Genomic DNA, 144,179 nt, shown 5'->3' with positions numbered 1-144,179 from the left:
TAATACCACACATCTACAGCCATCTGATCTTTGACAAACCTGAGAAAAACAAGAAATGGGGAAAGGATTCCCTATTTAATAAATGGTGCTGGGAAAATTGGCTAGCCATAGGCAGAAAGCTGAAACTGGATCCTTTCCTTACTCCTTATACAAAAGTTAATTCAAGATGGATTAGAGACTTAAATGTTAGACCTAATACCATAAATACCCTAGAAGAAAATCTAGGTAGTACCATTCAGGACATAGGCATGGGCAAGGACTTCATGTCTAAAACACCAAAAGCAACGGCAACAAAAGCCAAAATTGACAAATGGGATCTCATTAAACTAAAGAGCTTCTGCACAGCAAAAGAAACTACCATCAGAGTGAACAGGCAACCTACAGAATGGGAGAAAATTTTTGCAATCTACTCATCTGACAAAGGGCTGATATCCAGAACCTACAAAGAACTCAAACAAATTTACAAGAAAAAAACAAACAACCCCATCAAAAAGTGGGCAAAGGATATGAACAGACATTTCTCAAAAGAAGACATTCATACAGCCAACAGACACATGAAAAAATGCTCATCATCACTTGCCATCAGAGAAATGCAAATCAAAACCACAATGAGATACCATCTCACACCAGTTAGAATGGCAATCATTCAAAAGTCAGGAAACAACAGGTGCTGGAGAGGATGTGGAGAAATAGGAACACTTTTGCACTGTTGGTGGGATTGTAAACTAGTTCAACCATTACGGAAAAGAGTATGGCAATTCCTCAAGGATCTAGAACTAGAAATACCATTTGACCCAGCCATCCCACTACTGAGTATATACTCAAAGGATTATAAATCATGCTGCTATAAAGACACATGCACACGTATGTTTATTGCGGCACTATTCACGATAGCAAAGACTTGGAATCAACCCAAATGTCCATCAGTGACAGACTGGATTAAGAAAATGTGGCACATATACACCATGGAATACTATGCAGCCATAAAAAAGGATGAGTTTGCATCCTTTGTAGGGACATGGATGCAGCTGGAAACCATCATTCTTAGCAAAGTATCACAAGAACAGAAAACCAAACACTGCATGTTCTCACTCATAGGTAGGAACTGAACAATGAGATCACTTGGACTTGGGAAGGGGAACATCACAAACCGGGGCCTATCATGGGGAGGGGGGAGGGGGGAGGGATTGCATTGGGAGTTATACCTGATATAAATGACGAATTGATGGGTGCTGACGAGTTGATGGGTGCAGCACACCAACGTGGCACAAGTATACATATGTAACAAACCTGCACGTTATGCACATGTACCCTAGAACTTAAAGTATAATAATAAAAAATAAAAAATAAAAAAAGAAAGTTTTTATTGAACTATATTGAAAATATATAAAGTACACAATTTGTAAACAGATTACTGATGAATTATCATAAATTGAACACACCCAGGTAATTATCTCTCAGATTCAGAAATTAAATGTTATAAGCTTATAATAACACTGGGAAGGGCTTTTAATATAAGACCTTTTCCTGCCCTCTCCCAATCACTACTCTCTCCTTCCTCCCCAGAGATATAACTCTTATCCTGAATCCTAAAACCATAAATTAGTTTTCCTGGATAAGTAGGATTGTACAAACTGTGTTCTTCTGTGTCAAACTACTTACTCTCAACATTATGTTTGCAAAATTTATCCATGGTAGAAGGTGTTTGTTTTCTTACTTTATTACCATGACACTTCTAATATACAGGAATATAGAAGTGACATGCATTTAGAATATAATATTCAATATCAGTTGATTCATTCTACTGTTGAAAGATATTTGAGTTGTTTCCAGTTTGGGGCTATTGTGAATAATGCTGCAATACACATTTGGCTCAAATGTCTTCCCACACATATGTTTGAATTACTATTAGGTATTCATATAGGGATGTATATTTGTTATGCTCAACTTTAATAAACAGTGCCAGTTTTTCAAATCTTGTCTTCTCTCAGCTATGAATGTGAAAGTTCCAGTTGTTTCACTCCCTTACAGTATTGTCATGGTTGTTTTCTCAAAAAAATTGGCCCATTTTGGTGGGTTGATAGTGGTATTTCATTGTGATTATAATGTTTACTTCCCTAATGACTATTTTTTTTTTTTCTGAGACGGAGTCTCGCTCTGTCGCCCAGGCTGGAGTGCAGTGGCACGATCTCGGCTCACTGCAAGCTCCGCCTCCTGGGTTCATGCCATTCTCCTGCCTCAGTCTCCCGAGTAGCTGGGACTACAGGCACCCGCCACCTCGCCCGGCTAACTTTTTGTATTTTTAGTAGAGGCGGGGTTTCATCGTGTTAGCCAGGATGGTCTCGATCTCCTGACTTCGTGATCTGCCCGCCTCGGCCTCCCAAAGTGCTGGGATTACAGGCGTGAGCCACCGTGCCTGGCCCCTAATGACTAATTGTTTAATGTTTATTGACCCTTTGTATATCTTCTCGGGAAATATCAGTTCATGTATTTTGCCCATTAAAAAAAATGTGTTGTCTGTCATTTTGTTATTGTTTTGCAGGATTGTGTATACATTTTTATTGTTACATGTAAGAAATGATGTGGCTTTTCTTATTGTTCTTTTAATGGTGTCTTTTGATGATCAGAAATTTCTCCATAAATTAGTAAAGATTGATTTAATTGAACTACATTAAAACAATGTCATTTATAAATTGCATCAATGATATAAGCTAACCAGGAATAAGTCTAATGAAAACTACACAAGATCTATTCTCAGAAAACTCTAAAACAGTATTGAAAGAAAATTTTAAAGGCCTAAATAAATAGAAGGACATGCTGCGGTCATAGTACTTGAAGGTTCAATATTGTTAAAGTGTCACTTTCCCCCAGTTGTGACATAAATTAGTGTAATCAAAATTTTAAAATGAATTAATCTTGTGTATGAGGTTGAAATTGCCTGATTTAGAAATTGGTATGGAAATACAAAGGACCAAGAACATGCAGGGTAAACTTGAAGGAATAGAGAAAAGTTGAGACTGTGTATCAAGACTTATCCATAAAGCTAAAGTATTTAATATAATACAGCATTGGCACAAGGATAGACAAATAGTCCAATGGAACAAAACAGTGAGTCCACAAACAGATATAGATAGATAGACAGACAGATAGATAGATGGATAGATAGATAGATAGATAGATAGATATGTAGAGAGAGAGAGAGAGCCTTGATTTATGACAAAGGTAGCACTGTAGAGTATCTGAGACACGAATGTTCTTTCAATAAATAATGCCTGTTCAACTGGCTGTCCAAAATGGGTACTCGCTCTTCTGAATTTTCCTTTCTTTCTATTTAACAGTGTACTTTAGCAGACTTTCCATATCAACACATATAAATCAAATTTATTTTTGTTTTCACTGTCCCCTCTGTCTTCAATAAATAACTCATTTTTAACAGCCATATAATAGGTCACAGGATAAATATATCTCAACACATTCATTCACTCATTCCTGTCTTAGTTGATGCTTAGGTTTTTTACAGTTTTTTTTTTCCCCCTGTAGATACTTTTGGAAGTATATCTATCATATAATATTCTAGAAATAGAATGCTACATTAAAAGGTGTGTGAATTTAAAGTAACTGACATATTTCTCTTCAAGAAAGGCCACTGCTAAGTATGCTTTTACCAAGAGTTTATGAAAAGTGCCCAGAGTGCAACATAAATGACAGATGTTCCATACTTGTTCCGCTTTTTTTACTCCTCATTTTTTTGAGATGGAGTTTCATTCTTGTTTCCCAGGCTGGAGTGCAATGGTGCGATCTTGCAACCTCCTCCTCCTCCTCCCAGGTTCGAGCAATTCTCCTGCCTTAGCCTCCCAAGTAGCTGGGATTACAGGCGTGGACCACCATGCCCAGCTAATTTTTTTGTATTTTTAGTAGAAATGGGGTTTCACCACATTGGCTGGGCTGGTCTCGAACTCCTGACCTCAGGTGATCTGCCTGCCTTGGCCTCCCAAAGTACTGGGATTACAGGTGTGAGCCACGCGCTGGGTCTATTTGTTCCACTTTTACTGTTCATGATTTGCAAAGGCCTTTGAGAGCAAATTTAATCACACTAACCACCAATAAGTTAGCATGAAAGTAATGCCTCTTCTGCAGCGATTAAAGTAAGAGTTCATGGAGCAAACAGGGTAAGCCACTCTATGATCTGCATGCAAAAGTGTCTCAGAGTAGGAATAGTGAAAGCATGGAAACACTCTTCTGGTAAAGGAGGAGAAGGCCACCGGGCCAGAAGCCGGACTTGGTCTCAGCGGAAAATGCTAACTCAAGAGGTAATATGCTGACTAGGAGTAAAATGTTCTCAATTTCTATGCTGATTAAATTATACCCAATTGCCAGAGACTGACTAAATTGTCATGTCATCAAGGAATTCTATAGTATTGGATATTGTGTGGTATTTAAATAAGTGGGTCATTAAAGCTTTTCACTGGAATGGTATTTTTGTAACTGGATTGGACTTTTATTACACCCTAGCAGTTCAGCTAGCATTGTCTCCCTTGTATAAAATAATTCTCTTTCTCAAACTATACAAATTCTCTTCCTCATCTTTCAAGGTTCATCTCCAGTGCCATTTTCTCCTCAAATACTCCCCTTGAAACTGCATTCCATATTGTCAGAATCGTTCTTACAATTCATGGTTGCACTTTCAGTACAGTTTTCTTTCACTTTTTCACATCTAACTATGACATGTACATGCACATTTAGTTTCCAAAAATTTACTATGAGAGAGGGATGAGATGGGAACCTCCCTTGCACTTTTTATGTGCTATGCACTTTTGCATCATATTTAATCTTCAGAGGTATTCCCTATGGTATGTATTCATATTTCCATTTTTCAGATGAGAAAATAGAATTCCGGAGATATTATATGCCTTGCTTTATTACATAGCTACTTAAGTGGCATCCTGGGATTCAAGCTCAAGTTAATTTTATTTCAAAGTCACTCATCATAATATCTTTCCAAAGACTGCTCTGTATGCATTTTGTGTTACAGAAATTGCACTTAGGCATTTGAATCTGTGATATCAGCACCACTGTCACCACTAAAGTGGAAGGAAAGATCATAGGCTTCAGGAAAAGAAAATTAGAATCCTGGTTCCACAACGCTAAACTCCAATCTCTTCTCTTTTTTGAGGAACACATACAAAGCCTATCCAGCTACCAAAAGAGGCACCAGTCTGGAAGAAGCGCATTAATGCATGCATTTTCAGAAGTACTCTTTTTTCGTTTTTTCTTTTGTTTGCTTGTTTTGTTTTGTTTTTTGTTTTTTGAGACGGAGTCTCGCTCTGTCGCCCAGGCTGGAGTGCGGTGGCGCGATCTAGGCTCACTGCAAGCTGCGCCTCCCGGGTTCACGCCATTCTCCTGCCTCAGCCTCCCGAGTAGCTGGGACTACAGGCGCCCGCCACCTCGCCCGGCTAATTTTTTGTGTTTTGAGTAGAGACGGGGCTTCTCCGTGTTAGCCAGGATGGTCTCGATCTCCTGACCTCGTGATCCGCCCGCCTCAGCATCCCAAAGTGCTGAGATTACAGGTGTGAGCAGAAGTACTCTTAACATAGTACTCACGTTGGGCTTTAGAGTAAAATCTGGTTTTGAAGATAGGATCTGCAACTCCTGAGCCATGCTAACATCAGCCAGTTATTTCATTTCCCTAAAACACATATCCCCATCTGTTAAATGTGTTTGAAAATCACCACCTCAATGGATCATGAGAAGGATTAAGTGAGGTTAAATATGAAAAGCTTTTAGCATATCTCTGGTCCATAGTAAGTGCTTCCTCAAACTATCATTTGTACTCATTCCCACTGGATTAATAGAAATTAGGCATATATGCTAAGAGTACGCTAATAATTGCGAATAAACATAAAAACTGATTAAATCAAAACCAAAACTTTAGAAAATATAAAAATATTATTTTAATGTCCTTTAGTCTCGGTATCTGATATTCAGCAGGTCCAATGCCAGAGTACTATTAGGTGATACTATAATACACAGCTGTGCAGCCAAAAATATTTTTTGGAAGTTTAAAAGAAAAAAAATCACCTTTTCCTCAATTGACTAGAAAATACGTTTATCTTATAAAGTTATCTCAGTTACTCGTTTTGGTTTTGTCACAAAATTTGGTAAAATTATGTGTAAGGGGCACTTAAACTCAAGTAATAAACACACACATTTTAAGATTTCTGTATATTAGCCAAAATAATAAAAACACAATTACAATGGTTTATTTTCTGTTTTGTCTGCATTTAAGCAATAAAAATAAAGCTAGACAGATCTAATCTCAATAGACCTGACTCAGGTAAAAGTGATGAATATAGACTTTATCTGTCTTGATAAGAATATATTTTTTAAATTGTTTATATTTGTGCGTAATTGTTTATGTTGTGTTCATAATTGTTTATGCACAATTATTAGCGTACTTACAGCATAGATGCCTGTTTTCCACTAATCCAGTAGGAATGAGTACAAATGATAGTTTTATAAAGCACTTATTGTGGGCCAGCAGTATCCTAAAAGAAAACGCATTATTTTTAGAGATGTTCCCATGTCAACATGTGCTCTAACATTTCTACAGAGATTTACAGTTGAAGTTGTCAGAGTCTTTGCATATGACATTATATTGTGGACCCTTCTCCGGGAAGGAAATATATCAATGTTTTTAAAGATTGCTTAAACAAATCAGAAGTACCTAAAGGATGCAGATTCGACTGACTTAAATCTCATCCCAAAAGCTTGTATACTTTTTTGCAAGACCCTCATTTGAATGCTGGCCTATCAAGTCAAGCACAGCTATTTCGAGGGAAAATAAAAAGGACAGCAGGAGTTAAATCTACTGTTCATTAACATGAAAGGAAATTTCTTGCCCCATTTAACTAATATCTTAGTTGGTACAGTGTGACAAACAAATTTTAGTTGTTAAAATCTATTATACCTGCTTTAAATGGCATCTCCCTGTAGCCAGAGGCTCAATAGTTGGTTAAATTCAATTTGAGTTGCCACAGGCTGTTAATGGGTAGGTTTTCTATTTATTCTCTTAATTGTTCTTTATCTAAATTATCACTGATGATGAAATCTTATGTGCACTACATTCTCACATAATCAGAAGGGCTAAATAATTTTTCCCCTTCAGGATAATGATATGGAACTAAAGGCTCATAAAAATCTTTAGGGATAGTTTGTTTTGTGTTTTTATATGTGCAACATTTAACTGCAAATTAAACAATTCCACTTGAACCTTGGCAGCATTAACAAAATATAGAAATAATAAACAAACAGAAGGTTATAATTACTAAGCCTATAGGAGGTGCCTAATAAATATATAAATATGTGCTGATTGAGTATCATAGTTGATTCCTAGCATTAGAAAGCCCTGCAAAACTTTTAAAACTCACAAGTTTTCTGTCTCAAGTACATCTTTGTAGATAATGTGTTATGTATATGACATGATGTTGGAATTTCATTCTTAAATTAGTTACTGAGTTTGCGATATAATAGCCACAGTAAAATGCAAACAATGAATTGGGAGGGAAAATAGAATGTTCATCTATACCCATCACTTCCAGCAGAGGTCTCTAGAGAGCAAGTAAAGTTATGGAAATAAGGGATATATGTTCAGTAATTTAAACAGAAAATTTAACTCTTCAGCTTTATGTGAGCCCTTTCTTTTCACCCACGCCCCTTTCTCTTTTGATGTCTGTGCTCCTTTATCAGATAAAAGGCTGTCTAAAAAACTGATCAGAAGTAGACACAAGAGAACAGGTTAATCCCAAGTGCACCGGTGTAATGTGTCACAAAACAGACAATGTAATTATCTCAGCAGCCTGTTTAACCAGCTAATTCGGCAGCTTTGCATACCGGGGTGAGCTCATCTGTTCACTATATAACCAGCCAGGACATTTTTCACCAAGATCACTACAGTTTTACAAAAGCTTGTAAAAGCCTAAGGATTTAGTGTTTCACTGAATGTGATTTAAGAGCTTTTTGCAATCTTTTATTTATAGGGAAGCAACAGACTAACAAAAAGAGGAAAATGCAGATTAGTATTGTACAAGGCTCAAAAGATGAAGTCAATGATGTAAATATCCGTATGTGTTCACTGAAAATGAAATATCTCTCTCTTTACTGGGAATCTCGACTTAACAGAAATGTGATTTTGAAGGCAAAGACTTCTAAGCCCAGTTTTGCTTTTCTTAGAAGTGAATTTCTTTGCCATTGAACACATTCTTCATTTTGCTACAACAACACTCTTTTGGGGAATCAGTGTGAGCATTAGAGTCACATTGACTTGGACTTGAATTCTGGTTCTTCAACCTTTTTGTCTTCTTGATCTTGGGCAAGTTAGCTCCACAATTTCTTAATGTTTAAAATATTAATAATACTCATATATTGCATAGTTACTGAGGGGCTTAAGTCATATCAGGAAAATGCTTGGCACAAAGAGACAGCTAAATAAATAGTAAATATTATTACGTGAGACACACACATATGTATAGATAAAAATATTGTATATACACACATGCCAGCACATATATGTGTGTGTGTGTGTGTGTGTGTGTATGTGTGTATATAAAGATATACACACGTTCATATATACAAGTCAGTAAAAACAATTAACCAAAAACTCAGGAAACATGTATTGTTACAAACAATACAAAATGACTATCCACTGATCTCAGTGACAAAACCATGTCCAGCAACTAGCACAGGGCCCCACATGGTTAAAAATATTTGTTGAATGAAATAAACATAACAGACTAGGGGAAGAAAATCATTGAAGAATATATAAAATTAGCCAAAAATATTGACAATATTTTAAAGTGGTGTGTTTTCCTATTTAATATTTTCAGTAAATTAAACTTTGAAACCAAAGGACAGTAATTTCTATGTATAATCACTTAGATGGAGCTTACACCTGTGATGTCACATGTCTCATCATTTGACATAGTTAAATGGCAACAACGGCAGTAGAGTCCAAGCCTTAGACAATAATAAAAATAGCCTTGAAAGTGAGGGAAAGATAAAGGAAGCTTCTGATTGAAAGTCAAGTCTGCAGAAGGGCCAGTTATTATGCCAAAGTGACAAGAAAAGCACAAATGAATTACATCTGAGGTGCAGTATGACAAAGGAGATGGCATGGGAAAACTCCCATAGCCAGGGGGATGGCCAGGAAATAGATTTAAGAAAAGGCCAACCACCATCTCCTAGGTTTATGTGACATAGCTTCAACAGCAAGTTCAAAGCCAGGGAAAAACAAAGGCTCTCTGCCTTTGGCTTCCATTCTACCACCCATAGAGACTGTTCATACATCAGCCAAAATGCAACTTGGATTTTGCTGCTCCCCTTCTCTAAAACCTCCTGTAACCCTGCTGTGATTGACCTCTCTACTTCTCTTAATTTATTTCAAACACTCTTCCCTTGACATGCTCCACTGAGACCATATTGGCCTCACTGCCATCTTTTGACAATAGCCTGAGGCATTTCTACCTACTATTAGTTGTCAGGAAGTCTATTCCTCTTACATCTACAAGGCTTGCTTCCTCACCCCACTTCCTTCAGGTCCCTGTTCACATTTTGCCCCTCACAAAGGCCTTTGCTGACTGCCCTTTCTAAAACTCCAACTCCAGTCACTCTCTGATTTTTAATGCTGCTTAATTTTTTTCATAGCACTCACTGGACCTCAGTTTACATTATTTATTTGCTCATAAATATACTCTTCTGTTATCCCACTGGAATTTTAGCTCAGGGAGGCCAGAGTTTATTTTCTTCCCTGGTCTATCCCCAGTGCCCAGAAGTCTCTGGCACATAACAGTGACTTGGTACACATATTTGTTGAAGGAATGGTGGGAAAGGAGGACAGTAGCTGAATGTCCGTGTTGCCACCACATTTTATTCAATCTCACTTCATATTGTACAGTAATTATGAATTTCCATTACCTGGTACCACCCTTAGTTTGTCCATCCCTTTAAGCAGTATGGGGTCTTCATGTTTGACTAAAGCACCTGGCACCCCGTGGGTCTTAAGAAAATAGTTGTTTAGCAAACATAAATTTTAAAAATGAACAAAAATTACTAAATAGTGAACTTTGGAAGTTTTTTAAAAATTAAGACTCATAGTATATTTCCAAAAGTAAACACATTATAGTAATACTATGGTGTAAGAAGTGCAGTAACAGATATCTTTGTCTCAGCCATTAACGAAAAGTATCAGGCACTGACTTTATGTTGTGCAGTTTTCAATATACATCAAGAAGTAGCTCATTATTATTCTTCTTAACTTATAGGTGGGAAACCTGAGGAAAACACTTGTTGAGAATCTGGCCCAGAACTACAAAGCTAATAAGTGCCAGGACTTGAACCCTAGTCAGAGTAACCACTCTCTCTTGGAGTCCTACTCTTTAGACTGACCTTCTTGTATGTCAAATATAATTTCTCCCATTGCCTTTTATCATTAATACCATTGCCCATTTCTCTCTTTTAACAATCAAGTTAATATCACTAAGTTTAAAACTTAATATACTGCAAAATTTTGTTTGGATACCAAACTCTTAAAACATCTTCAATAATAAATGTGTATATCCCCAAAAGGGGGAATAGATTAACGAAGGTTAATGTTGTCCTTGGGGTCGTAGAATTTAAATTTCATGAGTCTCCTACACCTATTTAAAAGACAAAATAAATGTTACCATACTTTAGTAAAACCTGCACTTCAAGGCACTTCTATGATTTATGAATTTCTCTCCTGTGGAGAACAAGTGATATATAGCTAGAGGTTAATTCATTCCAACTCATCACATGTATTTTGTTACTCTATATCACCTTTCTAAATCAATAGGCAGCTGACATTGAGTAGATGTATTTGGATTTGAAAAGGGACAAAAATTAGACTGTGAACTATTCCTTGTACAGGATTCTGTTAACATATTTTTAAATAGTATCAGGTCAAACACCTTAACTCATTTTTTAAGACTCATTGCCCAATATTTTTCAGCTCCTGTATAATTTAGTCTCATACTGTGCTTGCAGGAAATATTAATTTGCATGGGTCAAACGGGGTCATTAGTTTATTATTTAGCATCTGTATGGTGTTTGGCAAAGATAAAGTATTATATAAATAGTGACTCTGTGTTAAATTAAAAGTTCCTTCCTCAGAACCTTTATTTTTAAAGTTTTCTTCACTTTTTGTTATCAGGTTGATATGGTTTGGCTGTGTCTTCACCCACATCTCATCTTGAATCCCCCAAGATGTGGGAGGGATCCAGTGGGAAGTAATTGAATCATGAGGGCAGGTCTTTCCCCTGATGTTCTGGTGATAGTGAATAAGTCTCACAAGATCCGACGGTTTTGAAAAATGAGAGTCTCCCTACACACAGTCTCTCTCTTTGCCTGCCGCCAACCACGTAAGATGTCTCCTTACCTTCCACCATGATTGTGAGGCCTTCCCTCACAAAAGCCATGTGGAAATGTAAGTCCAAGTAAACCTCCTTCCTTTGTAAAAGCCTAGTCTCTGGTATGTCTTTATCAGCAGCATGAAAATGGACTAATGCACAGGTCATTTATATAGTTTTATTCATAAAACTAGTCATTGTGAGGTACTTTTATTCACATATTTATTCATTTACTCAATAAATATTTATTGAGAGTCTATTATATTCAAGCTTTGTGCATGCACTGGGAATACAGTGGAAAAAACAGACACAGAAAAACAATGTGCAAAGCCATCTTTGAATGCTGTCACTATAAACTTGAATGAATAGTCAAGACTTCTTTGCATATACTACACACAAGGCCAGGTCCTACAGTTGAAGGAAATGATGTAGTGTTTTGAAGGTTAAATCAACTCTCTCTATTAACTAGAGTGCCATTTAAAAAATATATAAAATGCATATACATTAGCTATTCAAATACTTGTGCCCATGAATGATAAAAACAGTAACTATTGTTGAAAAAAAGCAATAACTATCCTAATATAGGATATATTATATAGGTATGTATATATATAGGTTGCTCAGTAGTTTGCTAAATTACTGAAGAAAATTGGAAATTTATTTCTATGGTGTTTTTTTAAAAAAGACATTCTTTTCATCTTTAGGTCATGATTTAGATGTGTTTGGGATGAAAGGCTGAGAGATAGGTTAATTTTTGAACCAAAAATCATAGTATTCCAGGCAGAAGGAACCATAAGAGCTGTGACCTCGATCTCCTGACCTCGTGATCTGCCCGTCTCGGCCTCCCAAAGTCCTGCGAGGTCAGGAGATCGAGACCATCCTGGCTAACACGGTGAAACCCCGTCTCTACTAAAAAATACAAAAAGCTAGCCGTGTGAGGTGGCGGGTGTCTGTAGTGCCAGCTACTCGGGAGGCTGAGGCAGGAGAATGGCGTAAACCCGGGAGGCGGAGCTTGCAGTGAGCTGAGATCTGGCCACTGCACTCCAGCCCGGGCGACAGAGCGAGACTCCGTCTAAAAAAAAAAAGAAGCTGTGGCAAGGAGTCCAGATGCCCAGCAGAGCAGTTAATTCCAGTTGGTTGGGGCATAATAGTAGTGAAGAAGAAAAGTGTGAGATAATACTGAAATCACATCATGGCAGGGGTGCTGACACCTGTGCCAGGAAGGTCAAATAGTTTACAGTTATTAAAACAAAAAAACAAAAAACTCATTTCAATCTTTTTCAGCTTCATTGAGATATAATTGATATACCAAAAATTGAACATATTTAACATACACAATTTGATGAGTTTGGACAGATGCATACACCCATGAAACCAACATCACAATCAAGATAATATAAACATCCATCAGTCCCAACAATTTCCTGTGTCCATTTGGTGTTTGGTTTGTTTGTCTTATTTTGGGATAAGAACACTTAACATGAGATCTGCTTTCTTAACAGATGTTTTAAGTGCACAATACTATATTGTTAACTCTAGGCATGATTTTGTACAGCAGATCTTTAGAATGTATTCATCTTGCATAACTGAAACTTTATAATCATTGAACATCTCCCCATTTCCCCCTCCTCTCAGTCCCTAGAAGCCACCGTTCTACTCTCTACTTTGATTAATTTGACTATTCTAGACTCCATATATAAGTGAAATCATGCACTATTTGTCTTTCTGTGCTTAATTTATTTCACTTAGCACAATGTATTCCAGTTTCATTCATGATATCACAAATGACAAGATTTTCTTCGTTTTTAAGACTAAATAGTGTTTCATTCTATGTATATAACACATTTTCTTTATTCTTTCATCTGTCAATAGACATTCAGGTTCCTTCTATACCTTGGCTATTGTGAATGATGCTGCAATAAATGTAGGAATTCAAATCTTTTTTGAGATCCTGATTTCAATTCTTTTGGATATAGATCCAAAAGTGAGATTGCTGAATCTTATGGTAGTTCTATTTTTAAGTTTTTGAGGAGTCCCCATACCATTATTCATAGGGGCTGCACCATTTTACATTCCCACCAATAGCTTACAAAGGTTCCAGTTTCTCCACATCCTTGCCAATATTTGTTATCTTTTGTATTTTTAATAATAAATTAAAATTTGGTACATATACAGGATGAAATACTACACAGTCATACAAAGAATGAAATCATGTCCTTTGTAGCAACATGGATGCCACTGGAGGCCATTATGCTAAGCAAATTAATGCAGAAACAGAAAATAAAATCCTGCATGTTCTCATTTGTAAGTGGGGGCTAAACCTGTACATGTAATCCCTGAATGTAAAATAAAGTTGAAAAAAGCAATAACTATCCTAACAGGTATGAGGTGATATCTCATTGTGGTATTGACTAGCATTTCTCTGATGGTAAGTAATGTTGAGCATCTTTTCATACACCTGTTGGCCATTTCTATGTCTTTTTTCCTTTGTCCCTTTTAAAATTGTTTTTGTTTCTTTTTTAAAACTATTGAGTTGTAGCAGTTCCTTTATATTTTGGATATGAACCCCTTATCAGACATATGATTTACAAATATTTTTTCCCAAAATATAATTTCCATTTTGTTGATTATTTCCTTTGCTGGACAGAAGTCTTTTGGTTTGATATAGTCTCATTTGTCTATTTTCGCTTTTGTTGTTTGTGCTTTTGGTGTCACATCCAAGAAATCATTGCTAAGACCAAAATCAGAAACTATGAGTTTTAGTTCCTGATCTTATGTATAATACACTATGACCAAGTGGGATTTATCCCTCAGATTCAAGGATGCTTAAACATGTACACCACATGAACAGAACAAAGGATAAAAATTGCATAGTCTTCTCAATAGATGCAGAAAAAAAGCATTTGACAAAACTCAATACCTTTTCATGATAAAACAATTAACAAATTATGTATAGAAGTAATTTACCTTAACATAATAAAGGCTATATATGATAAGCCCACAGCTAACATCATACTCAGTAATGAAAATCTGAAAGCTTTTTCTCTAAGATAAAAAAAGAGACAAGCATATCCACTCTCACCACTTTTAATCGAAATAGTACCGGAAACCCTAGACAAAGCAATTAGGCAAGAAAAATAAAGAGCAAACAAGAAAGGAAGAAGTAAAATTATTACTGTTTACAGATGACAGGATCTTATGTAGAAAACCTTACAGACTCCACCAAAACCTGACAGAACTAATAAGTGAATTCAGTAAAATTGCAGGATACAAATAAAACAAACACAAAACAGTTACACTTCTACACTCTAACACCAAACTATTAAAAAAGGAAATAAATGAAATCATTCTATTTACAATAGCATCAAAAAAAGATAATATGCTTAGGAATAAATTCAACTGAGAAGGTGAAAGACATATGCACTCAAAACTATAAAACATTCGTGAAAGAAACTAAAAAAGACACAAATAAGTGGAACGATATCAGTGTTTCTGGATTGGAAGGCTTACTACTGTAAAAATGTCCATACTACCCAATATGATCTACAGATTCAATGCTATCTCCATCAAAATCCCAATGGCAGTTTTTACAGAAATAGAAAAAAAATCCTAAAATTCATGTGAAATCAGAAAGATCACAAATAGACCAAACAATCTGGAGAAGGAAGAATAAAGCTGGAAGATTCACACTTTCTGAATTTAATACATACTAAAAAGCTATAGTAATCAAAATAGTATGGCACTAGCATAAATACACTATATAGACCAATGGAACCGAATACAGAGCTCAGAAAAAAACCCATGCATATACAGCCAACTGATCTTTGGCAAAGGTGCCAAGAAGACACAATGGAGAAATTATAGTCTCTTCAACAAATTATGTTAGGAAAACTAGATCTCCACATGCAAAAGAATGTAATTGGACCCTCATCTTGTACCATACACATAATTCCAGGAGTCTACATTTCATATGCTGGAGAAAAACACAATCAAAATTGGGTTGTTGAAAGATTAATCTGTCAATGAAATAGAGAATCAATTGAGGGAAGGGAAGGAGAGATAGAAAATGAGAGAGGCTAAAGAGGGGAATAAATGCTAAATCCAATGAAGCCTTGAACTAGAGGGATGGAAGTAATAATGCTCAAGTCAGAGAAGATGCAGCAAAAAGAGAATCAATAGCACTGGGAAACAGATTGAATTTGGGCTTAAAAGAACTGGCTAACATATTTTGTAGAAATGATCTCACTAAAGTTTCTGATATGATGAATCAATACAAGATTTTTAAAAAGTTCCTCACCTAGGAGAGTCTCTAGATAGAGTTGCATCTTTTGGAAATTTTAATATTTATTCTTACTAATAAAATATTATAAACTAATCATATACCAAATAATACATATATATTTCTTGCAGTTATTTGAATAATAAACTAACATTTATTGAGCACTTACCAGATAACACGTTAAAGAGTCTACATATTACATTTATTATCTAATTAAAACCTATAGAAAATCTATGGGTAGGTATAGTTATTATCCCCCTTTTACAAGTGAGAAAATTGAAAATTAGATCACTTAAGCAGTATTAAGCCAGAATTTGAACTCAATTCTGCAGCATGTCAGAGTTTACCGCGTGACTATGTAGTCAAAGTCACATGTGAAATAATCATAATTACTTCATCCTGAAGACCACAGAGCTTACAGAATTTGTCCTACCTACTTATCAAAATGAAATCGTCAAATCTTTTGTTCAAATATGATTAATATCTACTGAGCATCTACCATGTGCCAACCTCTGTGTTAGATGCTTAGACACTGGATTTTTAGGTATGAAATTCTACAGGACAGAGACAAAGAAAAACATATAAACATCCAGAGAAATTCTTCATTCCTACTGCTCAGCTACTTAGACTCTTTGTGCTGATTAGGGGAAGTGGGTGGAGAGAATTGGAGAGCAATGAGGCAAACTTATTCTACACAGCAAGTGTCATGGAGCTGCCCACTGAAGAAAAAACAGGTCTCTGAGGGCTGGAATGGAGAAGTGAGTAAGGACTGAGAACAGAGTTAGTACACGTTGGAGTCTTTCCAAGAAGAGAGAAGAGATTAAGCCATTTATGCTGCTAGAGAAGAGGCACTTTGGGGAAGGAGAGACGTTCAGGAGAAAAATTTAAAGAAATTTTGCTCTGTGATGTGCTGTGTAATCCAACCTTTAATGTTCTCAAGAAACATTTAGGGAAGGAACACATTACATTTAAAGAATTTGGGAGATTGAATTTTTCTTAACTACAGATGCATTGCCTTGCCAGTTAGGATATGCTTAGTCAAATCAGCCTCAATGTTTTTTGCACATGCTGAAGTATATGTCATGCCAATTCTGAGATATGGTCCATTCAGTCTGTTTCAATTAATAATTAAAAGACTAAAGTTTAAAAATAAATTTCCTTTTATTTGCAAATTATATCAGATTCACGGATATCCTTATAATAATACTCATTCAAGCTCTGCAATCCTAATTTTTAAGGGGGTGACAATGTGGTGGAGGTATAATTAGCAGGAACACAGTTGAATCTAACTTTCATGGAGCATGACACAGCATTTAGAATGATCTACCATGATGGTTTTTAAACAATAAAAATAATCCAAAGAGAGGGAAAACAGTAGAAATGGGGAACTGAGGATTGAGAGTGTTAGTCTCAGAAAAAGTTCTTACTCACAGGTGATGAACACCCAATTGTCTGCCTCAGGTTCCATAGTCCTACTTTCAATCTCCCTCCCCACCATCCCCCAAATTTTAGTTTTAAGTCTGCCCTTATTTAGAAGGCATGTAAGAAATACTAGATCTATGGCTCTAGGGTATAACCAAAGTCGTTTCTGATTCTCCTCTGCCTTCATATTTTAGGAACCAAATTTTGTTTCTTTACATCTCATTTCCTAAGGAGCTAGCTTTCTTCTCTTTGCATGGGTTTTTCCATAACTACCATCAACTATGGATTCAGATGCTTAGACTAGAACCTATACTCTAGCAAAGGTTTAAGAAAAGGCATGTAAGATAAAATCTCTAAAAAAATTACTAAACATAATAATATCCTGATTTCCCTTTTCCCATGGATTAATCTCTAAGCATAAACTCATTCTAGATGTGAGCTCCTGAGTAATTTATTAGATAACCTATCCATGACCTTACTCTCCTTTTTGGACACTGTCTTGACTATTGGCCTGAGATTTGCCTGGTTTTGTTCATTCATCTCTTGGCTAATTATGGCTCCCTTCCTTTAGACTTCAGAACAATCTTACTCAATTTCTAATGTTCCATTCCCCAAACCAATCCCGCCCTCAACTCTCCTGTCACTTCACTGCTGAATCACAAGAGAAGTGAGGAAGTCTAGGCCAGAACAGGAAGGCTAGTCTACAGGTTGTGAGGGCAAATGTGGGATAAGAGGTCATGTCTTGAGAGTTCCACATAGACAGGAGCCATGGGTACCATTAATTCATTCAGGAAGAATCTGAGGACCTTAGATCCAATCAGAAGAGACTCCTACATGAGAGAGTTTAAGTCAGTAGGCTGAGGTTAACAATGGACACACATGCAAGTAAGATACGTTGAAACAGGCTAGAGGTGATCAGAGATCCAGATTAAAATACATAGTATGGGCAGGATGGAGTGCTGGATAGGATGTAGAGCAAGAAAACAAAAATAAAAGAAAAGAAAATAAAAATTTAAAAAGTCATATTTGTACGGTATAAACAAAAAACCCAAACAGAAATAAACTGAATATGTGAATGATCCTCGGGCAAGAACAGGGTATCTCATATTCTGGTTTAAATGTCCTTCTTGGTGAAGGCAACCTTGACTGCTTTGCAAAATTAATCCACATTATAAAGACATTTTTGTCAATAGTTATAACAGGCAGAGAGCTACAAACTTTTACTTAACACTCACCAATAACTTTCATAACCATTATGTCCTTAAATATACAATGTATTTACCTTAGCCAGGCGTGGTGACTCATGCCTGTAATCCCAGCACTTTGGGAGGCCAAGGTGAGTGGATCGCCTGAGGTCAGGAGTTCAAGAACCCCCTGACCAACATGGTGAAACCCCGTCTCTACTAAAAATACAAAAAAATTAGCTGGGCATGGTAGCAGGTGCCTGTAATACCAGCTACTCAGGAAGCTGAGGCGTGAAAATTGCTTGAATACAGGAGGCAGAGGTTACAGTGAGCCGAGATTACGCCATTGCACTCCAGCCTCGGAAAAAGGGCAAAACTTCGACTCAAAAAATATATATACAAAAATATATAAACATAATATATTACATGTAATATTATATAATATAAATATGATATATAATCTATATTATATATTATATATAGACACAATATAGATTATATATACTCTATAATATAGATTATACATAATATAGATTGTATATATTATATACACATTATATACAATCTATAATATATATATATACAATCTATAATATATTATATACTATATATTATATACAATCTATATAATATATTATATACAATCTATATAATATATATTATATATAATGAATATTGCTCCCTCTCTCTATATATATAGTATTTGCCTTATTTCTCCGCTTAAAGTTTCTCCCCACAAAGCATGCGAGCATATTTGTATATAAATGTCTGCTCACTTAGAAATCATCCATAATCCAATATGAACTGAATAGTAATTATTTCCTCTATAATAAAGAACTTTGTCCAGTTAAATTTTTCTGAGTAATTTTTCACAAAGAAAAACATTAAATGCTATCATCTGCCACACGAAATGCCTATTTTATTTATGTTTTTTTTATTATTATACTTTAAGTTCTAGGTTACATGTGCACAAAGTGCAGGTTCATTACATATGTATACATGTGCCATGTTGGTGTGCTGCACCCATTAACTCGTCATTTACGTTAAGTATATCTCCTAATGCTATCCCTCCCGGCTTCCCCCACCACATGACAGGCCCCAGTGTGTGATGTTCCCCTTCCTCTGTCCAAGTGTTCTCATTGATCAATTCCCCCTATGAGTGAGAACATGCAACGTTTGTTTTTTGTCCTTGCGATATAGTTGGCTGAGAATGATGGTTTCCACCTTCATCCATGTCCCTACAAAGGACACAAACTCATCCATTTTTATGGCTGGATAGTATTCCATGGTGTATATGTGCCACATTTTCTTAATCCAGTCTACCATTGATGAACATTTGGGTTGGTTCCAAGTCTTTACTATTGTGAATAGTGCCACAAAAAACATACGTGAGCATGTGTCTTTATAGCAGCATGATTTATAATCCTTTGAGTATATACCCAGTAATAAGATGGCTGGGTCAAATGGTATTTCTAGTTCTAGATCCTTGAAGTATCGCCACACTGTCTTCCACAAGGGTTGAACTAGTTTACAGTCCCACCAACAGTGTAAAAGTGTTCCTATTTCCCCACATTCTCTCCAGTGTCTGTTGTTTCCTGACTTTTTAATGATCGCCATTCTAACTGGTGTGAGATGGCATCTCATTGTGGTTTTGATTTGCATTTCTCTGATGGCCAGTGATGATGAGAATTTTTTCATGTGTCCGTTGGCTGCATAAATGTCTTCTTTTGAGAAGTGTCTGTTCATATCCTTTGCCCACTTTTTCATGGGGTTCTTTGTTTTTTTAAGTTTGCTTGAGTTCTTTGTAGGTTCTGGATATTAGCCCTTTGTCAGATGAGTAGATTGCAAAAATTTTCTCCCATTCTGTAGGTTGCCTGTTCACTCTCATGGTAGCTTCTTTTGCTGTGCAGAAGCTCTTTAGTTTAATTAGATCCCATTTGTCAATTTTGGCTTTTGTTGCCATTGCTTTTGGTGTTTCAGACATGAAGTCCTTGCCCATATCTATGTCCTGAATGGTATTACCTAGGATTTCTTCTAGGGTTTTTATGGTATTAGGTCTAACATTTAAGTCTTTAATCCATCTTGAATTAATTTTTGTATAAGGTGTAAGGAAGTTTTGTATAAGATGTAAGAAAATTTCAGCTTTCTACATATGGCTAGACAGCTTTTCCAGCGCCATTTATTAAATAGGGAATCCTTTCCCCATTTCTTTTGTCAGGTTTGTCAAAGATCAGATGGTGGTAGATGTGTGGTATTATTTCTGAGGGCTCTGTTCTGTTTCATTGGTCTATATCACTGTTTTGGTGCCAGTACCATGCTGTTTTCATTACTGTAGCCTTGTAGTATAGTTTGAAGTCAGGTAGCGTGATGCCTCCAGCTTTGTTCTTTTGACTTAGGATTGTCTTGGCAATGCGGGCTCTTTTTTGGTTCCATATGAACTTTAAAGCAGTTTTTTCCAATTCTGTGAAGAAAGTCATTGGTAGCTTGATGGGGATGGCATTGAATCTATAAATTACCTTGGGCAGTATGGCCATTTTCACGATATTGTTTCTTCCTATCCATGAGCATGGAATGTTCTTCCATTTGTTTGTGTCCTCTTTTATTTCATTGAGCAGTGGTTTGTAGTTCTCCTTGAAGAGGTCCTTCATATCCCATTAAGTTGGATTCCTAGGTGTTTTATTCTCTTTGAAGCAATTGTGAATGGGAGTTCACTCATGATTTGCCTCTCTTTTTGTCTGTTATTGGTGTATAAGAATGCTTGTGAATTTTGCACATTGATTTTGTATCCTGAGACTTTGCTGAAGTTGCTTATCAGCTTAAGGAGATTTTGGGCTGAGACAATGGGGTTTTCTAAATATATAATCATGTCATCTGCAAACAGGGACAATTTGACTTCCTCTTTTCCTAATTGAATACCCTTTATTTCTTCCTCCTGCCCGATTGCCCTGGCCAGAACTTCCATCACTATGTTGAATAGGTGTGGTGAGAGAGGGCATCCCTGTCTTGTGCCAGTTTTCAAAGGGAATGCTTCCAATTTTTGCCCATTCAGTATGATATTGGCTGTGGGTTTGTCATAAACAGCTCTTATTATTTTGAGATACATCCCATCAATACCTAATTTATTGAGAGTTTTTAGCATGAAGGGCTGTTGAATTTTGTCAAAGGCCTTTTCTGCATCTATTGAGATAATCATGTGGTTTTTGTCTTTGGTTCTGTTTATACGCTGGATTACGTTTATTGATTTGCGAATGTTGAACCAGCCTTGCATCCCAGGGATGAAGCCACTTGATCATGGTGGATAAGCTTTTAGATGTGCTACTGGATTTGGTTTGCCAGTATTTTATTGAGGATTTCTGCATCGATGTTCATCAGGGATATTGGTCTAAAATTCCCTTTTTTTGTTGTGTCTCTTCCGGGCTTTCGTATAAGGATGATGCTGGCCTCATAAAATGAGTTAGGGAGGATTCCCTCTTTTTCTATTGGAATAGTTTCAGAAGGAATGGTACCAGCTCCTCCTTGTACCTCTGGTAGAATTCAGCTGTGAATCCATCTGGTTCTGGACTTTTTTGGTTGGCAGGCTATTAATTATTGCCTCAATTTCAGAGCCTGCTATTGGTCTATTCAGGGATTCAACTTCTTCCTGGTTTAGTCTTGGGAAGGTGTATGTGTCCAGGAATTTATCCATTTCTTCTAGATTTTCTAGTTTATTTGCATAGAGGTGTTTTTAGTATTCTCTGATGGTAGTTTGTATTTCTGTGGGGTCAGTGGTGATATTCTCTTTATTATTTTTTATTGCATCTATTTGATTCTTCTCTCTTTTCTTCTTTATTAGTCTTTCTAGCAGTCTATCAATTTTGTTGATCTTTTCAAAAAACAGCTCCTGGATTCATTGATTTTTTGAAGGGTTTTTTGTGTCTCTATCTCCTTCAGTTCTGCTGTGATCTTAGTTATTTCTTGCCTTCTGCTAGCTTTGGAATGTGTTTGCTCTTGCTTCCCTAGTTCATTTAATTGTAATGTTAGGGTGTCAATTTTAGATCTTTCCTGCTTTCTCTTGTGGGCATTTAGTGCTATAAATTTCCGTCTACACACTGCTTTAAATGTGTCCGAGAGATTCTGGTATGTTGTGCCTGTGTTCTCATCGGTTTCAAAGAACATCTTTATTTCTGCCTTCATTTGTTATGTATGCAGTAGTCATTCAGGAGCAGGTTGTTCAGTTTCCATGTAGTTGAGTGGTTTTGAGTGAGTTTCTTAATCCTGAGTTCTAGTTTGATTGCACTGTGGTCTGAGTGACCGTTTGTTGTAATTCCTGTTCTTTTACATTTGCTGAGGAGTGCTTTACTTTCAACTATGTGGTCAACTTTGGAATAAGTGCAATGTGGTGCTGAGATGAATGTATACTCTGTTGATTTGGGCTGGAGAGTTCTGTAGATGTCTATTAAGTCTGCTTGGTGCAGAGCTGAGTTCAATTCCTGGATATCCTTTTTCACTTTCTGTCTCGTTGATCTGTCTAATATTGACAGTGCACCATCATCAAGACCAAAGGTAGATAAAACCACAAAGATGGGAAAAAACAGAGCAGAAAAGCTGAAAATTCTAAAAATCAGAGTGCCTCTCCCCCTCCAAAGGAATGCAGTTCCTCGCCAGCCAGGGATCAAAGTTGGACAGAGAATGACTGACGAGTTGAGAGAAGGCTTCAGACAATCAAACTTCTCCGAGCTAAAGGAGGAAGTTCAAACTCATTGCAAAGAAGCTAAAAACATTGAAAAAAGATTAGACGAATGTCTAACTAGAATAAGCAGTGCAGAGAATTCTTAAATGACCTGATGGAGCTGAAAACAAGAACTATATGACGAATTCACAAGCTTCAGTAGCCGATTTGATCAACTGGAAGAAAGGGTATCAGTGATTGAAGATCAAATTAATGAAGTGAAGTCAGAAGAGAATTTTAGAGAAAAAAAACAGTAAAAAGAAGTGAACAAAGCCTCCAAGAAATATGGGACTATGTGAAAAGTCCCATATTTAGATGGAGATATAGTCCAAATCTACATCTGATTGGTGTACCTGAAATTGATGGGGAGAATGGAACCAAGTTGGAAAACACTCTGCAGGATATTATCCAAGAGAACTTCCTCAACCTAGCAAGGGAGGCCAACATTCAAATTCAGGAAATACAGAGAATACCACAAAGATGTTCCTCAAGAAGAGCAACTCCAAGACACATAATTGTCAGATTTACCAAAGTTGAAATGAAGGAAAAATGTTAAGAGCAGCCAGAGAGAAAGGTCAGGTTACCCACAAAGGGAAGCCCCTCAGATTGACAGCAGATCTCTCAGCAGAAACTCTACAAGCCAGAAGAGAGTGGGGGCCAATATTCAACATTCTTAAAGAAAAGAATTTTCAACCCAGAATTTCATATCCAGCCAAACTAAGCTTCATAAGTGAAGGAGAAATAAAATCCTTTACAGATAAGCAAATGCTGAGAGATTTTGTCATCACCAGGCCTGCCCTACAAGAGCTCCTGAAGGAAGCACTAAACATGGAAACATGGAAAGGAACAACTAGCACCAGCCACTGCAAAAACATGCCAAGTTGTAAAGACCATCGATGCTAGGAAGAAACTGCATCAACTAATGAGCAAAACAGCCAGCTAACATCATAAGAATGACAGGATCAAATTCACACATAACAATATTAACCTTAAATGTAAATGCGCTAAATGCTTCAATTAAAAGACACAGACTGGCACATTGGATAAAGAGTCAAGACCCATCAGTTTGCTGTATTCAGGAGACCAATCTCACATGCAGAGACACACATAGTCTCAAAATAAAGGTATGGAGGAAGATCTACCAAGCAAATGTAAAACAAAAAAAGACAGGGGTTGCAATCCTAGTCTCTGATAAAACAGACTTTAAACCAACAAAGATCAAAAGAGACAAAGAAGGCCATTACATAATGGTAACAGGATCAATTCAACAAGAAGAGCTAACTATCCTAAATATATATAGATGCACCCAATACAGGAGCACCCAGATTCATGAAATGCCTATTTTGTAACCTAGTGTTGGGGTCAGGGATGAGTAGGTAGGAGGTTAAGGGAAAGAAATAACTGACTCCACTATTGCACCACCGTTAGAGTGAAGAATGCAGATTTTTTCCCTTATTTTTGCTAGCATTGTTGCTTCTGAGTATGTTAGATTACCTTATTTTGTCACTCTGCCCTAATGCTGACTCTTTTATACTACAAAATCATGCAGGAGCTAATTATGAGATTGTGGATTAGGCTACATGAGATCCTCTTAAAAACATATCTATAGAAGCACAGCATATTATAATTAAGACAATTTTCACAGCCTTGAAATCCTCTAAAGGCCCCAGGGTTGGTTTGGTTTGGTGCCAGAATATGTCAGGTTGACAGCCAACAATCATGGCTTGTTTTGTTTTGTTTTTTTTTAACAAAGAGAAGCCTTCTGGCATACTGCTCCTGCATGTTACATCACCACACTACCACAGGAGTTTGATGAGTTTCAATTGATTTAAGTTGGCACTCAATATAAAATGATAGATGCTGGGCTGACACAAGATAAGACAGTCATTTCTATCTTGGCAAAATAAAAAAATATTGGGGGAAAGGATAGCTTTTCTTGCTTCAACAATTTAGTTCTATCCTCTTATCTTGCTCTATTAACTTTAACAGATGGTTTTCTCTATCGCATTAAGTAAAAAACAATTTTTAAGTGGATTTAGGATTAGAAACTTTAGAAACATCACAGGGTGAGCTAAGGAAGAGGGGCTCATGAAGGCATAGAGAAAGGTTGGTCTGAAAAGCTCAAAGATAGTCATAGAGAGCCTTATGGAAGCCAAAGGGTTGTGGATTTTTCCCTTATAAAGTATATTAAATAAGCTTGAGAGAACTTGCTCAATAAAGAAGTTGAATATGAAAAAGGCCTGAAAGTGACCATTGGCATTGACAATTAGGATGACATTAATTACTTCACAGAGCAACTATAACACAGTTGTGAAGGTAGATAAAGTACATTGTGAGGCAGTATGGATAATGAAAATCTGGATTCTAAGTAGAAATGGGGGTGTGAGCAGCCAGGAAATTGATAAGGGCAGTCAAGGAGAAGAATTCTACTGAAATAAGGTAAAGAAAGATTTGTTTTTAAGGGTTGGAGAAAGCATATTCATTGTCTGAAAGGAAGAAACCAGTAGAACAAAACAGATTGAAGGCAAGCTGAGAGAGCTGAGTTCTGGTTCCATTTTGGATCCTATCTATATGTTCAGTTATCTCCCTAGATTCTTCGACTAATTCTTTGTTCAAAGAAAATGCCACAAGCTCTAGGCTACTGTCGGAGTCTGAAGTCACCCTCATTGCTTTCTGCTACTTGCTGACTTTGTTACTGGTCCTAGTTCTTGGGCTCTGGCTCTATCCCTTGTGGCCAAGCCCTTGACTTAAACCTCAATTCATTCCAATTATTCTATTTTGAGTTCTCATTTTGACTTATTTCTAACAATTCTTGTTGATCGCTCTAGAAATGAGGTTTTTGCCTCACACTTCACTTTCTTCTTAGGTATGGTATTATACATTTATAACTGCCCACCTCACAGCCATTTCCTACCTTCTTCTTCCTGGTTAATATAACCTCAATTCTGTTCAGCTCTCCAGTGACAATATGCTTTAAGGGGTGGTCAGCCCCGTCCCACCCTAGGAGGGGAATTTACTTAGTCAAAGCTAGTTATGCAAATTCTATTTCCCTGGACAGTGATTTGTTCTGGAAAAGGACGTGTCAAAATTCTTATCTGATGGCAGTCTGAAGTCCTGGAAGAAAGATTTCCACTTTTTCTACTGGATATAGCAGTGTCTACATGGAATATCTGGCAAATTGACTCATTCAGTGACCATGAAAGAACAAGATAGAGCTGCTGAGCAAAAAAGAAAGAACCTGGGTTCATGGAATATTGTAGAATCTCTGTGTTATTTAATGGTACCCAGAATTGCCTACCTTTGGTTTTCTTGCTATGTAAGTTGTTTTCTCAGATATGTTGCATTGGATTTTCTGCTTCTTTAAATAAAAAAGATTCTAAGTGACATATTGTAGAAGAAAAGGCTGAGAAAAACTCACTTTATTGAGGTCATACTACATATCAAATATTTTGCATCCATTATTTGGCTTAATTTTTATAATGACCTCATGAAGATCATATTTGATCTCCATTTAAAGAGGAGTACAACTCAAAAAGCCTGAATTTTCCCCCACGAGGTCGAAAGTCTTGACCCCAAATTTTCATATGCATCATCAAGCATTGCATCTAGTTTTGCCTAATACCTGTTTCCCAAACTTCAAACTTTTATGAATTTCAAAGTTCTGCAGTAGAACATGGGGGTATGAGTAAAAATTGCAAAATAAGGCAGATTGTTCAAACCTTAGCACATTTATTAGTTTGGTGAACTAAGATTACTCAGATCCTAAATTCTGTATTAGTATTTGTAAAAGGCAATAATAGTACCTATTCACAAGTAGTACAGCATTTAACAAACACCAATACAGCTTAGTCATATAACCAATGGCTTTATTTATATTAATGCTGCTAGTGCAAAATATACAGTCGAATTTTAAAAATCATATCATAGAATTTTAGGACTATAAGAGATTGCAGAAATGAAATTTTGTAATACCCCTGCCACTGAGCATATAAACTTAACCTGCAATTCAAAAAATAGCTCAGAGCTAAATATATAAGTGACCTTCTTATGAGTTACTTTTACAAAGCTAAATATAATAACTTTATGTCATTAAATTTATGATAACCATCATTCGAAATTAATGACCAGCCAAGTAAATACAGCCACATGGAGAAAGAAAGGAAAACATATCTAGTTAGAATTTAAGAACATGATCATTTTACTGCATTTAACCATACCTGGTGGACAACTCTGTAGTATTGTACAATTGAGAAAACATTAAACTTGGAATCAAAAGATGTAGCTGAGATCAAACCCCTTCTCCATTATTCATTATGTCTGTAACTTTGTGCAAGTCATTTACTGCCCCTAAATCTAAATCTTTTTATCTTTAAAATGGGAGTGATAATTTAGCCCTTTGCTTATCTCACAGTTGGATTCTATAGTCAAAGTATATACAAAAGCCTTTTATGCATTGAAATATGCAGCATACATGAAAGGAAAATAATAGAAATTTCAGTGAACACAAATGGTGGAAACTTCAGACTGCATATTCTGTAACGTGTTCTTTAAGTTATTTTTCCTTAGGACATTTACTCATTACCTATTCTGAAGAATCAGCAGCCTTTCTGAAACTGCACACTACTAACACAGCATAGTGCCATGGATGGCTACAGATTCAACCCAAGCCTTTTGATGATGATGAGCTTTGAAGGATTCCCATCTCTAGAGCTGTGCTCACTTTGCTCACTGTACTTGATAGAATCAAGCTACAGGCTTAGGATATGATAGTTGGTTTGAGTCAAATTTGGAAATCACTCAATCAAGAAACCACTCAATCACCCTGTCTAGAAAAAAAAATGGATTAGAGAAGAAAAAACCAAGATGACCCAGACCCAATTCTGAAAGTGTTTTTAATGGGACATTGATTCAGCCTATACTGACTTTCATTTACTAAAAATAAAAAATAATGTTGGCAATACTGTTTGTGGAGTCTCTTCCAGACAGCTGTAACATCTGAGAAACACTTGAATGCTGCCTATAAAGTTTTATAAATAACAGCATCATCCTTATCTAGGATTATTTTTCTAATTCCATAAGGCCTTAAATAAACTGAATTATTTTCCAGGAATGTCAGAAAGCTCTAGAAATCATTGGACCTCACTATTCACTATTCTATTATTGCAATTGTAAGTTGCTATGAAAGTCCTGAATTCCTGTTATCCATAGAAACTACACTTTCTATGCTGGTCAGATTCTCGGGTTGGCCCAAAAACTGACTGCAAATTCAATATGAGACAAATAGGAAGGAGCAGTTCAGAAAGCTAAGGTAATTACTGACCGCATTGACAGTGAACACTGTACAAGAATGAAAACAAACCGGGAACAAGAGAGCCATGTACCAATTCTGGGGTCATGGTTGAAAAGGCGTATGTCCAAGAAAGACCAGAGAAACACAACTAGAAACCCACAAGTTATCTAGTTCTTTCTCTTCATACTTAAGCATTTAAAAGGTGTAGTCTACATTGGTCGACAATCCTCCTATTCACTGAAAAATATATTACAACATGAGGTACATAAAAAGGAAATTATCAGTTTGGAAATATCACAAACTAGAGTATACATCGAAAATCTCAGTTCTTTCGTTATAAGAAATGCAGGCCCGGCAAAGTGGCCCATGCCCGTAATCCCAGCACTTTGGGAGGCTGAGGTGGGTGGATCACCTGAGGTCAGGAGTTCGAAACCAGACTAACCAACATGGTGAAATCCCATCTCTACTAAAAACAAATAAATCAGGCATTCACAGTGGTGGTCACCTGTAATCCCAGCTACTCAGGAGGCTGAGGCAGGAGAATTGTTTGAACCCAGGAGATGGAGGTTGCAGTGAGCAGAGATCATACCATTGCACTCCAGCCTGGGTGACAGAGCAAGAGTCTGTCAGAAAGGGAAGGGAAGGGAAGGGAAGGGAAGGGAAGGGAAGGGAAGAAGGGAAGGGAAGGAACAAAAAAGAAAAGAAAGAAATGCAAATGGCCAACTTTTCAAGGAAATGTCAAATTGCCTTCTGAGGTTATTGCACAAATTTACCAACCCCCAGCAGTGTATAAACTTTAACATAGTTCCTCATCTTTCTCTACACTTGATATAGTCAGATTTCTTGATTTTTGTTGCTATAAAATTATATGCAATTATGCTTTTAATCTACATTTTTCTGATTAGTAAAGAGATTAAGCATCTTTTCTTCTCCACTTATTTCTCATTTGGTTTTATGTGTATTCATGTTATTTGTTTATTTTTCTATTTTGTTACTTGTTTTTCTTATTGATTTATAAGGGTTTTAAAAATGTGTGTGTGTGTGTGTATGTGTGTGTTTATGAAACTAACCTTTTATTAGTTAAATGTGTTGCAAATTTTGTCTTAGTTACTTGGCAACTTTTATTTATATTTATGTATCTTTTGATGAACAGAAGCTTTTCAATCCAATGTAGTTAAATTTAAGCTTTTTGTTCTATGTTAACACTATTCGTTTCTTTTTTAAAGGAGTCCTTCATTACCCAAAAGACCTGAGATAGTCTCCTATTTTTTTTTTTCTAAAACTTTTAAAGATTTCACATTTAATCCCTTAATCCATCTGGAATTGATTTCTGAGCATGATATGGTCCTCCTATCAGTTTTCCATCCACGCATTTTTAATCGTGTTGCAGTTCTCCTCAAAATTTGTTCTGCTCAGGTCATGACTGAGCTTCATGTTATCAAATCCAATGAGCGATTTCCTGATTTTTTTTTTTTTTTTTGCAGTATTTGAGAATCTACACAACTCTTCCCTTCTTGAAACTGTCTTGCATTTCATCTGTGACATTACTCTCTTGATTTTCCTTTTACCTTTTGCTCTGATCTCTCTAGCCTTCATTGCCTCCTCCATCTGTCCCCAGAATGCTGATGTGACCCAGTGTTTCATCTTCAACCACTCCTCTTCTCATATACTTAGTCTTTCCCAGTGTCCTTCCCATACCCATTGTTTAGTAGTCATCTATGTTCTAATGATTCATACATCCATTAACTCAAACCCACGTCTATAGCTATAATACTAGCTCTCTGGAGCCAAATGACTACTTGGCATTATTGGCAGGATTTCCGAAAGGCATCTCAAAATCAACAACTTTAAAAGAGAATCTTTATTCTTCTCCCCCTCCTTCCAAAATCTTCTCCTCTTGCTTCACGACTTACCCCAGATGTTGACACCACCCTCTACTTGGTCAGCAAGTCAAAAATAAAAAGCCATCCTACACTCGTCCCTTGCCACCACTGCCCTCCATCCTCTGCATCTCATCAGCCAGCTTGTCTTAGAGATTCCCTTATATGCGTATCTCTCATGTGTGCAGATTCCTCTTCACTCCCTCTGCCGCTGCCTTAATTCAAAGACCCATTATTTTTCTGTTGGACATTTGCAGTAGCCTTTTAAATTGTCCCCCTGGAGCCAGGCTGCACCACCAGAATCTATCATCTGCACCTTTCAGAGTAATCTTTATAAAATGCAAATCTCATCATAAGACAGGTAGGGTCCTATTCTCATGTATACAATATTCCTACACTTCTCAATCCTCCTACTGCCCCAGGCCACAGTGTCAGGCCCATTACTCTACTCAGAGATGGTCGCCAATCCTCCTGCAGTTACCAACAAAGAATTTCCACTGAGCTGCCACCTTCAGATTAAGGGGAATGCTTTGCCATCCACCAGTTGTTACTTTAGTTAGTTATTAGCCCACCCAGCTACCACCAGAGTATGGATTCTTACCTCAATCCCTTTTTCCTTCATCCAAATGACCACATTTGAAATCCCTTCTTGGCACCTTCAGCTGCGATCTCTGAATATCTCTTTCCACAACAAAATACTTTGGAAATTCTAAATTCTTTACCAAATATTTATTTGTTTTAGTGTTTCATAGACAAAACATGCAAATATTGGCTGCTCGTTGCTTGACCTAATCCCTAGTAACTTCCAAGTTAGGTCTCCTACTCCTCCCACTACATTTTACTTCCAAGCTATCTTGTGCTCTTACATGACTCCAAGTACTTTCTATCTTACAACTCCTACCAAAACTCTGTCTCCAGCCAAACTCATATCTTGAGCTCCGCATCTAACTCCTACTAGACATCTCCATTTGAATGTGTCCTAAACACTTCGAACTCAAAACTAAATTCATTATATGCATCTATCTCCAATTATCCTTCTCTTCCTCAAATTACATAATATCTCATGAAATAGCACTAGTATCTACCCCGTTGCCAAAGGAGTCATTATTTCCTCCTATTTGCTTCAAATTAAATCAATCATTGAGTCACCACCTCCTAAATATATCTCAAAACTCCATCCTTCCTTTTGTCCTCATGCCACCGTCCTAAATCAAACTATTATACTTCCTTGCCTGATCTATAGTGACAGCCTTCTGATGAATTTCCCTTTCTCCATTTTTTCTTTCTTTATTTAACATAGTTTCACAAGGTATGGTAGCAAGGAGTCATTTTCCAGACATGCAAATCTGTTCATGTCCCCTGTTAGAATACCTTGGTAACCTCAGTACTACTTCCCTAATATGAAATAAAATGGGGCTGGGAAGGAGGAGTAGACTTCATGATCCCCAAAGCTCTTATTTTTCTGGGTCAAGAACACAAAAGAATCTAGGAGCCTCTATAAAACAATATTTTACTTCAGGCTAAAGTTGTAGTTACTCAAAAGCATTAGAAAGTCCACAAGGGAGGTATGGAAATTCAAGAGCAGTCCCTTTATTCCATTCTACCAACTTCACCACCAAAATAGCCAGCCTCAGGAATGTTTAGCTCTTGAACATTGTGTCCCCTTTTCCCTTAACAAGTATTTTTTGCCCCTTTTTCCTCATTCTCAGGGTCATACCTCTTCTCATGTTAGTTGTCAGTTCTGTTAAGTTTTTTCTAGATGGAGATGGAGGAGAGACACAGGGAAAGGCAATCTCACACTGGCCAATTCTCCTTGAATGGTACCTGCACAATGATCAGAATTTTCACAGTACTGTGGAATTTCATTATCTTTTGTTATTTTAAGAATGTCTGTCTCTTTTCTTTGTCCTAGTTGCAATATACTTGATTCCAGAAGGAGAAGAAAACACTTACATTCTTAAAAAACATAAAAAAGTATCCACTTTTAAAATAGTTTATAACTGGCCTTGTGTAATTCCCCATACTGCTACGAACATTTGATGCATTACAGCAGATGCTCGTTCCTCTTCCATATCTGGTCAGTTTTCACCATTTCTGTACAGGCTGACATATTCATAGTGTAGACACCTGTGACTATGCCCAATCACCTTCTCCAGTTACAAGAGTATGCCTGGCTAGCATGTAGGGCAGGCCAGACATGATGGGGGGTTAGCATACCCAGGAGCAGCAATTGACAAACTATGAATGGGAATTTGTAAATAAACTTCCAGTTTCCTCACACTTTGAGGGGAACAATTTTGAAGAATGCTCTGCATAGTCTTTCAGAGGTCTCTGGTGGGATTAGGCACTAGTTTCCTAAGTTGTAATTTGCTCTGTTAATGCACCCTGTGTTGACTTTACTATCTTCTGTCTTTCTTCCTCCCTTACCTACAAAAGCTTTTTCAGACCCACCTCTCAAACTGCTTTCACTCAGATCTTTTATCTCAAGTTCTGATTTTGAAAGAACTAAACTTAAGACAATTAATGCTAAAATAGACCTAAAAAACAAAACTTTGGACTGTATTTTTGAATTGATTATTCACCAGTCAGATAGCAACAAGGTACCATTGCTGGTAACATGTGGGCTGGTGGTAAGTTGTAGCATGCTGTAGGTAATAGCATCACTATTACTAAGCAAATTCTTAGATTTCATCTTTGATGAACTGGAATCAGGTAGAAGTAAGAAGGCAACACATGATCTTAAAGTCTGTGAAATTGATTGGGTATGGTTAACAGCCATAAAACCTCTGAAGGAAGAAAATGACAATCTTAGGTCAACAATTGTCAACAGGGCTCAGGGTGACAGCCAGAATGTCTTCATGGCAACATTTAAACAAAACCTTTATCACTTGTTGCAGATAGCACACATTGCTTTAAATCAGCCCCAAAATTTGATTGGAGGGGTGAAAGACTTACAAAGGAGACTGAATTAAAAGTCTCTGTCAGGAAAGGAATTAGATTCTATGATGTAGGATGCAGACGTCTGAGTAAATATGTTTGAGAATTTTGAACCTCCAGAATGCTGTGGGATGGCAAAAGTGACTTCACATGTTATATGAGGGCAGGCTCCTATTGCCTGAAGTCTATGAAAAACTCTCCCCTGCCATAAGGCAAAGGATTTGCAAGAGAATGCTCATTTCTCAGGAGCTGTATTTGCCTCAACTCACTGTTTCTCGACAAGCAATTAGGGTCGCATCTCAGTATCATCAGAGCAGGGAAGTACTGTTCCTACCACAGGAGCAAAGCAAGTATTCACTGAAGGAATGGGAGGACCTGGCTAAAGCAAGAACTAGGAGAACATACCTGGGGATTGATATTTAGGGTAATGATGGGAACTGGGGGAAGGATAAGCTGAATGATAGAGATCTCTTCTGTGCCTCTAGTTTAATATCCTGATAAGAGTGCCTGGAGATGGTGTAGATATTACACCACAATGTCAGTTTGAATCAAAGAAATAACAATGGCCTATATTAAATGAAGTAGAGTTGCTACAACAGCCTTGATAAAGTACTGAAGAGGATGTAAAGGGTCTTAAAGATGTGGCTATGCTGGGATGAATTTACTACATAACCTGAGAAAGCCCAGCAGTTTTCTGTGTTCCCCAGTGAGGGTAGAAGTAGAGAAGAAGACACTCTTTTCATTGAAACAATAGTGAATCGGAAGTGCAGTAGTGAATGGAGCACCAGCATTATTGAAAAGCTCATGGATGGCTGTTCTCTATAGTGCAGTGTTTATGAAAGAAGGAGATATTGCAATGGAGCTGGACTGAGTGTCTATGGAGACGTTAGGATTCTGTAATAGCAAGTCAGATGTTGACAGTTACAGTGAATAACATCAAGGCTGTTTTCATGCTGCTGATAAAGACATACCCAGGACCAGGCAATTTACAAAGGAAAGATGTTTAATGGAAAACTCACAGTTCCACATGGCTGGGGAAGCCTCACAATCATGGGGTAAGGCAAGGAGGAGCAAGTTACATCTTACATGGATGGTGGCAGGCAAAGAGAGAGTTTGTGCAGGTAAACTCCCATTTTTAAAGCCATCAGATGTCATGAGATGTATTCACTATCACGAGAACAGCACAGAAAAGACCCACCCCCATGATTCAATTATCTCCCACTGGGCCCCTCTGACAACATGTGGGAATTATGGGTGCTACAAGATGAGATTTGGGTGGGGACACAGAGTTGAATCATATCACCAACCATGGGGCTTGACCTACAGATATTTGAGGTAATTGCAAATAGATTATTGATGTTTCTAGGGAGGATATTAATGGTTAGCCAAAGAGTATGTGACATGATAACAACAACAACAAAAAGATCTAGAACTGGTAAGGGAAAAGCTTATATCAATTACTGCAATGGAAGATTATAATCTCTCATGCAGTTCCTATGATTGAGTCAGTTTTCAGACACAGGACTCCTTAAATGAATGACATGATTGTTGCCTTGAAGAAGGACTCCATAAGGTCACAGCAAATATATACAATAGCCATCACCCTAATTCTTTCTCACAATGACCTAAGGCCATTTACCAAAGTCTCTATATGTTTGGGAAGGGAAAATACTTGAATTCTATGAGAGCCACTGAATACAAGGTCTAAACTGACACTGATATGAGGTAACCTGACATAATTTGTCTGTGTCCCCACCCAAATCTCATCTTGAATTGTAGTTCCCATAATCCCCAAGTTTCGTGGGAGGAACCCAGTGGGAAATAACTGAATCATGGGGGTGGTTACCCTCATGCTGCTCTGGTGATAGTGAGTTCCCATGAGATCTGATGGTTTTATAATGGGATTTTCCCCTTTTGCTTGGCACTTCTCCTTGATGCTGCCATGGGAAGAAGGACATGTTTGCTTCCCTTCCCACCATGATTGTAAGTTTCCTGAGGCCTTCCCAGTCATGCTGAATTAAACTCCTTTCCTTTACAAATTACTCATTCTTGAGTATGTCTTTATTAGCAGCATGAAAATAGACTAACACAGGACCCAACGTGTCTTAATGGTCCACTGTTAAAGTGAAAGCATACAGAGGTCAGGCAACAAGTAGAGTCCTGGTCAAAGTCCATCTCACTGAGAGTCCACTGACCCTGTGATCATTTACTAGAATCTTGTGTGTATAATCTTTTTGGATATATTTACTTGCTGGAAGAATCCTCACAATGGTTCCCTGACATATGGAGTTAGAGCTCTTTTGGATAATAAAAGCCTAGTGAAAACCCTTGAAACGATTCATCCCCCAGGTCAAGATAGTAAATTAAAAGCAATATTACATTTTGGACAGAATAGCAAAGAATTGTAGCACTCTCAAAGATTAAACAATGCAGACATAATGGTGCCCACCTTATCTCCATTTAATTCGCTGGCATTAACCAACACAACCAGATGGACATAAGAAGGTCTGAAGGTAAAAGACTGAATTGCAGACATTTAGTCAGATGAAGTATCTTAACTAGAACAGATGAGCATGTGCTCTACAACTTAATATGAGATTACTCATCTAGAGATGGCATTCTTTTCCATCTCTGTCAAAAAAAGAGGGATTAAGAGCAGTTTGCTTTTACCTGGGGGGAACATCAGTACATATTTGCAGTTTTGCTTCTAGCTAAGGTAATTCTTCTGCTCTCTGTCATAATATAGTTCTGGATAATCTTAAAATTTTCACAAACATCAAGCTTCTGCATCGTATTGATATTGCTGGAGAGCAAGAAATGCAAATACATGTGCCACTAGTAATATCCATATGTACATTGGTGACAAATAACCCCCCAAATAAATCAAAATCCTGCCATATTGGTAAAGTTTTAGAAGTTTATTGCCTGGAGGAATGCTTGAATATACCCTCAAAGTTACAGGACAAATTCACATACCTTGCCCCTTCTGCCACTAAGAAAAAAAAGAATAGTCCTTAATAGACCTCCTTATATTTTAGATATAGCATATACTACACTTGGAACTACTGCTTTTACACATTTATAGGGTAATACTGACACTCCCAAATTTTTTAGAGACTAGGTAAAGAGAGGACTCTGTAGCAGATTAAAGATCTGCCATTTGGCCATCTGACCCATCAGATTTCATTTTGGTAGAGATATATAAGGCAGATTAAAATGTTTGGCAGAGTCTAAGATTTCTGAGCAAGGCCATCTCATGTGCAGAAGAAAATAAATAAAAGAGAAGTCCTGGCAAACTACCAGTAGAAACTAGTTGTATGGGCCCTGGTAGATGCTAAATGCAAGGCCATGAGATACCAAGTGACAAGAAAACTGAAAATGCCCATCAGGAACTAGCTATCTTCAGATCCTTCCCTGTTTACCCTAAAACAGTAAAAATTCAGAGTACAGTGGAAATGGGGATTGTGTTCTAAAAAGTCCAGATCAGATAAGTTAATATGAAGAGGTGGCCCAGATCCCCAAGTCTCTTCAGGTCACACATATAGACCCATGGTACATTCCTTATATCCTGATAGGTTTGTTCTATATATTGGGGAAAGCCATTAATCAGGTGACTGCTCTTGCACTCAGCCCAACTCATGGGTAACCATGAAAGATGATGGCAAGGGCAAACTGAACAGCGCACCTGGTCATCAGCCTCCTGTGAAGGGAGAACTAAAAGTTCAGACCACTCAGGGATGAAAAGATGATGTTCTGAGCAATCTCACCAGACAAACAATTTAGATCAATGAAAGTGCTGACAAGGTGAGGGAAATCCAGAATGATTGGTAGAAAGCACAAATGATATATTTCAAATTTGGCCTTAGAACCAGATAGAGCAACAGAGATAATAGTTCATCTCATTATCAATCCCATTATATTTTTTTAGATTGTGACCAACAACCCATCCACTGATAAAACAAAAGACTCAATATGGGACACTATACCTGAATACATTTTACTGCAAGCACTATGACTCTGCATGAGAGCTTTCTCTGGCTATAGGAGTTTGCAAACCTACACTCAACTTACATACTGGCAAATCTGGAAATGTTGGGGAGTTGACATCTTTAAGAATGACCTTCAATCAATTATAGTTTGGATCTGATAGATAAATATCCTGGCTTCTTCACTCCTCAGATATAAAAGTTCTGAGGCATGCTCTACACAGTCTTCCAGAGTTCCATAGTAGGACTGATCCCACATTATTTCAATACGTGACCTGGTCATTAATGCATTCCATATTGGGTTTCCTACTTTCTTAATCTTTTTTTCCCACTCTTCCCCAATCACCTTCCAAATGAATTACTTTCACTCCCTTGGGGAGAGGGATCCTTATCCCAGAACAAATTAGATTCTGGAAATGTGTACTCTTACAGCTTTCTATATGTCCCTTGTCATAGCACCACATTTATTGTTATCGCTTGTCATTTTCCAATTGACTAAAAGTATTAAGAAGACAGGGATGATTTCTATCCTGCTCACAACAAATACCAAACGTCTAGCACAGCTTAAATATAGTATAAACCCAACAAATATTTGTTTAATGAAATCACTTGCAAACTAAACTTATCACAATGGCTTCCTTCCATCTCAATTTAAAATAGAAAACCCAGTTGGCCTCTCATCTCCAGCCATCTCCCTAGTTGTACATTTTATTTTATTTATTAAACTGCAGTTCTCTGCGCAAATCATATTGTCATATTGCCAAGGCTTTGCCCATTTGTTTCTTCTGCTGTTTAGTATTTCCCTCCTATCTTATTCCTGCCAATCCTTCAAGTCTCAGTTAAAGTATAACCATCTCTGGAAATCCTTCCTTAATGCCTCAGTAATATTTAGAGGTGTCTCTGTCCCCAAAGAACCTTGAGCCTAATTCTAATTCTTTTTAACATTTAAAAAAAATGGAAACATTTTTCTTTCCCCCTAAACCCATAAGCTGCTCAAGAAATGAATCCGTAGGTGTTTTATTTTCATACAGTGCCTAGCACAGTGTCTGGGGAAAAGTTATGTGCTCAAAAAGTATTTTCTGGCTGAAGATGAACATGACATATTAATATTATTAAGAATTAGTGATGTTGAGCCTGGAAAGAAATCTTAAGGAACGCAGGGCATCTGTCTCAAATATTCAAGGACTACCTACAGGAATAAGCATTAAACACTTGGGTGCTTTTCTCAGTAAATTATGACTAATTGCTTTCTGAGTTTGCAGAATTAGATGCTTGGGAATGTAAAAAAATGCTTATTGGTTGCAACAGCTGCTGATGTGTATACTTTCTTATATCAATTACTAAATATTGCTGTTGGCAGTTGTTAGCAGTTTGATAGATATCTGTACTTGTTAATAGCAAAGGCCTTGGGATCTAGCTTCCTGGGTTCAAATACCAATCCTGCTTTTTAATAGCTACACAACCTTGGGAAACTCAAAGTAGTATTTCAATGCCTCAGTTTTCACACCTGTAAAGTGGGTTTAATAAAAGTATCTAGTTTACAGGGTTGTGAGAGTTACATAAATTATCATATGTAAAACATTTAAAACAATATGTGCTACACAGATGATCATTATAATACAACTGTTTTATTCAACCCACTAGGCCAAAGCAGGCCCAAGGAATGAAAGTGTTAGCATATTTTGATTCAATATTAAAATTACTTTTGACAATTTATGCTATCCAACAGTGAAACTGGCTGTCTCACAATAGTGAACATTATACCACTAGAAGTTAAACCATCCACCCAAGCAGTGGTTATCTGTACTGGAATGTAGTTGAGATTTTTTAAAAATTCTAATATATTCTGATTCCATGACTCCTCCAGCACCATATTGTGATAGCATATGCCAATTTGTACATCATGTCTTTATTTAATGACATCAAATCCTTTAAAATTTAAACTTTCTTTTCCCTTCCAGAGGTGGGAAACTAAATGAAATGAAAGAGAATGAAAACTTTTATCTTTAACACTTTCTTTGGTATCTCCTCCAACTAGATAACAAACAATTATTCAGCTGAAGAAGACATTAGTAAAGGCTGGCTAGCACGATAACAGTTAGAACACACGCACAAACTTTCTTACTGCCAATATTATTCCTCAGCTGAGACCATTCCTGAGTTTTATGATCTAGATTGGGGTCCACAACCCATGGGTCATGGTGCCGGTACTGGTCAATGGCTTGTTAGGAACTGGGCCACATAGCAGGAGGTGAGTGGTAGACAAGCAAGCATTATCATGTGAGCTCTGCCTCCTGTCAGATCAGCAGTGGTATTAGATTCTCATAGGAGTGCAAACCCTATTGTGAACTGTGCACATGAGGGATCTAGGTTGTACGCTCCTTATACAAATCTAACTAGTGCCTGATGATCTGAAGTGGAATGATTTCATCCTGAAACCACTCTCCAACCCTGGCCATGGAAAAATTGAACGAAACCAGTCCCTGGTGTCAAAAAGGTTGGGGACTGCTGGTCTGGATAACACATACTGGAGGGTCATAATATTGCCACTTAGACTTCCATGGGCACAGGTGGAGAGATGCTGGAGAAAAGGAAGTTTTAAAGCCATAAGAAGGCATAACAAAGTTCTAAATTCTCATTCATTTCACAAGAGCCTGTCTGCCCCATGAAGAAAAACTAAACATTTCACTAAGACTAAATCCTGAAGTTTGATCTGGAAACAAGCACTATTTTTTCCAATTCTCCATGTTATCCGACAACCCCCATGCCCATCACTCTCCCAGATAATAATGTATCTAACCATGGACACATGGGAACTCTTACAGAAACAACCTCTATTTTTTTTTCCCTGACAAAACCATTATATTAGGTTGTATTCCTTGTTTCACCACCATTTTTATTCCTTCCAGCAGTGTGTTTAGGTTGCATAAATCCAAGATTTAGAAAAAGAAATTGATACAGATTTGAATTGAATCATTCAAACAGAAGGGTCACATTGAAAGTTCTCTAATGACATTAGTCCAATAACTGGAATTCAACAATGAAGTTTCTAAAACCAAAATTATAGATCTTCACACGTTTTTCTCGAGCATTCTTTAAATGGAAACTGCGTAGAAATGTAAAACTTCAATCACCACAGAATTAGTCTCTCCCAAGAGCACTGAGACAAGTTGTAGCCCTAAAAACAACAGCTTTATTAATTGTACTTTTTAAAAATTGTCATCATACTCTCCTCTCTTTTGCCATGTACTAATTAAAAGTGACTCCTTAAAAAACACTATTCAGAGTTTCTGTTTGGAACTTTTAAGCACTACTATTGCCGTGTTGAGAAACTGCCCTAAAACTTCCAGGTAAGGAAGCCAATCTACCCTACTGAAGAAGAAGAAGACTTGGAGACCCAATGTGACCCAGCTGACAGCCAACACCAACTGCCAGACATGAGAATGAGGCCACTTTGGACAGTCCAGCTGACCAGCTAGTAGAATGCAGCTGCCTGAATGAGCCAAGAAGGCAAAGCAGCAGATGAACCAACCTGCCAACCCACGGAACCATGATAAATAATAAATTTGTTTGTTTTCACAAAGCAAGTGTGGGGATGATTTGTTACACAGCTGTAGATAACTGGTATATCTTACACGAAAGTCCCATTTCCTCCAGGTGGTTCTGGTTTTCTGCTATATCTGGAATAACAGCTTATGCTTCTCACCTCTCTAGTTCTGGGGAAAATGAGAATACAAGAGTCTGAACCTGGATTGATCCATAGTTGTTAACTTTTAGGGGCCTACCCTATGCTACCAAGACATGTACCCTATATTTTGAGTTTTGAATCCTGAATATGAATCATTCTTGGTCATTAGAAAAGGCCTGTTTTGGTTGTTCAGGAATAAACTTCTGTCTTCTGATTTTTCTTTACCTGTAATTTTATTTAAAATGTAGGATGATGAATCTCCATGGGCAACTAGCAAATTATCTGATGTGGGAAGCAGGTTCAGGATTTCTGAACGGTGAGTCCCAGTCTATTGTTTTCATCTAATGATAGCCTTATGGTCTATTTTCATCGTTCTGGCCTTTGCCTAGGAAGAAGGAGCCATCCTGGCAAAATGCCTTTGCAGCTTTTTGGAAGTGATACAATCTGAACATGGCCATAAGTGTAACCAATGAATATTAGGGTCTCAGTGTTACTTTAAATATTTTCCCCAGTCTCTGATGGTCATGATGTATTCAAAAAGGAAGAGATGGGTCATCATGGCTGGTGGTAAGTGACAATTTTATGATTATTTTTTCTGTCTACCTAGAAACTGCTTCAGAAAAAACAACAGTAAAGGATTTTGTAAGCACAGAAGTGCTGTTTTGTTATAGTCAATTCAAAAAAGAAAGATAACGAAAGAAAATGATGTGGTCTAGTGGTTTCCACATGTATTTCAGTGTCAGCAACTATGAGTTGTAATCTCATCCAACTGTCTTTCTGGCTGACTCAGATTGCTTAAGAAAAATTACCTAACTTCTCTCTGTTTCATTTTTCCTACCTATACAATGAAATAAACCACCATTATAGCACAGAAAGAATGTTTTAAAAATTTAACTGATATTTATAAATACCCAGGAAATACATGCTATGGTGATGCAAAATATACACACACCCCACCTACATGCATGCACATATCTTTTTTTTTTTTTTTACTCTAAAATATCTTTTACTTCCTTTAAAATCTTAGAGAGAAAATAAGATGGGAACAGGGAGGTTTGTCATTTTGTTTTCTTTTCCCATTTTAAAGGCATCTCACTCCTAGTTCAGCAGCATGTAGAAAGATTTGTTGTCAGCTCCTAGGTAGGGCAGTGATTCAAATTCCCGAGGTGTGTGGCAGCATCTCAGAGAGATTCTGAGAGATTTTCAAAGCTCCGTTTTCTTTTAATTAGCTCTCTCTCCGCCTCAGGCAACAAGTTCAGGGAATCAATAGGCTAGACTGAGTAAAGACTTTGTAGGTATCAGGAGCTATGGTATGTTAGGACTTGTCAGACCCTAGATTCAAGTTGCAGAAGGTAAGCATCACAGGCCCAAGAACATTCAGAAACGAGATTTCAAACAGAAGCAGCTCACCAGCATCAGGGGACTGTCTGACCCTGATGCCCAGACAGAGATTACCATGGCTTTCAACCACATGTTGTCCCTGCACAAGTCACTGAAGCTCCAAGGCTTGCCCTAGAGGCCTACAGACCCAGCCAGACTCTGGTTAAGACTTAATATCACACTTGAGAGAAGCTGCAAGTATGAATTCAGCTGAGGTATTAAAATACTTTTGGAGTTGTTCTCAATGCTACACACTATCTGTTCCCCTCATTATTATTTCTTCTTCTGATTATTATTATTAATAATTTCTCTTGTCATAGTAAGTCTTTCCCTGCACCCAGATGTTTTGAGTAACAGCAATATTTTTAACTTCGTGGGGCATACATTTAATTTGTGCCATTATTATTGCTTACTTCTTTATTTATTATAAGCACAAGCTGCATGCAAGGCTGACAACAGCCTTGCCAAGTGAGGCATGGTGGATTTGTTTTCCAGAGTTCACATCTCTAATGAACAGTTCCTGCTGATTTAGGTGCTACAATAATTGTTTTGGAGCAAACTATACAAAGTCAAGGACAGAACATTTGGAATTCTTTGTGAGCATTCATTGTTTATTCAGGGAATAGAATTCTGAAATTCCTATCTCAAAAATCTGACTATGTGACATGGAAAAAATAAAAAAGACAGAGCCTCAGTAATAAATCAGTCAGCAGCAAAGATTAAGTGACAGTACATACCATTAGGTCTGGTTCTATTTGAAGCTTCAAACAGTGTGACCCTAAGTGTTTGTCTAAAAGAATCACCAGGTATCTAAAAAGTTAGGAAATATGGATAAATCCATTTTTAAATTGTTTGGTAATTATATTTTCAAAATAATATGTTCTACATTTTGTTGGGTATGATCTGTTGATATATCAAGCAATGGGTTTAATTTTTACTCTGGGAAAGTACAATGAATATAGAACTGAGAGTCCAAAAAGTCTAGAAACCTAAGGAAAGTACTGTGCTTACTGTATTTTTAAAACGAATGCCTAAGTATTTAGGTATATGCTTTAAATTTTAAAGCATTTCATCTGAAAATGTGTCAGGAGGTTGAAGGAAAACATATTTCATATATTATTTGAAAATATAGCCAACATACTCTTTGACAATGATTCCAGACTTTTATAGACAACCTGTAGAATAGCGATATTCAATAGTAGAATTTGCTCATGCCAAAAAACAAAAGAAAGGGCTTAACTAGAGTCAATCAATTATTTTAACAAAGCTGCAGAAGAGGGCTGTGTGTATGAAAAGAAAGGAAGGTGTGATTATAGGAGGGTAAGATAGTAATCAAAAAAGTAAAAAAAGTGACTGTATGGAGCTTGAGAGATGAATTTAGGGATGGGAATTCTGTTCACTGTATGGGCATATCGGGTCAAGTGCATTATCAGGCTTCCCCATGGCTGAGATAAAACATCATCTGTGTCAAGGTGAACCATCTTCCCTTGCCTTAAATCCTTGCTCTTTGAGAAACTTTCATGATTGCAAATTCCTGCTTTCCAGGTATATCAGGACAGGGAAAGGGGGTACTCTGGTTATAATTTTAGGCCATAAATCCACAGAAAGGATTTATGTCTCTCAGCCCTTCAATTTTCCTTTCTAATGTGTGTGAGACCAAAGTAAGCACAGTCCATATTGAGGATCTTAAAGCAGAGCCACCATTAATTGTGATACAGGTATCAAAATGTTAAACATGTATATCTTCCTGTACCCTTTTCCTTTCTTTGAATCCTAGACATTGGGCATTTTGAAAACATTGGAGATTAAAAAGAGTAAGTAGGCAGTACCAAGGCTTCATCTCTGATGCAATAAAAGTTAGCTATACTTGGGCAAATGCTTCTCTGACAATTCCATCCATGACCAATACACCTGATGGCTATTGCTGAGCTCTTAAAGCTTTTTCATAAAATGTTAGCATAGAAAACCATATCAGGTCTGTCCCTGGGGTCTCTATAGTAGTGGAGAGAGGCCCGTCAGTATGGCTTCGCTTATCTGATTGACAAAGATCTGTACTCTTTGATAATAAAAATGAAGGAATGGTCAGCCATGATTAGAAATCCACTGATCCTTTACTTTTGAACTATTTTCACTTTTCTTTAATGTTACGTTTATGTCATTTCTCAACCTTTCTTTGTTTTTCCTCAATACACAACACAAACATTCAAAGCCACGAAGTATACTTATCCAGAAGATAAGCACTTGCTAAGGCCCTATTGTCCTATAATATATGGATAGCAAATCAAGCAGACCTCTCCATGTCAGTGATAAATTAATCCAGATTCATTCTAACTTACATTAGAAATCATTCTATTGTGCCTTTGAGTGTGGCACCAATCTAGTCCCCTCTGCAGTACTACCAAAATAGAGCTTTCATACCTGTAAAACTGAGAATTAAATTATATAACTTGATGAATTCATCTATAGGCAAACCCCTATATATTTTTTGATGTCTGAATTTCTGGCTTTTGCTTTTCCAAATTTTATTTTCACAATGTCATATATCTATGAGCACTGTTAGAATATGCTTTGGACCAATCCCTGAAAAGAATAAAAGCATTACTCATCCTACATGTTTTTTCCAAAGAAATGAAAATATACTTAAAGTTTTTAAGTAAATAATGTACTATGAGGGAGACTTTGCTTTGATACATGGCGATTAATAGATTTTGTCTAATCACATTTCTATCTTATTCTACTTTCCTTTAAATGGGTGGGTATACTTGACAGCCCTGAAAAGTGAGGCACTAATAGTAGTGTTAGGGGCCAAGAATTGAACAAGCTTTCCTACATCACCCCTGTGTCTCACCCAGAGCTGTACCAAATGTCTAATTTTAGTCTTTGGCTCAATGCCAAACACCTGGAAATGGCATCCAGCCAGAGATAAACACAAAGCTAAACACTGGGTGAGCAAGTACATATGTCTCCTCTTGTTTTCCCATTTTCAACTATTAGGTAAATAAGGTAGTTATTAAACGATGACTTATGCAAAGCCTGCAATTTTAGTGTTCACATTTCATCTTACCAACATTGATCAGGCTTCTCAGCAAGCAACATTTTTATATCTGTATAAGAACCATTTGACTTCCTACTGAGTGCCATCTTTGTGGAGCAATTTCAGCCTGTTGTCTTCTTAGACTAGAATGTACATAAGAAGCATGTCAGATGATGAGTTTGTTGAAATGTGAAATCCGTCATGGGTAAGTTTTCAGTTGCCGATATTTCTGTGTGGGCACATCCCTCCGTACTTGTTCATGTCATAGCACTCAGGACTCCTGACTCCATTTCTGCACCCACAGAAACCACATTTCCTCTCACTCCTTCTCACTTCACCAGTCCACAAACCCTTTAACTACCCCTGAAATATGGAGATATTTCCCGACATCTCCACAAATATAACAGAAAGCTTTTGTGGTCTCATGCAACCAAACTTATAACCATATGCATGCCTTCTGTGACCAAGAAAATCACTCATCTTTCTAGTGTGTCCAATTCAGGATTCTTTGTAATAGACCATGGTACATGGAATTTGAAGGCCAAATCCTGGTGCTATGGATTTCAAGGGAAGCAGGCACATACACAAAAACAATGAAAGCAATGCTATATTTTGTCTAATGCTTTATCTTTTTAGGTATATAGTTTGTTTACTCTTTTACAAAGACTCTAACATTTTGCTTGCTCTTTGAAATAAACATGTGGCCATTTGGTACAACTCTCTGGTTTCAAAAAGTTGTACATGAACATGATTTAAAATGAAATTGAGTGATGTAACTATGAGTTCATGAGCCATACGCATTCCTAAGGAATTCTACATAAATCCATAAAGTACTAAAAGGTAGTTTTGATTATTATTAACAAACTTGCCATTTAAAAATATTGTTGTATATTGTATTACTACCTTTTGTGCACCTTTTCAGGTTTTCTTAGTTGCATCTGTCCTGTTGCAGACACCAACTTGACCATCTGATGTGTGAGGGCTCAGGTACAGCATGACAGCACTTCACCCCAAGAGTCTACCTCTCGTTTCCCACTTGGGGCTATTCTGTTGGCACCTCAGCTTGGGACTAGGAATGAAATCTACTCTCCATTTATACATGTAGCACCCAGAGTGTGGGAAAGTTAACACCCTCTATCAGTTTGTTAAGGCTGCCGTAACAAAAGACCACAGGCTGGGTGGTTTCGCTAACAGAAATGTATTTTCTTACAGTTTTGGAGGCGAGAAGTTCAAGATTAAGGTGTCAGCAGGTTTGGTTTCTTCTGAGGCTTCTCTCCTTAGTTTTCAGATGGCTGCATGGTCTCCCCCTCTTGCATACAAACCCCATGGTGTCCCTCTGCGTGTCCACATTTCCTCTTCTTAGATCGGAACACCAGTCAGATTAGATTAGGGCTTATCCTAAAGGCCTCATGTTAACTTAATCACCACTTTAAAGGCCTTATATCCAATATAGTTACCCTATAGAGTTACATTCTGAGGTATTGAAAGTTAAGACTTCAACATATAAATCAAGGACAGGGGCAGAAACAATTCAGCCCATAACACACTGCATGGGTGATCAACGGGGGAAGGAAATAGAGTTAATAAATTCTCCTATTCTTCCCCTAGATGGGTGATCCTGATTGACATTTCATGTGACAGTTCTCAATCTCTTAGTGATTGGCAAGGTGGCACTTATAACCATGGTCTACTGGCAACTCATTGGCTCTCTCTCCTTCTTGGCCTGGTTTCCCTGTCCCTCATTCCTACCTTTTTCCAGGATCACAAATGCTGATAACAAGCTTGCACTCAGGTTCTGCTTCCTGGAGAGCCCAGGCTGAGTTAACTCACTTCATATTTACAACTATGCAAGATATGTCTTCTTGTTGTTGCCTCATAAATAAAGGAACAGGAGAGTCTAGCAAGATAACGGACTTGTACAGAGTCACACAGCTAGTAAGTTACAAACGCAGAACTCTGATTTAAGTCTTCTGCCTCTCATCTTGCATTATTTCCCACGTACCACAATATTTCCTAGAAATTTTTTTTTAATTTTAATTTTTTTGAAACAGTGTCTTTCTCTGTCACCCAGGTTGGAGTGCAGTGATGCAATCATGGCTCACTTCAGCCTCTACCTCCTGGGATCAAGTAATCCTCCCACCTCAGCCTCTGGAGTCACTGGGACTACAGGCACGTGCAACCATGCCCAGTGAACTTTTAAATTTTTTGTAGAGACAAGGGCTCACTATGTTGCCCAGGCTAGTCTCAAACTCTTGAGCTCAAGTGATCCTCCTGCCTCGGCCTTCCAAAGCGCTAGGTTTGCAAGCAAGAGCCACTGCACCTGACTTGTCCTAGCAATTTTTATGCATCATTATATGTAATTTAGGCCATTTTCCCTACCAAATTTTAAAACTGTTTAAATGGATTAGAGATAAGACATCCCAAGTGCATAATTCATTTCCCTGTTAGTTAAATGCTCTTCTTTCCCTTCTTCCCTAAACCTATGAGTTTGGTAATCCTTTTACAAGGCTTACTTATATATGAAATTGCTTTTATTCAATAGAAAGTATATAAATTAAAATATCTTTATTGGTATTATCACGATCTATACCTTTCCAAGGAAACCACATCTCACAGTCAAATTAGGGAGGCTCTTATATCTTAATCAAAGCTTAGCAGTTTAATCGTTCATTAAACATGAGAGTAATTTAGTGTCCTACTATGCAATCATTATTGTTTCCTGAAAATCTGGTATGACGAGGTACAATAAATGCAAACTGAAATATTGCCTGTGGAAAGTTATTTATTATTTCTTCTAGCTAAAAACATTCATAACTGAAATTTATTGGCTCATACTCCCTTCATTATAAATATTTTATGTTCTGCCTCAGGGATCCATGTCTTAGCATTTAAATGTCTCAATCTTGTGTCAGTAACAGGAAGAACAAGTTCACTGGGTGGAATTTTTGCCCTTTACTTCAGAATGTTACAATAATAATAGGCTATAAATATGTTATAATTATGCCTTTGATCACTGCTGTGGTTTTCTAGCCTGAATGAATTAAATTCAAAACTAAAGCTGAGCTGATAGGCAAAAACGACAGCCGTTACCTTATACCAAAATTTTTCTGAAAACCATATTAATATAGTAAAAGTATTTAGAGTGGCCAGGATAGTACATCATTTTTCCTATTACTGTACTTTTACTTTAATGTGAAATAGTATCTACACCTATTACCACCTTTACATCTCAATAGTGGTTTACATTCATTTAAAGCTTTACTTTTTTAATTCTTTCATGTTCTAGTCATGATAACAACCTTTGAGGTACTAAGGACTGTTGCTATAATAGTCATCAGTCAAATGAAAAATGTGAGGCTCAGGCAGTTACAGAGGTATAACTTTTTAATGTTAATATTTTTAGCTATGAGATACAGTAACATTGTGCAATGGTTTGAATTAGGCTTCTGTTTCCTGCCTACCTCACCTGGTGGGGTCAGCTTGGGGTAGGAGGTACAGTGGAGAAGGAAATGGCAGAGAGGACAGGACATGGGCAGGTGACAAAATGGCAGACGGCAGGTAATGCTATCTGGAGAGATGAGAGTATAAGACACAGGGAATATACCTCATCGGCTATATTCTCCCAGATTCATCTCCCTGTATAAAGCCTACTGAACAGATTACTGAGACATTCCTAAAATTGTGTAGCTCTCCTAGAAACCCCAGACAGCTGTGGGACAAAGACTTGTCCTTACTGAGATGAGGCTTACTAGATTGCATTAGTTAATGGAAATTTTAAAGTTCCATCTGGAGGATCTTTTAAGAGCTCTTTATCTCAGTCCATTCTCTTTAAAATTCCAGATATAAACTTTTGAGACCCACCCTTCATAAGAAAAAATGCAGAAGAAAGACAAATTGGATTTCATTTCATGAAAATTGAAAATAAAATTCTCCATACTGGTGTCTTAGTTCATTTGTGTTACTATAACAAAATACCTGAGACTGCCTAATTTATAAACAATAGAAATTTATTTCTTACAGTTCTGGAGCTTGGGAAGTCCAAGATTAAGGCGCTGAAAGTTTGCTGTCTGGTGAGAGCCTGTTCTTCACAGATGGTACTGTTTAGGTGTTCTCATATGTGGAAGAGACAGAAAGAGAAAAAGAGATGAACATTGTGTTCTCACATAGCAGAAGAGTGAGACAGAACGAACCTACTCCCTCAAGTTCTTTTATAAGGGTCCCAATCTCATCCATGAGGGCTCTACCCTAATGACTTCACACCTCCTAAAGACGCCACCTCTTATCATATTGGTGATTAAGTGTCAATGCATGAATTTTGGGGAAAACATTCAGACCATAACACCTGGTATTAAATTATCCATAGAAGAAATACATAAAGGAAGGACTAACTCCTCTTAGTGTATATAAACATGTTGACAGAGATGCTTTCTTTAAGAAATATCATGCAATTTGATTGAAGATGAGACTTTTTCTTTTCCTTTTTTTTTTTTTTTGAGACGGAGTCTCACTCTGCCACCCAAGCTAAAGTGCAGTGGCACGATCTCGGTTCACTGCCACCTCTGCCTCCCAGGTCAAGCAATTCTCCTGCCTCAGCCTCCAGAGTAGCTGGGACTATAGGCATGTGCCACAAAACCCAGTTAATTTGTTGTATTTTTAGTAGAGATAGGGTTTCACCGTGTTAGATAGAATGGTCTCGATCTCCTGACTTTGTGATATGCCCTCCTCGGCCTCCCAAAGTGCTGGGATTATTGGTGTGAGCCACTGTGCCAGGCTGAGAAGATGATTTTTGATAGTTTGAATCCAGGTCTTCTTGGGGACTGAATCCTCCTGCACAATCCTGTGAGCCTACATCCCCTCAAGTGTATCCTTCAAACATTTGTTCTCCAGGATGGAAAGAAGTTTATGTGAAAAGAGTATTCTGTGATCAGACCCTTAAATGCTGACACCAGCCCGAAAACAATCTGTTGATAAAGCAAAGTTAGTTTTATTTGCTTACTGTGCTAAGGGAGATTGCGATTTTGACAGTCTTAGTTGCATCTGAATTTGAGAGAAAAAAGTGAAGGTATTAATAAGATGTAGGGAGTGGTCAGTGGATCCTTCAAAGTGGGAGCTAGACTAGGACTGCAGAAGATTCACAAAATTATTGTTTAGGATTGGTGAACATGGCATGGATATGGTTTCAAATAGAATTTTTGAAGAGGAAACACTCTTTTCACGCTATATTGTCCTGAGAAAAGGTATTTACTCTGATGAAGTTATTGGGGCTCAGAAACTGGTACCCCAGCAGCTTTGACATACTGAACTAAAGAAGCAACCTCAAGGTCTCTTTGACCTTCCCCTACCCCTTCCTGTCTGTCAATCCTCTGTCTCTATCAAAGCACTTGATGAAGCTGGTCTCTGAAGTTCCTTTATCTGCCTGAAGTCCAGAGCCAACAAAGAAGAAAACAATTACCTCTGTTCCCTTCCTTGAATTTGCATTCACTTAATTCATATGGCAGGAACAAATACTAAAAGATCTGGACAGACTTTTGTCCAAACCGTTGTCTTCCTTTTTGGTCCATTCAGTATTTCAAAGAGAATCATTTAACCAGTCACTGTCTGTTCTGTGAGATCAAAAGACTTTGTCCTAGGCCATTGTATCTTCCTCAAATCCATTTATTTTCCCCTAAAAATCATTTATTATGTCTCAAATTGCCACACTCCCCCATCTCCCTTTGCCCTATGAAGAAGGGCATATAAGCATCTGTACCCCATTGGATCATTGGGTAATCATTCTCCTGTGATTCCCTTATGTTATGCTAAGTAAAATAAATTTTATATGCTTTTCTCCTATTCATCTGCATTTCTAAGTTGATTTTCTGCAAAACTTCAGAGAAAAAGAAATTTTTATTCTATGGCCCCTACAAGGGTAAATGCAGTGTTTAGATAAATAGATTTTCTGTGAGGTCCTGATTTTAACAACAAAGATATTTACAACTTTAGTTTTGTAAGTTTCTTGAATAGTCAAATCATGTAAAACAAGACAACCAAATAGTGAAGTCCTGTTAGTGCAGAGTATAGACAATAAACTTAGGTATAAATGGTTTGGGGAATTCCTTGGCTAAACCAAGTTAAGCAAATGCCTTTATAGCAACACTTTGCAGGATCCTTAATATGTGAATGTGCCTATACTCATCTAGGAAGGGATATATAATAAATAGCATTTTCTAAACATTTCCCACAGAATATTTTTATTTTAGTCTACCGTAAATAAAATCTGCCAGGACTATTATAGCATGGAATATAGTTGCAGAAATAGTGACTAAGATTTCAGGATATTCATTTTAAAAAATTAGATAAGCTTGATTTTATGCCAGGAAATACTGAGATGGAAGATGACTTCAAGAGTTCACATAAATGTAATTCTAACTGTGCAATTGTAAATAATGAAGCCACAGAGGGAGAAAAATACCAGATATATTAGAGAAACCAATGTGGTTCCTGAGCTCAGATTTTGAAGTGCCCTTCTCATAACTGGTCGTAGCATATGTGTAACACAGCAATCACCAAAAAAGCATTGAAAAGTACTCAGATCCTTATATAAGTCTCTTGAACAGACAGTTTGTAGCAAAGCAAAATGTGCCTTCTCTTCAGGCCTCAGCCATCCTCATGACAGTGCCTCCCTAACACCTACCACCTTTCTGGATTCTTCCTTACAACTCTTACCTGAAACCTTTCTGCTTTGTAGTCCAAACTTGAATCCCTATAATCATTTCTATTTCCAGGCCTTTTCTGTTGAAAATCAATCTGATATGTCCCTATTCTGAAGATTCCAATCAGAATGACAGGATTCCAGCTCTAAGGAGGCAGAAACAATAAAGAATCCTTCCTTCTTAGACCTGGAAGGGAGTGGAGGCTGACTTCAGTCTCTGAATTTGTATGTTAATATCTCTGTCCTCTCTATAGGTTCAAAAGATCTATCTGATGAAAGAAACAGTGAGGAAATAATTAATATTAGATGGTGGCATAGAATTAAGTTTCAGGATGTTTGTAGCACCTGAAAGGAAAGGAAGGGTTCCCCCCCCCACCAAAAAAAAAGTATTTCAAGTCTTTCATGAGTGCAAGTAGAAGGAAAGGAAGGGAATGTTCTCTGTTGGGGGCCAATGATATATTGACTAATGACAAGGAAAAAGCAAACCTCTCTTTGGACTGAAAAAAAGACAAAACATGTTAATAAGAGGAAACTGTAGCTTTAGCTGGAGAAGGAGCATAGTTAAACTTCTGGTCCTGAATTATTTCTAAAGGTCTCTAAAGAATCTTCAAATTAAATCATTAAACCAAACATTTCCAGTGACCTTTGAGGGACGATCACAAACAGTAAAGAGGAATAAAACTGGAGACAGGCAAACACCAGCCAATCTTTGAAAAATGTGACAAAGAAAGATTTGGCAAATTAAGACAAGTAAAAGTTACATTGATTTCAGCTAAGATTTTAGAATCTTTTATATAAAGGAATAGGTATAGAGAACCTAAAGAAGCAATGATCACTAGGAGCCAACAAAGACTTGCATAAAAAATATTAGACTCACCTCATTTCCTTCTGTATTAGTCAAGGTCCAGGCAGGGAATAGATGCACATATAACAAATTAATGTACTAGAAGAGAGTTTAGAAAAGAGAATCCTCATAAAAGCATGGGTCAGGGTTAAAGGAAACTTAGAGAGGCAGTAAAGCAACTGGGGAGAATCAGTACCGACCACAGAGGGACTGTCTGAATAATATGCAGGGACCCCCCCCCCCACTAAAAATTGATTAAGAATTTCATGATAGGGATAGCCTAGCATTAAACCAAGCATGAGACCCTATATGATCACACAAGTTGCAAGACCATGCAGCCTGCCCTGGCCTTTAGATTTGAAGGGGCCAGAAGGAAAATATGTATGGGAACCTGGAGAGGGTTGTAGCTGTATCTTCAGCTGGAGAGTTCATTGGAGGGATATTGTGGACTTTAGCAGAAGAACTAAGCCACTTACACTAAACTACTGATTATCTCTGGCTATGAAGAGAGCAATCTGGGGAAATACATATTGTGATCTCATTCTCCTCCTGCCCTCCTGCAATCTCCTGCCAGTGCAGGACAAAGGAATCTAGTTAATGCAGTGCATGAAGGACAGCTTCCAGGGACACAAATCAGGGTGTAGTGGATTAGGAGAAGCAGGAAGAAGATAACAGACATCATCCTGCACATCTTCGTGAAGTTATGCTGTTAAATCTGTGAAACCTAGTAAACCTAATCTATAAGAAACATGTTTGACACAATTTCACAATTTTCCTTTGTATAAGATGGAGAAATAAGTACGAGAAGCAAAATAATTACATGGATCAATAATAAGTTAAACAACTATATCCAAAGTCTACTGAAAACTAGATCAATGTAAAACTGAAGGGAGTTGCGTATGTATCCCAATTCCTTTACCCTGTCCTATCTAGTTCAGAATTTTTATTATTGACTTGCAGACATAAAAGGAACATGTATTAAAGCATCATTTGCAGGTTGCTGAGAAGGACATTGTCTAACTGGGATGAAAGAATTAGAATCCAGAAAGATCTTGACAGGCTGTAGCAATGAAATAAAAAGATCTTAGCCAACTGGAACAATAGAATAAATCTAGCAGTAATAAATCTTGAGAATTGCTCTCAAATTCAAAAGCTAGAGGCATAAGTTTGGGACAGGGAAGACAATACTTATCAGCTATAAAATGACTCAGGGAGGTTAGTGGGAGGTAAAGTCAATGTGAGTCATGAGCATGGCAGGTCCTCCAAAAAAGCGGATTAGGTTTTAGGCAGTATTAATTGAACAAAGGAGGTAATAATCCAAACCTAGGTTGTGTTGATCAGACCACACCTGGAAAATTTGGGTTACTTTTGAATGTCATATCTGACTTGCAATGCATTCTGAAAAGAATAACTAGGATTGGAGAAGACGCTTATAAACTAGAACGAACCACAAAAGCTGGTCTAGCTTTAATAGCTGATGTAAATGACAACATGAACATGACAGTGTTGAGATTACTGCTCAGCCAGCAAACCAAAGAAGAGCACAGGATATACATGAGATAAACAGAGAGACTTAGGAGTGGAAGAGGAAACTCTTGCTTCCCTAGTTCTTCCCTCAAAACTTGCAGAGTTACGAATCCACCAGGACAGAGGATCCTAGAACCAAATCTCACTAGCTTTTGGAAGGGAAGGGGGACATTATCCCACAGGAATCCACTTTATCATCATACAAAGAAATTCTTGCTGTGCCATATGGTTACATATTTCTGAATTATCTTTCTTATTCTATCATTATACCTACTTGTATATAGAGCCATGCACTAACACGGAATAGAAATCATGCCTAGGTAGTAATAATTGAAGAGATCCAGGGCCAGTATAAAAGACTACTCAGGAGAACCATGGCATCCAAATGGTATTCAAATATATTAAACACTGCCACATGGAAGTATCTCGAGGAAGAAAAAAAGATCCTTAAAAATATCAGAGAGAGACTCTGTTATGGTCCAACTTTCTGAGGACTAATGGACATCATGGAAAGCAGAAAGTTTCCCAAAACCAAACATAAACATATATAGTATCATGTCTGAATGACTGCTTAGTTGACGTGTTATTTAGGCAATTCAAGTTTTAGATGGGTATGTAAAGTAGTTTTTAAATATCTCTTCCAATAATGAACTTCCATGGCTCATTCTTTCTTTCATTAAATAAGTATTTATTGAGAACCAGATATGCACCCAAACATCATTCTAAGAATTGAGGATACTGCAACAAACAGAAACAAGTCATTTCCTCATGAAATCTGATGGGATAGGTAGAAAATAAACAAATAATAAAATCTCAAGCAGCAATAAGGATTGTGGAGAAAAATCAAGCAGGGTGTGGATCCTGAGTGATGGAGAAAGGGAAGGAGACACGAAATAGGATGGTCAGAAAAACCTCTTGGGCCAATGAGCTCATCTGTTTATCATAATGCATTTCTCTAAATTTTCAGTCTGGTAGCTTCCTAAGGCCTTGATTTTTCCTCCTTATGTTAATTACCATCTATGTGGTTTACTCTTTAACTCTTAAACCCAGAATAACTAACTTATAAATCCAATAGAACTATTAGTGAAACTAGAACAGTGGGATACTTACTTCCACAATCAACAAACTAAGTGAGTATCATTCAGTTTAAGATGGCAGAACAAGCACAATTTTCTTTTTTCCTCTTGTTCCTAATTACTCTGAAATCATAGAAAAACAATTTTTTAAATAAAAATTGCAGTTATGGAAAATAAGAGATTCTGACGACAATTTGAGAAGATACTAGAAGTAGACAGGGTCTGATCACTGGGGGAAATAGAGCAGGGAAACTATGGCCCCAAATGCCCTGAGTAGAAGAGGTGTGAATATCAAAGAAATTCTCAAAGTTAATAAGTACAAAGAAATGCTCAGAGTTAATAAGTACAAAGAGCAAGAATAGATTGTGCAAAAATATCAGAGTAATTAATTAGAGAATCATACCTGAAAGAGGAAGACTTCTCCTCTTACTCCTTTCCCTCATGAATATCAAGCAAATGGTGATGGGAGCTGAAATTGTAACGTAACACCCGTTCACATGACTGTCTGGTCACATGCCTGAAGTCTCTCACTCTTCTCACTGCTTCCAGACATGGATACAGCACCACACAGCTGGGTTTACCAAGATGCTGCTAAAGGGTCTAGGTAATACAACCCAGTTATAGAGGAGTTAAAGCCCTAATGGGCAAATTATAATCAATGGGAGACAGGATCCAGAAGAGCCCCAAGCAGAAAAGTTATGCTCTATTCCTGACTCCCCGGGATGGACTTGCTTGAGCCTGATTTTCTCTTTATTCTTTATCTGAAAATATCATACATGAATAAATAAGCACATTTGCTTTGTAAACAACTGTGCTTCACTGTGCCTTGTTGAGAAATGTGGCTAAAATGATAATATTTGACTATGAATTATTTCCTGGTCTTCCCTCCAACATTTCCCATTTCCCTCATTCTCTCACCAATGGAATCACACTTGTCCATCAACATTTAATCCTTGGCTCAGGCTCTTTTTCGAAGGAGCGAGGGCCATTGTACATTAAATTGTGCCCCACCAAAAGATGTGTTGAAGTCCTAACCTTCAATATCTCAGAATGTGTGATCTTATTGGAAATAGCATCATTATAGATGTAATTAGTGAAGATGAGGTCATACTGGAGTGGGGTTGGCCCTTATCCAGTATGACTGGTGTCCTCCTCAGGAAAAAAGAGACAAAAACACACAGGGAGAAAACTATGTGAAGACTGATGCAGAAATTGGACTTATGCTGCCATAAACCAAGGAACTCATAGGGCTATCCCATACTGGAAAAGGCAAGGAAGGATCTTCCCCTAGAGATTTCAGAGGAAAGATGGCCTTGATGACACCCACCTTCATTTTGCACTTCTCATCTCTCCAAAAAGGAGATTATACATTTCTGTTGTTTTAAGTCACCCAATTTGTGGTAATTTATGTTATCCCCAGGAAACTAATACAAGAACTCAAGCAATTGGAGACCAGAAAATGTTCTAGAACACAGACCTTTAAAATGGGATTTTGGAGTTGGATGCCTACTTGTTGGAAGGCAAGAGGGACACCATTACTGTGTTAAGTAGGATGCTAATAACCCATGGCACACAATGATATCACAATTAAGTTTAAGGTAAAGGTAAAAGAAGGAGCCCAAGTATCTGTGGTAATCAGTATGGGTAAATGATAAATTAAAAGATAATGGGGTAAGGTAGCTACTTTTGATAGGCCTAGATAACTTGTAAAAAGAAAATGATAGGCTCAAAGCAGTTAATTGCTAACTTAAGGCACGTTCTGATTGCCAGAGGATTGCTATGGCAGCATTAATACAAACTCAGGACAGACTGTGATGAAAAATTAAGACTGGAATCCATTTATAGCCTTGTTAGAGATGTAAACAGAACTAAATGTACAGTTGCAAGCATTCTCCCAAGTCACTGTCAAAACCCAGATAGAAAATATTGAGACCATTAGTATCTGGGATAATGACATTTAGGTGGACGAGCATTGTAATCTTGAACCCCTGGATTCTCCTGAGATTTCCTGGCTGATATAAGCAGCCTCATCCTCCTCACCAGAGAAGAACAGTCTCTGCTTGCCTGGAGACTGTGTAATGATTACACTGAAACTGTAAATTTGCATGATCTCAAGGTGTGACATTATCGTCTCTCACTGCTTCTAGGCCAATAGCCAGATCATGTCTTAACACAACTTGTGCACGGAAGTATAATCCCAGCTTCCATGCTAAAGGCATTCCATGACCTAGCTAATATGTATCAACAGGAATTGGAAGATGCTTATGAGATTGGATCTTGAGTGAGTTAGAGGTAGGAAATGGAGGTTGGAATTTTGGATGAAAGAATTCATTGACAAGTTCCTGACCAAAGACCAAAGACAATAGTTTGCCCTTTCCCATCCTTCCTTGCCTTATTTCCTTTTTCCTTTATTATCATTACAAATATTGTTAGATTATTTAAATAACTTGTAGTGTATTCCTTCAATGAAGTACTATTCAGCCATTTAAAGGTATGAGCTATACCTGTAAGATATAAGAAACCCGGAAAAGCATGTTTCAGCCATCATTACATAGTAGCACATCAGATTCTTTTGATAGTACCTGTGTCCAGGCCCTTGGCTACTAGTTTTACCCTGGTGTTACGGTGACAATTCACTTTCTCAGACATTACTACACTGCCCACCTTAGGCCCCTAGGGATTTTATTGCTGCTGAGCTATTAGTGGCAGGGGAATCCATTTGGTTCTCACACACTGGTGAGAACTTAATATCACAATTAAGTTTAAGGTAAAAGTAATTACCAGATTACACACTGGTAATCTGGAATCACAGGGGAACTGAATGCCCTGTACAGAGAATGAACTTTTCACATGTGGGAGACAGAGCTAATAGATACACTTTTCTCCCTTCATTTCACAGATTAACTGTCCTGACATGAAACAGTTTACTCAACATCTGGGAAGATGATCCCATGAGATCATGCAGTCAGTTGCAACTGACACCCACATAGCCCAGTAATGTATCCCATCATATTTGTTCTTTTTTCTTCCCTTATTCCTATTTCTCTGGGATTTACCTGTGAATAAGTGAGCACATCAGCTTTTTCTTTAAGCTCTGTTTCCTAGGATACTTGACTCAAGGTAGATGTTTGTCATATAATGTTACATGAAAAAGTAAGTTACAGAATACTATGGAAAATAATGAATTTTATGTACAAATATAAAAGCCTATACACATATTTAATTATTTGTGACACTGTAAAAAGAGGACTGGATGGATATACATCTTTGAGAACAGGTAGGAGTAAATACAAGATTGAATATTTATTTGTTCTTCTCTAGAATTTTTAAGGTCATGTATTTGCAGTTTTTTAAAATACTGAAAAAATACTTAAAAAAATACTGAAAAAAATATTGAAGAATACTGAAAAATACTTTAAAATATCATAAAATAAGTTCATATTATGCTATACTTTAAATTGAACATATTGCATATTCTTATATCATTAATAACAAATTTTAGGCATTGGAAATAAACAATTAAAAATGATAATATTGGAAAATGAGTTAAAGTAAATGTTGACGTGGTTTTCTATTAGCTTTAACATTTACTGGTCCTAAAATGAAATGTCTTTGTACATAGAGTGAAATTGTAACACAGAACAATGTCTTTTAAGGTTGTATTTATACAACACAAAAAAACCCACAAATCTATAAATTAACTGATTTTTTAAAAACTCAATATGGATAAATAAGTAGATAAAAATGCTGTAACAATTAACTGGTTAAATGACAGTATTTATTCACTGTGCTCTTAAGACAGACCTCTTTATCTTTGCAAAAAGAAAATAACCCCTTAAGAGTAATTAAAATTGGTTTCTTTCCTTTAATCATATTGAAGTTTCAACTTCAATATTATAATAGCATTCAAATAAATATAATGCTTCTTTAGCCATACATGTTCATTTTAAAGATGTAGTATGAGGCTGGGCGTGATGGCTCATGTGTGTAATCCCAGCACTTTGGGAGGCTGAGGCAGCCAGATCACCTAAGGTCAGGAGTTCAAGACCAGCCTGGCCAACATGGCAAAACCCCACATCTACTAAAAATACAAAAATTAGCCAGGCATGGTTGTGGGCACCTGTAGTCTCAGCGACTTGGGAGGCTGAGGCAGGAGAATCGCTTGAACCTGGGAAGTGGAAGCTGCAGTGAGCTGAGATAGCACCAGTACACTCCAGCCTGGGTGACAGAGCAAGACTCCGTCTCAAAAATAATAAAAAAAAAGATATAGTATGAGGCTTCTATATCACCATAACTTGGGTTTAAAACCTTTTTCTTCATTTTATCCTGAAGGTGACAAAATCTCCCCAAGAGAGGGTAGCATGTCCATTAAGGTAGTCTGAACAAAAGGTGATTGTGTAGGTTATTATAAACTGACTTTAGTTTTATTCAATTATTACCCTTAAAATGCAACATACAAATAAATCATTTTGTTTTCACGAAATAATATAAAATTTCAGGTAATTCTTACATACACTAGTGAATAATTTCAACTTTCTTTCTTGGCAATAAGGACAAACAATTGATTTTAGGGGCCAAAAAGTAGTTGTTAAACCAATATAAATAAATCATGCTTTCATCTGTAGTGAAGGCAAAAGGCTTTGACACTCCCACTAATTAAAAATATGTAAAATATGAGAAGAAATCACCAAACCAATTGATTTATATGTAGTATTTTATATATATATATATATATATATATATATATATAATAGGTAAGGATGAAAGCATATAAAGTCCCCTTAATGTAAAGATAAGTACAATTCTTGATAACGGTCTATTTATGAATTTTATGGTTTTCACGAATTTATATTGTCAACCTAAATAGAAAACACAGAAGGAGATTCTGCAAAAGGAAATTATGTTTATTCAGAAATAGGTATTTCAGTGAGAACAGATGTGCCATAGTTAACTATGCGAGTATTCAGGAAACTAAAGGCAGACAGAGGTTTTTAAAGGAAAAATGAGGATTGTGTCACTGTTTTTAGATAATTATTCTGGCTACAAGGATCAGTAACAACAAGGGCGGTGCCAGTCCAAGGTTGGACAGGCAGTTGCTGGGCAGATGTTCTGACAGAGGTGTAAGATTTAAGATTGTGATGGCCTTTGTGCAAGATGGGGGTTTTTGTGGACACTTTTGTGATACTTCCTTTGGGACATTTATGCACGAGAATTCTCCCTTCATGGCTTTCCTTACCTCTATTTGTCAGAGATTTTTAACACAAGTGACTGCATTTTGACTTTGACAATTTTCACAATGTTTATGTCATAACTAAAAATTACAATAACTGGCTCCAAAATTAGCTGTTTCACACAAAGGTCTTAACTGAATAGGACAATCATAAGGAATATTTTAAAAGGTAATTGTTTATTAACCTCTGTTAAAAACGGGTCCAAGAATTTTGCACTCAGAACCAAGGATGGAGAGAAAGAAGTCCAGATTTATTCAGCAGAAAGCTCATATTCCTAACCGAGGATGAAGAGGCTAGGATTACACCGGATAGGAAGCTCACATCCATACCGAAAGATGAAAGAGGCCTACGTTACACAGCCTGACACTTATATATCCATATCCAAGGAAGAAGGAAACCAGGGTTCATACAACCAGGAAAGTCATATCCATCTCCATATAGATAAGAATTCCAGGGTTTTTACATATCCAGGATATGCATATCTACACCTCAGAAACAAAGAAATTAGCCACTAATTCATTACTAGTGGGAACGTAAAATGGTACAGCCGCTCTGGAGAACAGTCTGGGCATTTGCTAAAGCCCTAAATAAATACATTACTATTATACCACCCAGCAGTTGCAGTCCTGGGTTTATCCTGGAGAAATGAAAACCTAGGTTTGTAGAAAAACCTGCCCAGGAATTCTAGTAACAATGTGATGTGTAATAGTCCGAGTGGAAAACCTACAGTCCTTTCAACAGGTAACTGGCTAAACTGACTATGGTACATCCATCCATACCATAGAATAGTACTCAGCAATAAAAAGGGAACAAAGTATTGACACCTTGGTACCACTGGAAACTCACTTCCTAGTACAGAAAACAGGTGGTCAGGGTTTACAAAGTAAACACGCTGAACGAATTTGAAGAGAACAATGCTTCAGGGGAAAAAAAGCAAGTCCACCAAGCTTACATATTATGTCATTCCATTTAAATAGAATTCTTGAAATGGCAAAATTCTGTAAGTGTAGAACAGCTTAGTGGTTGCCAGGCATCAGGGCAATGGAGGGGGAGGAAGGTGGTTGGCACTGGAAGGACAATGGGAGGCACCTTTTGCAGAGGAAAGAGTCTGTATGTTGAATGCGCCGAGGTACTACAACTGTCCAAGATGCCACCGGTGGGGGAAATGGATAAAGCGTACACGGCGATCTCCGTATTTTTTGTTATAAGTGCATGTGAATCCTCCACGAACTGGTAAGAAATATATTTTAACTAAAATAGAGTTGAGCCCTCCAGTACAGGTTGCCCTGAGTATTCTGCCAACAGACTGACCTAGTAGGTCAGTCCCCAGGACGGGCTCTACCCATAGGAATGGCATCCCTCCTCCAGAGGAGGCATTTCCCAAATGCCCCAGGATAGGAGTTGGCACGGAAGGAGAGCCAAGCCGGCGATGAAGACATTCTCCACCGGACACAGGAACGCCAAGAGCCAACACTAAGAAGCGGCCTCCACACTGGACGACGGCCTCCACTGGCGAGCTGCTGCTGGTAAAACAAAGTGAAGGCCGTGGGCAGGCGGCACTGAGTGCAAAATAAGCGCAGTCCCCGGCGGCGCTACTTGAAAGTCAGCACAGATCCACCCAAATGGAGCGTTCGCCGCCCCACGGCTAGCGGGGCGCTCCCGCGGGGGTTCCGCGCCTCCCCTCCGCCAGGTGGAGCCAGTACTCGCAAGGGAGCCTCCGCGGTTCGGAGGTCACACCCCGGCTGAAGTAAACTGCGCCCAGGCGGCCTTCAGGGGCGCGACCCCAGCGTCTTTCCTCGGCCCACGCCCCGGCTCCGAGCAGAGACGACCTTAGCGGTCCTGCACCTAGCGGTCCTCCAGGTCCCTGAATCCTCTTCGGATCTGCGCTGAAGAAAGGCGGGAGCTCAGCCGCGCGCCCTGCCTCCGCCGCCATGGCCCAGCTGCGAGCCTGCGAAGTCCGGCAGCTGCTGCACAACAAGTTCGTGGTGGTCATGGGGGACTCGGTCCAGCTGGCCGTGTACAAGGACCTGGTGCTCCTGCTGCAGAAGGACTGCCTGCTGTCCTCCAGTCAGCTGAAGGCCAAGGGCGAGCTGAGCTTCGAGCGCGACATGCTGCTGGTGGGCTGCAGCAGCGGCCGCATGCACTACGACAGCCACTACCGCGAGGTGCGCCAGTTCCGCTCGGGCCACCACCTGGTGCGCTTCTACTTCCTCACGCGCGTGTACTCGCACTACGCGGAGCGCGTCGTGGAGGAGCTGCGTAGGTCCGAACCCACCCCGGACGTGGTAGTCATGAACTCCTGCCTCTGGGACCTGGCCAGGGATGGCCGGGGCTTCCCCAGGAGCTACCGGCGTGACGTGGAGAGCCTCTTCGCGCGGCTGGACTGGGCGCTGCCCACGTCCTGCCTCCTACTGTGGAACACGGCCATGCCCGTGGCTGACACCATCTCGGGAAGCTGCCTCCCATGCGCGCGCCGGCTCCGCCGCGCCCACCTGCGCGAAGACGTGATGGAGGCCAACTTCTACAGCTCCGCCGAAGCGGAGAGGCGCGGCTTCGACGTGCTGGACCTGCATTTCCACTTCCGCCACGCCGCGCGGCACCGGCTCCCCGACGGCGTGCACTGGGACGAGCGCGCGCACCGCCACCTCTCCCAGCTGCTGCTGGCCCACCTGGCAGACGCTTGGGGCGTGGACCTGCCCCGCCGCGAAGCCGTGGACGGATGGGTCAGGCATGGCCACGCCAACAGACGTGCAGCGCCGGCGGGCAGAAGGCGGCCCCGAGACGACCGAGCGGACTCACACGGCCGAGGGGACCGAGCGGGCGGAGGAGACTTCCGCGTCCCTCGACCGCTCACTTCGTTCTTTCCCTGGGCTCGACCGCCTTTCCCTCCCCGCCGCCAGGTCGCCTATCTGCCCTCCGACCGGCATTTCTCCAGCTACTCCTCCAGGCGCTACATCCGACACAGCAGCGAAGAAAACGCCAGGGTTGGCCGCGAGTCGCGGCCGGGCCCCACCCGCACAAGCTCTGCCCTACACCGAGAGAGGGGACATTCCCCTTACCGTCCGTGGCGCCCCAGCGAGCCACGCCTAAGCCAGCGAAGCCGCACACGCACACACAGAGGGGTCCCGAGAACACCCAGGCCTCAGTAGCCAGACTTGGGAGAACGTCCTGTCTTCCCCAGCATGGTCAGTGGGCTGCCTGACCACTGTCACACGGGCCTGGTCTTCAGCAACTCTTCCGAGGTGGGGGTATTTTTTATGCTTCCTACTCTAATCAGTGAACCGCTTTCCACATCATTCCTCTTTGCCAGAGCTTCCATGCCACTTCTTGCGAAGGGCCGTTCTCCTCTAAGCATTTAGGGAGAAATGAAGTTACATAAAAGTGCTCCTCGCCTTAAAAAACAAAAAAAGAAAAAGAAAAGAAAAAAAAGAAAGTTAAGCCATACCCGAATGTAAATCTTCAGGCAGTATTTCCCATTGACATTCTTCCAAAAACAAAGGTAAAAATTTTGATGCTTAGAACGTAAACATTTCAATTAAGATTTCCATTTCACCGTTCGTTTTTGCGTATGTTCATAGAACCTAGTATCTAACTAAAGCTTTCACCTAAGTTGTCTTACAGATTCTTTACATTTCTCTGTGCTTCAACATAGCATTTGTCCTAAAAAAAATTCCATTCACTAATGCAAGGTTGTTTATTTTCTGTTAGAAACATGATCTTTAAAGTTCATCGAATGCCTAGCAAATTTTTAAAAATAGACTTTTTACATTTTTTTTTTTTTTTTTTTTTTGAGGCGGAGTCTCGCTCTGTCGCCCGGACTGGAGTGCAGTGGCCAGATCTCAGCTCACTGCAAGCTCCGCCTCCCGGGTTTCCGCCATTCTCCTGCCTCAGCCTCCCGAGTAGCTGGGACTACAGGCGCCCGCCACCTCGCCCGGCTAGTTTTTGTATTTTTAGTAGAGACGGGGTTTCACCGTATTAGCCAGGATGGTCTCGATCTCCTGACCTCGTGATCCGCCCGTCTCGGCCTCCCAAAGTGCTGGGATTACAGGCTTGAGCCACCGCGCCCGGCCTACATTTTTTTTTTAGATAGGGTCTCACTGTGTTGCCCAGGCTGGAGTGCACTGGCTCAAGTGATCCTCTTGCCTCAAGCCTCTCAAGTAACTGGGACCACAGGCATGCACTACCATGCCTGGCGAACTTTTTAAATTTTTTGTAGAGATAGGGTCTCGTCATATTGCCCAGGCTGTTCTCAAAGTGCTGGACTCAAGCAATCCTCCTGCCTAGGCCTCCCACAGTGTTGGGATTACAGGTGTGAGCCAGGTCACCTGACCTAGAATTTAATTTTTAGAGCAATTTTAGGTTCACAGCAAAATTGAGTGGACAGTACAGAGAGTTTCCATATACTTTTTTGATTTCACACAGGCAAAGCCTTCCCCACTATCAGCATCCCACGTGTTTGGTACATTTGTTGTCTTTGATGAAGCTACGTTAACACATCATTATCACCCCAACACCATAGTTCATTAAAGTTCCTTAATGTTCTCCATTCTATGGGTTTTGACAAATGTATAATGGCATGTATCATCCATCATTATAGTATCATACAGAATAGTTTCACTGTCTTGAAAATCTTCTCTGCCCTGTCTCTGCATCCTTCCTGCCCCCCAACCCCTGGAAACCATGGATCTATAACTGTCTCCATAGATCTTTTTTTCCAAAATGATATATAGGTAGACATACAATATGTAGCCTTTTCAAATTGGGCTCTTTTGATTAGGAATTTAAGTTCCCAGCGTGTCTTTCCATGGCTTGAGAACTCATTTATGTTTAATTTTTAATTTTTGTGAGTATATATTTATGGGGTACATGAGATGTTTTTATACAGGCACGCAATGTGGAATAATCACATCATGGAGAATGGGATATCCATCCCTTTACGCATTTATGCTTTGCGTTACAAACAATCCAGTTACACACTTGGTTATTGTAAAGTGTACAATTAAGTTATTATTGACTATAGTCACCTGCTATGCTATCAAATATTAGATATTATTCATTCTTTCTGTTTTTTGTACCCAATAACTCATTTATTTTTAGGGCTGAATAATATTCCATTGTCTGGATGTACCACTGTTTATTCACCTACTGAAGGACATTATGGTTTTTTCCAAGTTTTGGCAATTATGAATAAAACTGTTATGAACATCTGTGTGCAGGTTTTTTGTAAATAAAATATAATTTGAATAATTATCAAGGACTATAACTGCTGGATCATGTGATAAGAGTATGTTTAGTTTTGAAGGAACTGCCAGACTGTCTTTCAATGTGGCTATACCATATTGCATTCCCATCCACATCCTTGGAATCATTTGCTGTTATCAGTGTTTTGGAGTTTTTCTGAAAAGTATAAAGTGGAGTCCAGATTTATTATTTATTTTTGCATGCAGATGTCCAGTTGCTTCAGCACTATTTGTTGAAAAGACTGTCTTTTCTCCATCATGTTGCCTTTGCTCCTTTGTCAAATATCAGTTGACTATATTTGTGGGTATCTATTTCTGGGTTCACTATTCTGTTCTATTGACCTGTCTATTCTTTTGCCAATACTAAACTATCTTGATTACTGGAAGTTTATAGTAAGGCTTGAAGTCAAGTAGCGTCAGTACTCTGACTTAGTTTTCCTTCAATATTGCGTTGGCTACTCTGGGTCTTTTGCTTCCCCATGTAAATGTTAGAATCACTCTGTCAATGTCTACAAATAGTTTGCTGCAATTTCCCTTGAGATTACATTGACTCTGTAGATGAAGTTAGGAAGAACTGACATACTGACGATATTGTCTTTGAGATCTCTCTCGAGATTTCTTCTTTGATCCAAGTGTTATTTACAAGTGGGTTGTTTAATCTCGCAGTACTTGGGGATCTTCAAGCTACCTTTCTGTTACTGGTATCTAGCTTAATTTCACCGGGGGATTTGAGAGCAGACATTGTATGATTTTTATTTTTAAATTTGTTGAGGTGCGTTTTATGGCCAAGAATGTGGTCTGTCTTGGTGAATGTTCCATGTGAGCTTGAGAAGAATGTGTTGTCTGCCGTTGTTGGATGAAGTATTTTATAGATGTCATTTATATCTAGTTGATTGATAGTGCTGTTGAATTCAACTATGTCTTTACTGATTTTCTGCCTGCTGAATCTGTCCATTACTGATGGGTGTTGAAGTTTCCAACTAAAATAGTGTATTCATCTATTTCTCCTTGGAGTTTTATAAGTTTGTGCCTCGTGTATTTTCATGCTCTGTTGTTCAGTGCATACACTTTAAGGATTGTTATGTCTTCTTGGAGAATTGAGTCCTTTTATCATTATGTAAAGTCCGTCTTTATCTGTGATAACATTCCTTGCTTTGAAGTCTGCTCTCTCTGCAATTAATGTAGCTACTGAGTTTTCTTTTGATTCGAGTTATTATATCTTTCTCCATCCCTTTATGTTTAATCTTGATGTGTATTTATATTTAAAGTGCATTTCTTGTAGATAATATATAGTTGGGTCTTTTGATCCACTCTGACAATCTCTTTTCATTGGTGTTCACGACTATTGATGTTTAATTATTGATATTGTTGGATTAATATCTTCCTTATTTGTTACCGCATTCTATTCATTGTATTTTGTTATTCCACTCTTTTTTTGCCTTTTGTGGTTTAACTGAGCATTTTGTGTGTGATCCTTTTTTTTTTCTCCTTAGAATATCAACTAGAGTATATTTATTTATTTATTTACTTTTTTAGTGGTTGCTCTGGCATTTTCAATATACATTTGCATCTAATCCAAATCTACTTTTCAGTAACACTGTGCTACCTCATGGATAGTGCAAGGTTATCCGTAAGTTAGAACACTACATACATTATTGCCATTACTATTATTATTATTTTTATTTTTATTTTTGAGACGGAGCCTCGCTCTGTAGCCCAGGCTGGAGTGCAGTGGCGTGATCTCAGCTCACTGCAACCTCCGCCTCCTGGGTTCAAGCGATTCTCCTGCCTCAGCCTCCCGAGTAGCTGGGACTACAGGCGCCTGCCACCATGCCCAGCTAATTTTTTGTATTTTTAGTAGAGATGGTGTTTCACTGTGTTAGCCAGGATGGTCTCGATCTCCTGACCTCGTAATCCGCCTACTTTGGCCTCCCAAAGTGCTAGGGATACAGGCGTGAGCCACCGTGTCCAGCCTGCTCTTACTGTTTTTAACAAACTGTTGGATATTCAACCAATTAAGAATAGAAGAATAAGTTTTTGTTTTACCTTCACGTATTCCTTCTCTGATGCTCTTTATGTAAAGCAAAATTTCTGACCTATATTATTATCCCTCTCTGAAAAACTTTTTTTTTTTTTTGAAACGGAATCTCGCTCTGTTGCCCAGGCTAGAGTGCAGTGACTGGATCTCAGCTCACTGCAAGCTCTGCCTCCTGGGTTTATGCCATTCTCCTGCCTCAGCCTCCCAAGTAGTTGGGACTACAGGCGCCCGCCACCTCGCCCGGGTAGTTTTTTGTATTTTTTAGTAGAGACGGGGTTTCACTATTTTAGCCAGGATGGTCTCGATCTCCTGACCTCGTGATCCGCCCGTCTCGGCCTCCCAAAGTGCTGGGATTACAGGCTTGAGCCACCGCGCCCGGCCCCTGAAAAACTTCTTTTAACATTTTTTGCAAGGCAGGTTTACTGGCAACACATTTTCTCTATTTTTGTTTGTTTGGGAAAGTCTTTAACAGGCATACCTCAGAGATATTGTGGGTTTGGTTCCAGACCACCACAATAAAGCGAATGTCTCAAAGCAAGTCATGAATTTTTTGGTTTCTCGGTGCATGCAAAAGTTAGGTTTATACCCTACTATAGTCCATTAAGTGTGCAATAGAAGTAAGTCTAAACCCAATGGACATAACTTAATTTAAATATTTTTATTGCCAAAAAAATGCTAGCTATCATCTGAGCCTTTAGCAAGTTGTAATCTTTTTGTTAGTGGAAGGTCTTGCCTCCATATTGATGGCTACTGACTGATCAGGGTAGTAGTTGCTAAAGGTTGAGGTGGCTGTGTCAATTTCTTAAAATACAACATTGAAGTTTGCTGTATCAGTTGACTCTTTGTTTCACAAAATATTTATCTGTAGCATGCAATGCTGTTTGACAGCATTTTACTCACAGTAGAACTTCTTTCAAAATTGAATCAATACTCTCATACCCTGCTACTGCTTTGTAAACTAAGTTTATGTAATATTTTAGATATTTTATTGTCATTTCAACAACATTCAGAGCATGTTCACGAGGAGAAGTTTCCATCTCAGGAAACTATTTTCTGTGCCCATTTATAAAAACCAACTCCTCATTTGTTCAAGTTTTATCATGAGGTTAGAGCAATGGAGTCACATCTTTAGGCTCCACTTCTAATTCTAGTTCCCTTGCTATTTCTACCACTTCTGCAGTTGCTTCCTCCACTAAAGTTTTAAACCCCTCAGTCTTCAATGAGGGTTAGAATCAGCTTCTTCCAGACCCCTGTTGATGTTGATATTTTGACATCTTCCCATGAATAAAGAATGTTCTTAATGGCATCTAAAGTGATGAATTCTTTCCAGAACATTTTCAATTTGTTTTGCCCAGATCCAGCAGAGGCATCACTATGTATGGCAGCTCTAGCTTTATGAAATGTCTTTCTTAAATAATAATTAAAAGTTGAAATTGCTTCTTGATCCATGAGCTGCAGAATAGATGTTATGTTAGCAGTCATGAAAACAACATTAATCTGTTTATGTATCTCCATTGTAGCTTTTGGATGATCAGGTGCATTGTCAATGAGCAGTAATATTTTGATAGGAATCTTTTTTCTGACCAATAGGTCTCATCAATGGGCTTAAAATATATATTAAGAAAACCATGCTGTAAAGAGATGTGCTGTCATCCAGGTTTTGTTGTTCCATTTACAGAACACAGCCAGAGTAAATTTAGCATGATTCTTAAGGGCTCTAGGATTTTCAGAATGGTAATCATTGGCTTCAACTTCAAGCCACCAACATTAGTCCCTAACAAGAGATTTTCCCTGTCCTTTGTAGACTTGAAGCCAGACATTGACTTTAGCTATGAAAATCCTAAATGGCATCTTCCAGTATAAGGCTCTTCCCTCTACAATGGAAATCTATTGTTTAGTAGGTCCAACTTCATCATTGTCTTTGCTAGATCCACTAGCTTTCTACTTTTATTCTGCAGCTTCCTCACCTCTCTTGGCCTTCAAAAAAATTGATTAGAGTTACAGCCTTGCTCTGGATTGGGCTTTGGCTTAATGGAATGTTGTAGCTGGTTTGATCTTCTATCCAGACCACTAAGACTTTCTCCATATCTGCAATAAGACTGTTTTGCTTTCTTATCATTCATGTGTTCCCTGGAGTAGCACTTTTTATTTTCTTCAAGAACTTTTACATTCACAAATTGGCTAAACTGTTTAACACAAAAGGCCTACCTTCCAACTTATCTCGCATTTTGACTTGCCTTCCTCACTAAGTTTAATCATTTCTAGCTTTTGATTCTAAGTGAGAGACCTGCAACTCCTCCTTCTACTTGAACACTTAGAGGCTATCGTAGGGTTATTAATTGGCCTAATTTAAATATTGTGCTTCAGAGAAAATGGAGGCCTGAGAACGAGGCAGAGGGATGGGGGAATGGTGAGTCAGTGGAGCAGGCAGAGCACACACAAAATTTATCAGTTAAGCATGCCCTTTTATATGAGTGCAGTTCATGGCATTCCAAAACAATTACAGTAGTAAAATCAAAGATTGCTGATCATAAATAACCATGACAGATATAATAATAATGATAAAAGTAGGAATTATTGTGAGAATTACCAAAATATCACACAGAGACACAGATTGAGCACGTTGGGAAAATACCATGGATAGACTTGCTGAATGCAGGATTGCCACAAACCTTCAATTTGTAAGAATCATAATATCTGCAAAGTGCTATAAAGTGAAGCATGATACAATCAACTATGTCTATACTTCTCCTTCACTTTGAAGAATAATGTACGAGATACAAAAATCTAGGTTGGTGTTTTGGTTTTTTTTGTTTTCTTTTTTTCTCAACGTTTTAATTATATCACTCCACTCTCTGCTTTTTAGTTGTGGAAGTTTCTGTGGACATATCCTCAAGCTCAATAATTCTTTCCTCAGATATGTCTAATCTACTAATCATACCATCAAAGGCATTCTTCATCTCTGTTACAATGTTTTTGGCTTCTACAGTTCTTTTTGATTATTAGAATTCCATCTCTCTGCTGAATTGCCTATCTGTTCTTGAGTGTTGTCTACCTTTTTCTGTTAGAATCTGTAGCATATTAATCATAGTTTTAAATTACGGGCTTGATAATATCAAAATCCTTACTATATATGAGTCTGGTTCTGAGCTTTTTCTGTCTCTGCAAACTGTGGGGTTTTGTTGTTGTTGTTGTTGTTGTTGTTTGCCTTTTAGTATGCCTTGTAGTTTTTTGTTGAAAGCTGGACATGATGTACTAGGTAAAAGGAACTGCAGTAAATAAGCTTTTAGTTATATGGTAGTAAGGTATGGTGGGAGGGAAAGCATGCTATGGTCCTGTAATTAGGTCTCAGTCATATAATGAGGCTATATTGCTGGGCTGCAATCTTCACAAGTGCTTCTAAGTTTTTGCCCCCACTTAGTGGGACAGGATGGCTTAGAGGGGGCTGGAGTTGGGTACTTCCCTTCTTTGATGTCAGTTAGGCTCTCATAAAACCCCAGTAGATTAGGTTCCAGCAAAATAGTTTCTCTTGAGGGCAGCACTTGTTAGGAAGGAAGGACAGAATTCTCTGAGCATATTTCACAATGGCTGCTTTTTCCCTCTCCATGCAGAAAGCGTAGGGAATATTTCTTTCCTTTTTACTGTGAGAACCTGGTAGAGCTCCTGAAAGTAGAACCTAGAAAACATGGTGCTCACCAAAAACTGGGCTCCCCTGGAGTTTTTGGCATTCAGATTTGTTCATACTGAGTCTTCAGCAATTAGTCAATTACAGTTTAAGTTTTTCTGTCTTGAACCAGGTCCCACAAGGTTTATTCTCCTTTAAGTTGTTCTTCTCTGTATTTGCCAGTCTGTCCCCAATTTGGGGGATAGTGGTTTGCCCTGTGTTCTCAATTCTCTGAGGTATCTAAGATTTGTTGCCTTTCAGTTTATTTAGTATTTTAACTGTTAGAATGGAGTGATGACTTCCAAGCTTCTTACATGCTGAACCAAAACTGGAACTCCCGTCTAGCACGTTTTGAAGTGGCCCAGAGAACTGAAACACATTGCACTGTAAGCTACAGCTCCCACTAAACAATTTTTATTGTCTATTTTTATTCCTTAACATTATCTACTTCTTTATAGTTTATGCTTTTAAAAAAAACTTTTGGTTAAGAATTGGTCTACTTCCCCATGAAATATCTTTGGTTAGAACTTTACACTGACTACCCCTTCTAGTAATACTGCCCCTCTATATGACAAATCAAAGTATGGGTTTACTGCAGGCTGCCCTAAATCTCTGTCTTTGCATCCTTTCCCCAGCTATAGTGTGGCGTATTCTTGGGGTAGAAGCCCTTCTGCCAGGCTGCATGCAGCAGGAGGTACATGCAAAGTAAACAAGACAAAATGAACATCATCACACATTCAGCTTCATTACATGAACGGGAAATTGAAAGCAACATTTCCATCACATTTTCTCAATAATCAATGCCATGGAATTTTAATAATGAAAGATAGAGATTAGTACATTGTGATGTAGAGTGTTTTCAGGGAACTAGGATATTGCCTGAAAATAAATAGCGTTGAACATTTCCTCACTGTTAAGTTTATGCTAGGTCCTCTTATGTCTCGCTTATCATAATTCTCTGAAGCAGGTTCCTTTGAAAAAGGCTCCATTCTTATCCCATCCTTTGTTAGACTCTCCCTATGTTTTCATAGACTGTAAACTCACTAATGCATACACATGGCAGGGACAAGTCTCATCTCAATGCATCTTGTGTCACGGCGCACCCATCAATCCACTGTGCACTGAGAAAAGACTACAGCCCTACAACCTCTTTACTCGGGTTTTGTGCATGCTGCTTAATTTCACTGCATCTGTCAAGCCGTTCTTTATCGAAGAGTCTAACAGCCTTTGAGTGCACGGTGCTCTATCACTTATGTAGGGGTTATATTGATCTTTCTGGTGTGTGCTCTAAAGTGGCTGGCATCAAAAGCCAGTGAGGCAGCCAGTTTGAGCAGTATGGGCCATTTACAAACTTCAGGATGAGATGCTGCAGGATGCCAGGGAAAACATTTTTGTTTTTCCAGAGGGAACCATAGTTCATGAAATGTGGTTAATGTGCCATATTTGTATACCCTTAAAATCATTTTATAACCACATTGAGTGCCTCTAAACATTAAATATATTTTATAAGTAGTTGGTTAACTAGCTGTTGTATGCTTTAAATAGTAAATAAAATGGAAAGGCACCAAACAGTGACTGTATTTCATAGAGTAAGATGCTTTTCCAGCCACTCAATAATTCTCAATGTTAAGAAAAATTGATTTTAGAGGCTGAGTGCCTCTAAAAATTAGCATCTTATCTTCCTACAGGGGATGATATTCAGTTAGTCTCCTTTCTTCCAACTTTTGACTTAATGGTCTCTAAGGCTCCCTCCTTTCTGAAAAATTCTATACATTATGTTAGATTATAATTTGGGAACATACGTAATTAACTGGGCAAAATATAAAGCAGGAAGCAGTTCCATCTTGTTTCTTTGAATCTTAATTGCAGAAGAACTAGCTCGTCATCCATTGACCATTCCATAACTCCCATCTCTTTTCTCTCCCCTCCAAAGACTGCATAGAGTCCAAGCACTGCATAAAGAGACCTAGGGCAATGACATAGAATTTAAGCGTACTAATTCCCAAGCACCTTCACATAGTATATTTGAATAATGAATAAATTTTACATTTGTGAAAGCCTAATAGAGGAAAGAAATTCCCTAAGAGGTGTTAATAGTCACATCTTTTTCATGGCAAATTAAATCATTTTCCTAATTCTTTAGCAATTCTGGCCTTTAAGGAAGTCATATTGCCAATATTGAGACTTTTAAGATAAATAGAATAATAGCTGACAGCATCACAGAAGTTGAGAACTGAAGTACTCAAACACTCCACAGTTACGAAAAACTGTGTTAAAAGAAGATGTAACTCTTAGTTCTGCCTAAACCACAACCAGCTGGGTGACCCTTGAGATGTCACAGGGCATCCTTGAGTAATCTGTCAGAGCCTCATTAATGTAACTCATCAGTCAAATGCATAGTTTGAGCTAGATTCTAGAACCTGGCAGCAGGATAATCTCCATGGGTTCATTTTAGATCTAATAATTTATAAATTTTTTCTAGCTCTTTATCTCATTCTGAAGAACCATGTGTCTCAAGTGTTCTCAACAGTTCCACAGCAGTGGGTGGTTGGCATGTTGAAGCCTGAGGAAGAACAGATAAGCATCAAACTTCCTGGGTACATATGCTTATACTTAGAAAGAATGCAAAGAGTGAACAAACTTCTTCTCAGATACACCCTCAAAATTCCCACTGATGTCATTAGGAACTATGTGGGATTAAATGAGTATGGGTTGCTGATTTGAGTCAAATCCAGCAATGAGCTGGCACTGATTTTTCCAGGTTATAATGATGTGGTCTCCTGGTTCACAGACTTGAGAAAGATGTGGCAAAAAGCAAAACCCCAGGATACTATAAGATCTCTGAGGTGGGGGTATTGTGTCAATCGCCATTGTATCCCTAGCATCCAATCAATAGCAGTTGATCAGTGAACATCTGTGGAGCTAAACTGAATCCCATAAACAAATGCTGCATAGCAGACAGAAATGTAAACTGTCTAAAATGAAAATCCAAGAAGGCTGAGGCAGCACTCAAAATGAGTCCTCTAGTCAATAGTGTTATAACAGAAATGCCACAAAAATCATAATTTCCCAAAAAAGGAATCATTTCACTGATTGGATTCAATCCAGAAATGGCTTTTCCAGCCATAAAGCAGAATAGGGTCTCACCCTTCCTCCCAACACACATACATCCTCAAATACAGACAAGAAAAGCAAAGAACACAGACAACGTCACCTTACTACTGAAGTAAACAATAGTAATTAACAATAGATAGCTTACCTTGTGCCAACTACTCTTCTAAAAGCTCCATGGGTATTATCTAATTGAAATCTCACTACAGTCCTCTTTGGTAGACATTATTATTACCATTTTATATTATAGTTAAGGAAAAACATGCACCAGTGTTTTGAAAAACCTCAAAGTCTGGGCAATTTAGAAGACAGATGACTGAATCTATAGCAATAGTCACTATAGATAGCTCTGTATTTAAAATCTGAACTTCTAGTGGTCTACCATTATACAAATAAAAATATTCTCCAATTAATGTAAAACTGCATGATGTGAGAAAGCATTATAGAAAAGAACAATATGAAACACAGGAAATGAGTCAGCAAACCAGAAGTCCAAAATGATGTGGCCAGGAAAAGAAACAATTACCATAGCCACAGTTGGAGAAAGATTTTATCTGTCCCATTGGGTATGATCTCAGTATGTATAATCCCAGTGATTAGGGTATGTGTATATTCATAACTTTTGATGCACTAGAGAAAGAAATAGGCCAATAACTTTGTATACAAAAGGGCACATTTTTTTCATGGCTAGTCCTATGCAAAATTGTAGACTATGATGGAGTAATGGGCTTATATATCAGATCTGTATATGAATTATGACTTTTACCAGTTGGTCACAAGTCCCATGGCTGTCCTGACAGAGAGGTCCAGGACCCCTTCCTGAACAGCAACCGTGGCAGCTAACTAGTATTTAATTTTTCCTTTTAACTGTGGAATGCAACCTCATGTTAATAAGACTTGGATAAAATAGGTGAGTAAACAAGGAGAGAGTAGTAGACCCAACTTTTTTTCTCTCAGTGGTTACATCTACTTCTGTGTAGAAGACTAACCCTGATTATTAACTTAGTCAATGTTTAGTCAACAGATGTTTGTTGAAACATGCAATGTGTCAGAAACTGACTAGTATCTGGGGATAAATCAGTGAGAAAGGTCTCTACAGACATTGCTAATAAGGGAGATTAACAAATATAGTGAAGCACTAATAAGTGCTAGGAGAAACGTAAAGGAGGCAGAGTGGCTTGGCAAGGAGTATGGTGATATCAGATATCAGATGATCATGAAAGGCACTGCGGAAATTACATTTAGCACAGAGCTGAAGGAGGTGAAGGACCAAGTCATGAAGATATTTGGGGAAAAGGGTGAAACCCTGATATTTCAAGATAGATGTATGTTGTCATATTCAATGAGTTTTAAGTAGCAGAAGGATCAAGCTGGGAAGGGGCAGCTGGTTAGCTCAGATCAATCAGGTTTCAGCCCTAGCCTTATAGGCCATAATAAGCATTTCGGTTTTTATTCTAAGAGAGATGAGAAACATGAAAAAATCGTATGATCTTTTAGGTTTTAAAAGGACCATTCTGGCTATGGGTTGAGAATGGGGAGGAGGCAGAGTGAAATGAAGGTGATAAGTTAGAAGACCATTGCAAATCCCAACTTTCTTTCAAGGCCTGGGCAAGGATGATTTTGCTGGAGGTGGTGAGAAAAGGTTGGTTTGGGAGATATTTGGGATTAAAGCCTGGAGCTTTGCTGGTGATTTGGATGTGGGATGTGAGGAAGAGAAAGGATGCAAACATTACTAAGATTTTTGCCTGAGCAACCAGGATATGAACTAAATGATTATAGTATAATCTCAGTTTTCTTTCCTCAAAGACACCTGTTTAACTTTTCAGATTAGTTATGACACCACACAACTTATCACACACAAAAAAAAGAAAAAGAAATTGTATCACATTATATCTAGCCTCCAATCCCTAAGAGATGTCGAGGTTGTTTACAACATTAAAACCTAAATAAAGTCAAACAGTTGGAATAGAAATAAAAACACAAACAAATAGAAGTGAAAAATAGTAGGAAGACATAGAACCTAGGAAATACTCCCTGCTTCTGTTTCTAGCTGAAAGAACAAGCTAAATTGCTTGAATTCCAGAACTTCAAATAAAGGAACATGTCTCCTCAGGTGCTCCACCCAAACTGTAATAATTGTTTAAGCTCCACCCCACAAATCCAGAATTAACACAATTTGCTAGAGTAGGCTGGTGCCAGCCCAAAGGTACATCAGGGACAAGCACTACAGAATGAGAGAAGAAAGGTCATTCACCAGGTTTGCAGCCATAAGAATACACAATTGTCCACTTCCCTGCCTGCAGAGCCTGTCTCTTCCTCGCCAATTCCCTTTACCACTCATCTGGTAAGCCCTGGTTTTCTGGGTAAAGTGTGCCTTTTTTCCCTAAGATTCTTGATTCCTGGAAGTTTTAAGGAAACTTCAAATTAATAATACTGTGAGCTGAGACTCCTGTGTTCTATATGACCCCTTTTTGCCTCCCAGGGACTCTTAGGCATATCCCTAATAAGACATAAAAGGAACCAGCATGTCTGTCCTCTTCCTACTTGAAGGAATGTGTGAGAGTCATTTCTGTTGAGCCATTGCCCCGACACCTAATGTTTTCATAAGGAATAAGCAAACTCAGGTTTAGTCAGACTCTGGACACTCCTTATAGGCAACTTCAGAATTTAAAGTCACCAGCACTAAGGTTACTCACCTTTTCAAACAGTCTCTAATGTGAGCTCCATGTTTGGGAGTTGAACTAGGCTGGCATCCTTGCTTTAAAGCCTGACAGTTTGCTTTAAAGCCTTCATTATTTCAGCACAGAATGGTTATGGAGAGGCTTAGAAAGTACTATATAACATTTCAGGAACTAGAATCAGAAGAATGGCAATACTCTTGATTCCAGTGTCAATGTCAAACCTCCCATGGATGTGGTCTTAAAATCTGGATCCAAGGACGGGGTTAAAAACACTTCAGATAAAGGAAAGAAACTTAGCCTTGCAGCCCACCTGGAACATCACCATCCCTTAATGAGTAAACCTGGCAAATCTTTCCAATAAGGAAGAAAGTAGAAGCAGAGTCCTCAGTTCCCTTTCATACAACTTATGATACCAGAACCAGAAGGGCCAAGAGGAGCAAGGCAACCAGACATACCATTCTTGAAATAAAAGTTGAAAAATGGAAACACAATAATCTCTTGAAACCCCTCACACATATAAACACTGACCTGGGTGTGGAAATAAGAGGACACCTGTCTCCTCAGACTTGGCCACAGTCACTGGCATGGAAATATCTTTGAAGGTAGTTTCCCACATCTGTCTTCTAAAAGCTATACATCATTTTGACATAGATATTTCCCTTAAAAACTTTTATTGATCACTTATTGTGTGCCAGGAATTATACGATTTCTTTACATGTAGGTCATGATAACTTTAAGGAGTACCATTATTTCCCTTAAGATACACATTCCTTACCCACAGTAGATTTTCCTTCATTTAATTCTAAGTCTTGTTGATCCACATTGTTTCCCAAGACTTCAGGAGTAACAACACTTAGTGACTGGTGAAGTTCAGAATATTTTAGACTAATGAAAATGACCTTGAAACAACATAATCTAAAGTTTGAGTTCTGATTTAACCTCTTTGTCTTGTTTAGTATTGCTACATAAGTAATGCCCCTATTGCCTCCTAAATAGTTCACTTCATTTAAATCTTGTCCCCATTCTGAAACTCAAGCTGGATTAGAAAAATTAACTTGGGGCCGGGCGCGGTGGCTCAAGCCTGTAATCCCAGCACTTTGGGAGGCCGAGACGGGCGGATCACGAGGTCAGGAGATCGAGACCATCCTGGCTAACACGGTGAAACCCCGTCTCTACTAAAAAAATACAAAAAATTAGCTGGGCGAGATGGCGGGCGCCTGTAGTCCCAGCTACTCGGGAGGCTGAGGCGAGAGAATGGCGTGAACCCGGGAGGTGGAGCTTGCAGTGAGCTGAGATCCGGCCACTGCACTCCAGCCTGGGCGACAGAGCGAGACTCCGTCTCAAAAAAAAAAAAAGAAAAATTAACTTGGTTCCATGAAGATGTCCAGTATAGATGTATAGGGCAGGCTACAATCCATAATCAACAGGTTTTATGACTGGGAGACACCATGGATGGGACTAAAAGTCCTCTAAGAACCCAAAGATCATTAGTGAGGAGAGACAATCCCCTTCTTCCAGCTCTTGGTGTTGGGATGTTTGAGCTGTCAAATGAGGATTCTTGAAGATTTTAATTATGCTTTGCACTTGAGGTCAAAAGCTGGGTTTTGTTCTTCTTTGTCACCCTATATCCTGCACAGAGCCTGACATGCAGAAAATGCTCAGCCATGTTTGGGGAGAGAAGGGAGGGAGGGAAAAAAGAAGGGAATGACATATGGTTAAACACAGGACTAGATCAAAGAATATGTTTGCAAATAAATATTGCCCTGTGATATGTCTTCTGTTTTTAATCTTGAGGGATGTTTTTTATTTTATTATTTCACTTTTTAGTGTTTAAATTTTTTTTCCTTTAATAGGAATAAACTGTGAGAACAAATATTTGCCTTTTTATTTTATTTTTCATGTCTACTTTATGGCAGCAAGCACAGGATTAGCAGAGGCATTACAATATTTATGATTTGACTTACTTGCAATGAATATTATTTCATATTGATTCAACTTTAAGTTAAATAAAATTTTCATGCAAACTTTTTTGCTTTTTAAAAAGCTTCTTTAGATTCTGAAGTTTAAATCTTGTCCCCATTCTGAAGTTCAGAGTAGATCAGAAAATAAATGACTTGGTTGCATGAAGATGTCATGCATATTAACATACCTTTTCTATTTCCTAACAATTATTTGACATGGATTTCATGTGGACTTTTCAAGTGTTTTGCCTTAATACTACCTAAATTGTTAACTCAAAATTTCAATTGCATATACAACATTCTAAATTCATCTCCAATTTTTCCTTCCAGGATTCATTGTTATACTTTTATTTATTAGCAAAAAGATATATTTTTTGAGTAACTTCCCTAATAAAACATTTTGAAAGTATACAGACACACCTTCGAAAGAGCCTGTAGCTTTAGTCTGATCTCTAAAAATTACAGATAAGCCTCTGTATAGAAGATAGTTGAAATGTGTTTATTATAAATTCAAGGGACAAGATTATTCATTATTTCCTAGCTGTATGGTACTAGATGAAATCATTAATAATAAGTAGGGCAAGTTAACACTTCATTCCTATTAACATGTGGAGATCTAGATAACAGTCAAGATCAAACCAACAGAATTTCATTCAAATTTGGAGAGGTGGAGAGAACCAAAAGTTTGTTCTAGGAAGCAATAAAAAAAAATGAGGTTTGGTTAAATTCTAAGTTCAATAAATTAGTATGATTTCTTTGAAGCTGAAGGTTATGAAAAGTCAATTTTCAACACTGGTTGATTGTGTTTCTGAACCAAAAAGCCAACAAATATTTACTGTCTACTATCTCCATGGGCTAATTAGGTGCTAGTGATGGATACAAAAAAAATATAAAATATGATTGATGATTACCTACATGAAGCTTCCAATCATGTTAGAAGGGAAGAAAAAAATTTATGCATAAAATGTTACAATATCAACTGGTGTTTTGCAAGTTAGTTCATATTTACTATGTTCTTATTCTCTTTTAAAATCCTCAGGAAGCAACATGTAATTTCTAGAAAAAGTGATAATTTAAACAATGTTTAAAATTTAGTAGAAAGAATAGGCCAAAATATTTAAGCTGTAAAACTCAAACAGTTGTTAAAAATGTATTTTACAGGCAGAACAAACAAGGGAAATTATATTTATTAAAACTCAGATGATTAGAAAATCAACCAGGGGAGTTGGATAAAAGAAAGTTTAATATAAAACTCTCAGAGGACAACAGCCTTGGTGCAATGAAAGGTGTCCAGACCCAGGAGGACTTCCATCAGAGCACTTCCTTTCTTTCCGGACCCTGCAGAGTACAGAAACCTTGTAGGTGCATCCTTAATTATTTCTTCACATAACACAGAAGCATGAGCCAGCTTTAAAATTCTAGCTAAAGACTAGGGCCTTGGACATCAAATACATGCACACATAAAGAAATCCTTTCATACTTAGGAAAGTAGAGACTGAACTGTTGTGAAAGCAGAAAGGGTAAGAAGCCAGGAGAGGCCCCAGAGTATACCATTCACTATGTGTGCAGTAATTTGTGTAAGAAGGTAGTGAGTGACATGGCAGTCTGCCTCACAGATTACCTGCTCAGAAAGCCTATGTTAAAGAAAGGAAATAAACAAAAACAAAAAAAAAACAGTAGACCAAAAAGTACTAGCAGAGCATAGTCTCTTATAAAAAAAAGATTATAAATAAAAAGAAGTGCAATTTTATGAGCAAGGTCACATTTACCTTCAGGGAACTATCATGTTTGGGTGTTGGGTGTGGAGATGGAGCAGCTTGTGTTTGGGGTAGACAAAGAACACATTACCTGTAAGGCAGGTAAATTACCAGGTGGGAATCACTTACCTCCTGTTAGAATTACAGGAGATGTTGAAAACTGTTTACTTACTAAATAAACAAGCAAACAAAATGAAGATGAGGGGTTAATAGAACTCAATTCAGGACACAAAAACAATGCAGAAAACCATAAAGATCAACAGAAATATTATTGCTACTAAAGAACAAATGATTTGAGGAATAGATGGGGATAGATTGCAGAGGTCAGAAGTTTAAGCTTTTGAACTTGAATCAATGAACAATGGAAGGTCCATTAAAGCTTGAGAGGCCAGGAAGGCTAAGGATGGGACCAGCTGGAGAATATGAATCAAATCCTGATTCAGGAAGATTTATCTGGTAAGGTTGTGACATAACAAAAATTAAATATTTGGTCTCTGCCCCTGGCTTCTGGCATAGAGTGTCCAAAATCTTTGTAATTTCCTGACCAGTAGGGGTGCTGGGTGTATCTTTTGTTCTAATATTTGGTCTTTGACCCAGTTCCTGACACAGAGCTTCTATCCTTTAGAATTTTTTGGCTGATAGGAGCATCATTTATTGTAATGAGGCAATTTTTGTGAGCTCCTAGATATGGGCTGATCACCAGAAACACCAAACTATAATTAGAAGCTTGGAACAACAGCTCTTGCACCCCATCCTCTGGCAAGAAGAGAAGGGCTGGAGATTACTAATCAAACATGCCTATGTGATGAAGTCGACATAGAAATCCCTGAACTATGGGGTTCAGAGAGCTTACACGTTGGAGAACACATCTACTTGCTGGGAGGGTGGGGCACAGAGGAGTCCATGTTTTGGGGCCCTTCCAGACCTTGACCTAAATATCTCTTCCTCTGGGTGTTTAACTATATCCTTAAAATACTCTCTGCAATAAATTAACACTAGTAAGTAAACTGTTTTCCTGGGTTCTGTGAAATGCCCTCGCAAATTATCAAATCTGAGGAGAGGGTCATGGGAACATCCAATTTGTAGCCAAGTCAGATAGAAGTTATAGGTAACCTGGGGACTTACTAATTGCAATTGGCACCTGAAGAGTAGAAGAAAGTCTTGTGAAACTGAGTTCTTAACCCATGGGGTCCATGCTAACTCTGGTTGGTGTCAGAATTGAATTGGATTATAAGACGTAGAGTTGGTGTCTGCAGAGAATTGGATAATTGCTCAGTGTGGGGAAAATCCCACACGTTTGGTCACTGATGCATGGAGTGTGAATATAGAGAAAAACAGTTGTTTTTTTCCTATACAAAGGTGTATAGCTCAAATCAAAGCAATGAAAAACCGGAATCAAGAAAGTCAATTAAAGGACTACTACAAAAACACAGATTTAATGTTATTAGGAGACACAAAAATTTAAAAAGAGAAAACGTTCCTGGAGATGAAAAGAAACTATTGTAAGTAATATGATAATTTTGTTTTTGAAACACTGAGTTTCAGGCACATGGGGAATGCATATGCAGGTTTATCATAGGAATTTGAAAAGTTGGGTCTGGAACTCAGGATAGCAGTAGTGGCTGGAGGTATAGACATGCAGGTCACCTGTATAGAGATGGTGGTTGAGTCATAGAGGGAAAATGCCTGCTGAAGAAGACAAAAAGGAGCGGAGGGTCCAGGTGGAAACCTGCATTAGGAGGATAAAGGAAAGAAGAGGGAGTTTTAAAAGGATAGAAAAAATCCCAGCTAATAAATAGAAATGGAAGTAGAACTGATGCCTAAGGAGGAGGAATTTTCCATAGTTGTGGAATGAGGCAGAGAAGGCAAAGGGAATTAAGTTTGAGAACAATCTAAGAGGTGCTAAATAATGAAAATTGTGGAAAAATGGGAGAATAAATTATTAGAGAAGCTCAATAATGAAAGCCAAAACAAAAACAAAAACAAAAATCTAAACTTCGGCCAACTCTAAAATGCAGATGCACAATACAGGTTGCTGCCAAATTAAACCCCCTAAAATGCAACTTTGCACACCACTTTCCATTATCAAAAGCAAACAGTGGTTCTTCATTAGGGTAGAATTCAGTGTAGATCTCCTTTTTCCATCACCAAAGGCCCTTCAACAATTGGGCCTTGCCTATTTCCTCTCTTCTGTGCTCATAAGTGGTCTGCTCTAATCAAAATGGTCACTGTTGCCAGCTTACCTGATGTGTTTGTGGTCTGAGCACTACCACCATTGGCATTGAGGTTGACACTTTTTTATGTCTTTCTTTTTTGGAGACAAGGTCTCTCACTCTGTCACCCAGGCTGGAGTGCAGTGACGCAAACATGGCTCACAGCAGCCTCGACCTCTCAGGCTCAAGCAATCCTCTTGCCTTGGCCTCCCAAAGTGCTGGGATTACAGGGGTGAGCTCTTTCTCTTAAACCTAAAATTTTGGCCGGGCGCGGTGGCTCAAGCCTGTAATCCCAGCACTTTGGGAGGCCGAGGCGGGCGGATCACGAGGTCAGGAGATCGAGACCATCCTGGCTAACACGGTGAAACCCCGTCTCTACTAAAAAATACAAAAAACTAGCCGGGTGAGGTGGCGGGCGCCTGTAGTCCCAGCTACTCGGGAGGCTGAGGCAGGAGAATGGCGTGAACCCGGAGGCGGAGCTTGCAGTGAGCTGAGATCCGGCCACTGCACTCCAGCCCGGGCTACAGAGCGAGACTCCGTCTCAAAAAAAAAAAAAAAAAAAAAAAAAAAAATAAACCTAAAATTTTAACTCTCCTTTCTTCCATATCATGTTTTCCCTGGAAGACTTTCCCTTTTGCTGGCTCTGGGAAGATTTCTTCTGTTATCATGCATATGGTACCTAATATTACAAGAGAAGAATGCTGATAGTACTAACTTTTGTCTGCTTTACTTATCCCATAATTCACCTGTCCCAAACCAATTCATTTATCCAGTGTTTCGCTTCTATACCCATTTTTCAGAAATGTATTGAATAAATATGCACAATTAGTTCATTTTAATATCTCTTACTAAGGCTATGTCCTTAATTGCACTCAGCAGGTTTTTGTATCTCCCCTTTAGTTCAATTCCCTTCTCCTTAGCTTCTTTGAATTATCCACCACTTTTTGGCTTCATCAGTCATGAGTTCCTTCAGGTTTCCCTCCTGCCCCTAAGGTATAAACTTCTCTCTATCCACATCCTTCTATAAGCCTTTTACTAGGGGGAGAACTTAACTTTTCTCCTAACTTGCTCTAGGTCTCAGGTTCTCCAACTTTTACCAATTATCTTTTATTAACCAACTTTTCATCCTTTTCGAACTTTCACCTTCTCATTCTTCCTTTCAAAACAACTTTCTTGAAAGAATCATCTATATTCTTTCTTCACTTTCTCTCCTTCATTCATCCCGCAATCCATTGTAATCTGGCTTTTGTCCCACTATCTTTTGAATCTGTTTTCATCAGGGTCACTAGCTACTTTCTGATTCTCAAATCCAGTGACCGTGTTAATGTTTCTCTGACATTTAACAGTTGACAACATGATTTTAAGAGGGCTGTGTAGTGTTACAACATATTTTTTCTTGCATCTCTCACCAGGTCTAGGGCTCTTCTTTCATTTGTACTGTTTCTTAGCCTCCTGTTTTGACTATCCTTTTCTCTGCAAATCCTGTTAACTCAAGGGTTTCCATTTTGACCATTAGAATTACCTAGGCTGTGTTTTAAAAATATTAGTGCATGAGACCCACCTCCAGAGACTCTAGTTCAATGGGACTGGAATGGAGCTGAGGCAGCACTTTTTCCAAGCTCCCTAAATGATTCTAATGTGTACCTGTGGTTAAAAGCCACTGTCTTAACTCATGCTTCCCAATTTTGTCTCTTCAGAGGAATCACCTGGGGCAGGTAAACGTAAACATACCCAGATCCCTCCTTTTTGACTTTCTAGTTGACTAGGCCAAAATTTAGAAATCAAAAAGTAACCAGACATTCTCCCTTCTACTCACATCCGCTGGGCAACACTTCGAGCCATAGCCTTTTGGAGTATCTACCATTTGTCAGAAAACTCACATTTTTTTTCTCTCTGAAGTCTGTATAAAGTGTCCCTCAAGCTAAGAACTTTCTTAGAGCATTTTCCATGTATCTATGACTTGTTTGTTTGTGTCTCCTTTACTTAACTGTGCGTTCCTACAGGGCGGGCAATCTGTCTTACTCATTTTTATATTTCACAGTGACCAGCAACTGGTCCAGCACATGTGAACTCCTAAATAAATATATATATATTTGTGAAATAATGAATGAATAAACAAATTGTTTTCATATATGTAGTCTATTTCTAACACAAGATATAGAGGGTGTTGTAAGCCTTTTTGTAATCTTGGCACTTAATCAAATTAGACTAAGTGTTCATGATGATGAATGAGAATTTTTGGCAATCTGTATCTTTACCTATAGAATCCTTCTGTATCTTTATGTGATTCCTTTTTTGTTTTTATTTTTTTTCTTTCCCAGCTTCTTTGTTGATACTGTTCCTAACTTGGCCAAATGAATTATATGCAATGTGGTATATATTTGAGATTCTCCTTTGTGGGAGGCAGAGCGCACATGGACTTTTGAGTCAAATATATTTGGACATCCGTCTCTTTCCTTGTCATTTGTATAATGGGGATAAGACCTACTTGTGATGATTACAGATATGAGAAGCTCTGAACAGTTCTAATTTTTTTCTTATTGCTCTCTGCTTTTATGTGAAAGATTATATGATTTATATAAATCCAAGGTACAGTTTTTCTTTAGCTTTTTCATTGCCCCCTCCATACACATGACTATATCTTCACTAATTCTTCCCTTTTCCCTCTGAACTGTTGAAATGTTGGGCACCTCTTTCTAGTCAAACCCTAAGGAATCCACCTGTGTCTTTAATCGTGTTAACACTTTGTCTGCCTAAACAACTCTGATTCATCCCTCAAAACCTTCCTGATACAGGGTTAGGCATTTCTTCCTCTGTACTAACTCTGTCTGGACAGGAGCATTTTTATCTTTGCATAAGTCATAATGGACTGTAATTTTGTTGTACTTATTCTGTCCAATAGATTTCGAGATTCTCTAAGACCAAGTTTTTTTTATCTTTCTCATTTCAGTGCACTGCTGAAATATGGACACTTGATATTTGTGGAGTTGAATTTAGTGCCAAAACCAGACTTTCACTTCATCTCTATCCAAAACTTGTCCAAAATTCCATACCCTTACTATTGTTCAACATTAACTTTGGAGTCAGAGAGCTCTAAGTTCAAACTTTGGCTGATTTTTTTTTTTAACTATGAAATAGAGATTATTGTACCAACTTACAATGCTGTTTGTGAAATTAAATGAAATAGTAGATATAATCACTTAGCATGATGAGCACTCAATACCTGGTGATAATATGAAGGTCATCAGCATTATGGTAAGTTTATTTGGACCATTTACTCCAGGGTTCTACTAGTAAATTGTAGTACTGAACATGCAGCTCTGTGTTAAGTAATCAGGCATTTTGAGTAAATCTAAACCTTTCCTGTTTGGCATTTTTATGACCAACTCTTAAATCCTCCTTCTCACCTCTCTATACTTCCCTGGAGGCTTCCCGACATGTGAGGGGGCTGAGTAATCCTTTCTGCAGATAGCAAAATCTTATTTCAGGACTAAAATGCCCAACATTCCTGTTTACTCCAGTCAATCCCAAGAACCACAATTCATCTCTCATCACCTGAACTCTTTCATATTGCTTTGAACATCTCCTAATCTGGAACAACCTTCCACGCCTCCCTTCTCCCTCAAATCCTTCCAGTGAGCTCTCTGGAATTCCTGAAAACTCATCTTAATTCTTCTTTAAATGTTTCCATTACCTTCTTGCTATAATTAAAACCTGGTTGCACTTCCAATAGTGCTTTCCTTGTAATCTCTAAAAATGGTGAAATGTTTCTTTCTTTTATCTCATAAATCAGAAAATGTGGTAGACACTCTCCTTTGTTGCTTGTTGATATTTCCAAGTTAGTATTACCTCTTTCCACCCACCCACACACACACAAAATCCTAGCTCTTCGAAGTTCATGCCATGTGGCAAACTCCTATCAATACCCCCATCTTGTTAAAATCATCTGCAGACACTGAGGTCACACGTCCTCATTCTGTGAAAATGTAGCAAGTAGCTCACTGACTCTCCACCAGTACTCTGCGATCATTCTTGGTGATTGTGATATCCATGTCAATTGACACTGTGGAAAGTCCTTTTGTTATCCTCACTCTCAGTGCCTTGACCTCCTGATGTCTAATGATTTTGTTTCCACCTCCCTCGGCCACCTTCTCCCAGGTTATATCCTAGATCCTGTTGTTGCCTAGTGCAGATCTCAACAACTCCATTTGAAGTATCCCACTTTGTGACCACCTCTTTTTATTTATTTTCACTTTCATCTCTTTCATACACCATCCAAAGATGCTTCATTTTAGTGGTGAAAGAGATCCTAGCAACTTTAGCCTTTCATTCTCTTCACATTCTCACTTCCCTGCTCACCCAATGTATTAAAATACGATTCATCGTCATAATGACGGCCTCACACAGTCCCCTAACACTGCTGCCTCTCTTTTTTCTTGTGTACTTGCCTGACAGAATGTCACCTTCATTGAATTCAACTTTTGTTTGTTTTGTGCTTGGCTATGAGAAGCTGGACATGAATTGACAAAACATGTAACCATCCTGACTTCTGTGACTTGAAATGTGTGACCACCACCTGAAGTGGGTTCATGGTGCTCCAACAATCCTATTACACATTGCAACCCAATTTGCCTCCCCACCTTCCAAAATGACTATTTCACTATTTATCCTTTCTCCTCAAAATCTAATTTCTGGGTTTTTTGTTAATCTATTCTCAACACAATAGCAAAGTCAATTTGGTTAAAACATAGATCAGTTTATTTCACTGTTCTGCTCAACAAAACTTCATGGCATCCTATATCAACTTGAGAAAAAAAGTCCTTCTAGTGGCTTCAAAGATTCTGCTCTGACCTGCCCATGGCCAACTGAGCCACCACTCCCTAATGATTACACTGCTTCAACCCCTCCTGCCAGGTACACTAGCCTCAGGGCCTTTGTACTTGCTGGTCTCTCTGCCTGAAAAAGGGCTCCTCTAAACATCACAGTGGTTGGTTCCCTACTATATTTTGGTCTCTTCTAAAATGTCACCTACCCAGACTGGGCAACATAGTGAGATCCTGTCTCTACAAAATGTAAAAATAAAACAGAGTAAAAAATTAGCCGCGTATGATAGCGCCCGCTTGTAGCTGCAGCTACTCAGGAGGCTGAGGCAGGAAGATCACTTGAGTCCAGGAATTTGAGGCTGCATCTCAATAAATCAATCAATAAATAAATAGTCACCTTCTCAGAAGAGAACTACTTTTTTTTTTTTTTTTGAGGTGGAGTCTTGCTTCATCACCCGAGCTGGAGTGCAGTGGTACCAACTCAGCTCACTGCAACCTCCGCCTCCCAGCTTCAAGTAATTCTTCTGCCTCAGCCTCCCAAGTAGCTGGGATTACCGGCACCTGCCAACATGCCCAGCTAATTTTTGTATTTTTAGTATAGATGGAGTTTCACCATGTTAACCAGGGCTGGTCTTGAACTCCTGACCTCAAGTGATCTACCCCCCTCGGCTCCCAAAGTGCTGGGATTACAGGTGTGAGCCACTGCGCCTGGCCCATAAGAAGACTTCTTAAAAATGGGTACAGCCTCTCTCTCCTCCTTGGTAGTCACTATCTAATCCATTAACCTGCTTTGTTTTTCCTTCATAATGGTTGATACCACCTGCCACGTTATGTTTCATTTATTTGATGATTATTTTTCTTCCCCACATAAAAGTAAAGCTCCATGGGACCAGGTACACAGTATCTGTTCTTTGTTGTTTTTCTCTTTTCACTGCTATTTCACTAGTAGCTGGCTATATTTATTGCTCAATAAATATTTGTTGAATCAAAAACCCCATATTTTAAATGTTCACATTCCAGTGAGTGGCATCTGCACGTGCGTTCCTAAAATCATTGAACACTTTGATCCACTACTTAAACCAAATCCCTAGCACAGTAAATTGAGAATTTAGGCAAATAGGTTGGCAATAATCCTCTGTTGAATGTCTTTTCTCTGTCCTAGCACTCAATTTATTGACTCACTTTTCTAACTCTCTTCATTTCCCACAAAATCCAGGGTGGTTGAAGTCCAAAATCAATAAAAATAAGCATGCTTAGAGCAGGAAAGAAGAAAAAAGAAATAATAAAAGAAGAAAACATTTTAAAGGAACTCATAAACACCTTGGAACTATATTTGGGAAAAAAGATCACCAGAAGAATTTTGAAAGAAAACACCTCCACAAAAGTACACCTTCTGTCTCCCTCTGTTTTCTCCGTAATAGATTCTAATATAATTCTTGCTTGGGCTGGACTGTGCTCTGTCTGCAGAACAAAGGAGAAGCCTCTTGACTTCAGCTTCTAGTTATGTGAGCCCAGATAAAGACAAACAGGATAGGCCAAAGGCAAATTGTCAAGTGGAAAATCTTGGCTTATGTCTGGATATTCCCTTTTCCCTGCTCTCTCCTGACTTGGAGATACCCACCCACCTTCACCCTTAGTGCCCAGTACTCACCTGCTCTAAAATCTCTCTTCTGTCAAAAATAGAAAGCCTGTCTTACAATACTTATCTCTGTAACCAGGTTTCAATTTCACTTTTACTGCATTTAAATAATAAAAACAATGTGAGAATTTTTTTTTAATTAACTGATTTGATCTTTCCACTGAAGCAAGGCAGAATAGACTGAATCCAGCACAGGAGACTCAGGCCAACCCAGTATCTTTAATTAGTATTTCACATACATACTCAGTGTCTGCAGGTAAAGTGCCCAGTCACATATTTTCTTCCTCCTTGGCATACAGGTGTTTGTGACCTCATGACCTGGGGTGAAGAGGAACCCGATCCTAGCTTTTTTCTCTGCATTTTCACATTTTCTGGCGTCAGAGTAACTCGCTTGTTCTGCTCTTTGGGTTGGTAACTGTTGAGTTTGAAAGGCCCCATCTGCCTTTGGCTGGGGGTGATGAGTGGTATCTACTGCTGGGGTCTGTGTCTCAGCTTCCTGTCTGCTGCGCCTCCTTTCTGTAGCATTAGGTCTTTCTGCAAATTCATTGGCTCTCTCAGCAGCTCCATGTTTCCTCAGACAGGAAGTGGAGAAGCAGAAGGACGACTGCCTCAGGCTTCTCTCCCTATCTGGCTCCTAGCACCAGTCCAGGTCTCTAGCTCCTGGCCATGCGGGGGGTGGGAATTGTCCTAGATACTGACTGGCAGCTTCCCCAGCATGCCCAAGAAGACAGGCAAGCAACTGGTGATGCCAGGCTCTGGACAACAACAGTTAGGGATTTCTAAGGCTGAAAATACATTGACTTCTTATCTCCTAAATATAATCTCCATTACACTTTAGGAACCTCATTCCTATTAACTTACTCAGATATTAGCACTTAAAACTTTTTATTCAAACTACCATCAGAGAATAAACACCTCTACTCAAATAAATTAGAAAATATAGAAGAAATGGATAAATTCCTGGACACATAAACCCTCCCAAGACTAAACCAGGAAGAAGTTGAATCCCTTAATAGAACAATAACAGGCTCTGAAATTGAGGCAGTAATTAATAGCCTACCAACCAAACAAAAGTCCAGGACCAGACAGATTCACGGCCGAATTCTACCAGAGGTACAAAGAAGAGCTGGTACCATTCCTTCTAAAACTATTCCAATGAATAAAAAAGAGGGAATCCTCCCTAACTCATATTGTAAGGCCAGCATCATCCTGATATCAAAGCCTGGCACAGACACAACAAAAAAAGAGAATTTTAGACCAATATCCGTGATGAACATCCATGTGAAAATCCTCAATAAAATACTGGCAAACTGAATCCAACAGCCTATCAAAAGCTTATCCACCACGATCAAGTCAACTTCATCCCTGGGATGCAAGGCTGGTTCAACATACGCAAATCAATAAATGTAATTCGTCACAAAGATAGAACCAATGACAAAAAACACATGATTATCTCAATAGATGCAGAAAAGGCCTTTGAGAAAATTCAACAGTCCTTCATGTTAAAAACTCTCAATAAACTAGGTATTGGCGGGACATATCTCAAAATAATAAGAGCTACTTATGACAAACCCACAGCCAATATCATACTGAATGGGCAAAAACTGGAAGCATTCCCTTTGAAAACTGGCACAAGACATGGATGCCCTCTCTCACCACTCCTATTCAACATAGTGTTGGAAGTTCTGGCCAGGGCAATCAGGCAGGAGAAAGAAATAAAAGGTATTCAATTAGGAAAAGAGGAAGTCAAATTGTCCCTGTTTGCAGATGACATGATTGTATATTTAGAAAACCCCATCATCTCAGCCCAAAATCTCCTAAAGCTGATAAGCAACTTCAGCAGTCTCAGGATACAAAATCAGTGTGCAAAAATCACAAGCATTTCTATACACCAATAACAGAAATGGAGAGCCAAATCATGAGTGAATTCCTATTCACAATTGCTTCAAAGAGAATAAAATAACTAGGAATCCAATTTACAAGGGATGTGAAGTATCTCTTCAAGGAGAACTACAAACCACTGCTCAATGAAATAAAAGAGGACACAAACAACTGGAAGAACATTCCATGCTCACGGATAGGAAGAAACAATATCATGAAAATGGCCATACTGCCCAAGGTAATTTATAGATTCAATGCCATCCCCATTAAGCTACCAATGACTTTCTTCACAGAATTGGAAAAAACTACTTTAAAGTTCATATGGAACCAAAAAAGAGCCGGCATTGCCAAGACAATCCTAAGCAAAAAGAACAAAGCTGGAGGCATCACGCTACCTCACTTAAAACTATACTACAAGCTACAGTAACCAAAACAGCATGGTACTGATACCAAAACAGAGATCTAGACCAATGGAACAGAACAGAGCCCTCAGAAATGATGCCACGCATCTACAACCATCTGATCTTTGACAAACCTGACAGAAATAAGAAATGAGGAAAGGATTCCCTATTTAATAAATGGTACTGGTAAAACTGGCTAGCCCTATGTAGAAAGCTGAAGCTGGATCCCTTGCTTACACCTTATTTAAAAAATTAATTCAAGATGGATTAAAGACTTAAATGTTAGACCTAAAACCATAAAAACCTCAGAAGAAAACCTAGGCAATACCATTCAGGACATAGGCATGGGCAAGCACTTCATGACTAAAACACCAAAAACAATGGCAACAAAAGCCAAAATTGACAAAAGGGATCTAATGAAACTAAAGAGCTTCTGCACCGCAAAAGAAGCTACCATCAGAGTGAACAGGCAACCTACAGAATGGGAGAAAATTTTTACAATCTACCTATCTGACAAAGAGCTAATATCCAGAATGTACAAAGAATTTAAACAATTTACAAGAAAAAAACAAACAACCCCATCAAATAGTGGGCAAAGGATATGAACAGACACTTCTCAAAAGAAGACATTTATGCAGCCAACAGACACATGAAAAAATTCTCATCATCACTGGCCATCAGAGAAATGCAAATCAAAACCACAATGTGATATCATCTCATACCAGTTAGAATGGCGATCATTAAAAAGTCAGGAAACAACAGGTGCTAGAGAGGATGGGGAGAAATAGGAACACTTTTACACTGTTGGTGGGACTGTAAACTAGTTCAACCCTCGTGGAAGACAGTGTGGCGATTCCTCAAGGATCTAGGACTAGAAATACCATTTTACCCAACCATCCCATTACTGGGTATTTACCCAAAGGATTATAAATCATGCTGCTATAAAGATACATGCACACATATGTTTATTGCAGCATTATTCACAATAACAAAGACTTGGAACCAACCCAAATGTCCATCAATGATAGACTGGATTAAGAAAATGTGGCACATATACACCATGGAATACTATGCAGCCATGAAAATGGATGAGTTCATGTCCTTTGTAGGGCCATGGATGAAGATGGAAACCATCATTCTCAGCAAACTATCACAAGGACAAAAAAACCAAACACTGCATGTTCTCACTCACAGGTGGGAATTGAACAATGAGAACACTTGGAGACAGGGTGGGGAACATCACACACTGGGGCCTCTTGTGGGGAGGGGGGAGGGGGGAGGGGGGAGGGATAGCATTAGGAGATATACCGAATATAAATGACAAGTTAGTGGGTGCAGCACACCAACATGGCACATGTATACATATGTAACAAACCTGCACGTTGTGCACATGTACCCTAGAACGTAAAGTATAATTAAAATAAATAAATAAATAAACTTTTTATTCTAATTTATTCATTTGACCTTTTCCAAATTATAAAAGCAATATCTAACTGTGGTAACAAGATAAACAATATAAGGAGGGTTTACAAAATTATTTTTATCTTTTCTCACTTAATTTCCTCTCCTATACACACATACACACCCTATACATGCACTCACCCATATACACCTGTGCATATACAGCCACATATACAACACACAAGGTTTTGATTTCCTTTAAATAAAACATCAAAACGGCATCATATTCTCATTACCCTGAGTGTCCTTTTATTCAGTTAACAATATGTTATGGCCACCCAAAAATATGTAGGAATTAACTAAATTCTGTTTTTCCTAATAAATAATATGTGAACACAAAATAGCATATCTTCATATATACACATATAATATTATCTGTAAAGAGAATTGTATTATTTTCCACGGTAGTCATTTTCTTTATTCTTCACTGTCCTCTTATCCTTCTCTCAACCTGTACACTGCCATATCCTCTAATCTGCATCTGTTCTGGCAAAACCAAGATAACTAGTTAATAATTCAGGTGTATATTTTATATCATTAATTCTCTAATGATTTAGTTATATATTAAGAGTGATAGAACAGGCCCTGGGGTGCCTGTAGAGAACCATCTTAAATACTGGAGTTGAAAATACAGGGCATTTACTTGTTTGTGGTGGTGGTGGTTTAAAATAAAATTCAAACCTATTATAATGTAATGTGACTGGACACCTTGCTTTTGTCCCTGATCATGGAAAACTCTGAGTAAATTGCAACAGTTCTAATTCATTTCTCTTCGTGGCTTCATGATATTCCAAGGTGTGAAGTTTTGTTTTGAGAACTTTACTATTTTGAATAATGCTGTTTTAAGCATTCTTCTACATCTACCCTTTCATATTTATGGGTCAGTTTCCAAGGGGTTGTATTACTGGATCAAAGAGAAATTTAAGTTTTCATAGATTTTCCCAGATTGTTATTTCAAAGAGGTTATAACAACATTTTCACTATCAATGCATAGAAGAATCCTTTTCTGCAAATCTCTATGACAAATGGCTAATACATTTTTAAATGTTCCAATTGGCTGTATATAAAATCATATAATTGTCATTTTAATTTTAATTTCCCTGTTTACTTGGAAGTCTAGGAACCTTTTCATATGTTTACAGGTCACTGGCACTTGCCCTTTTGTAAAAACTCTAGTCATACATTTTGTTCATATTTCCACCTATTTATATATTTTCCACATTTATTATTTTTTAAGAACTCTTTTTATATTATGGCTTAACTTTCCCAAATCTATCACTTGACTTTTACTTTATGTTGAATTCTTGGTCAGAGAGCTTACATAGTGCTCATTAGGGTCATTCACTGGTTCCTTGTTTTATCCATTTGGAGAGGTCATGATTCCCTGTTTGCTGTTGTTTCTTGTGGATGTACATTTATGTATGTGCATTGAAGGATTAGTTATTCATTCCAGTCTCTTCTGTCTGGCTTGTTTATTTCATAATTGGATACATTTGGTTAGAGTCTTTGTAATTTACCTGATGAATGCCTTTTCTTTTTTCCCCACTAGGTTGCTGCCTCTTTCTTGGCACTAGATGGCGCCTGAAAGCCAGCTTTGCCTGTGCTCTAGGAAACAGAGCGCTGCCTGACCTGAATGGGGGAGGTCCCAAACAGATAGTATCCTGGCCGTGTGGTAAGACTGGTTCGTGCGCAGGGAAGCTGTGTAAAGTAATTCCTACAGGGTGATGCTGCTGAACAACCACTCTGTTTTGGCGTCTCCTTTGGCCTAGCTACAGAACAGAGTTTCCCTGGCTGAGGATGGTAGTCCCACCTCCACATTTTGTGTCTGCCTATCCTAAGGAATATTTTTCCCTTTAGGCCCTAGGAAAGCTTTACTGTGTTGAAGCAGGGACAGATATCCTGCCAGGGAACCCAAGATGATGGGGAAACTGGCCATCTGCCATGACCTCACTTTTTCTAGTGTAGAAACCATGAGTTAGAGGCAGACTTCCCATGTGCTTGGTGCCAAGATGACTGGTGAGAGGGGCATTACAGGTCTGGAAGTCCAATTCCCTTATCATTTGCTCAACGTTTTTTTACTTACTTGTGGCCCTGGAAGCTGTCTCATCTTTATATTTGCATTCTAGGTAATGCTGTTGATAATCTCAGTGCTGTTTATTTGGTGTTGGTTTTTCTGTTGTGGGTTGGGGTGGGTAGTGAAGCCAGATTGATTCTGTGCTGCCATTTTGAAAACAAAAACTGACTTGAAGCTATTTGGTGTACATTTTAAATACTTATATTAGTCAGATCAACTAGAAAAAAAAAGTTTACTCAAGTAATTGAATAACAGTTTGCAAAAAAGAAGATTTTTAAAAAATCTTACCAACAAGGTATTTGGATGTTAAATTCTAAGATAGTTCCTTGGCTTAGAGGGAACATCATGGATTCATCCCCTTTCCATTCATCCTTTTGCTTTTTCATCTAAGTGTTTTAGCTTTTCATCCTGAGCCTAAATATTGACTGTTAGACATAAGACAGCTTCTAAGATACAGACATGGTGTTTTCACATGGTTGTGTTCAAAGGTAGAAAGCAGAGGTATTGGGGCAGTGAGAAAGCTCTCTTTCTCTTACTTTATTTTTTGAGTCAGAGTCTCTTTCTGTTATCCAGGCTAGAGTGTAGTGGTGCAATCTCAGCTCACTGCAACCTCTACCTCCTGGGTTCGAGCAATTCTTGTGCTTCTCAGCCTCCAGAGTAGCCAAGATTACATAGGCGTGTGACCTCACATATGGCTAATTTTCTTTTCTTTTCTTTTTTTTTTTTTGAGATGGAGTCACATTCTGTCACCGAGGCTGGAGTGCAGTGGCACGATCTCAGCTCACTGCAACCTCCTCCTCCCTGGTTCCAGTGATTCTCCTGCCTCAGTCTCCTGAGTAGCTGGGACTGCAGGCATGTGCCACCACAGCTGGCTAATTTTTTTGTACTTTTAGGAGAGACAGGGTTTCATCATGTTGGTCAGGCTGGTCTCAAACTCCTGGCCTGAAATGGTCTGCCAGCCTTAGCCTCCCAAAGTGCTGGAATTACAGATGTGAGTCACCACGCCCTACCCAAGAAAGTTCTCCTTACAAAAGAGGAGAATAGCCATTGGATGAGCCATTTGTTTTCCATAGCCAAATACATACTTTTCTTTATAGCTTCTTCTAGATTTCTCACATTATTTAAAAGAGTTTCTTCTACCTATAGATGGTACATTTAATCTCCCAATTTTTCGTTGTCTTATGTTTTATATTTAGGTTTCTGTTCTATCTAAAATTTATTTCTTATATCATTTGGATAAAAAATTCAAAGAAATTTAATTTTATTTTCCTTCAGGAGGATAACCAGTTTTGTCAGCACTATTTATTAAATAAACTGGCTTTCCTCACTGAAGACAAATACCAGCATTGTCATCTAATGTTTGTGTATTCTGGAGGATTTTGAGTCCTCCCTTCTCCTGGCCTGATTTTATGTCATGGGCTAATTCATTATTTGTTTTATTTTAATTTAAAATATTTTTATTTTCATGTAAGTCAAATGTTTTCCCACCATTCTTCACTTTTTCTTGGCTGTCATTAAATATATTGTTACATAGGAATCTTAAGCTCATTGTATTCAATTTTAAAATGAACAAACAAAATGCTAATGTTATTCTGATGGGATTAAAATGCATTAAATTGATGCATCACTTTTGTGGAGATTGACATTTTAAAGATATTAACTCTTCTCATCTTAGAATATGGTCAAGGTTATCATTTGTCTTTTATGACCTTTGTCAATTTTGTTTTTTAGTTTTCTCTATTTTGGGGGGTTGATCTTAAGTTTTTTTAAAGATTTTTATAGGTATAATTACTGTTGTGAAGGAATAATCATATAAGGATATTACATATTTCTATTTCTAAGAAAACACTTTTTTTAATGTTTGTTTCTTATGCAGATACCGTGCCATATTTTTTCTAAGAAGCTTTTACATATAATTTGAATTTTCAAATGCACAATTGTTTCACCAATGGCCTTTATATTAGTTACTTCACTTTATTAACTTATTGCATTCCCTTGAATCTCCCAGTGTTGCAATGGTAATAACAGGTATCCCTGTGTAATATCTGATTTTAATTGAAATAGTTTTCTTGTTTAACAACTCAGAATAATCACTAGGTGTTGGATTTGGGGAAATCAATATCTTATTTATGCAGTTTCCTTCTTATTTATTTCACTTATATTTTTGTTAGAAATGGCTATTTGATTGTTTGAAATGCTTATTAGCATTTACTGTTTTAGTCATATGGTTCCCTTTAAACAAAATTATGTAATAACTTATGTTGCTAGATTTCCAGATACTGAACCATTCTTGCCTTCTTAAAATAACATCTACTTAGTTTTCTATATATTTCTAGATTCTATTTGTAAATATTTTATTTAGAATTTTTGCATGTATATTTGCAAACTATGTTTTATATTTTTCTTTTTATAGTGTATTTGTCAGCTTTAACATTGTTGCTATTGTATTAGGTCATTCTTACATTACTGCAAAGAAGTACCTAACACTGGGTAATTTATAAGAAAATATGTTTAATTGACTCATGGTTCTGCAGGCTATATAAGAAGCATGGTTCTGGCATCTGCTTGGCTTCTAGGGAGGTCTCAGGAAGTTTATAATCATGGTGGAATGTGAAGGGGAGCAGGTGCATCACATGGCAAAAGCAGGAGCAAGAGAGAGAGAAAAAGTGGGGTGGAGGGGAGGTGCCACACAGTTTTAAATAACCAGATCTCATGAGGACTCATTAGCATGAAGCTAGGACCAAGTGGGGGGATCTGCCCACATAATCCAAACAGCTCCCACCAGGCCCCACCTCCAGCATTGGGGATTACAGTTCAACATAAGATTTGGGCAGGGACAAATGTCTAAACTATATATTATACTAGCTTTAAAAATGAATTAGAAAGATTTCCACTTTCTTCTCGTTACTTGGAAGAATTTAAGAATCTTTGAAATTTTATTTTCTGTAAAGGTCAGGAGGAGCTCATATGTGAAACTGACTGATTTTGCTGCCTTTCTACATGGCAAATCTTTTTAATTACTTCTATTATATTTATTTGGGTCATTCCATTCTTTCATTTTTTCTTGAATCAATCTTGGTCATTTACATTTTGCTAAGAGATCAACATCTTTGGCTTTTATTTTCTTTTTTGAGACGGAGTCTAGCTCTGTCGCCCAAGCTGGAGTGCAGTGGCACAATCTCGGCTCACTGCAAGCTCTGCCTCCCAGGTTCACGCCATTTTCCTGCCTCAGCCTCCCAAATAGCTGGGACTACAGGCGTCTGCCACCACGCCCGGCTAATTTTTTTGTATTTTTAGTAGAAACGGGGTTTCGCCATGTTAGCCAGGATGGTCTCCATCTCCTGACCTCGTGATCTGCCCGCCTTGGCCTCCCAAAGTGCTGGGATTACAGGCATGAGCCACCGTACCCGGTCTATCTTTGGCTTTTAAAGCTTTGAATCATTAATTTGTATTTAGTAATGTATAATTAATTAAGTTTATTCTGCACTTAGAGTTATGTCTCCTTTCTCAATTTTATTTTCACTTTCTGTTTCATTTTATTTTTCACTTTTAATAATGCTCTCAAATAATTTATTTTATAGTCTTGAAATAAATACTTTTTGGATATGCTGGTCTTTTCTATTAATTTTTAAAGTGTTTAAAATTAATTTCACCTTAATATTACTAATTATCTTTCTCTAAATTCTTTTGTTCTTTTTTGTTGTTATTCTGCACATTTCTTAAGATGGTTACCATCTCTTACACTTTAATATGTTTTTATTAACAATAAAGGCATTTAAGGCTGTAAATTGTCTTCTTGGTAAATTTTGCTATTTACCATAACTTGATATGAGACATAATGCTTTTAATTACATTATGGTGAGCTTGTAATTTCAGTTTTGTTTTTCTCTTTGATTTATACATTAATTTAATGCTTTTCATTAACCGGAATGCCATAATAAGAGCATATTATATAAACGGTGCCAGGTGTTACAGCTATTTTTCAAATTCATTCTTGAATCAAAACTTCAAACTATGGTATAAGAATTATGTTTGGGAGCCACCCAAATGTTACCACAAAAACAAAATTGCATAAACGTAGTTGGAAATGAATGAAAGCACTGCAAATTTCCATATGTGCTTCAGCATTCCATGAGACTCCTTTAAAATAAAGAAAGTAAACCATTCATGAATATTTTTTGGCAACAGGAATATGTAGTATGTTTGAAGATTCCCACTACACATTAGCATCTCCTAATGCATCCAATTAATCAGGAAAATAGTTACTCCTCGTGGCAACCAGTTACCTATTTATTGGCTGTGGGAAGGCAAAGTAACAATGCAAAAAGTGGCATGAATCTTATTTTCCCAAAAATGGGAAGAGAAAAATGGCTCTCAAAAGTTATCTGGATCTGTCCAACTACTACTCAGTATCTTCTGATACTATTTCATCCCAGGTTTCTCTTTACTAGTCCAAGGATTCTAGACAACTAGCTCATCTACTGTTCTGAGTGTTAAGTGGGCAGTACCAATCAGATGAAATGAATAGCTATCTCACACGGAAGGAAGAGGACAAAACAACAACTACTCAGTATGATTGCTCAGTGCTCCTCTACAGAGGAACAGTCAAACACTATACAGGGTTGGGTCTTGGCAGGAGCATAGCATAGGTAACCCCTATTAGAATAATCCCAACCCAAGCGCCTCTTTAATTTTTCCTACTCTTCTAGGTAAGTTCACACATTCAATTATTTATTGCACGTGTACCTATTATGTGCCAGGCACTAGTCTAAGCTGTGAGGATTTGATTAAAAGACATAGCTCTTGTCCTTTAGGGTCTTTAAGTATTTTTAAAAAGAGACAGGAAGAAAACACGAATTATGACATAATAAGAACACTGTTATAACTGAATAGAAAAGTTTAGTGGGAACAGAACAAGGAGCATTTAAGGGCCCAGTGCATAATAAGGACTCAATAAAATTGAACAAAAACATAAGTGAGTGAGTAAATGAATTAAAGACCTTCAATGATAAGGAAGGTTTCATAGAAAAAAACTTTTGAATTGAAGCTTTATAAAAGCATAAATTTTCTGGAAATGCAGGAGGAGAGGGTCCTGAAGGAAAGGCAGATGCAACTTCAGAGGGTAAAAATCATGGCACCATAAGGGAGCTTTGCATAATTTAAATGGCTGGAAGTTACTGATATCCTTGAAAGCCATATGAAGGATTTTAGGCTTTGTCCTGTAGGTCAGGGGATAGCCCCTGTAGAATGTAAATAGGGGAGTGAAGTGCCAAATTTATATTTGATAAGTATCCTTCTGGTTATTCGCTGGAGGAAAGCTTGGAAAAGAACAAGTCAAGAAGCAGAGAGAGACAATAAAGTGCTCCCACAGTAGTCCCAGGACTTGACAAGAGAAACCTGTACCTGTCTCGTGGAAGTGAGGATGGAAAATGGGGAAGATACCTAGAACATTTGTGAGGAAGAATTCACAAGTCTGATGGGCTATGAAAGGTGAGAAATAGGGAGAAAGAGAAACCTGGACTCCTTCAAATGCCTGCTTTTCTTGCTTAAGCAGTACATTCATCAAAACTAACAGAAGATGTGTCTTAAAAAGATGACTCTGGCTACAGAACTAATAATAGATTGGTGTGGGACCAAAAGAGGGTGAAAGAATAAAGGGTTGCCTAACAGGGTGTTTCCTGTAAATACCAAAGCTTCCTTAGGCACCTGCTGTAGTTCTGTAAATGCTGCAAAGGAGCTGGCCCAATAACTTGCATCTGAGCAAAACTGCAGCATCACAGAGCCCAAACCCTTTCTCTATTTTCATTTTCCCAAAATCTGTGTGGCTGCAATGAAGGGAATGTTTCCTCTGAGGTCCTTTCAGCTCACTCATCTACAATTTTCCCACATAGCCCATGGCATACACTCCATGTATTATCCACAGTAGCTTTACTAGCTTGGTTCATAAAACTGCTTGGAAAATGCATGATTGAGAAACTTTTAAGACCTTCAGGGAAAATTAAAGTCAAGGAAGAAGATCATCAGGGATAAGATGAAAGTTGTTGTCAATGTTTTACTATAATTTAAATGAAATAATATGGAAGGATATTTAAGTTAAATATAATATCTAACAATTTTTGAGGAGTTCGTCTGAGCCTAGCACTGTGCACTATTGTTTCATTTAATTCTAACAGTAGCTTTATGTGTTAGATACTATTACTCCTGGCTAATAATAATAAGCACTGTATAATTAATTTGTAGTTGCATTTCATTGTTCATTATAAACATTTAACAGTTTCCTACAATTTCAACCTCTCATTCACTGATCAGCTTTTCTTTGCTGCTTATAATATGAATGTTAAAATGTATTCTGTGTACCTATTTCTTCTAATAAATGTTTAATATCATTCTGATATTATTTGTATTTGTTTATTCTCACCTCCTACATTTCACCACAGTCCTGGAGACAGACAGTAACTTTGATGCTCACCATGGAAACAGCTTAGCTGAGATGCTAATTTTTAAAACTCCCTGTTAATATATAGTGAGGCATAAAATTTTGGTTCTATCTAAGGGTCAAGTCACCCCAAAGCAGACATCATCAATCTTTTTGATACACCACTTGCTTTTAATGATGTTGGGAGATCTCTGAGGTAGGGTTTAGCATTTCTTATGTTTCATAAGTTTTTCCTAAATAGTTCCTGCTCTACAGCACACTTTATCCCCATTTTTCTATGCTGGTGTTTAATTATCTCTCCAATTATCACCAAGATAAGTGACTGGAAATACAGGTTTATGTCAAGTCCTAAATCTGCCAGGGTATAGAAAGGTTAAACTAAAGTAAACTGGGGTGAAGTAGAATTTCATATCGATAAAATGAGATGTTGATGAAAGATTACTGTATTTCTTTGTCACTTGACAAAAACATATCCAGGTATAGTAGACTTTTGTTTTGTCTGACCAACATCTATTTGTCCTTCTTCTAGTAACAGAAACAGCTTCTCTTCCATTTTCCCCACCATGGTGGCATTGGAGTGGGACTGACTTGAGTCCTCAGCTTCAGGAGTGGACAGATGTCCTTTAAAGGGAAATTCAGCAAAATTGTAGCCTAGGAGCAAGAATGGAACAAAATCTATTACAATACAAGTACCAAGCTTGAGTGGTCACTCAGAGCACTCTATTGTACTGGGCCTTGGTAATGACTCAGGGGTGAGTACATGGCACAATAGGAGACACTGGTAGCCATTCCAGGAACTTTGGTTGAAGTGACAGGGACAGAGGCACTTGTATTCTTATGATGGTACTAAACTAAATACAAAATATTTTACATCTTTGCCCCCATTCGAATATTGCCTGCCTGAGACTTGAGGATACATAGAGGAAGCAAAGTTGTCATCTAACAATGACATTGTTAGACCAACTGGACAGACACACCTGAAGGCAAACAGTCCCAAACTTCACATTTACAGAAATCAAAAATTTATTTTTTGCTAAAGCTCTTTTGAATTTCTGTCACTTAGGACTAATAGTTCTAAAATGCCGGTAAGATATCAATCCTGTAAGCTACAGTACAGGCTACATGTTCCTTACCCTAAATTCCCACAAATTTGAGTTGAGTAGAGAATTGGGAAATGTGAAGAAAGCCTCTTTTTCTAGCTATGGCTTATAGAATTACTGTTCTATAATTGATTGCCTGATTCCAAAATAAGTAAAAAATATACATATATAGCTAGACTACTTGTGAACATCTTGGAGCATGAAAAATTAGTACTTTATTGACATCAAAAAAAAATCTTTGAAATCTATGTAGTCAGCATTCTACATTATGGTTACTAGACCACTCAAGTCTGGCAATTTTATTTTAGTAGATCAATTGTGCCCCACTATTGCTTCTAGGCTACAGCTTGGCCAAATTTGACTTTAAAGGGCATTTTATGGCATAGATCCAAACCCTTTCACAGCAAAAGTTGAATGCTAATGGAATTGTTGTGAGTTAAAACTGTGAGACACAATCTACTTTTCAATGGAGGAAACAGAAACCCTAACCACAAATATCTTCTGTTTCTTAACACAACCTTGAAGTATATTTTTAAATTTGTATTCATTATTTAATGATGAGGGATTTTTAAAGTAGTGTTAGACAGCATCAGAGCATCAGATTAAGAGACTTGGGTTCAAGTTTTAGCAATGATACCCACTATCTGGGTAACCAGGGGTAAGTTATTTAACATCTCGTAGCACCAGTATTAAATTGTAGCATGGATACTAAATGAAATGATGCTTGTCAAATGTTTTGTTGTGGCCTGCAACATAAAGAATATTCAATAAATGGCTATTGTTGCTATACTATCATTGGTAGTAATGCTAAGAAAAGTAGTATTACTATAGATTGCACATCCTTAATTAAAAAAAATCTGAAATGCTCTAAAATCTGAAATTTTTGTGCTGACATAATGTCACAAGTAGAAAACTCCACACCTGACCTCAAGTGATGGGTGTGTAACACACAGCTTATTTAGTGTTTCCAAGGAAAAAAGAGCCTCCTAGCCCCTTTCAGCTGTACTATATCTTTTCTGTGCATGCTGAAATTGCCCTATGCAGTCATACCCACAAAGGGTAATAAAATGGCACGTGTGTGGGCCGGACACACCAGCAGTACCCTGCATAGGGCCAAGACCTAAATGTATTTCTCACTGTGGGTTTTTGTTTGTTTGTTTGTTTTTTGCTTATTCTCTGCTCTGTGGTATAAAGATAGTGTTGAAAATGTCAATAAAACCTGTAAATACCCCTATGAGTAACAGTGGCAAAAAGGAAGCATTTATGTTTATCTGTAGCACAAAAAGTTAAGCTGTTGGAGAAACTGGACAGTGGTGTAAGTGTGAAATGTATTATAGAAGAGAATGGTATGGGAATGACCAACATATATGACTTGAAGAAACAGAAGGATAAAATGTTGAAGTTCTATGCTGAAAATGATACACAGAAATTAATGAAAAGTAGAAAACACTCCATAAATCTAAAAATGAAGATATCCATCATGGATAATCCATAATGGATTCGTTAGAATTGCAGTGAACAGTGCCACATAATAGTATGCTGAGTATAAAACAAGTAAAGGTCTATCTTGATAAACTGAAAATTGAAGGGAACTGTTAATATTCAGAGTCCATTAGTCAGCTGGAAAAAGTAGACACTGAAGAAGTTTTTGATATTGATAATAAGGCTTCAGTTTTTCACTCATTGACTGATGGTAAAATAGCCAAAATGGTTCTGATTTAAGGAAATCCTGGTAATAGTGATAATGAAGATGACATCATTATTAGCACTGCAGAAAAGGTATCTAAAGATGACATGGTGAAAATGTGTGATGAGCTTTTTGAAGGACTAGAGTAGCATGCATTCATAACAGAACAAGAAATCACGTATATTTATAAAATCAAAGAAAACCTCGTAAGACAAAAGCTGTTGTTAATGAGGCAAAATACTTCGGAGGGAAACATTTTTTAAAAACATCCAGCAGAATGCCTCCTTATCCCTAGAGGACCCACTTCCTGGTCCTTCACTACTTCTGATGATTTTCTTACAAAAATAAAATACAGTGTACAGTAACTTTTTAATCAAAACACAGCATCACAGGTAGAGACTAAGAGCCTGTTCATTGTTGCTGTTAACAGCTGAGATGGGTGTTCTAGTGATGCTACTGTGCTGCTTAGTTCCCCTGAACACGTTATTTTTTCACTGTATCAGTGGTGTGTCATATTCTTTACTGTTAAGTACTTATGTGTAAATACATGTAAAAAATGATTGCTTATCAGTAGCATATAATTCAGTAAGGAAAGATGGTGATGTAAGACAACCAGATTGCCCATGTGGGTGGCTGAGATAGTGACACCTTTGCTTCTGATGGTTCCATGTACACAAACTGTTTCACACACAAAATTATTTTAAATGATTGTCTAAGATTACTTTCAGGCTATGTGTACAAGGTGTATCTGAAACATAAATTTCATGTTTAGATTTGGGTCCCATCCCCAAGATATTTTGAGGTATGTGTGTGTACGTGTGTGTGTGTGTGTGTGTGTGTATGCAAGCAAATATTCCAAAATCCAAAATTGAAAACACTTCTGGTACCAAGCATTGTAGATAAAGAATACTCAACCTGTACTAGTAGAATATTAGCCATTCACTTTTGTTTTAGTGATAAGGAATTTTTGCAGGCATTATATTTTTCCTCCCTCCCTCCCTCCCTGCCTTCCTTCCTTCTGTCCTTCTTATTTTTTCTTATCAGTTGAAAATACCAAAAATAGAACTTTTTCTAGGAGAAATCTTAAGACTAATAGAAAGAGAAGAACCTTACTTCACAAAGAACAAGACAAATTTTAAATGCCCAATGATTTTTTTTCAGAAATATAATTGTGCACAATAACTCACACATCTAAGAACCTAAGGTAAATTTATCACCTCATAGTCATTAATTCATAGCATGCAAAATCTTTAAAAATTCAAGAGCAAATAAAAATGTGTTTTAAATTTGACCTTAAATTTTGGAGAAAAGGGTAGATAAGTTGTTTCCTGCTGTTAACAAAAGACAGTATTTCATGACTATAAAACAAAGATTTTTGGTTAAAGAAGAAATGCAATATCTAAGGATTATCTCCAACTTTTACTCCATATTTACTGAACATTCTAACTTTAAAAAAAAATTTTATAGCCGCATCCAACAAAAATAACACTGGCAAAACCTCAGAGTTCTCATAAAATCAGGACAAGTTTGCAACAGAGGAAAGGACATAATTGTTCTGATTGTATAAAGAATAGACTCTAGGAAGAAGGTTCCAGGATGGCTGAATAGGAAGAGCTCCACACCACAGCTCCCAGCATGAGTGACACAGAAGACAGGTGATTTCTGCATTTCGCACTTATTCCAAAATTGACCACATAGTTGGAAATAAAGCACTACTCAGCAGATGTAGAAGAACAGAAATTATAACAAACTGTCTCTCAGACCACAGTGCAATCAAACTACAACTCAGGATTAAGAAACTCACTCAAAACAGCTCAACTACATGGAAACTGAACAACCTGCTCCTGAATGACTACTGGGTAAATAACGAAATGAAGTCAGAAATAAAGATGTTCTTTGAAACTAAATGAGAACAAATACACAACATACCAGAATCTCTGGGACACATTTAAAGCAGTGTGTAGAGGGAAATTTATAGCACTGAATGCCCACAAGGGAAGGCAGGAAAGATCTAAAATTGACACCCTAACATCACAATTAAAAGAACTAGAGAAGCAAGAACAAACTCATTCAAAAGCTAGCAGAAGGCAAGAAATAACTAAGATCAGAGCAGAACTGAAGGAGATAGAGACACAAAAAACCCTTCAAAAAATCAACAAATCCAAGAGCTGGTTTTTAAAAAGATCAACAAAATTGATAGACTGCTAGCAAGATTAATAAAGAAGAAAAGAGAGAAAACTCAAATAGAGAAAATAAAAAATGATAAAGGGAGTGTCACCACCGATCCCACAGAAATACAAACTACCATCAGAGAATACTACAAACACCTCTATGCAAATAAACGTCATGCTAAAAACTCTAAATAATTAGGTAATGATGGGACATATATCGAAATAATAAGAGCTACTTACGACAAACTCACAGCCAATATCATACTGAATGGGCAAAAACTGGAAGCATTCCCTCTGAAAACTGGCACAAGACAGGGATGCCCGCTCTTACCACTCCTATTCAACATGGTGTTGGAAGTTCTGGTCAGGGCAATCAGGCAGGAGAAAGAAATAAAGGGTATTCAATTAGGAAAAGAGGAAGTCAAATTGTCCCTGTTTGCAGATGACATGATTGTATATTTAGAAAACCCCATCGTCTCAGCCCAAAATCTCCTTAACCTGATAAGCAACTTCAGCAAAGTCTCAGGATACAAAATCAATGTGCAAAAATCACAAGCATTCCTATACACCAATAACAGAAACAGAGAGCCAAATCATGAGTGAACCCCCATTCACAATTGCTTCAAAGAGAATAAAATACCTAGGAATACAACTTACAAGGGATGTGAAGGACCTCTTCAAGGAGAACTGCAAACCGCTGCTCAACAAAATAAAAGAGGACACAAACAAATAGAAAAACATTCCTTGCTCATGGATAGGAAGAATCAATATCATGAAAATGGCCATACTGCCCAAGGTAATTTATAGATTCAATGCCATCCCCATCAAGCTACCAATGACTTTCTTCACAGAATTGGAAAAAACTAAAGTTCATATGGAACCAAAAAAGAGCTGGCATTGCCAAGACAATCCTAAGCAAAAAGAACAAAGCTGGAGGCATCATGCTACCTGACTTCAAACTATACTACAAGGCTATAGTAACCAAAACAGCATGGTGCTGGTACCAAAACAGAGATCTAGACCAATGGAACAGAACAGAGCCCTCAGAAATGATGCCACGCATCTACAACCATCTGATCTTTGACAAACCTGACAGAAATAAGAAATGAGGAAAGGATTCCCTATTTAATAAATGATACTGGTAAAACTGGCTAGCCCTATGTAGAAAGCTGAAGCTGGATCCCTTGCTTACACCTTATTAAAAAAATTAATTCAAGATGGATTAAAGACTTAAATGTTAGACCTAAAACCATAAAAACCTCAGAAGAAAACCTAGGCAATACCATTCAGGACATAGGCATGGGCAAGCACTTCATGACTAAAACACCAAAAACAATGGCAACAAAAGCCAAAATTGACAAAAGGGATCTAATGAAACTAAAGAGCTTCTGCACCGCAAAAGAAGCTACCATCAGAGTGAACAGGCAACCTACAGAATGGGAGAAAATTTTTACAATCTACCTATCTGACAAAGAGCTAATATCCAGAATGTACAAAGAATTTAAACAAATTTACAAGAAAAAAACAAACAACCCCATCAAATAGTGGGCAAAGGAATATGAACAGACACTTCTCAAAAGAAGACATTTATGCAGCCAACAGACACATGAAAAAATTCTCATCATCACTGGCCATCAGAGAAATGCAAATCAAAACCACAATGTGATATCATCTCACACCAGTTAGAATGGCGATCATTAAAAAGTCAGGAAACAACAGGTGCTAGAGAGGATGGGGAGAAATAGGAACACTTGTACACTGTTGGTGGGACTGTAAACTAGTTCAACCATTGTGGAAAACAGTGTGGCGATTCCTCAAGGATCTAGAACTAGAAATACCATTTTACCCAGCCATCCCATTACTGGTATTTACCCAAAGGACTAAAAATCATGCTGCTATAAAGACACATGCACACGTATGTTTACTGCAGCACTATTCACAATAGCAAAGACTTGGAACCAACCCAAATGTCCATCAATGATAGACTGGATTTAAAAATGTGGCACATATACACCATGGAATACTATGCAGCCATGAAAAAGGATGAGTTCATGTCCTTTGTGGGGACAAAGATGAAGCTGGAAACCATCATTCTCAGCAAACTATCCCAAGGACAGAAAACCAAACACTGCATGTTCTCACTCATAGGTGGGAATTGAATAATGAGAACACTTGGACACAGAATGGGGAACATCATACACTGGGGCCTGTCATGGGGTGGGGGGAGGGGGAAGGGATAGCATTAGGAGATATATCTAATGTAAATGACGAGTGAATGGGTGCAGCACACCAACATGGCACATGTATACATATGTAAGAAACCTGCACGTTGTGCACATGTAGCCTAGAACTTAAAGTATAATTTAAAAAAAAAAAAAAAGAATAGACTGTAAAGGGACAAGAGTAGAGGAAGGGAAATGGTTTAGAAAATCCTTGTGGTCATTCAAGCAAGACATGATGACTGCTTGAATGAGGATGGTAGCAGGTAAGAGGATGAAAAGTGGTTGGATTTGGAAAATAGTTTAGAGGTAAACTGATAGAACTCACTATTAGATGAGATGGGGGTATGAGATAGAAAAAGAAGTACAGGATAAGTCCTAGGTTTGGGGTCAAAGTGACTGGAAAGACTGTAGTGTGACTTACTGAAATGGGGAAAGTTTATGTTGCAAGCTAAGTAGATATCCGCCAAGTTGGCTAGAGACAAATTGTATTCCAAACAAAGCTACCATCATAATCCAAGGCAGAAAGGTTTTAAGGAGCCTGGCATGTCCATAGAAGGAGAACATGTTTGAAATTGAAGACATGCAGGATACTAGATGAGGACAGGGAAGGTGGACAGGTGGAGTGGAGGATGTTGCCAGGAGCTATCCCACTAAGATTGAACTAGATTCTTTAGGCTGGAGAGGAATTGAATTTACAAACTAAACAATAGGTAAAATTAAGGTTATAAAATAGGATATAAATATTGTATGGTATAATAAACCAAAACTAATACAGTCAGCAGAACCAGATTGATGGAGTTTGAAAGGGGAGAGTGAATAATAATTTCTAACACTCGTAGAGGCTCCTAGTTTTTCTTAAGTGTTTTAAGGACTCATTTAATCATCACAATGCTCTTTTGAGGCATCTTCTATTATTCTTGCCATAACAGATAAGGAGACTGAGGCATGGAGAGCTTAAGAAATGTGCCCGACTTCATACCGTTATTGAGTGGTAGAGATAGGATTTGAATGTTTCAGAGTCCACAACTTGTAACTATTATCCAGAGGGCTAGTCTCCGAACAACATAGGCATCTTTATAGCTGGGAGTCAACTTACTCAGAGTGAAACTGAAACACAAGTTAAAGGGACTACTTCTTAATGCTTTCTTTATATGATGAAGCCTTGTTTGTCTCAAGTTCAATAACGCATGCAGTTTTAATCTGATTTCCTTTTTTTCTATTAAATTTCCTGCAAGTATAATTGTTTTTCTTTTTAATAGCTCATTGTTATACAATTATTTTGACAAATCTCCTTTCCTCTCTACAAATTTATTTTTCTATATAGGTGAAAGTGATACCTGGAATTAGGTTTACAGTTGTGTTTTGGTTTTGGAATAATTTGTTGCTATTTTTTCTTTGTACTTTTCTACAGTGATTAATTTTTAAATTAGCGAATTTGCATCATGTCAATAAAAAACTACAAAGTAATTATTATAGTAAAAGAAAAATGCTGAAGTAGGGATGAGGATTACAAGATTATACCAATCATGAAGGTCATTCATTCTGTTCTTACAATTGTTTAAAAAAGAAAAACCCTGTTATCTACAATCCCCCAAAATCTATTCTCTAGTTTTCAAATATTAATTCTATATATAAATGTAATAACTGTCTACTTTTAGCTGCACTACTTGTGAAAATGTAAATAACTTCATCATTCACTAGTGTGGCACACATATATATTGGGATAATGATAGAAAAGCACTTTATAGAAACAGTGTACCAAATAATGAATTGCAGTAGTCTTGTGGATATTAAATTATTAAACAGGTAGAGGTAAGTTCCTTACGTAAAAATTCAATCATCTGTGTGATGAAGAGGAAAGAATAATGGCCTATTATAAGAGATAGTGGTGCAGAAGAAAATTATACTGGGAATCAAGGTCATGGAGTCTAGTCCTGGCTCTGCCACTGAACCCTAAATGTGTTGGTGAAACCACTTTTCTGGAATTTTGTATTCCTACAAAGTTGATAATGAAACTATATGATCCCAACACGTTGATCTAACACATGCATTTATCTCTGCTCTTGCTCCAAAATGCACAACAGATAGGAATTTAAAAAAAAAGAAATACCACTACAAAAATAACAGGGGGAGAAACAACAGAAAACAGAAATCAAAATGCTGGAAAGTAGGAAGTGGATGTACGAATGGTAACTGACTTAACAAAATACTAGGCAGAGGGAGGTAAGGGGAACAAGAGACAAGTTAATACCCATTGCAGAACTTTGGAAAGACTTAGGAATTGCTCACTCCAAATACTTCTAAAACTGCAGGATATAGTGAAAAATAGAACTGGCTAAAACTGTGTGTGTGTGTGTGTGTGTGTGTGTGTGTGTTGGCAAAGGCTGGTGGGGGTGACAGGGGAGGGATGTAAAAAGAAAAATTCTCTCTCAGCCAGAGAGAAAGGTCGGGTTACCCATGAAGGGAAGCTGATCAGAATACTAGCAGATCTCTCTGCAGAAACCGTATAAGCCAGAAGAGAGTGGGGGCCAACATTCAACCTTCTGAAAGAAAAGAATTTTCAACCCAGAGTTCCATATCCAGCCAAATTAAGCTTCATAAATGAAGGAGAAATAAAATCCTTTACAGACAAGCAAATGCTTAGAGATTTTGTTACCACCAGGCCTGCCTTACAAGAGCTCCTGAAGGAAACAGTAAATATGGGAAGGAAAAACCGGTACCAGCCACTGCAAAAACATACCAAATTGTAAAGACCATAGACACTATGAAAAAACTGCATCAACTAATGGGCAAAATTACCAGCTAGCATCAAAATGACAGGATCAAATTCACACATAACAATATTAACCTAAAATATAATCAGGATAAATGCCCCAATTAAAAGACACAGACTGGCAAACTGGATAAAGATTCAAGACCCATTGGTGTGCTCTATTCAGGAGTCCCATTTCAGGTGCAAAGACACACATAGGCTCAAAAAAAAGGGATGGAGGAATATTATCCAGCAAGTGGAGAGCAAAAAAAAAAAAAAAAAAAAAAAAAGCAGGGGTTACAATCCTAGTCTCTGATAAAACAGACTTTAAACCAACAAAGATCAAAAGAGACAAAGAAGGCCACTACATACTGGTAAAGGGATCAATGCAACAAGAAGAGCTAGCTATCCTAAATATATATGCACCCAATTCAGGAGCACCCAGATTCATAAAGCAAGTTCTCAGAGACCTGCACAAGAGACCTACACAAGACCACACAATAATAGTGGGAGACTTTAACACCCCACTGTCAGTATTAGATCGAGACAGAAAATTAACAAGGATAATCAGAACTTGAACTCAGCTCTGCACCAAGTGGACCTAATAGACATCTACAGAACTCTCCACCCCAAATCAACAGAATATATATTCTCAGCACCACATTGCACTTATTCTAAAATTGACCACATAATTGGAAGTAAAACACTCCTCAGCAAATGCAAAAGAATGTAAATCATAACAAACAGTCTCTTAGAAAACAGTGCAATCAAATTAGAACTCAGGATTAAGAAACTCACTCAAAACCACCCAACTACATGGAAACTGAACAACCTACTCCTGAATGACTACTGGGTAAATAACTAAATATAGCAGAAATAAATAAGTTCTTTGAAACCGATAAGAAAAAAGACACAATGCACCAGAATCTCTGGGACACAGCTAAAGCAGTGTGTAGAGGGAAACTTATAGCACTAAATGCCCACAGGAGAAAGTGGGAAAGATCTAAAATAGACACCCTGAAAGCACAATTAAGAGAACTAGAGAAGCAAGAGCAAACTAATTCAAAAGTTAGCAGAAGACAAGAAATAACTAACACCAGAGCACAGCTGAAGGAGAGAGAGACATGAAACACCCTTCAAAAAAATCAACGAATCCTGGAACTGGTGTTTTGAAAACACAACAAAATAGATAGACCGCTAGCCAGACTAATAAAGAAGAAAAGTGAGAAGAATAAAATAGACATAATAAAAAATGATAAAGGGGATATCACCAGTGATCCCACAGAAATACAAACTACCATCAGCGAATACTACAAACAACTCTACACGAATAAACTCGAAAATCTAGAAGAAATGGATAAATTCCTGGACACATAACACCCTCCCAAGACTAAACCAGGAAGAAGTCACATCCCTGAATAGACCGATAACAAGTTCTGAAATTGAGGCAGTAATTAATAGCCTACCAACCAAAAAAAGCCCAGGACCAGACAGATTCCCAGCTGAATTCTACCAGAGGTGCAAAGAGGAGATGGTACCATTTCTTCTGAAACTATTCCATACAAAAGAAAAAGAGGGCCTCCTCCCTCACTCTTTTTATGAGGCTAGCATCATCCTGATTCCAAAACCTGACAAAGACAAAACAAAAAAAAGAAAATTTCAGGCCAATATCCCTGATGAACATCGATATGAAAATCCTCAATAAAATACTGGCTAAATGAATCCAGCAGCCTATCAAAAGCTTATCCACCATGATCAAGTCAGCTTCATCCCTGGGATGCAAGGCTGGTTCAACATACGCAAATCAATAAATGTAATTCATCACATAAATAGAACCAATGACAAAAAACACATGATTATCTCAATAGATGCAGAAAAGGCCTTCAGCAAAATTCAACACCCCTTCATGCTAAAAACTCTCAATAAACTTGGTATTGATGGAACGTATCTCAAAGTGATAAGAGCTATTATGACAAACCCACAGCCAATATCATACTGAATGGGCAAAAGCTGGAAGCATTCTCTTTGAAAACTGGCACAAGAAAAGGATGCCCTCTCTCACCACTCCTATTCAACATAGTATTGGAAGTTCTGGCCAGGGCTATCAGGCAAGAGAAAGAAATAAAGCGTTACATAGGAAGAGAGGAAATCAAAATGTTTCTGTTTGCAGATGGCATCATTGTATATTTAGAAAACCCCATCATCTCAGCCCAAAATCTCCTTAACCTGATAAGCAACTTCAGCAAAGTCTCAGGATACAAAATCAATGTGCAAATATCACAAGCATTCCTATACACCAATAATAGACAGAGAGTCAAATCATGAGTGGACTCCCATTCACCATTGCTACAAAGAGAATAAAATACCTAGGAATACAACTTACAAGGGATGTGAAGGATGTCTTCAAGGAGAACTGCAAACCACTGCTCAACAAAATAAAAGAGGACACAAACAAATAGAAAAACATTCCTTGCTCATGGATAGGAAGAATCAATATTGTGAAAATGACCATACTGCCCAAGGTAATTTATAGATTCAATGCCATCCCCATCAAGCTACCAATGACTTTCTTCACAGAATTGGAAAAAACTACTTTAAAGTTCATATGGAACCAAAAAAGAGCCGACATTGCCAAGACAATCCTAAGCAAAAAGAACAAAGCTGGAGGCATCACGCTACCTCACTTCAAACCATACTACAAGCTACAGTAACCAAAACAGCATGGCACTGGTACCAAAACAGAGATATAGACCAATGGAACAGAACAGAGCCCTCAGAAATAACATCACACATCTACAACCATCTGATCTTTGACAAACCTGACCAAACAATGGGGAAAGGATTCCCTATTTAGTAAATGGTGTTGGGAAAACTGGCTAGTCATATGCAGAAAACTGAAACTGGACCCCTTCCTTACACCTTATACAGAAATTAACTCAACTTGGATTAAAGACTTAAATGTAGGAACTAAAACCATAAGAACCCTAGAAAAAAACCTAGGCAATACCATTCAGGATGTAGGTATGGGCAAAGATTTCATGACTAAAACACCAAAAACAATGGCAACAAAAACCAAAATTGACAAATGGGATCTAATTAAACTAAAGAGCTTCTGCACAGCAATAGAAACTATAATCAGAGTGAACAAGCAACCTACAGAATGGGAGAAAATTTTTGCAATCTGTGCATCTGACAAAGGGCTGGATCTACAAGGAACTTAAACAAATTTACAAGAATAACCAAACAACCCCATCAAAAAGTGGGCAAAGTATATGGACAGACACTGCTCAAAAAAAGACATTTATTTAGCCAACACACATATGAAAAAAAGCTCATCATCACTGGTCGTTAGACAAATGCAAATCAAAATCACAATGAGATACCATCTCATGTCAGTTAGAATGGCAATCATTAAAAAGTCAGGAAACAGATGCTGTAGAGGAGATGGAGAAATGTGAATGCTTTTACATGGTTGGTGGGAGTGTAAATTAGTTCAACCATTGTGGAAGACAGTGTGGCCATTCCTCAAGGATCTAGAACCAGTAATACCATTTGACCCAGCAATCCCATTACTGGGTATATACCCAAAGGATTATAAATCATTCTACTGTAAAGACACATACACACTTATATTTATTGCAGCACTGTTGATAATAGCAAAGACTTGGAACCAACCCAGATGCCCATCAATTATAGACTTGATCAAGAAAATGTGGCACATATACACCATGGGATACTATGCAGCCATTAAAAAGAATGAGTTCATGTCCTTTGCAGGGACATGGATGAAGCTGGAAAACATCATTCTCAGCAAACTAACACAGGAACAGAAAGCCAAACACTGCATGTTCTCACTCATAAGTGGGAGGTGAACAATGAGAACACCTGGACATAGGGAAGGGAACATCACACACTGTGGCCTGTCAGTGGGTGGGGGGATAGAGAAGTGATAGCATTAGGAGAAATATTAATGTAGATGATGGGTTGATGGGTGCAGCAAACCACCATAGCACGTGCATACCTATGTAACAAACCTGCACGTTCTGCACGTGTATCCCAGAACTTAAAGTATAATTTTTTTTAAAAAAAGACAAATTCTTATATTTCATAATAAGGAATTTATAGGTAATGTATAAAACTAAAGAGCAAAGACATAGCAATAAAGCACGTTACTTGGAAATATAGAATTAAATAACAGAATGTGTAGCTCAAAGTGTTGGAAATGGTTGTCTTAGGTTATAGGGAAGTGAAATGGGATTGGATGTGTCAGTGTTCTGCTGCTTTTTTTAGTAAACTCACTATTGTTTTTGACTTTTAAAAACATATATACATATATAATATCTTTTCAAGCATGTATGTTTCACTTTTAACAAATTTTCATTTATCTATGGAAGCAATCTTCAAGCCTACAAATGTGCCAGGAAAACTTGATTTTTACCTTTGGATGCCCTAAACTACAAACATTTTTATATTATATGTTAAAGTCAGAAAGAGAAACATATGTTTGTAAATAAAGTGATCATATAGAAGTTAGATCAGGCCGGGCACGATGACTCACAGCTGTAATTCCAGTACTTCGCAATGCCAGGGTGGGCAGATGGCTTGAGCCCAGGAGTTTGAGACTAGCCAGGGCAACATGGTGAAACCCAGTCTCTACAAAAGACACAAAATAAACCCACAAAAAGCAAGTAGTTGGGCTTGGTGGCACACGCCTGTAGTACCATCTGCTCCAGTGGCTGGGGTGCGAGGATCACTTGAGCCCCTGAGGCAGAGGCTGCAGTGAACCTTAATCAAGCCACTTCACTCCAGCTTGGGTGACAGAGCAAGACCCTGTCTCAAACAACAATAACAATAACAACAAAAGTTAGATCAGCAAAAAGCTAGGTTTTCGTTGTGTTTTTTGTTTGTTTGTTTGTTTTTCAATGTTCACCAGTTGAAGTCTGAGTGATTAGGGAATCTTGAACCTGGATTTTGAAGTATACTATCAACAGCTTTAACTCCTTCCTCTCTCAATTTCCCAGTAATCCAGTTTTATAAAATTTAGATGAGGTTAGAATCTGTCATCTGCTCTACAGTAATGATTTAGTTATTATTATGTATAATAATTAATATTAATATTACTAAAAACTAATTTAATTTATAATAATTAATTATGATTATTATTGTAGGGCCATGACCTTAGTCATTGTTTCTCCATGTTATAAGTCACAGTTTGGGAATATACAAGTTATTTGGATTTATTTAATCCTTCTGTGCCTTTCCCCATGGTGTGACTTTATGTGGCCTCCTTACCAGCCTAACTGGCCTTTACTGGGAAGCCTGTCAGTACAGCTACTATTTAATAATACTTGGGTTGTCAAAATTATTTCCTTTGTCAGAAGGACACCCTCCCAACTCCCTACCCCCACACCCTTGGAATAATATGTTAGAATGACAGCAATTCATGATGGACCATGTGTGCTCTATATCCTTTTGTTTTTCTTCTATCAGCAACAGATATGTCATTAATGCTCATAAAACTGTCTAACCCTTTAAGCCTTGTTAAATTACTTGTTATAATTATTTCCTACATGAGTGATTTCTGTACATTATTCAATACTACCAAAACATATTCACTCGTCCTTTTTAAATTTATTCACAGACAGTTTCATAAAGCCTTTTCTTGGCCTTTTATTCTATTGAGAAAGATAAAAAATAATGTATCCTAAAAGAGTTCTTTTTTATTTGTTATTCATTTTAAACTTATCCGTAAATGAGACTTTGGCAATATAATCATCACCTAGTACATATTCAAAGTACACTCAAAATTTGGTGATTCCTTCACTAGCCATTGATGTAACGTAATCTATATTAAGGAGAGGAAGCTCTTACATGACATATTGTTTCATGACCTTAAGAGATAATGGTTGATCACAGGAACCACATCCCTCCCCTCAAAGGAGGAAAATTAAGGAGAAATTATTGTTTCTTTCATGTACCCATTTTCTTTACAGGACACAACTGATAAAAGTTTCCCAGGAAAATAAATGGCCAAATTGATACTTCTTATCTTTTGAAAATTTAGAATTTATAGATATTTTGATTACTACAATTAAAAATTATCTAAAAATTGAGCCATTGGGATAGGGTTTTAGCAGGGGGATTAGAGTGAGGTTTCAGGGTCCAGCTAATGGAATGTAGGAAGAGTAACAGGAAATGACTGTGGCCCATCAAGATACACTGAAGGTTTGATGATTGCTTTACCAGCTATTGCTGAATATTAGAAGAAGAAGAAGTTCAGCTAACACAACCTAGGCTATTACTATAAACTTAAAAGAATTATTTAAGACCATGCAAGGCAAAGCGAAAGAAAAAAGAAAACGATACAGTCAGAAAAGGCAGTTATGTAGGTGGAATTTACTATATGGGATTTTTGCAGAGAAAAGAAACAGGAGAACAAGAGAACATATAAAGCAAGAAAGGAAAAGAGCTTTTCAAGAGACTTTTATATGAAAAAGAAAAAAATGAAGATAGATGGCTTACTGTTTACTACTGTATATGCTTTAGAGACAACAGGCACATCTAAAATAAGAATTAACTTAAAACATCTGGGACCTATTGTTATTATCTACAACATGTAGCTTTGACAGAAATATCAGAGTATTAAACTACAGTAGTTCAGAGACCAGTGTCCCTTTATGTAGCATTTTAAAATATACTTTAAGAGAGATCTACATCAAAATCTGATAATTTATCTGGTCTGGAATGTTCTCTTTGAAATTTACCTTATTAATAAATTATAAGCAAAATAAATTTTGTTTTCTGATATATTTTGGGTATTTGTACCCGCCAATCTCATGTTGAATGTAATCCCCAGTGTTGATGGTGGGGCCTGGTGGCAGTTGATTGGGTCCCATGGGGCGGATGCCTCATGAACAGCGTGGTGCCCTCCTCACAGTAACGAGTGAGTTCTCACTCTGACTTCACATGACATCTGGTATTTTAAGAGTGTGGCATGTTCCCCCTCCTCTCTCTTGCTCACTCTTGCCATGTGATACACCAGCTCCCCTTTTGCCTTCCTCCATGATTAGACCTTTCCTGAGGCCTTACCAGAAGCTAGGCAGATGCTGATGCCATGCTTGTACAGCCTGCAGAACTGTAAGCCAAATAAACCTCTTGTCTTTACAAATTACCCAGCCTAAGGTATTTCTTTATAGCAACACAGAATAGCCTAACGGTTTTTTAAAATTTTTGTTTAATAAAAAATTTGTTTAATTTATTAATTTAAATACTTATTTAAATTAATGTATTAAATTTTATTGATTTCTAAAATTGTATTAATTTTTTCTAATGTGTTTGCCCTGTATTCTACAGTGGCAACAAAACTTACCAGTATAACGAATCCTTTAAATAAGGTTTGATAGCCCTAATCAACTCTGATATGCTATTATCTCATGCAGGTTTCATTTTCCCATATTTACCCTTAATATCTATAGAGGTAGAGATGAACAGAATTCTCATGACACATCCAACATGGCATAAGTTTTAGTTTGGAATCGCCTGATAAACAATATCTCACCAAAGTGCAAAAATTAAAGGGGACATATTACAATTTGCAAAACAGAAAACAAATGATTTTTAAAACTAGTTAAGCTACTTTTTAAAATCATAAAGTGATGTTTAATAATACATTGGGACAAAATAAAGGAAACTGCCTTAGGGGATTAAGAAAAAACAACACTACACCACAAAGAGAAGCACAAATATAGACAAGTTTATGGAGAATAAAAGCCCACCATCTACTTATGCTTTTAACTTATAGCTCTATTATGCTCTTAATTGCAAGTTCTAGTAAGACCACAACTTGATTGCAGAAACAGGAGGGCTACACATAGGATCATCATACAGTGCAGCACCACCTGGTGACAGAATGAATAAAAACCACACAAAAAAGAAAGCTGACTAAATCTGCATGAATTCCATACTCAAAGATGGGGAAGCAGGAGGCAGGGAACCAAGGTAAAGGCATGTACATTCCCTCATATTTCTCTGTCACTCACACTGAATCCTAACAACCCTCTTCCAAATTAACTTTCTCCACATCTCCATATTTTTGGAATATCCAGCTGAAAAAAAAATCAGGTCTGTTTCCAATTAAAAAAAAAATCAGGTCTGTTTACCTTTTGTAAGAGAAGCAGGTGTATCTTGAGTAAATCTTGATGCTTATAACATTTCCAAAGCTGTCTTCATGACTTCTTAGGACTCAATAAGTCTTTTTATATTCTTTAGAATACTTCCCCTTTTTCTAAGAGAAAGAAAATAAAATCTAATACTTTAAAGACTTTTTACCAACTGGAGCTAAAACTTGTTTTTAGAACTTGTTATTTAATTTTATAATTGCCTGTATAACCCTTAATGTGTATTACAGAGAAAGATGCCTAGGCAGTCAAAGAAATGCAATGGAATTGGAGAAATTTAGTTACTATAGAACCTTCCAGATGAATCCACTAAGGCTCAAGCTACCTTTCAAAGATGCCAAATACAGTCATGGTTAGAGTATAGATCAGTTCACAAACCATTTCATCACTATGAAGCAAGGGCAAGAGAAAGCTTTTTGGTTTTGATTTGGTTTAGTTTGTTACTGCAAACTGTGCCTCCATCCTATGGGTATCTCATTTAGTTTGCTGTTTAAGAAAAGAACAATGAATTTTGTGCTTCGAAAGAGGCTTTTTGCCTGTTCTGTCCCTTTAAAGTCAATAGCTTTTTGAAATTGTCCAGCTGACCCCAAATAAAAAAATTCTGAAAGAGATGCTCCTGACTCTTCAGAAACCCATTATGTGACAGGACTGACGGAGCTAATCCTATGAGTGTTTTACTGCCCAGCAGAGATGTGGTGGCTTTGGTGGATTATTATCTGGCTGCCCTAATGGAATTCCTCTTAGCCCAGTGGGAGAGGGGGAATGATTTTCTGCTCCCAAGAAATTAACTGCTCTAAGTCTGTGGAATGTGGTAATTTTTTTAATTTCCTAAACAAACTCTTTCACCTGTTTCAGTTAACTTGTACAATATCAGAAAAGCATGAGGGCTTGGAGGAGTGAAACTAACCTGTTTTATTCACTCATTCATTCAACTATTTATTAAACAGATACTGAGTGCCATGCACTTTGCTAGGTAACTGAAAACTAATGAAAAATAAAAAAGAAGGCAGAACTATAAAGCGGGATCTGATATGGTAATACCTTATTTTTTATTTGGTTTATAAAATGCTTTCTAACATGCAAGTTCAGTAAGCTCAAAGGACAACCCTGTGAAAAAGGAAGAGTGGTTATTAATATCATCTTATAGATGAAGGACTGGAGGCTCTGAGGCTAAGTGTATTTTGCAAGGTCACATAACTAGTAGGACACAGTGCCATGAATAGGGCTCAGGTCTTTCTTTCAGTTCCCTCTTCCTCCTATCATACCCCCTGACATTTCAATGCAGTCACTTTTGAAAGTGAAATATTTGAAAAATAGTCTATTATGTTGGTTGTCCCACACAGCAAGTCTTCAGCACAGAAATGAAACTGGCACTTCATTAACATAGGTTTCTAAAATTTAAGTCACTTGCCTAGAGTTGCCCTGCTCTTTTCAATCTAAAAATAATGGTAAGCTGGGTATAAATGTTTTCCTGTTTCAATATTTTAAGAGAGTTCCATAACGAACACTTTTGCAAGAAATAACTTCTGTGTTATTCTGCTCTTTTCTTGCCCAGCAGTGAAACACGGAAATAATCATGTTGATTAAATATTACAAGTAGAACAAGAGAATTTCATCGTCTCAAATTTGAACTAGGAATGGGAAGTTATTTTCTTATTTTAAAATTCTTATGCTACAAAAGCAATAAAAATATACTTGATTTTTTGGTAATACATTCAAACTATGGAAAATTATCTAGGGAAAACATGATTGAGGCCGGGCGCGTTGGCTCACGCCTATAATTCCAAGACTTTGGGAGGCCGAGGCAGGTGGATCGCTTGAGGTCAGGAGTTTGAGACCAGTCTGGCCAACATACTGAAACCCCATCTCTACTAAAAATACAAAAATTAGTTGGGCGTGGTGGCACACACCTGTATTCCCGGCTACTTGAGAGGCTGAGGCACAAGAATTGCTTGAACTTGGAAGGCGGAATGGCAGTAAGCCGAAATCGTGCCACTGCACTCCAGCCTGGGTGACAGGTGATGAGTGAGACTCTGTCTAAAAAAAAAAAAGAAAGAAAAAAAACACACAGAAAAGAAAAAGAAAAACATGATTGTATCTCTTTACCCGGCCTACTTCACCTGGCCCAATTCACCAGAAGTAAATATTGTTAATCCTTTTAAACTGGTAAACACTGTTTAGTGTAGTTTATCCCAGAAGTTCATTTTATGTGGTAATTTTTTAACCATGGGGATGACTCCATATATGATACCAATTTGCCTTTCTGTGCTCACCCAACAGTATATGTGAACCTATTTTTATGTTCATACACATAGATTGCCCATATTTTGTTTAATAAATACTGAGTATTTCATAGTATTTATATACCATAATTTGTATTAACTATTTCCATTGATGTACTTTTAGCACTTTACAGCTTCTTGATTTCCTATGTCATAACAAACATCTCTGCTCATGTTTTTGCAAATGTATGTAAGCATTACTGCACAATAGATGCCCAGGAGTAAAGCTGCAGGTCAATATCTTTACAAATAGCTTTTTGAGTACTGAAATTGCCCTCCAAAAAGCTTTACCCTATCATCTTATGCTGTAAGTAGCCTTGCAAGTGATTGCCATTCTTTTAATGTTTGTAATCTGATGGCAAAAAATAATATTTTCATTGTCACATAATTTGCATCCATCTGATTAATAGTGACATAAGTGTCCCATCACATGAACAGTTCAATTTCCTTCTGGATAATTTTCTCCTCGCCATCTGATAGTCTGATGGCACTATTAATAAAGATGCCCTGCCTTCTTACCACCTGCATACTACAATGAGATTTGTATTCCCTACTGGACAAAATTCATTTGCTTTGTGATGAACAGGAGTCATTAGCTTTAGGATGGACAGAAAACATCTACACCATTCCACAAGTTAACTTGCATCCCACGAAGTTGCTAAATAGACTGACCAAAGACAAACAAATGTGCACACCGTCATAGAATCAGACAATCCCCAGAGAGTTGGCTAGACTACAACCAGATTGAAGGAATACGCCGTGATCTTTTTCTCTCTCATTTCAAATGTCTTTCACAATATTAACTTTTGAGTCACTGTTCTCATCAACCCAGCCACCAGAGTCAGGTGGGCATTACGATACTATACATTAATCATGAATATAGTAGAAATAAATGATTCTTAGTCTACATTCCACAAATGCACTAATTTACAGATTCTACAAACTTGGTGCAAGTTTAGTTTTTATAATATCCCCTAAAAAGTATAAAAGGAAAAAATTGTTTTATTTTTATATTAAAAATGACCTTATACGAGTAGTTTAATTTATTTTCATCTCTGCTATTAAAAAAAAATTGTCCTGTTTACCTCAGAGAGTTAGTGAAAAGGATTAACTAAGATAACATGTATGACTCTTTGAAATATATAAATTACTTTACAAAGGCAAGTTGTTTTCATTGTAATTTAGTCATCTACTGCAGAAGACAAAGCAGGGGACTAGGAGTCAAGAGACTGGAATCCTAGTGCTTTTTCTTCTATAAACTAGTCTTTTAAATTTTGGCAAAATGCAAAATGTTTGTTTATATATAAAACAAGAGAATTAAAATATCTGATTTTTTCTGGTCTGAAATTGCAATTCTTATCACATTAGTAGAAGATGATAGAAAGGGGAAACAGAAGGGTGACTGATTGATAGAAAATCGACAAGCATTTATTGACTGCCTGTCCTTGTGATTTAACAATGAATTTAGCCTGGATCTTGCCCTCAAGGAACTTAGCCTATTTCTAAATCCTTAGCCAGAAATAGAATAGGCGTTTGGGAAGAAGACATTCACAGTGAGGCAAGATAAGGACCAGTTGGAACCTCTTGGCATCTCTGCATTTGTTCTTTATCACCTTCAAACAACAGCCTTCAGAGTATAATGGTTGCTTCACTTCTGCCTCTCAAATTTCACATAAAATGTCTCTAGTAGACAAGCCTAATCTGAAATATATAGAAATGTACTTTCAATTTAGCTAAAATGACAGTATGAAAGCATCACAATCTACCTCTTGTCAATTTAGCATTCATGTTAAACAAATACTTAACTTCTCAGAAAAGATAAAAGCAAAATTATATTTCCATCTAACACAATGCAACCATCAGTCTTACAACCCCAAACTTGCTAAACCTCTCTCCAAAGATTCCTAGAAATTTCTCGAAGATGTCAGGATTCTGAATTTTTGTGGAATTTCCCATTTTCCGGCATATGCGTCTTACCAAAGGGTATGAAGTAGCTCCTGTTTCATGTTCTCCATGTCCAAGCAGTATGATATCATCAATGCAATGGACAGATGTGATGTTCCCTAGCATGAAAAGGTGTTCAAAGTTCCTGAAGATGAAATTATAAACCAGAATTGTAGAGCTGATATAACACATTGATATGCAATGATAGTATGTTCTTAGTGCTGTCCATTGAAGGCAAACTGCTCTGGTAATAGCAGACTGTATCTGCAGACAATATAGCAGTTTCCAAGTCAGTATCTATCTATTGAGATCTATCTGTCTGTCTATCTATCTATCTATCTATCTATCTATCTATCTATGTATTGTGCCAGGTAATGTGTTCCTTTATTCCAGCAGCAAAAAACACGTCTGGTACAATAGTTACAATTGTAGTCACCAGATGATTAAATTTATTATAATCCACTGTCATTTCTTGAGATTCATCTGTCTTTTGCGCAAGAGGAACAGACAAGTTAAGTAGGCATATGGTGGGAATTACTACTTCTGCATCTTCAAGTACTTGATGGTATTACTAATCTCTACAATCCCTCCAGGAATGCAGTACTACTTTGGATTTATTATCTTTGTATGCAAAGCCAGTTCTAGTGGTTTCCACATATTATAGCCTTTCCTATCATAATAGCCAACATGAGGATTATGAAAATTGCTAAGTTTATCAACTTCAACTATATAATTCCAAAACTGGAGGAAAAAAATCACAAAGAGCATTTGAGGACACTCAGAACCCAAGCCAATACTCCATCAATCACCTGACCTCAATAAGCCCCTATTTCAGGTGTCAGACCACAGTGCTGTATGCATCTCCAGGAATAAATGTCATTTTAGAGACAGTGCCTAATAATCCCTTTAAAAATGTAATTATTTTCTATTTTCCAATGCATAGTCATGCTGGTGAGTGACCCCAGGTCCCTTTGGGGAAGGATAGGAGGAAGGATGCTGCATCTATTGTTGACTCTGTAGCAGGGTCTTTCCTCAAGGGAATCTGACCTTCAATTCATTCAAGATACTCTAAATCTGCTCACTTGCTCAAGTCTGAAAATTAGTTGAAGGACTAGTCACATCTCTCCATTGTGATGACACAAGTAAACTCCTGCTCATAAGACTCAGAGCTTTCCCACTTAATTAAGATTTTAGTAGGCTGTCAATCGATTCCACTTCTGGGTACATCATTATCATCTAGCCAATGTCAAAGATCTCTGTTGGTCAAGTCATCCTAATTACTGCCTTGGCTCTGCTGCCCATGATGATCTTCATGTTCACATTGTTTTTGATGATGATATGCTACCATTTAGCTGTTGACATTTAGCCATTCTCATTATCTCCACTGAATTCCAGGGGTTCTGTTTTATGGCAAGAGTTTCCCTATCATTCCTGGCCTATAAAACTAGTGACCACAATGGTCTTCAAAGATGCCACAAGCTCTCCTCAGGAATTAATTTCTTTCAGCCTTCCACAGTCTTGGTAAATGGGTTGTCTTCTAGACCGTCTCAAGATTAATGAATAGGTAAAAAGATGTTATAGCATAAATTTACTCCAACATTCAAATCTCCCTAAGCCTTTGGATATCTTTCTTTTTAGTACATCAGGAAAGCATTAACATTACAGCTTGATTTAGCGTAGGTTACCTTTGGGTCTAGGCTTCAGTCAATCAACCAACCAAACTGTTAGAGCCTCTCTTTGTTGCTCAGGGTGACATTATGCATCCAAAATCTTTGCATAGTGCACCTTTATCAACAAATTCAGCTTGATCTAATCTTATTTCCTTCCACCCTGATCCAATATACTTAGCTGGGATTTTGAAATCCCAAAAATATTACTTTATTTTTCCAAGTTTTCTATTATATTCAAAAGCAACCAATCAACCACATAATGCACCTTATTTTTATTGGAATGTTCCATGGAAAAATTTGATCATTCCAAAGCCTTGTCTCCTATAGGCACTTTATGCCAAAATGTGAGTATTTAAATAACTATTTTGTCAGTGTATTATTGGTGCCTCCTTTGCTACTGGCCATGGGAACATGGATGCCTTTAAATCCAATAAGATAAGAACCAACTACAGATACTGACCTTTAAGTTTCTATTGCCAATAAGTTTAGCAATCAGTGTTTAATCAGGAAAGCAGAATAACTACCATGTTATAGAATACATAATTTATTATAGGAATTTCACCTTGTACAACTGTGGAAGAAGCTGAGGAAGTAAAGACCTAAAAATGATCAGAAAAAGGTTACTAACCACCCATGGCATAAGTGAACATGTTGAGTTTTCAGGAAACTAAGCTTGTTCACCTGCTGGAGTGTATAAGGAAATAGGCTAGTGTAGAAATCTATGGGAAGTGTGTAGTCCTTCATGGTTATTGCATCTATGGTTTCACAACAAAGCATCTGGTAGTGTGCCTGACAGCTCTCAGTTAGAAGGGCCAGGATTTGGGAAAAAGAACTGGATGCAGAATGTGAAATGGCAGAAATACAATGAAAGAAGGATGTGCAAGGGTCCTGAGGAAGGAAATAGTTTGGATTATTTGAGACAGTGAAGAAGAGCAGTGTGGCTAGCTACAGGTTGAAAAAAGGAATAGAAGATTCACTAGAATCTTCTTATCTTATCAATAGAAGATAAAATTGGAACAACAGAAACAAGTCAGATCATTCAGGGCCTTATGGGAATGTAAAAATTATTCTAAGTGTATTGGGAAACCACTAAAGGGATTCTTAAAGCTCCTAAGAATGAAATTATCACTACCATCATATTTCCTTCAATATGTCACAGACTATAGTAATTATTTTACATAATTATTCACCTAACATTATTGAGCACCTACTATATCCTAGAGAGTATGCTGGGTACCAGAGATTCAATAACAAACAAGATACACATAGATACTATTTTCAAGAAGTTCATGATCTAGGAAGCATGTTGCATTTAATCCTCACAGTACCTTCTATGAAATAGGAAACTGAGGCGTAGAGGGAGTCAATTGCATGAAGTCATTTTACTAGAAATTTTCGCAATCATTATTTGGACTCTGTCATATTCCCAAGACATTGCTTTTAAGCAATATTCTGTCTGCCTCCCATGCTGTTATGTAAACACCCAGATAAACCCAAGGAATAAATCACTGGGATGTGATTAATTTCTTAATCTCTTCATGGTCCTCAATTCTCTATGCTGATATCAATGTGTACATGTTAGGTTATAAATTTCACTTGAGCAAGGAAATGAGACAGCCTTGAGTATGTGAAGTGTCCTTTACAGAATTCAGTGCAATTAAGTTTACCAGCTCACTCAGTTTATCATGTGCGTGGTGTATACTGAGCAGGTGCCTGGCTGTCCATCATGAGATTTGAAGTTCCGCATTGCATTGGACATGCTCACTGGGATGACACATCCAATTTGGTGGCTGCTTATTGGAATCACATCTTTTTGTCATGTTCCCTTTCCTTCAACAGGAAAGTGTAATCATAAATATTAAAAATAAGTTTTTGAAGAAAGCTTCTCACTGACTCTAAGAAATAAAAGAGTTAATTTAATGCTGAATACATTGAACCAGTGTTGGACAGATAAAAATCTAAATTTGGTTGTCATAACTGTCAGGCCATTTAGAAACCAAATAATTCACACCCTACTAATTGCTTTTATGTTCATTTATCCAAGAGACATGAGTCATCTCTCACAGATTCCTAATTATGAATGACTTACACCTTGTTGATGACAGAGCTCTGTGTTATTCTTACAGAAACTTTCCAAGATGTATTTCTTTCAAAATAATTTTAACTTTCTCTGATTTAAGTTTATCTGATAAACTTGTATCTTTTCTCAGAAAGATGTAACCTAGGGGCCTAACTTTTCCTGTCTTTCTTTCCTTAGCCAAAGCGTTGTTCAGAAGCCAGGAAAATTGTGTTTCTAAACTTTTTGCTGCAAAGGGTGTCAATGCTGTGATGACAGATTAATCCAGGCACATGATTGCTGAAGCTCTGTATTAAAAGCACTGATGCTTTTCAATAAGGAATCCAAAAACACCATGAAAGACGGCAGTGACACGAAAACCCATGTAGTGCATATTTGAGTGTGTTAAAATAAGGGCCACCAGATTCTAGAGGCATCAAGAAGTTGATATTATATCATTATTAAGAGTCCAGGGACACTTCCCTTAATTGAGTGTTAAATATGAGGAATTATTTCAAGATGGAGGAGGGAGAATGAATACAAATGTAACTCACAGAATATACCAGTTTAGTTACTGACTGACATAAAAAATCTGCTGCTTAAGATTCAAGTGTAACCAGTGCCACGTCAGGATTTTTACACATACACACACACAGTATTCAGTAACAAAAAAGTTTCATTGGTCCTTGATCCTTCAACATTTTACTATTAATTGCCTGGGATACAGAGGCCCTAATGGAAGGGTCATGGCCAGACCTGGAAAGGCCAACTTTACTTACCTCTCACCATGCTAGTGTTTCCTCCCCATCCTCAGGCTTGGCAAGCAGAAGCCTGAGGCCTGAAACAAGTAACCTTCGGACTAGTTTTAGTGAGTATGATTTCTGTGGTCACACTTTCTTTCACTACGTCAGCTGTTCATTAGAGGCACCTTGCTGTGCTGCACGTGTGAAATATTAGGCACAAGAGTGGCTTCTAAGAAACTACAGAGACTAATCCTTGACTCCTATAAAGTAACTATCAAAGACCTTCCATCCTACCTATCTGGGAATTTCATATGAAGGAGATTGATGCATAATTAAAACAGAATCTGTGTATTTATTCAGCATAGGGAGTGGTAGTACAAACTTCCTGGAACATTATTCCAAATGGGAGGATCCAGCAATAGGGATCAATCTTTCTGCTGAGTCAAATGTTGGCTTCTCTTCTGAGGTTTCTGATAGATGGGCATCAACCAGCACTATGTGCAATGATAGCTTTTGCTGCAATCTTGCCAGTGATTCCAGTGAAAATGTTCAATTTTCTTCTTTAAATCAGCAATTTTCCGGGTCTCATAGCTATTAATATTTATGAATTGAAATAATGTGGTGCTTCAAAAGTAGCCCCAAGGTTTTGTAAAATAAATTATGGGATTCCTTTTTTTTTCATAAGTAGTAATAAGAGTATAGATAGATCGCTTAAGGTCATAGAGTTTACTGGCAGGAAGAACCAAAAAGCAAACAATGCTTATGCCATTATTCTAAACTGACCACAATAAACTACATCATTTTGAAAACACTGTTATAAAATAGGACTTGAACTCAAGGTCTGATGTGATTATCTTATTAAGAGTTCTCAGGAGCTTAATTTCTCCTTGTTTAAGCATCTCTATGTTCCATGAAGCAACTACAAGCTCACTTTTAGTTGACACTGCATTATGACCCCTGGAGTTAAGCCATCACTATAGGGAGAATACTAAATTCTCTAAATACATTTCTAGATTATCTGGCATATTTGATTAGTGGACCTTATGGGTCCTTCTTTCCTTCCTTCCTTCCTTCCTTCCTTCCTTCCTTCCTCTCCTCCTCCTCCTTCTTTTTGGTTTATTGTTTATTGAGAGGGGGAATCTCATTACATTTGTAAAAAGTGATTGTCACATCAAACTACATTATTTTATTTTATTTTTTATTTCCATAGGTTATTGGGGAACAAGTGGTGTTTTGTTACATGAGTAAGTTCTTTTGTGGTGATTTGTAAGATTTTGGTGCCTCCATCACCCAAGCAATAGAGGCTGCACCCTATTTGTAGTCTTGATTCTCTCACCCCCTTCCCACCCTTTCTTCTTGAGTCTTGAAAGTCCACTGTGTCATTCTTATGCCTTTGCATCCTTATAGCTTAGCTCAATTGCCTCATACAGAGTAATATAAATTCCTTCCCTCATATCCCTACTCATACCCTTCCTGCTGTCTCATTCTTAATCAAGAAAAAAGCACATTACAACACAGATAAAAATTCCTCTATAATGCTGGGATTATCCATGCCAATCTAAATCATTCTAGGCTACTGTAAGTTCCACATGGTAAAGGTGGTGGTGAGGGAGTTATTATAATAAAATACATAAGAAACTGTATGTCTTACCCATATGTGTATCCATGGCCACAGGAAGAATCAATACTGCAACTCTGATCAACAGTTTCATTCCTGCATTAGTAAGGAAATTAGAATCTTACTGTAAGGGTCCTCTTATTACAGGAAGTTCACTTCTATTAGGAATATTTCATAAGCCAGTTTGTAGCCAAGGTCAAGAACCAGGAAGCATGGAATTAAGTAGACCACAATCAGTAAAACAGGACTTGGTTACCAAGCTTTGGGACAAGATCAGACAGGCTAGAAACCTGCTGGGCATTGTGCTTCCTGGTTGTGAGAATACAGGTCAATCATAGGGACTCAGAGCTGGGCCCAGAGCAGGATGAATGCACGGTAGAGGCAGGGGCCAAGCTGGAAGACAAGCGCATGAAAATAATATTTTATCCATGATGCTTTTACCAGACCACAGATCAGATTCCAATTAATTATTGGTGAGGATTAGCATCAAAGTTAATTCTTTTCTAGATTGAAAAAAATCACAGAATTGGCATGACAGACTATCTATACATGTACAACTTTCACTGTTTATAAAACGGAAAGATAGGCCAGGCGGGTGGCTCACGCCTGTAATCCCAGCACTTTGGGAGGCCGAGGCGGGTGGATCACGAGGTCAGGAGGTCGAGATCATCCTGGCTAACACGGTGAAACCCTGTCTCTACTAAAAATACAAAAAATTAGCTGGGCGTGGTGGTGGGCGCCTGTAGTCCTAGCTACTGGGGCGTGAACCTGGGAGGCGGAGCTTGCGGTAAGCCGAGATCGCACCACTGCACTCCAACCTGGGCGACAGAGCGAGACTCCGTCTCAAAAACAAAAACAAAAACAAAAACAAAACCATAAGGATAAAGCTGTAGTGCTTTATGATTGTTACTAAAATAACTTCCCTTGGAAAAAGAAGACCACATTTCAGAGTCTTATCAGTAAAGTTGTAACAGTACTTCTGCAGGTATTAAAATGAGCTTTCCATTTAATAATATTATTGTTAGAACACCTAAGAGAAAGTGTAGTAAAGGAAATTCATTCATCATTCATCCATGCCTCTGACAAATATCACGTCTGGATTCAAGAAGTAAACTTGAAGGTCATCAGCCAATAAGAGAAAGTTGAAGTTGTGGATCCTAGAAATAGTGCACTGTAATGTCAACTTAGATAAATTTTAGATATGATAGTGTTAAATGCTACTATAGGTTAAGGAACATGAGGATGGAGAACTGACCATTGTAGGTGATGTTGCGAGGCTCATTCATGACTTTGACAAGAGTAGTCATTTCATTGGAGTGCTGGGGGCCTTATTGGAGTAAGTTCAAGAGAAAATAGAGAATTTAGAGACTGTAAGCGGACTCAACACTTCCAAGGACTTTGTCTAAAAAAGGTAAGGAGAGGAATGAAGAAGTAGCTAGGGTGAGTCAGGTCAAAAGAGGGTTTTCTAAGATGGGAGTATACCAGCGCATTTGTATGCAGATGAGAAAGATTCAGAAGAGGTGAAACAATTGATGACGTAGACAGGAGAGAAAAAAAATACCACAGTGATATCTCTGAGTTGGCAGAAGTGGATAGGATCTAGGTCCTAATGGAGGAATTGGTCCCTGCTAGAGTCCAACTATAGCAGAAAAGGCTCTCAATATATTGTTGTGAATGAATTTTAAAATACATCGTGTGTTCTTTCTTGAGATTTTAATATCTCACTCTTCTTTTTCTGACTTGTTCTTTTGTAAAAGGGGCATCTTGAAATCTAATTCAGAATAAATGTGAGGTAAATGAACAACTTGAAAGAATAAACTTTCATCCATTAACATTTGTGGGAAATACAGTCAGATTACATGAAAGACAAATTAATTTGGGTTACCACTGATGCCAACCATCCTTAAACTAAGATGTGGCTAATAAAAATGAAATATCCAACAACATAAGGACATGGAGAACCAATCCTTTCTTGGGATAATCTTCACAGTAGTTAGGGGGTCCTAAAGCAGGTAGGAAAAGTGAGGGCTCTAGAAAATATTTTCCCCCAAAACTGTATATTCCTTGTGCTTTTTTATCCAACAGACTTCCTGGCTACACGCAGACTGATAATGTCAGGATGACAAACCTGCAGTGCATTATTAGCAAAAAGATAAGCATCACACCATTTCATGAGCGAAAACATCTTACATCCTTAAGCATTTCAATGAAGAGTGTAGGATCAGTTCCTCCCATGTGAATCACTTTGACATTTAAAGGGTTCATGGAACCAAGAAAAAGGTAAGGCCCATTAAAGGAAAATATCGTAACTCTCATGGAATGTTCCTGGATTTCTGCCATGCGGAGGAAGGGACTTGTAGTGGAAGGTGATAGGAATAATAGTCACCCAGGAGATGAGTAGCCAGTCAAGCCACTTAAGGTTTGTGATCATTGAGGCAATAAAATGTCATTCTCCTTACAGGTCGGGCTCCAGTGCTAGGTACACTTGACTACATTCTATCCTCATCTACACAATGTGTGATCCAAAAGGATTAAGAGAATCAAGCCCTTCCTTTACTCACTCCTCCAAAGAGTAAAACAGATGCTGGTAAATATTTGTTTAAGAAAGATCTTTTCTGATAACCAAACTGGATGCCTTTTCAGAGCAACCACAGAGGTAGGATTAGAATTGTCTGGTTGGACTAGAAGGAGGTGGTTAGAGAAGGGAAGCTGGGTGTTACCATGGAAAGCTGGAATCCAGCTCTACTGGTACGTTAGCCTCTGCCACTTTGGAATCTTTTAAGTGCCACAAAGCCCCATTTCTGGGTAAACACAATGAAACTCATTTTGAAAGGAGAGGGAAAGGGCAAAGAACAGAGAAGCAGCTTCCTTATTCAGGGAAAAGGGTAGGTAACTAGCACCTCATAGACTGAAAAAAAACAAAACAAAACAGGTTTTAAATTCCCCAGGATTTACAGGTTAGCAAGGCCCCTGTACAGAGTCATATGTTCTTTGAGAGAATGAGAATGTCATATCTGAAATCTCAACAAGGCAGATAAAAAGGCCCGATATATTCAGAATTACCAATTCTAAAGCTCAAGGAATCACATTAAGAGAAGGAGAGAGAAGAGAATGTCTCATGTTCCTTAGTTATACATAGCATTTCCGGCTTAAAAAATAAAATCAACTTTTTAATTTTTTTTTTTTTTTTTTTTTTTTGCTATTTTACTAGAAACAACTCAGAGAGGAAAACTAACTGTCCATCCTTTGTTAAAGCACTGCTAGCCCACAGGCCAGGCTAGACAGCTTGGGCTTAGTTGAGTGCCACTGGCTAAATTTAACACCATGGCTTTCTCGTTCTTGAGTGCGAAGGCGAGCAGCAATCAGAGGTGCTATGCTCTAGCTCTCTTTAATCCATTTTTAATTACAGTATGAACACAATATGCACAGCAATGGGTGACTTCCACGTTTTCTTCTGGCAGGTATCAGCTCGTTTCCAACTGAATGACTTGTTTTCTTTCTCCGCCCCCACCAGCCACCCAGACCCTGGGCCCCAGGCCCTCTGATCCTCTTTTTCCTGAAAGAACGTCTTATTTGAAACACCATTGTCCATCTTAAATTAAATGTCCATGTTAAATTAAATTGATTAATTTTCCAAGGCATTAAAGAGCCTTTAAATTTAGAATGAACAAAGCAAGAAAGGGATCTTCTTGTAAAAATGATGCAAAGATGGGAAAACACGTAGTTTTTTTTTTATAGTTTTTCGCAATAATTTTTTGAAATAAGTTACATGTTATGTTGTCGTAAGATTCTATTTCACAATAAGGATAAGGGAAAATTAAATCTGTAGTATGAAACAAAATAAATAACATGGGTCAAATTTAAATTTTTCTAATTGCATGATAGGTAGGGACTACCCCTATATTTCCATATTATTGTGATTATTATTATTTATATATATAGTACTTTTTAATTTATGAAATACTCATACAATAACATCTTACTTTATTCTCACAAATCTATAAGATGTCATTATTCCCACTAAAGGGATGAGGGAATAGAGACTCAGAGATCAAGTGACTTGCCCAAGCTCATAAAGCTAATAAATAGAAGAGTCTGAATTTGAAAGTAGATCTTTCAGCTCCAAATTTTGTCATCACTATGCTGTAAACACGGTAGCATTTTCAGCATTCCTTATTTTCACATTTTCTTCATCTCATTCTCTTGCATAGAAGTAAACAGATTAATCTTGAGTATTTCACTAGGGCCAAATGTATCAGTTATAGCCTTTGTGCATGCTTCTCATTAAGTATTTCTGAAGTATTTCAGGCAAAGTTTAACTTATTTAGTTAAGATGTGGTTTCCCAGACTGTCTATTCCATCAGGACCTTGATTTCTACATCTAAAAAATGGGAAAAATAATCACAACTCTTAGAAATATTTAGATATAATTGAAGCAAAATATATCTTCATAATTATGCTTGATTTTTAATTAGAAAAGAACTGGAAGCATTTATTAATGTTATTTTTTTTACAAAAAGAGATGACGAGATTTTGTTGCCAATGTCATTAATAGTCCAGACATTTCCCCAACATAATTTGGAAGTAACTTTAGCGAGAGAAAGACACATAGGCAAAGATTTTTCAAATGTAAAAAAGGAACAATAAACAGTGTGAAGATAAAGGAATTTATTATTTTTCTACCATGTGATAATAAGCATGAGGGATTCGCAAACACTTAAATTTTTTTCGAATAATTACATTTTGGGATGTTGTGAAATTTCAAACTTAGCTTGACCTTTTGGTGTTTGAGTTTGTCTACTTTTGGCATAAGACAATTTCCTGACTTTAAAGACATCAGGCAGCTCTTACCAATGAATATTTTAATTATTCAAGTTGCATAAATGACTTGAAAACATATGGAATCAATTTCCCACACAATGTTCATTGGTTAAAAAATTGTGAGAAAAATGGTTTTGCTATACATGGATTCAATTTTCTTGAACTTCACATTTCACAGGCTTGGAAATAACTGGATTTCTACGAGACCTGAAGCAACTCAAAGCCGATCACAATCCCAGTACTAATCTGAACCGTTTCAAACATTCTTCACATACATGGCAATCATGCTGTAACTATACAACATTTTCAATTTTATCATTACCATTCCCCAACCCCTCAACACACACTCATATTAATACCTTTTAAAACTTATACCAAAACCCTACAAAATAAAACAAGCATGTTATAATCCATAGAATACCTAAGAGAACCAAAATGTATAACTTGTGGCACTGTTCATTTTGCATAGACTTTTGATGAAAAAACAAGCTGCTAATAATAAAAACATACTGTGAAGACCACCATTTATCACTAATCAGTGACAGTGACTTCTCCATTATGTGATTTGTACTACTTGTTTTCTAGGTATGAATTCCAAGGCACTGGGTGATATAACCCTGCTGTTCTGTCACTTATTTTTCTGTCACTTCACTTAATAGCACAGAGCATCATGTGGACCGTGTGGGATTATAGTACTTGGTATGAAAAAGGTAGTGGGAGGATATTACAGCAACAGTTATGTTGAAATGAAAGTCTGGCATACATGCAAAACCATCTTCCAATTCTTTCCCTTTTTCAATTCAGGCCCTACGATCACGTTACCACTAACATTTATTTTATGTTGTTATCCCTCTGAGTGATTTAATTTTGAGACATAATAATTTTTAAATTTATTATACTTGAATTGGTTTATCCTTAGAACTTTAGTCAAAGATGCATCATCAGCTTTCAAATGGCATAGACTAAAGCAAGGTTGATAATTATGGTAAGAAGTGGTCAACAGACTTCCTGGTGTAGTATCACCAGAGAAGTGCAAATCAAAACCCACAATGAGATACCATCTCACACCAGTTAGAATGGCTTTTCTTAAAAGTCAAAAAATAACAGACATTGGCAGGGCTGTGGAGAGAAGGGAATGCTTATACACTGCTGGTGGGGATATAAATTCGTTCAGCCATTGTAGACAGCAGTTCAGAGATTTTCTCAAGGAACTAAAAGTTGAACTACCATTCAACCCAGCAATCCCACTACTGGGTGTATGCCCAAAGAAAAATAAATCATTCTGCCACAAAGACACACGCACCCATATGTTCATCGCAGCACTATTCACAAAAGCGAAGACATGGAATCAACCCAGGTGCCCATCAATGGTGGAATGGATAAAGAAAATGTGGCACATATACATCATAGAATACTATGCAGCCATTAAAAAAAAGATCAAAGTCATGTTCTTTGCAGCAACATGGATGCAGCTGGAGGCCATTATCCTAAGTGAACTAATGTGGAAACAGAAAACCAAATACCACAAGTTCCTGCTTATAAGTGGGAGCTAAACATTGTGTACACAAGGACAGAAAGACGGGAACAACAGAAACTGGGGAACACAAGAGCACAGAAGAAGGGTTGAAAAACTGCCTACTGGGTGCTACACTCACTTCCTGAGTGATGGGTTCAATTACACTCCAAACCTCAGCATTACACAATATACCTTTGTAACAAACCTGCATATGCGCTCCCAGAATCTAAAATAAATGTTGAAAAAAAAAAAAGATTAAGTTCACTAATTTGTCAATGTGTACATGAAAGTAAAGTAGCCACAGGATTAAAACTCATTTCAACTTGTTTATTATATTTATAACTGATTCTCATTATTTGCAGGTTCTGTGTCTGTGAATTCACCTACTCACAAAAATTTTTTGTAACCCCAGAATCAATACTAGCAGTGTTTTGTGTTCTTTCATGAACATGTATAGAACAGGGACAAATTTATTCACGTCCCAGCTGAGGTAGAACAAAACCATGCTCTGCCTTCCTGGTTCAGCTCTCATATTATAAACAAGTGGCCTTTTCTCAGTCTATTTATTGCCACTTGTTTCTGCATGTTTGTGCTTTTTGTTGTGTTTCACAGTTTAAAATAAACCCCAAGCACAGCACTGAAGTGCTGTCTAGAGTTCCTAAGGCTGTGATGTGCCTTAGGGAGAAAATATATATATTAGATAAGTTTCAATCACTCATAAATTACAGTGTTGTCAGCTGTAAGTTCAATGTTAATGAATCAACAATAATATTAAATGTGTCCTTAAACAGAAACACATATAAAAAGAAGGTTATGTATTCATCGGTTAATGAAATTGTGACAAGGCACAGAAGAACCTGACCCTGTATTTCCCTTAGGAGGAATGGTTTAGTATTTGCAGCAATTTTACAGGATATAAAAATTACAAAAGATGAGAATTGATTGTATATTTCATATTTGATATTTTCATCATCTTCAGAAAGGATCAGATGGAAAGTTTAGAAGACATTAATATGTAGGGTTTCTTTAAAAATGAAATACTAGGCCGGGCGCGGTGGCTCAAGCCTGTAATCCCAGCACTTTGGGAGGCCGAGACGGGCGGATCACGAGGTCAGGAGATCGAGACCATCCTGGCGAACACGGTGAAACCCCAGCTCTACTAAAAAATACAAAAAACTAGCCAGGCGAGGTGGCGGGCGCCTGTAGTCCCAACTACTCGGGAGGCTGAGCCAGCAGACTGGCGTGAACCTGGGAGGCGGATCTCAGCAGTGAGCTGAGATCCGGCCACTGCACTCCAGCCTGGGTGGCAGAGCCAGACTCTGTCTCAAAAAAAATAAATAAATAAATAAAAATGAAATACTATGTTATTACCGTATGTATTATGCTCACCATATCCTTTTCTTATGATTTTTAATTCCTTTTTTAAAAAAAACTTTCTCCTAGAGAGACTTTTTATTTAGCATTAATAATTATTTCTTACTATCGATAGGGTGCCACTAACAATATTTCTTAACATAAAGCTCAGAGGAAAGGGGCTTGTTCAGAAGTCCTGGGAAGTTAATTGGTGGCTGCACCCACCTGCCCACATACCACTACTCTGCGGTGCTCCACGTGGGGCTCATGACTTCTCTGATGACATCACAACTTCATGCCACAGAGAGCAGAGCATGCCCTTTAAAGGTAGATGCATCCAAATTCCAGCTTTACCAACTCATGCTTATATAACCGAGAATGAGTTGTTTACCTTTCTGAGCTTTTCTGTCTCTCTTAATCTGTAAAATGAAGATACTGATACCAACTTACAAAGGCAACTTTTTCTTTACTAAAACCAAATCTAGAAACTCAAAATTTAGTCATGAAAGAAAAAGTGTGGTGGTAAGATAGGTGCAAAATCAAGCTGTTTTGGCATTTCCCCCAATTTTATCTCTCTGTGGGGCTGTCACACTTTCACTACCAGTGCTAGCATTGTGAGGGGTCCTCCAGTCTTGCTGTTCTCCTTAACTGATTCAAAGACAGTTACAACCCCTTGTTTCTCTTTAGCACAACCAAGGCAGACAGAAATCTCCCAGAGGCCTTCACCAACTAATTTTTTTTTTTTTTGAGACGGATTCTGGCTCTGTCGGCCAGGCTACAGTGCAGTGGCGCGATCTCAGCTCACTGCAAGCTCTGCCTCCTGGGTTCAAGCCACTCACCTGCCTCAGCCTCCCGAGTAGCTGGGACTACAGGCACCCACCACCATGCCCGGCTAAATTTTTTGTATTTTTAGTAGAGACGGGGTTTCACTGTGTTAGCCAGGAAGGTCTCAATCTCCTGACCTCGTGATCTACCTGTCCCAGCCTCCCAAAGTGCTGGGATTACAGGCATGAGCCACTGCATCTGGCCAGGCCTTTGCTAACTATTAAGGGACACAAAGTGTCAGGACGTTCTGGAGGAAGCCTCTCTGGGGTGGTTCATTTGATGGCATCTCCCAGGTGGAAGAAGGCTAGAAACTAGAATGCAAAAAGTCCAGGAAAATAGAGGAGGCATGCAAGGCCTGCACTATACTCTTCAAAACAGCATTTGGAGTAAAAAAGGCAGATTTTATCAGGGCAGAGTTCTACTCAGGAGTAGTTGAATCAGAAATCTGCAGTGCATAAACTAGACTTCTATTATTCTTTCTGTCTTCCTATATTTGCATCCTTGCTGTTTTTCTTATCATTTAATAAAGTCATTTTAAAAGCAGCAGCCTATAAAAAGCACAGTTCAGTTGTACTAAGGAACTCAATTTGGGTTCCTTAACCCAAACTACGTTTTAGCCATAATTTTAAATGGTGTATAGTTAGAGATGGGGCGTAAATATAGTATCAAGGGTAGAAAAACTAATGAGCAACATGCAGGATATTTGGAGAAATAGAGTTTGGTTATTTGGTCAGGCTTAATCCCCCATAGGAAGAGTATCAAAGTGGTTGGCACAAGGGCTGACTATGACAATGTATTACCTGTGCCATAACAAAATACCTCCAGAAAGGCTGTTTTATATTTTGACAAACACATAAGCTAAAATTAGATAATATTTTTAAAAACTTTTTAATAAGAAACTTACCAAAGTTCTACTAGTAAAGAGTGATGTGCTCATTTTAAAAAATTATATTCAGTAATTCTACTTATTCAACCCAAAGCATATCATGTAATATAATCACATAATTTTCTTATGAAATCTGTAGTAGGAATAATTTACTCCTGTTTTACTGAAGGCAAAGAGATGTTGTGTGTATATTTTTAAATCACAGGTAGATTTAAAACTAAGACTGGAAAGTTTTGGCTCCTATACACAATCAGTGCTAATAAAACGGGTTGGACGAATTAATGTTACTGACTGAATTTTAATGCTCCCTAAAACATGTTGTATTTCATGATTTTTAGGTCTTAGAAAATCTTCTCAGAGCTCACTGCAAGACAATAAAAAAAAACACTTCTGTAAATAATGTTAAATGACACTTGGGGGCCAGCAAAATCAGGGAAAAGGGAATCATGGCCTTCAGTTTATTTCCTGATTCAAGAAATGACTCACTGTGTAACTTTGTAAATGTTGCTTAACCTTTTAGCATTCCAGTTTCTGCAGCTGAAAAACAGGGATAATATTTGTCTACCATACAATGGTAAATGCTCTGGAAATAAAAAAAAAATTAATCTTGTATCAAGGGACAGTAAAGCTGGTTTTTCATGTACTTGAGATATCACTGACACATTCACAAAGCAGTTTCTGCCAAAGTTGTATGGTTAATGCTTCCAGATCACCTCCCTAAACACCACATTGTGCACTGAACTCTTTTTATCCCGCCTTGAATCAGAATTGTGATCGCCGTGGGGTGTGTTCTACATGACTGATAGGCTGCATTATGCAGCCTGTATCACCCGCCCATGCCAGAGTGCTTTCTGCATGGTTGTCAGGGAAGACAATAGTCAACAGAAGGAAAAAGATCTATACAGTGGGAATACACTTTCTCCCTGAATTTTGATCCTGGAATATATGACTAAAAAGATAAAAGAGCTCCTTTCATTTGCAGTCTTCCTACCACAAGATACAACTGTTCTGTTTCCCTCATATTCTGGATACCATAATTAAGGGAAAACATCTCCATTTCCTTTCTTACGCTTTGCTTATTATCTTCTTCCCATCCTTATACATTTTTTAAGGATAGTTATGTAAGATGATTGACTCAGGCTCTTTCAATATCTGTTGCTTGACATATGAATATCTTTCCCCATTATTCCCATCAGTGACAATAATTACAGCTATTAAACTAAAGTCTCTATGTCACTTCAAATGGCTTTCTTCTAATGTCATCTATTGCTGATATGGAGCTTTGCTTTCATGTGACAAATTCCAATAAACCTTAACCAGGTAGGAACAGAATGTTATTACAGCAAGGATTTAACAAGCAGGCAGTATCAAACTGCATGATACTCTGTTTTTGCTAAAGTTCTCCTTCTACCAGAATTGGTATAAGATCCACACCCAAAAAAAGGACAATGGAGCTGACACACAGGAGTGAAGAAAAACAGGACTCCAAATTGAGAAGGGGTAAGGAGGACAAGGCTAGTTGGAAAACAATTGAGATTTTGCATTGAGAAAACAAAGCATGTTTTTCCAAATGTAAACACTTTGAGAGGAAAAAATAATGTGACTTTTCTCAAACACCATGTGTCCATTTAAACACAAAAGGACACTTTCTAACTTTGTATGGAGCTGCAATTTATTGCCACTGCTTTCAGCGCTCAGTGACTGCCCTCCTCTGTTAAGTGATACTTGGATCTTTTTCTTTGGTTTTACTGCCTGCCCATCAGTGCACATCAGAAGAGACATTAACGTTCAGATTCGAGTATCAAGTCTGGATGTCTCAGCATAAATAGTAAATCAGCACACAACTAGAAGTAAATAAAATGGGAAGGCTAGTGTGGATCAGGTATGATATCAAAATGTTTATTTACTGATATTGTATAATCTATCCAGAAAACTTAGACAAAGCTTCAAGTACAATTTTGTTCCATGCCAGCATTTTCCAGCCTGCTTTCCTTAAAACATGATATATTATTTGGCATTGCCAAAATAGTTTCACGTTTGAGAGTTGCTGCTTACTATATACATCTCTCTCTCAGAAACTCATAATATACATTTGCCAAATTTTGCAGAAAACAATAATTTCTTTACTTAGTCTTCCCCAGAATTACTTAACCAAAGGAACACTCTTAATAGATTTATTTTTTTCTGGGAATATCTAATAGAAGTTCTCAGACCTAAAGACATAGTTTGGAAAATACTATACTGTACTTATATTTTCCAGCCCCTTTAATGGGGACTTGAAGTTCTGACTCTACTCTTTCATCAGTGATTCATTTGACATACTCTAAAATGTATATTTATATTTTAAACACAACTAACTTCCCTATTAGCAGAGACCTATTTTAGGTGTGACCTGGGAAAGGATTAACTGCAATTCCTTTTTCTTCTGAATCTTCCTTTAGCGAATTTGTGGGCAAGCAGCTTCCTCATTTTGGTGGTGAGCAACCAGAAGGTATTTGTTTAATTGAATCAGAGTGGACTAACGTCAGAAACTTCTATTTCCTACAATATATTCAAAAGGGCAAAAAGAAAGAGTTGGTTTGATTATTTTTTCTTTTCTTTTATATATTCTGTTTCAAGAGCACCTGCCAACAATAAAAAGATGGATGGACAGTGAGGTGTTTTATCTGTGTTTATCACATGTTTATCTGCCAGTCCAAGTCCTTTGAATGCTAAACTGTTGCAACTGCACAGGTGTCTAAAGACACGAATTAGAAATGAATTTAGGCAGCAGATGCTGGAATGTTGTTGAACAGTTCTCTTGAAAAAAAATAAAAAATAAAAATAAAAATATACAAAGTTCATGTTACTTTCCTTGGTGAATATTAGGATTTTTTTTTCATTTTCTCTATACCTTCCCCCCAACTCCACTCTCTCCCTGTTTCCATGTAATTTGAGTTTCTCTTTTTAGTTTTTCCAGTAAGTATGATTTTGCCTCCACTTTCTCAGATATCATCATAGTATCATAAAGTCTTGAAAGGCTTATGTACATAGACAATTTTCTTCCCACAACTCAAATCTTTCCTTCCAAGGATGCATACACTTGAGTGAGTGAGTCTCATGTACCTTGGAGATACTCTGAGTGCTCACATTCTCAAGTGTTGCAGTCTCCATTTTAAAGGTAGAGGATAGAACATGGAGACTAGATGACTTATGTATTGTCACACAGTGAGTCACTAATCTTCCTGGAAGAGGGACCCATTCTCCCTATCCATTCATGCAAACCTTTTCTTCTTTCTGCATTTGTCTTGAAGTTTGTATCCCCATCAAATACGTTTAGGTGATTGAGACACACACACACACACACACACACACACACACACACCCCTACCTTGGCATCATTGAAGCATTATGCCTGAATTTTTTTAAACATTAAATTAGCATTTGTATCAGGTCAACACTAGTGTCCCGTTATGCAAACCCACACCCATGCTAAGTGTCTCTAGGGCTCTAGGGTTAGGAACACAGTGATAATATGACTATTTGGTTTCAGTGTTTGTCTGCAAGGAGCCTGAGGTCATTTCCAGAAAAAAAAAAAAAAGAAAGAAAGAAAGATTCTGAAGAAAGCCTTAGCAATGAAAGGGACAGCTCTCTTTTTATCAGTGACGAAGAAATAGAAGTAACTATGATAAGGAGTCAAGGGAATATAGAATATGAAAAACAGACAAGGAATCCATTTCCCGTTCAGTCAAGAAAGTTGTAAAGCTTTTTCAAGGGCACTAAATAAGAGGCTCCATGACAACTCTGGGTTCTTAGGGAGAGGGAGTGTACCCAGCTTAGGAGACATTTCATCTCTATGATGGCTAGGGCCACCCTGCTCCTTGAATTTCAGTAGGTGATGCTTGTGCAAAATGCCCTAATTCCAAGACTTGCGTAGATTCAGAGCCATTGCTGTGATTTCTGCAAACTCCCCTGGGCAAAAGCTCCCAGGAGCTCCCTCTGTTTGGGTTCCTGCTTCCCTGCTGCTGGACACAGTGGTGATACCAACCCTTCCCTGATTTCCACTAACACCTCCTTCCATCATAACAGATGCATGGATGGGTCCTAGTGTAGGAGTGCGGTTGGAGGAGTGGCTTAATAGGGTTTACCTTGAAGCAATGCAAACACCTTCAAATCAAACCTAAGAAGCCCCATTCTTAAATACTGAAAATATCCTATATTGTATGTAGATAACCTCCTCTCCCTTGCCCCACTGCGACCCTGAAATCATGGCGGCATTTTCATGTGCTCTTTTGGCCATGTACTTCCCAGACTGTTATACTATGTTACTGTTTCTAGTTGTTAGTTTTGTTTTTACACAGTCTCATCCTATTCTTGCCTCTTCTCATAAGCAAACATATGCTTCTCATAAGCAAACAAC

Source organism: Trachypithecus francoisi, unplaced genomic scaffold (genome assembly GCF_009764315.1).
Source record: "Trachypithecus francoisi isolate TF-2019V2 unplaced genomic scaffold, Tfra_2.0 Lachesis_group13, whole genome shotgun sequence".
NCBI classification, from domain to species: Eukaryota; Metazoa; Chordata; class Mammalia; order Primates; family Cercopithecidae; genus Trachypithecus; species Trachypithecus francoisi.
Note: the sequence above shows the minus strand (reverse complement) of the source record.